The sequence below is a fragment of the Python bivittatus genome, unplaced genomic scaffold, assembly GCF_059951505.1.
Source record: "Python bivittatus isolate LINGU-HERP-01145 unplaced genomic scaffold, Pbiv_v1 ctg000960_np1212, whole genome shotgun sequence".
Classification (NCBI taxonomy): Eukaryota; Metazoa; Chordata; class Lepidosauria; order Squamata; family Pythonidae; genus Python; species Python bivittatus.
Genome location: NW_028277124.1, coordinates 3,032,929 through 3,177,107, shown reverse-complemented (window position 1 = coordinate 3,177,107; position 144,179 = coordinate 3,032,929). Strand labels below are relative to the sequence as shown.

At 40.8% G+C, this 144,179-nt stretch overlaps 2 protein-coding genes and 1 long non-coding RNA gene across 10 annotated transcripts; 2 read left to right on the top strand and 1 right to left on the bottom strand.

Moving 5' to 3' along the window:
* Positions 1 to 18,061: 18,061 nt before the first annotated feature.
* Positions 18,062 to 29,668, top strand: LOC148213614 (uncharacterized). The gene is made up of 2 exons (XM_088131349.1): positions 18,062 to 18,734; positions 27,890 to 29,668. The coding sequence occupies exon 2, from the start codon at positions 27,938 to 27,940 to the stop codon at positions 29,666 to 29,668; it is 1,731 nt and encodes a 576-aa protein (XP_087987475.1). The 5' UTR covers positions 18,062 to 18,734; positions 27,890 to 27,937.
* Positions 29,669 to 80,696: 51,028 nt separating this feature from the next.
* Positions 80,697 to 126,187, bottom strand: LOC148213613 (uncharacterized). 2 transcript variants are annotated; one of them, XR_015794212.1, is made up of 3 exons: positions 122,236 to 126,187; positions 119,883 to 120,015; positions 80,697 to 82,868 (listed from the first exon to the last, which is right to left on the bottom strand). It is a non-coding gene; the product is annotated as an uncharacterized LOC148213613 (long non-coding RNA). The 2 variants fall into 2 exon arrangements; XR_015794211.1 differs by lacking the exon at positions 80,697 to 82,868 and having other exon boundaries at positions 122,236 to 123,402; positions 123,553 to 126,187.
* On the top strand, positions 111,944 to 136,540 carry IRX4 (iroquois homeobox 4). Of its 7 annotated transcripts, none has more exons than XM_088131332.1 (6): positions 111,944 to 118,612; positions 127,229 to 127,395; positions 129,000 to 129,251; positions 130,781 to 130,887; positions 133,554 to 133,867; positions 135,120 to 136,540. In XM_088131332.1, the coding sequence occupies exons 2-6, from the start codon at positions 127,351 to 127,353 to the stop codon at positions 135,899 to 135,901; spliced, it is 1,500 nt and encodes a 499-aa protein (XP_087987458.1). In that variant the 5' UTR covers positions 111,944 to 118,612; positions 127,229 to 127,350; the 3' UTR covers positions 135,902 to 136,540. The 7 variants fall into 7 exon arrangements, with proteins under 7 accessions (XP_087987458.1, XP_087987457.1, XP_087987456.1 ...); XM_088131331.1 differs by having other exon boundaries at positions 111,944 to 118,776; XM_088131330.1 differs by having other exon boundaries at positions 111,944 to 118,929.
* Positions 136,541 to 144,179: the final 7,639 nt, after the last annotated feature.

Below are 144,179 nucleotides of genomic sequence, written 5' to 3'. Positions count from 1 at the left end.
TCCGGAATATCCCTAGGACATGCTGGTAAAAGCCTTGAGTACCAATGGAGCTGAATTATTTGCTCCTTTCTCAAAGCCATATTGGAAAAGAAGAGAGGGTTCAAAATCATTATTAACAAGAGAATTTATGAGAAGCAGAAAAGGCCCTATTCCTTATCCCCAACACTAAGGTCCTTTGTATATTTGAAAACATAAGAGAGGGAAGAGATAAATAATTTAGATAAATGAACACACAGTGAGATAATCAAGATCACATTTCTAGAGTACAGTTAGCTTAACTTTATTACTGCAAAATTCAATATATATATATATGTAAGTATGTGTGTGTGTGTATACACACACACATACATACACACACACACATTGTACAAGTAGTACAATGACAATAAAGATTACTTTGACTTTGACTTTGACTTTGACACACATATATACCATACATACATACATACATACACACACACAGAATGGAAAGCATTTAGTGCTCAGTTAGTTGCATATAAATAACCAGTCTTAAATCAATCACATACCATGAATAGTTAACAGTGATACCTTAATTATCTCTTCCCATGTCCTGAACTATCACTGTCAGAACACTACAGATTAGCACCTCAATGCATTTGTTCTACTGAACTAAAATAGACATCCCTTCTTATTCTGAACTGTGAACAGCAATAGTCTTGGAAGCCATATTTATAGTATTTCAAAATGCAGTAAGACAGCTTTGGTGTATCCAGAAGTGGAAGAGGGAGGAAGGGAGGGCCTTCTCATTCTGCTATGGGACTTTAATCTCATAGACCTGATCTTCATAGCAACACTAAAATCAAACTGAACTTTCATTTCATCTTTATTTTAAAAGAGGGAAGAGAGAACTCATGGGCTTCTAATTGCAAAACCAAGCTGAGAGCTTCATTAACAAAAGAAAACAATAAGGTCCTCCTCTCCTTGAGTCAATATGGCAGAACATTTGGATTAAATTTTTCATAACATTTTCATTTCTAATGGAAAAGAAAACCAGCATTAAAAAGTTAAGCAGCCCTCTTGGTCACAGAGAAGAGGTAACACTAAGTCTTGTGAATGAGGCATTCTCCCAAGACTCTGCTGCTGGTGTGGGATCACATCTGATACAATTCAGTTTTCTGGTAGCAGATGCTGGAATCTTAGTATCCTGAAACTATGTTTAAAATCAAAACAAGGTCTAGAATGGTTCCTAAAATTAAGAATACTCTTGAGGAAAAGAAAAACTGCCTTACTGCCAAGCACAACAGCAATGTAGATAAGTCAGTGGACTTCCAGTGACCTAATCGGAAAAAGATGTTTTCAAACCTAATGGAAATTTCAGAAGGGAATAAAAAACATTTTGCTTGAGGTTGACCTAAATTTAAAAAAAACTAATTTGAAAGTCTGGGAATGGTGTTAGCTATTTTTTATTACTTCTGTAATAATACAGTCTCAAACAACAAAAGTTGGTAATTGGAATCTTCACAAATTTAATAGTAATCCCAGATTTATCAATAAATATACTGTATTCTTGGTGAAGAGTCACAATCATTTCTCACACTCCAATGGGTGTGCCTGTATAATAGTTTCATTTCTAAACAACTTTTTGTTTCATGCATATATATTACACATATTATGTGAAATGGCCCATACTAACTTCTTGGCCATAAAACAGATCCTCCACACATGCACTCCTGACATGGGTTCATTGCATTACAATTATTCATGCAAAATTACTGTGGGTAATCATACTCAGTATTTGGGTCAGAAAGTACATTCTTTCTATTATTGGTTGCAAAAAGATTGCAAAACTGTTTGCCTATCCATTGACTTTGCCTTTACTTTTCTCTCTCAACTGATTTCAACTGAGTTGCCCTTCATGATGTCACAATGTAGTGAAATATGATTGGCTACATCGTTTTGTGACTTCAATCCACTATGTAACACCCAACTATTAATTATTCACTGGGACATTCTGTGCATCCTCATTTAACATACTTCAGTAGGGAAATTAATAGGTTACCTATCTGCATTGCCAATGTTTTTTCACATTTGTTAAGCCTGAACTTAATAATTTTGTCTGTTCTTTAAAAAAAAAAAAACTGGAAATGCCATATATTGAATCTGGGATCTTTTATATGAAAATTGTCCCATTTTTTCATTGCTTTCACCACTCTGATCTTATACGTCCTTCCTAAATGCTTTTGCTAGGCATAAGTAATTCTGCTGCTTCTCACTATTACTTGTGACTGTCCAAGGACTCTGCACATGCCTTTCATGCAGAAAATCCAGAGTGTCTGCAAGTAAATGTGTCAGGTAGCAAATGATTACTTTCTGAGACCTTGTAGAGCCTTTTCCAGGTAAAATTAACAAAATAATCCTGGAGAAGTGTAACAAATACATGTAGCTGGCATAAAGCATTCTCTGATCTTCTATTCTAGGCTAACTTTATTCCAAACAAGAGGTACTCTATTGTAGAATCAGTGAGCAAAAACATACACAGTGAAAAAGAGCATTACTTTTCATTCTAGGTGGCTCAGATTACCTGAAAACAAGATTGTGCTCACCGTTAGCCAACTCTCCCTGACAGTGTTTATTATTACAATTCTTGAAGTTGATTTCATATTGTATATCATTCTGTTTTCTATAGTAATGTTTAATGTTGCTTTGTATTTTAGAATTGCATATTAACTATACATACTCCACCCAGAGATATGAACTTAATAATGGTCTAAAAGTATAATCCATCCATCCATCAAAAAGAGCAAATCACGTTCTGAAGAATGGGCAAGTGGTGGCAGAGAAACTTGTCATTAGTGGTTAGTGAGCAGTAAACTCCTCTCACTTTGCCTAATTCATTATTCTTCAATATTTTCTGAAAAGTTGTGAAATGACTGACTTGCTTTTTTCAAGCAAATTGATTGGTGATTTATTCTTTGCCAGTACCCTCATTCTCTTGAACCAGAAACATAATGCCGGGTTCCTCAACAGGAAGAATCATTTTTCAAGTATAGGAAAGTAAAGGGACTTGTTTTTGGGTGCCTCATCCCCCTTTCAAATGTGTGTTCTGTCCTTGAGAAGAGGGCAAGGCAGCTAGTGGTGAAAGGGGCAGCATGCTCCTCATTCATTTTTACTTTAGTTTTCTTGAAAAGCTTTTTACAATAATTCTAGTAGGTGCAAAACGGATTCTCCTAGTAGGTGCAAAAGAACTTGACTACTTAGTACTATATATTTTGGTTTTAGGCACCCATGATATTTGAGAAGGAGAAAGAAATGAGGGAAGCCAAGGAAAACCTATCTATCAATGATTCTTAGTGAAACATCCAAGGACTGAGTCCTTTCTGAGTCAGGACTTCTTAACTGTATGCATTTAGTCATAAGATTGAAGGCCCCCAATTTTTATACAGAACAAAAGTGACCCTCATTCTTAAAACTTGTAAAATGTTGCTTTTAAAGAAGTGCCAATGCCATGTGCTAAAACTGTTCCCTTTCCTCCCTCCCACCAACAGAAAAGGGATCTTTAATTGTATAAGTGAGAAGAATATCATGATAGCTACAAGTAATTTAGCCTGCACACAGAAGTTAGCAAAACCATTAGCTTGACAACCATACAGCAAGAAAAAAATTAAGCTGAACCTCAAGGAGCAACTTAAGGATTGTAGCCCTTAGGTAATTTGTTTCAGTATTTTTAGTGGCCTAAATCAATCCAAGGGTGCACTGGCTTTCAATAGCAAACATGGTTTATGGAATAGGCATTAAACTGCTTGAGGTAACTATTAATTTTCTGAAAAGGTCTAGGACCTGACACATAAACTGAATTCTCAAAACACACCAGATTAGACTAAAAGTTATGAGAATTCAGCATGTTGTGAAAACCTTATTGTTGTATCATGTGACATTAGCTAGTCTCTTTATGCATACTTATTAGATGATCTCAGGAATTGTCTTTTATTAACCTGGATTAAGGTTTGGCATGTGACCCTATCTACAGAGGAAAAAAAAGTGTTTGCTTGCTTATATATGTGCACTTATTCCATATTTTACTTTTATTTATTTGTTGTTTGTTTATTTTACAAGGACCAAAACAGACATATTGAAAAAAAATAACCCACCCATCCCAAAGCCATTATACATAATCATGTGGTATAGGCAGAAACATACATTAAAAGTATCAAAGTTATCAAGATTGCTAAAGAGTCAGGAATCTGATAAAGATGGCATCTGCCAACACATTTAACAACTCATCCTCTGGGGGAGATGGGCGGCATATAAATTTAATAATAAATAAAAATAAAATAAATAAACTCTTCTAGAAATATCTGGTGACCTGTCAGCCAGGTGGAAGAGAAGGTCCAGAATGAAAATGAAAGGTCCAAAATGGTATGAAAATGGAATAAGAAGATTCTTAGGTTAACTTACCACACCATATGCACAGCACAGGACAGCACAGAATCCCAGGGGAAGCTGTTTCTATTTCTGCCAGCAGACAGGGTAAAGTCTATTTCTTAGAGATGTTACTGAATCTTCCACTAACAATGAAGATGGCAAGACATTGTAGTGTACAAGGGTAAAAGCTCTTCTTCTATGGTACAGGCAAGATGTTTGTTAAACATTTGGTATGGGAGAATGGCCTCCCTAGCAGGCCTGCTTTGTACAATGTTGGGGTTTTGCTTAGTTGCTTAATATCATATCTCAAAGACCTTTGCTTCAGCTCAGACCAGATTCTCTCATGGCTGAGCAAAATCAAGGCAGACTAATAGTCCATAATCTTTTGGAGTGTGATAATGCCTAGCTTCCATTAGGACTTCAAGTGGTCCTGCAAAGTCAAGATGGCCTGAGTGCTCCTCACCAAGAAGAATTTAATCTAATATTGCAAATGGCAAAGCCACACATGAGTCTTCCTAGAAATTAGGCCTGATTCTAATCTTGGGAGGGCACCTGATACACAGTGAGGAATTTGCAGCAGAACTCTCAAAAATTTAGATTGCCTTTAGCTCAATTTAGATTGAGCTAAACTGGTGGTAGTAACAAAGCTGTACACTATAAAGGAGATGGCAAATGACCTTAGCTCTGAACATTTTTGCTGTGGCGGGAACATGATTATTGCCATTACAGCTGGCAAAGTTGAAAGTTTGTTATTTTATTTATCAGTCCAATTTATATGGCCATCCATCTATCCAAGCAGCTCTGGGCACCAAACAAAATAAAAACAATAGATTCCATTAAACCAAAAGAAACCAAATAAAACTCCATTAAGGTTCAGTAAAACCACAAATCCACTAATCATATACATTCATTCCTGGACCCTCATACTAACATCCTGACCCCAAACCCTGGCAGTACAGTCAGGTCTTCATGGCTTTGCAAGTAGGGGCTGACCATATTTTGGTGGAGGAGGCTGTTCCATAGGGCAGGCATCATAACAGAGAAGGCACACTTCCTGGGACCCACCAGGTGGTACTATTTTACTGACAGTACCTGGAGCATGCCTATGCTGCCAACTCTGGTGGGACAAGCAGAAACCACTGGGGAGAGCCACTCCCACAAGTAACATGGTTCCATGCCATGTAGGGCTTTAAAGGTGACAACCAGCACCTTGAATTACACTCAGAAGCCTGTCATGCCAGTGCTGCTGCGTTCTGGACCAGCTAAAGCTTCTGAATGCTCTTCTTGCAGCCCCACATTGGACCAATAAGAAGGTAACTAAAATGTGAGTGACTCAAGCATAAGTGACTAGGATGGGCACAACTAGCATACAAGGTGTATTTATGTGAAAGCTGTCCTGGCCATGGCTGCCACCTGTTCCTCAAGCAGGAGCCGTGAGTCCAGAAGAACCTCCAGATTGGCTACCAACTGTGATAACCCCATTCAGGGGTTAATGATGGAAAATCACTAGATCTGGGGGAGGAGGTGATAAAATCCACAGCACTCAGTCTTGTCAGAGTTGAGCTGAAGCCAGTTCTTCCCCAATACAGACCTGCACAGCCTCCACTGGAAAAGCACCACAGCAGCATCACTTTGATGACCTTGAGTGAAGATGTACAACTGAGTATCATCAGCATACTAATGATATTTAACCCCATGCTGACAGATTACCTCAACCTGCAGTTTCATCTAGATGTTAAATAGGAGTGGGGAGACAGTAAAGCCTTGCAGCACATGACAAAGCAGGGACCTAGGCTTTGACCTCTCCCCCTGACCAACCCTGACTGAAACCAATGTTGAAGGAGAAAAACAGTGCCTCCCACTCCCAACCTACTCAACTGGTCCAGAAGAACACTATGATTGATGGTATCAAAATCTGCCAAGAGATCAAGGAGGGCCAGGATAGATACATTCCCCCATCCCAGGCCTCCCTGAGGTCAACAACAAGCATGATCAATGCCATCTCAGGGCTACGTCCTGGCCTGAAACTTGACTGCCACTGGTTTCAAAATAAATAAATAATTGGTGGTGGTGGTGGTGGTAGGAACATGATATTGCCATTTCAGTTGGCAAAATGCAATTGAAAAGTTATGGTCCCTGGCAGAGGCATCTCTTTACTTTGATTGCAGGTCACCAAGGCATGGAAAGATACACCCACATATTTAAATACATTATGTTGATCAATATACAAACTGTGAATTTTCCAGAAGTGGCTGTGACTAACAAGTATTCTAGAGAAAGCCACTATTTTAGTTCTGCTGTAAGTGATGAGTAGCTATTCCTCACTGCAATCATGGGGAAGAGCACAGAGGCTCTGTCTCAAGTCCACTTGTGTTAGAGAGAGGATTGCTGCATCATTAGTATATAAAAGAACAGAAATAATTGTATTGCTTAATGTGGGGAGGGAGATGAAACTCAGGGTTTGTCAAACTTTGGGCCAGCAAGTTAATATAAAAATTAAAAAGAGGTACCAGGATGGAGCCATCCGCATGGAACCCCTGTGTGAACAACTATTATAGGTGAAAATTTTCCTGAAGGACCACTGCAAACCTGCATTATGTTGTTTTCGTGACATTCTATAATTAGCAACAAAAGATGGCAGTTGATAGAAGATGCCAATTACTTCCAAAGCTTAGGTCCAGGGATCAAGGTACATTTAAGTTACTTCTAACATAATTGTTAAACTTTATGATGTATTTGGGGGGGGGAAATCTGATAACCCTTCTTGTTTTCATCTAGAACATTTGAATTTTGCTTAAACCAGCCATAAAATGCATGAGGTCGTACAAATTCCATTTACTGCCATGTCAAGGTAGCCCAAAATGTTAAGATGCAAAAGTAACTTAATGAGGAATTGCGGGGAGGTGGGGAGAGAGATAGAATCCTACAGTGCTGTCAGCTTCTTGAGCATCTGTTGGCAACGGGATAAGTGAGATCATTATAAAATCAAACTCTGAAGGCACAATTTGCTCACACCATAACAGTGTCAAAGAATTAGAACTGGAATTTTCTTTTAACTCACAGTTCTTTCTTTAAAATAGTTATCACCTGGAATGCTGAGAGATTTTGGAAGCTTATGAAGAGGTCCAGAAAGAGAAAATAATACTTAGAGTTATGTTTCCTTGAAAGAAGTTAACTTGCTCTCAAGAGTAGTCTTACACTGCAGTACTCCTGGCAGAAAATTCTTCACAGAACACAGTCCATTCACACAGAGCAACCAAAGATGAAATAGGTTGCTCCTGGGCATTTATCAACTATAGACACAAGATGAATTGGTCTACTTCCAACCCATGTCACTTTTCCGTATGTTCATGGAAAAAACCATTCCTTCTCATTTCCAGTTCAGTCCCGGATCATCTTTAACCTGCACTGCACTTTGCATTGAAACACTTCTTTTTATGCTATATTTGATCTCAGGGTACACATTTTCAAAACATTTTAATACCCGTCTTGATCCAAAAGCTGTGTCACAAGTAAAAAGAGCAATTTTCCAAAGAGTTATTATGTTCCACTCTAGGCATTCATATAGAAGGCAATCAAGGCAACTTGTTTCAGAATTCCGAGTCTTAAGATGCCTATGGCAATAAGAAGCTTCAGTAAAATGACCACTGTTGGCTAAATCTGGATTTGTCAGTTCCTGAAACAATATGAAACTTCTGCTTACCAGAGGCACGAATGCCATGTAGCCAGTAGCCAGTAGCAAGTAACCCTTTCTTCAAGTTCCTTTTTCCTTGGAAGGAACTCTCATCTGCCTCCAACCCAGCATAGATGAAAAACCAACTTTATTTTCTTTTGGACTGGGAAGCTGAAAAAACATCCCAGAAGTAATGGAAAAAAGGGTAAGAAGGTAAACCTTTGTCATGCCTAGAAAATTAATGGAAGTGTCTATGAAGTCACCAGTTGAAGTACAGGGGGTTCTTCATGCTGCCAGATACAAATATTCTATTTTGCCCAGACATTTTTTTATTTAAATACATTATTTAATTGATGATTGAATAGCTTACATGATTTTTATTTTTGTTATTTTTGTGAATTTATTGTTTTATACTGTTATGCCAGTAAATGTTAATCATTTTACTTTTAACATTTTAATACTAAAATAACATCATAACATAACATAACATAACATAACAATACAGCAGTAGTTGTAATCATTTGCTAAAACTGACAGTTTGATGCAGATTATGCTAAGTTATGTGTGCTGGTGGAAAACAGCTCTTCCTGTCAGAAATCAAAGCTTGGCTGAAGCAACTGACAATATTATTGTCCAGGTTAGTTATGGACAAATATTTCAGGTCAAAGAATCTCACTTCTTAGATCTAAGGAAGTACCAGCCAATACACCAGCAGAATGCATGAAACCATCATGACATACAGCCTGTGCAGGGACAATTCAACAAATATTCCAGAGCAGGACATTTGGCCCATCAAATTAATTTCAGCCAGCATTATGGATGTCATCCAAGGGCTTGATAAAACCTGGTTTCTGCTTCTTGCCTGAGGCAGCAAAAGTGCAGATGGTGTCAAGAATTAAGTATACATTATCCTTATGTGCCTGGTTGGCTGTAAAAACCTCTCCCTCCATTGAAGGACATAAATTACTTGGGCTTTCCTTGAATGGGAAAAAGAGCCAGGCCCTACCAGTGAATAAGTGCTGGTCCTTCTCAAAATGCACATCCATTTATTTCAACATCTCATGGTTCATTAACAGGATAAAGAGGACTCCAAGGAGATAGGAATGAATCTCATTCCTTCCTGATGACCACATCTGTCCATAAATCTTTTCTTTAGAAAACAGTTTGAACCTCAAGTAGAAAACCAAAAGTTAAGTCTCTTCAGATTTCTGAGAAAGAGCACTTCAAAGCCAAGTCCAAAGGTATTAAGGAAGTATTTAATATGAGGCTACTCATGGAGTTACTACACAACTGCAAATGGCAACCATGGATCTAGATCTCTTTTGCCTTCCATGTTTTACTGGAGAAATTTATGTGGCAATGTTGTTATAGTACACGTTTTCCCATCTCTTTATTGACTTTCATTGGAAAATAGGGTAACGATCCTTGTGATGAGAATCCTGTCTACTGCCATTTCACTTTGCTACAGAAATGTTTTGGTAATCTCAGCAATCCTTTGCTCTTTAAAAACAAGGATTTTTTTTACAACTTCGACCCACATTGATCTGAACCTTGTCCAAATCCACCTAGAGTTTCCATGCAATAAAATTCAAAATTAAGCTATAAATCTGATTTGAATCATACTTAAATGAAGTAGAAAAACAAGATAAAAAATTGAAATTTACACATGATGAATCCACTGGTTACTCTGAGGATTAAAAACAGACATCTCTGAAGAGTTTGTATGGTGAGAAGAAGAGAAATAGGGATATTGATCTCAATTATGGGAGAAAAAAGGACCTAGATTGAGAGAAGAGACTTCAGCCAGAACTTTAATGTATATTGTTTAAACATCAAAACCTACATCAGATGGTACTTTTATTGAGATCAAATAAAATGACACAAAATAATACATGATCTTTCAAGTTTTTTGTAATTCTTCTTCACTCTAATAGAGATAAAGGAATGGGAAAGAAGCAAAATAGTTTTTAAAAACTGGGCCAAATTTATAGCAATGGCCCACAAGTGAAAGTCAGTCTTAGCCAGATTTGCAGGCTGAATGCATTTGTCAATGGGAGGTATAATAATGGCAGTTCACATCTTCCAGGTTTTCCCCCATCTCTAAAAACATAAAAGCTATCCAACTAACTCTTGCCTTGGGCAACACACAGAGGCATCTTGATCTGTTACAAACCAGGATACGTTTAGGACATGTAGCAGCAATTATACATGCCATCAGCTTGCAGTCCTACTGTGATGTATAAGAATTAAAAGTCTATTAAGCCCAATGAATTCTAAAGGTATTAGTCCCTTTTAATTTGTCCTTTTACATCATTTTAGTTATGTTCCTTTCTTTGATCTGCAAGTAAGTTTTATTGTGGGTTTTTATTTGTATTGCTTTATATCAGGCAATAGTTTGCCAGAATTAAACCTGTCCATATGGTCCAGTGGGGCTGTTGAGGGTTCTGCCCTCAAGAGGTACGTAAGGTGTAGACTTGTCAATGGCCCTTCTCAGTGGTAAATGGTTCCTTCTTATCCTGGCTCTACCCTAATATCTATTAAGCATAGCAATCCAGAGGGCTTGTATGTGCTGACTCTTCTGAAATTATGTTGAATATAGAAGGAGGAAGACTGGTAAGTAACATCTCCTTCTCAGCAACAGCACATGCATGATCAAGGGGTCTCAGGTCTGTACACTTATATTAGAATTAATCAGCAGAGGATTGGGCTACATGTACTTTATGCAGCAAAGGTATCTGATCCAGCAAAACAAAATGAAATGTGAGCATACCAACGCTACATGGAAGTTTCATTGGTGATTTCAATCAGTATACCAGCTCAGTGTTCTCTTCAGCCTTTCATGTACTGCATCAAAAATAGATGAAAAAAAGTGTTGTCCACTGACAGGATCTCTAGTCCTCCAACAAGCTTCAAACATTTCATCAAACATTGCCATTGTGTCAAGCCTCTCTTCACAATCCTATAGCTTAGTGTTTCTCAACCTCAGAAACTTTAAGATATGTGGACTTCAACTCCCAGAATTCCCCCAGCCAGCATGCTAGCTGAGAGAATTCTGGGAGTTGAAGTCTACATATCTTAAAGTTTCTGAGGTTGAGAAACACTGCTATAGCCTAAAACTGTGCTTTCTGATTGTAAAAGTTATGAACGACGTGACCAATACCATGTGCTTGCACAAGCTACTCAAGTCAGCTTTAAAACAGAAAACTAAAAGTGCAGGCTTACCCATGTTTCCTTTCCTGATCTCACTTCCAGTTTGGGACAGGCTCCCATAACACTCCACTTCCTCTTCACATACTTCTCTTTATCTTCCCATGATAAAGCAAAGGAAAGAAAGGATATCTTGGGTGTAACAGAAGGAAAATGTTCAATTGAAACTGGTAGCCAGATGCTGCCAATGCAAAAGTTGATGTGTCATAATAAACTAAGAGCCCCTCTAAGTATCCTCCCCTTGTACTAATCTGATCAAAAGATTAAGAAGGAATCTGATTTCTCAGAAACTGCTTGGCTAGCTTTTAATAATTTTCGCACCAGGGAAGCATAAAAACCTCTTCTCGGTTAAGAATGTTTTGCTTTATTTTAAAAGTCTTCCCCAGCCCCCCGTGCATCTGTTCACACCAAGGGCAAGCATTCCTGCAGATTTTTTACAGCTTATTCCCAAATAGACAAAAATGACAGCATCACATTATTTTGCCATCTATTTTTCCCCCCTAATTTTTGAAAAACCTCACAGTACAATTGGTTGCTTTGGGGGATGAAGAAGGGAGTTGTTGAGGAAATAGGCATTGAAGTTATTCCTCTAAAACAAAACAGGTCACATTACCTGTTCTGTTTTTTTTCCTAAGCAGCTGGAACAGATTGTGAGACCTGTTTTCCCATCCCATTTCTAAATTCACCCTTACCCTTTCACGCATACAAAACCCCTGAACTTTTCTTCCAACATTCTTTACATTTCAATTGCTGTGGAAATATAGCACAGTTGCTCCTGTCCTTTTTTTTTTTTTGCAAGCCATTAATACTGCTAAACTCATCAGAAAGGCTATAATCTAACAGAGAGTAGCTCACAGGTCAAAGCCAAAAGTTGGAAAAATGTATTTGTTTGAAGATTTGTCCAATGTCATCTTGTAAATTTTTTTTAAAAATCATCATCAAATCACTATAACCATACATGGTTTGATACACAGCATATATTTGGTACTAAATGTGGTACTACAGTTTTTCTGTCTCCAACAATTGTGCTCAACAATTAGTCCCATTGTATTGAAACCAGCTGTTTCAGTATAAGGTTGTTCAAATCCCAAGATTAAATAGTGAAGCTGAGATCTGATCACCTTCCTTGCACAAGAAGATATTATTTATGTTGTGTCACTGCCTGTGTCTGAAAATCTTTCAAAGTACCTGAATTAATAATGTCTAAATCCAAAAGGTTGGGTTCACCCTTAATGCTAAACCAGAACATGACTTTTGTTTTTTTATCTCAGTGTATTGTATAAATTAGCCATTTTGAATTGTAAACCATGGTTTGTAGTTTAGCATGTTGTATAGTTGTGTCCAACTGTATTTTATTCAGTATACTAGGATTCAGCAAAGCATGGTGTACTGTTTGGTATGAATCCATTCAGAGCCTTGTGGCCATCTATTAAGATTAGCAAATTCATTAAGCTTCTGATGTGATAGACTTTGTTCCATGAAAGCTTATGACATAATTAATATATTAGTCCTTAAGAGGCCACAAATTCTTCATAGTTTTTGAAATTAAAAATCCTTCTCAGTGGCTAAGAAAAGTTCCAATAACTTTTTTTTATTGGATTCCTCTTCTTTATTTTAATACACGTTTTTCTAATGCTTTATTGTTCATTGTTATCCCAAACTTTTCATAACTTTAGTGTTCTACTTGACAAGGGGCAAGAACAGCTTATAAAAGAAAGAGGTAAACAGAAGATTGGGGTAAACTGTACTAAATGAAAAAAACTATGCTAGTATAGTTTGTCAGCCCCGGTAGGTTGACCAGACAAGGAAATAAACCCCACATGAAGGTTAAAACTACTTTTACTGAGATTGGCTATAATAACAGAATCTTGCAAATCTGATTGTGCTGTACCTCCTCCTCCGTGTGTGAGGAGGTGAATCAGGAAGGTGTCCGTGTGAGCCGCTTCTGAATGTTATCTCATTGTTCTGGACTTTAAAAATGTTTCAGCCCCTTGCCTAGAGTGGGAGGACACAGGTTTCTGGGAGGATATCATTCCAGATACAGATATTGTAGCTGTTACTTTAATTATAATTTAATTATAATCAGGTATAATTGCAAAATGTTGAAGATAGTATCTTTTAGTATCCATCAATTAAGAAGTGGGCTGGTGCTGAAGTTCTTTCTTTGACACAATGGTAAGTAAAGCATATTGACCCTCTCTCATTGCAATCTATCTTGCTGCTGAAACTTTCATCAAGTGAGTACAAAATATGAAAGGGAAAGTCCCATGGACTAGTAACCTTACATAGATCTGCTTTGGTCTGATATTTTAAGATAACATTTATGATTGGAGTTTTAAGTAAAAAAAGATGCATACTGTACTTTCAAACTAGAAGTTATTGCGCTCTCTTGAATGAAATGGATATCACATTAGTCTCTGTGTAATACAATTCCTGCATTTTAATCTATTTAATCTAAATACTGAAGTCAGTGAAGAAAAAAGCTGCAGTCAATCTTAGGAACAACTTACTGATCCAAACCAATGAGCAATATTTCTGAAGTTGGGACTGCACGTAACATTGCTGGGGAGGCTTCAATTCACCAAGATCAAGATGATGACACAATATATGAGAGATCATGTCTTCTATCTTGCTTTTTCCTTGCAGGTTACTCACTTCTGCTGAACTGTATATGTAACTGAAATGTTGGCACACACTTCTACTTTTTACCCCTAATTTTATTTTCCTCCTCTGTTTTTTCCCTTGTATCTATGTTTAAACTGAGCCTTTTGGGGTAGGATGAAATAAGCCCATTCCTTATTAAGTATTATAATATGCATACATGGTGGTATTAAGTATAATATAGTTCTAGACAAGAGAGACAAGTACATTCAGCTTTTGCTCTGCAAGCACAGATCAATATTTCTGGCTGCTGCTGGAAATCTTCCAAAGACATCAAGCAGCAATGAAACTTCTCATGGCTCAATCTGGTTATTCCTACTCAGTGCTGACAGGCTGACAGGACCTTTGGGATGGTGGAGGGGGTGCAATATTGGCCAAGGAGAAGACCCCATCTAAAGTATGATTCACTATTTAACATGATTGTGTGGACTGATGCTTTTTACTTAAGTTATTTCTGTATGTTGCACTTCTCCACACATACCTATTTACTGGGCCATTTACCTTAATAGACAAAAACAATGAAGAAAAAATTACATACATCAGATCTTGTGAAAAAAGAAACAAGTGCATTAAATGAATGTTCTGAAGTGTTACAACCCATGTTTTGAATTTTAAATGTTGTGGGTTTTTTTCTCCTTAGGACTAAAAGCAAAAATTCTGAAGTTCATATTTCTGGATTGTACTGAGGTAGCATCTTTCCTTTGTCTTTAGAACAGATGTGAATGCATCCATATCCCCAACCCAGCCCCACCATCTGGTCCATCTCCATCTTATCCCCACAATACTTTTATGAGGAAACATCTAAATCTTCCAAAGATCATAATCTCATCTAAACGTTTCAGGCTAGAACTCTTCTTTGCCCAACAGAAACAGGAGAAGAGGAAATCCAAATAGCCTATTATGTGATGAGGGGAGAAAGAGCCTTGCACACAATGACAGATCCAGAAATGTTTTTGTAGAGGCATAGAGGGGACAGAGTTAATTTCAGGGTAGGCAAATGTTCATCCTAAACCATAATATTTGAAATAAATCCTACTAATTCAAATGAAGTGAAATAGTTGTTTGTTCTTTATACTACAAGCAAGCATTTACCAACCAAACAGCAAACAACCACATTTGTTTCCAAATAACAAAACTAGATAAATCTTTTATTTCTAAATTAGACAGAAAAAAAAACATGTTGGCAATGTATTTCTTTCAAAAATACAATTGCTTACTTCTCAGTACAAGTACAGACATTTCCTAGGTGTCAGAAGAGTCAGACCAAGAAATCAGACCAAACTGAAGACTGTTGTTTATTTAAAATTCTACTTGAGCAATTTAAATAAGTGGAAAATCAGTGAAAGGGAGGAGAATGGAGACAAAATACACATGTAAATATTTACAGAGTCTGAATCCACTGATTCTTAGGCAATTCTATACAACAGTTAACCACTAGTAAGCAATGCTACTGAAGTGGTCATCATACAGTACATACAGTTCCCCAAATAGATCTTAATTTGAGGTAGACATAAAAATATCTGTTCACAATCTGCATATGATAGAGATATAGTGATAGCAATAGCACACAATCAGTAGAATCCACTGAAATGCGTTTTCAGTTGTTTCAGTAGATTCAACACTTAATTCTTTGTGGCAATGTTTACTTCTCTCATACGTTCATATCTCTCTAGAACTTTTGGAAACAGTCCCAGTTCTGCTTCAATATCAATATTATAATATTTTGCAGGTGGCCTGAGTTTCTCTGAATCAAGAAAGTAATGGCATTTTGGACGGATGAACTGAGCCCACCCAAAACACGGGGGTCGTTTTTGTAATTGTTGTTTAAGTTCACCAATGGTGCAATTACAAATAGGAAGAAACACCCTTACTTAAAATTTTAAGTTCTGGAAGCATACTTTTTGCTCATTTGAGCTCACTAATAGCATAGGTTTGAAACCGTGGGGCTTACAGCAGATTCACTTTACTTAGTATTTTGATGAAATGTTCTTTTGCATTATTAAATTAGTTGAGATTTTCCTCATAATCATGCAGTTTATCATTTGGAGAGTTAATAAGGAAGCAAGCCACATCACAATTTGATTTTGGCAAGTAATCTAAAAGTTCAAGTTCTCTTAAAAAGATTCAAACCATACACATTGTCAAAGTTCATCAACATGCTTCTACACTTACTGCAGAATTTGACGCATTGTTGATTATATTCGAGGAACATTCCCAAAAGTGTTGATTTAACAGCAAAACATGATGCAATCTGACAAACCCAGCAAGTGTCTGACAATTTCTTCAATTCAATAATTGTTCTCTCAGCATTTCTTTGCAATTCACTGAAATGTAAATGTGAACATGATGCAAACACATAACTTTCTTGAAGAAGAATAAAAAAATTTGCAACAACAGCTCTGTTTTTTCAGACATCAACAACTCCCAGGTTCAACCAGTGGTTGTCATTATGAAAACAGCTACTTTTCAATACCTCTTTCAGAAACTTCTTGCACACCATTTAATGCTCCACTAATTACACTACTACCACCATTGGTTTGTGCTATGTATATGTTTATGTCTCTGCCACAACAAGCCAAAATATTTTTTGAATAAGTCATTAGTAAATTAGTAACCAGGGAACTGATAAGAACGAAAACAGATTATTCTTGGGAAATTGACTCTAGAACTGACAGCATCCATGGGGTCTGGGGAGGGAAGGAGACAAGGTGGTGGATATGACCACTTGACTGAAACCCTGCCCTTTTGTAAGTGCATATGTCATCAATTTTTTTACCCCTCCATAGCCACTCCAATCTACAACCACTATTTTTATGACACTTAACCATCCATCCTGAATGATGGTTTATCTCACTGTGTAAAATATAAACATTATTTAGACTGAATTCTGGGATCATGGCTTGCAACTAGCTGCAAGAGTTCGAGCAAAGTTCCTCAGTTGTCATTTATCTCATAGCACTTTCCCAACTCATGCTAAGCAATTTCTGTTTGTTTAGAGGTAAGCAAAATAATTTCTGTCAGGGTAGCTATGTAATATTTATTTTACCACTTCTTTATGAACACACTTCATTGGGCTAAAAAGGTTTCCTTTGCTTCTCTATCTGGAATTCTCCCAAGCCATCGCACAGACTTTGTGGACTGCACTTCTGTTACGAAGCCTCAGCCTGACTCATTCTCACGGTTTTCTACCACTGCACCCTTTTGAGTAAACACACACTCACAATTTCTTGCATCTTTTCCAGTGAAATGGTGACTTGCAAGGCAAACTGTAGCATTTTTCAGTGCTTTCAATTCTAACCATGTAGCAAGCTGGAATGAAAGCTGACATGATTTGCCAAATTTTATTGGTGGAAAATATTTTAGCTGCATAATACTTTCTTGCTAGATTGTACGACGTTATTTGGCCTAGGTAACTTATTTATTTACCTTACTTTACACACCTTGGGCAATATGGTAGACTTACTGGTACTGCTTAACACCTCCAACAAGTGCTTCTTTTACTGGATCTTTCTGAGTACTTCTGTGACATCAGAACTTCTTTGGTTTTTGTTTTGGCTGGATTTATGAAATACTCTTGACAATAGGTATTTTGAATGAGAGCTGGGCTATCAAGCCCCCAGAGCCAGGATGCAGCTGCACCCTCCTGCCATTTCCTGCAACCTCAAGAGGACAAGGCAGATTTTGCAGAGCAATCACTCTCTCAGTCCAGGTTCTTAAAAGGCCAATCCCTTCCACCTTAAAAGGATGGTTTTCATGAGATCTGGGTAACCGTGCCTGGTTACATTATGAGTGTGTATTCCCTCAATCAAGTGGTCCGGCCAGTCTTGAGGCAAGGCTCTTGGTTGCAGGCAAGGAGCAGGAGGGCTTGTAGTGTCCAATGCCACGAGAAAAGTAACCTTGGAGGGAAACATGAAGCCCAGCTCTCAGTTCCACCCATTTCTTTACTGTATTCTTTTACACCAGTGTTTTTCAAACTTGGCAATTTTAAGATGTGTGGACTTAAACTCCCAGAATCCCCCAGCCAGCATGCTGACTAGGAAATCCTGGGTGTTGAAGTCCATGCACCTTAAAGTTGCCAAGTTTGAAAAACACTGCTTTACACAGAGAAATTGGGCTCTTATTGCTATCCCCCCTTTCTTCATCTCAGCGAGAAGAGCCTCCTCCGAGGAAACCCTTGCTGCGCACTCTTCTCCTCTAGGACAGAGGTAGGTTCGCTTAGGCAGCCTGAGGAGGAAAGCAAGCTTTTCCCCGCGTGGTAGCACAGCCCTCGAAACGCTACGGCTTCCCGCGGCACATTAACCTCCCGCCAGCTCCAGGGGGAGTCCCTCTTACACCGGAGGCAGCGGTGGGAGAATAGCGCGCTCGGCTGAGAAGCCAAGCGGCGAGGCGCGCGTCCCCCGCCGTGAAATCCCCGCAGCTGCCAGAGGAGGGCGCTCCCTCAGCTCTTCTGCGCCTCCCGTCGTCCCGCGATTCCTCCTTGGGGAAAGCCGCCCTCGGAGATGCCTCGCCTCCTCCCCCGCCCCTCCGGGAACAGCGAAAGAGGATGCCCGTCCTTGCTGTCGCTGCTTCTGCGCCCATCTCGGTTCGTCCCGGCTTCGTCCCCGCCACTGACGCTGATGCTAAAAAGAGGCCCGTCGTGCAAGGAGGCCTCCGGGCTGCTAGGCGGGCCGGGGAAGCCCAAGGCGGGGCTTTTGTTCCCAGCTTTCAGAAATAGCAGCAAACGGGAAGGACCGCGCCAGCAGCGGCGACGGGTTCCAGCTTTGCTTAGCCGCCTTCAGCCGCTGGGGCGCTGCGGACGACTGCGCTCTCGGTAATTGAAAGGGAGGGCGAGACTGAGCCGCCGTGAATCAATATAAAATTCAAATACTTTTGTGCCACCTGTTGGATCTTGCTACTAATTGCATGCAGCGTTTGGAGGCAGAAACGCTTTCTATAATTGGTTGAAGGGTCATTATTTTTCATTCTTTTTGGCCACGTGTTGTGTCGGAAATACATCGTTCATACGTACTTAGGCAGCCTTTGTAATAAGAACTAATAAGAACTTGTTGCCCGTTTGTGTTCTGTACTAAGCGCCCTGTATTAATACATTATGATTTTGGAGGATGAAGTTACTTAACACACATTCCTGGTGTTAACCTTTGACTTTAGCATTATTTTGAACTATAAATCGGGAGTTAGCATCAAGCATCTATGCAGCGTGGACCCTGGATGTCTGACGGGTGTATGAGACATCTCCAAATTTTAGTTTGTTTCATTAATACGTTGCTTTTTAGGATCTTTTAAAAAGTTAGTTGCACACCTCGAATAAAAGTATTTGGATTTATATTCTGAGCTGAACTATGGGTTTTTAAACACACTTGATTGAAGAAACCATACTTAGGCTTAAACTACATTAAATCAGATCCAAATAAATCACATTAAGGCTTACTGTAGAAGTTGTAAAACTTGGCAGTACTGTGACCCCTAAAGTGAAAAATTATTCCATGGAGGTTAGGGTTGGCACTTACCCTTAACGAGATAAATGATTTCACTGGGGTTAGGGTTGGGCACTTTTAATAAATAAATTTTAATCTATATTACCAAAGAAAACAGTGATAGACCCTTACAACCTTTTTGCATGCCTTGGTTTCAGATGTCACTTTAGTTTGCTTGGCTCCATATTCTTAGCAAACATTGTTTTTTATCAAATAATACTCTGAGGCTGTTCTTCTCCAGTAACAAAAATATCTATGAAAGTAAAGATATATAAATTCTGTCATAATTTCTTGACTTGGGTTTACTTTTGTCAACTGTGCCATACAGATGATCACCTTTAGCTTTTCTAAAAGACTTCCTATTTTGAAAAGCTAGGCGTTTAAAAGAATAGAAAGAAATACTGAACTTCATTGATAAGCACACTTCCACCAGCCATGCAAACATTACAGATGCTGCTGCTAGATGGATCCCACCTGAAATGTTGGAGAAACAGAATATTTCCATGAGAGGCTGAACCTAACTATCAGATGTCCATGTCAATGGATTGCCAATATCTGATAATAGTTTGTCATAGCCAACAGGGATCAGTTATATTTTGCAGAAATAAGTTTTGCCCATTTCAGTTGCTTTAAAAGCCCCAATCTATGAAGCATACATTGTGCTTTAATCAAAAGTAAATTATAAAAGGTTATTGATGTTTCCGACAAAGCAGATTTTAATGGATAAAGTTTGTAAAATAATATAGTATATTATTTTATACTATAAAATTTTATAAAGTTTTATAAAAATGCATTTCAAAGTGACATTAGCCTTGTTGGCTGTTCATGGGACCCTTATAGATCTGGCAAAAGGAAGCAAATAGAAAACTGATTCATAAGCTTAGTAAGACTCAAAAGTCCAAGCTTGACTACCATGCCTGAGGCAACCTTTTAAAAAATTGTGACTTTCTGAGCTGTTCACAACCCCCTGGAGAGGGCCAACCCACAATTTGAGAATTCCTGATATAGTGTGATGTGTGAACAAAGTCAATATGTGAAATTGCCCTTTGAGGCTATACAGGTTCAGTAGTTTACTATAGTCATTTCGATGCTTTGTGATTCCGACTTGCCATCAGAGATTTAGGCCAAATAAGGTGATAACCCTTCATCTTGGCAGTGCCATTTCATATTGCAGATATTCATATCTCTGCATAAATGAATAAATCCCTGTATATAGAAAGGCAGCATATCAAGGAGAAGACTGAGTTAGCTCCTTCACCCTCAATTCTTAGAGAAATATTTGTTTATTATATGTGAAGAAGCAATCGTCTTATGATCCTTCTTTATAACCAGAATGCTACAGAGGTACTATTTTGCTATCTAAGATCAAGGGGTTAAATCTGATGCTCCTCATGCTACCTAGATATGTAGGGAGTTGTAGTTCCAAAACATCTGGAGCACAATTCATGGCAAAGAATATTCAAATAATATATATGAGTTCCAAGTAATGCTGCATGAGGCAATGAATGTGTGCTGATATTTTGCTAGCACATATTCATTATCTCATCTGGCATAACCCAGAAGTCATTCCATTAATAAATTGCAGCTACGAAATACTTTATGAATTCTAGGATGAATAACAAAAAAAATCTTCAAATATATTCAGAAATATCCAACCAGGGAGGCTGTTGGAAGGTAGATATCTCATTTGTGGTAAAGGAGGATAGGAGTATAAACTAAAACTAAAAAAACCATTCATAAAATAAATGGTTTCTCTGTTTCTGTCTTCTCTGCTGAAAATGCAGAACAGATGCCTACACCTGAGGCATTTTTTTTAAAGAAATGAGTCAAATAGAGGTAGCAAAAGTTATAGTTATAGCTCATTTGCAAAATTAAAATAAATAAATCCCTGGATACAGACATTTATTCTCAAGAATTCTTAATATTTAAATAGGAAATTCTTTGTCTTTTTCCAAATGCAGGTAGTCCCCAGGTTAAGACTACCTATAGTTAAGAACTGAGCCTATTGTAGCAAAATTGAAGTTAAATACACAGTGATTCAAGTTAAATACAAATTGTGGATTCATTACACAATATCACTTATACAGTATTATACAATAATACTGTTCCAGCTTACATACAAATTCAACTTAAGGACAGACCTAGGGAGCAGAACTCATTCTCAAACGGGGGACTACTTGTATATGCAACTTCTCTTTAATATTGGTATCTGTTCCTGAGGACTGGAGAATAATAACATGGTAACATCTGTTCCTAGCAAAATTGTTAAAAGTATTACTACTGTAAACAGTCAATAAGCCAACACATAGAAGTACAAGCCTTGCTGAAAGATATCAACAAGGATTCTGCAAAGGTAAGGCTTGTCTCAATATTATTATTCCTATTCCACTAATATTTAGTGGAATAGGAATAATAATAGTGGAATATTATTCCTATTCCACTAATCATTTGTGACAGCTGATGTTGGCTGGTTTTCTTCTTCATGAACCCTATCAATCATCTTTGAATCATAAATATAGTCTATAATTATCTATGAGATGCCCAATAGTGCTTTAATTTATATTTGGACAACTGTAGGTTGCTACAAATGTAGACAATCCAACTTCTTTCTGAGTCCTTGCAGTATAATTATCAATAACTTCTTACAAATTTTTGCAATCTTTATTTGCAAATCTCAGTATTTTGTCATCTTTTCCAATTCCTTGTTTTCAATATTACTGCCTCTTGGAATGGCTACATCAATAAATTAAACATAGTTCTTTTCAATGACATTTATGTCTGGTATGTTAATTTATTTGTTATGGTTCAGACGTTGAACTGACTGAGTTTTGAAATCCCATAAAATTTTGGCTCAACCATTTTCAATGACATTATCTGTAATTTCATGTTCCAGTCATTCTTACTGATTGAATCCATACTTTTTACTAGTGTAAATGCCAGTGTAAATCTTCTCATATCAATCATGCCCTTTTTTGCAGTCAGTTATTATATGGTCAAGTGCTATATCCTTATCTCAGCACAATCAGTATTTATTAGCCAAACTGATCTTTTCTAATTTTGCCTTGATGGCATTTCTGCTTGTTCTTGGGCAACATATCTTCTGTTTCCTTTTTAAATGATTTCTTCTTAAGCCACTGTCCCGTTCCTGTGTTGTTCAATTTTCCTTCAGTGTATTTCAAAAAGTGCCCATGGAGTGCTTTGGTTTTCCAATTTTCTAATCTCATGTCAGGCTGTTGCTGTTTTAAAATTTTGTTTGTTTGTTTTAGCCATGTTTAGATTCCATTTCTGCAAATAGCCCTTCCCTCTGAGATTTTTTTCAGTGTTGTTTCTTTACTTGTCTTGATGTAATCATTAAGCACTCATTTTTGGTCCTCTACAGTTTGTTTTACCTGTAAAAGTCATCGCCCAACAGTCTTCCTTGGAAGATATAATCTGTCAACATTGTTATGAGAGTATAGGCCATTATTCATAGTCTCAGGCACTACCAGGGCAGGGCTGATGATGAATGATTACTATGATAATAGTACTGTGAAGAGAAGGGGGATCCCTTCCCCTCCCCTCATTATATTGAAACATTTACTTTCAAAGAATTGGATTGATTAGATCCATATTAGTGAAAAGTCAAAAATGCCCAGAGGAAATTTAGAAAGTTTCAAATTTTATAGTTGAACAATAACTTTTGGATACCACTGGTTGTTATGTAATCTTGGTTACTAAAAAGGATGATAGTTAGATGGCTTTGATCAACATTTGGCATAACTATTCCGCTAAATTTTAGTTTACAGATGGGCCATCGAACAATGGCTCTGGTTTTTAATTTAGTCCTGGATTCTTAACTGACCAAAATAAAGTCTCCAAGAAAAATCATTTACAGAGGTGGAGTACTTTCTATGCTTATATTAAAGAATTCAATTTGGTTGTTCTATGGAGACAATTAAACTGAACAAGAATGATTAATTAATTAATTCAATTTGTTCACTGCGCAACTCCCAATGACTCTGGGCGGTTCACAAAAAACATGGAAAAATGTAAAACAATAAAAAACAAAGCAGAGCAATTAAAAAAAAAGCCAAGATGGCAAAACCAGGCAGCAACAAACACACCTACTCCTTGAAGGGGGCTACACCCGTCCTAGCCAAAGGCCTGGGCAAAGAGCCAGGTCTTCAAAGCCCTCCAAAACACCAGAAGGGTGGGAGCCTCCCAGATCTCAGGAGGAACCTCATTCCAGAGGACAGGCACTGCAACATATACTTTTTTCAACTCCTCATGGCCCATGTTCCGGTGGGACTATTTTTTTTTTTAATATTTCAATATATAATTAATTTGATTGACATTTTAATGGGTTCCATTACAATATGTGATAATGTACCTGTAATAATATCAGTGGTATTTGGTAAGAAATGTCAAATTGGCACAAGGTAGTATTTTAATTTGTAATTATTACCAAGCAACAATTAACATTTTTTGATTAACAACAAAAAAAGTTTTTGATAGTTTTTCGTCAAGTAAATAGATGACCAACTATCTCTTGAGGATCATTTGGGATGTGTTTAAAGCTTTTATGCAGAACAGGACTGTAGTGTATGATTCATGGAAGATGAAAAAAAGAACATAGTGATTTAAAAATGAATGTAAAGGAAGCTTTGTATTTGTTTGCCAGAAATCATATTTTGAAATTGTACAGTGCCTTTATTTACTGTGATTTATATGTTTGATTTCTATTTCCTTTAGATCTGCTAAGCTTGGCACTCAATCAATTGTATGCTTTGTAGGTGTGGAATACCTACAAGTATCAAGCAGACATATTTTGAACAGAGAAAAAAACAGAAAAAAATGCTGCTTTCTTGGCTAAAACAACTGAAACAGTACAGTATGATACCCATAATAATAGATTCCACAGGAACAATACTCAAAAGCGATTTTCAATTTTGGAATTTTTATACATGCTTTGTAGTGTAAAGTGGAGATACCTATCAAGTGAATGTATAGCTTTTTACCTAGAATAAATCCTCCTAGTTTTCTCAAGATTACTCAAAGAATTTAGCTGTATCATTCATTTGAAGGAGATATTTAATGCAGTTGAATCTATGAAATTTGAGAAGTACCTGGGCCAGATAAGTTTCTATAGAAAGGTATCCAAAACAAAAAGAGATATTGGCTCCCACATAGTTGAGGGCCCTTCCTTTGTCATTTTATGAGGTTTACATGACAGTTATTTCAAAAATGGATAAGGACCCTAGAAATTGTACCGGTTATTTTTATTAGATATGGATGCAAAGATTCTGACTGCCACTTTGGCACATAAACTGCAGAAAAGATTACCATCAGTAATTAATCCTGCACAAACTGGTTTTATGGAAGGATGCCAAGCTTGTGTTGATATTAGATTATTGGTAGATTCTTTAGCACTTCACTCTGGGAATCACAAAATGGCTGTAGTTGCTTCAGTGGATGTGGAAAAAGAATTTGATGTGGTACAGTTTAAATTTTTGGAACAATTTATTTTAAAAAAAGGTTTCCTGCAAATTTTTTTTTATGGATTAAAATGTACTGTCCCGGTTTTCTGCTCAAGCAATTAACTCATGGGTTCATTTCACCTTCAGTTAGGAAATATAGTGGAATCTGTCAAGGATTTTCTTTTCTTACATTTAATTTGATATTGGAATTTTTGGTGTGCTTTATTAGGCATTCTTGTGATATTCAGTTTATACAGGTAGTAGGATTGAGCATTAATTATTATTGGATGTTGATATTCAATTTAAATAGAGATATTTTAATAAATAAAACAAGAAAATAATGCTTGAAATGAGCTGTCTTGTTACCAGTATTTACTTGTTCACATAATCACCACTACAGTATTCACTATGCACTTTTGCCAGTGAAGGACAAACATAAAGCTGTCACAAAAGAAATCCACACTTTGTCTCTTCAACCAGATCCAGACAGTCTTTTCCACCTCTTCGTTTGAGTCAGACACAAGTCTACAAAGGTATTCCTTCAGTTTTGGGAAAAGGTGGCATCAAGTCTGGACTGCATGGCGGATGGAGTAAGACAATGAAATCCAGCCTTGCAGTTGTCTTCTTGATGGCTCATAAGATGTGAGGTCTAGCATTGTCATGTTGCAGCAAAATGTTCTTGTACTTCTGAATTCTGCTTAATCATTGTTTCAAAGTTTTTGTCACAGTGTAGTGCTGTGAGTTGATAGTAGTGCCACATTCAAGGAAATCCATGTGAATAAAACCATCTGCATCCCAAAAAACTCTAATTGTGAGTTTTCCTCCCAAAGCCTGGGTTTTGATTTTTCTTTTTTCTCATAGGTGATGATATTCCATTGACTGAACTTCACTTCTAGATCATAATGATGATCCCATGTTTAATCAGCTATCACAAAGCAGTGAAGAAATTCCTCACCTTATTCTTGTAGTGTGACGACAATTGCTGCTAGTTTCAAATCTTGAAGTTTTCATCTCTGTCATCAGCATGTGAGGAACCCATCTTGCAAAACCTTTCGATATTGAAGAGCATCAATAATGTGACCCACATATTTCTATGAAATGCCAAGTGAAATTTGTTGGTTGCTGTCATAAATCATCCCCATGTCATCTCATTTATTCTTGATCACAAACATCAGCTCTTCCCAGTTTACCATATTTATGTATTGTCGAAGGCTTTCACGGCCGGCATACAATGGCTGGTGTGGGTCTTCCGGGCTGTGTGGCCGTGGTCTTGAAGTCTTGTTTCCTAACATTTCACCAGCACCTGTGACCGGCATCTTCAGAGTGCAGGAGCACAGACAGGAGCAGTTCTCTCTGTGCCCAGGGTGAAGTGACCCTTCTGTGGGTATTTATACAGATCTGGGGGGGGGGGGGTTGGGTTACTGAGTGGCTGCTTGTTTTGGAGTCAGCATCTGTGTGTATTTTCCTGGGGATTAGGCAGGGTTTTTTCTTCTACTGAATTGTTAACGAGGGGCTGCTGGGGGTGATTAGCAAGTTCATTGTGTGAACTGTTCACATGTCCTGGTGGTTGAGCTGAGTTCGTTGACCTTTTGCAGGCTGTATTTTTCAGGATTGGTAGCCAGGTTTTGTTGATTTTTAGACTCTCCTCTTTTTTATTGAAACTGTGCTGGTGTTTGTGAATCTCAATGGCTTCCCGGTATAGCCTGGTATAGTGGCTGTTGGTGTTGTCCAGTATCTCTGTGTTTTCAAATAGGATTTTGTGTCCAGTGTGCTTGAGAGCATGTTCAGCTACTGCAGATTTTTCTGGTTGCTGTAGTCTGCAGTGTCTTTGATGTTCTTTTATCCTGGTATGGATGCTGCGTTTTGTGGTCCCGATGTATACTTGTCCGCAACTGCATGGTATGCGGTATACTCCTGTAGCGGTGAGGGGATCCCTTTTGTCTTTTGCTGATTTTAGCACTTCTTGTACTTTTCTGGTGGGTCTGAAGATTGTTTGGAAATTGTGTTTTTCCATCAGTTTTCCCATGCGGTCTGTGACCCCTTTGATATAGGGCAGAAATACTTTATTGGTGGGTGGCTGTTTTTCTTCTTCAGTCGCATGTTGCTTTCTTGGTTTGATGGCTCTTTTTATTTCATTCTTGGAGTAGCCATTCGCTTGTAGGACCCAATTAAGGTGGTTAAGTTCAGAGTTTAGGAATTGGGTTTCGCAGATCCGATTGGCACGATCCATGAGGGTTTTGATAATGCCTCTTTTCTGACGTGGGTGGTGGTTGGAGTTTTTGTGTAGGTACCGGTCTGTGTGGGTGGGTTTTCTGTAGACTTTGTGTCCTAATTTGAGGTCTGGTTTGCGTATGACCAACGTGTCTAGAAATGGAATTTGGCCATCCACTTCTTTTTCCATGGTGAATTGTATATTGGGGTGGATGCTGTTTAGGTGGTTCAGGAACTTCTGTAGGTCTTCTTCATCCTGACTCCAAATTGCGAAGGTGTCATCCACAAATCGGAACCAGACTGTTGGGGTAATGGGTGCGGTTTCTAAAGCCTGTTTTTCAAAATGTTCCATGTAGAAATTTGCTACGACTGGGCTCAGGGGGCTTCCCATGGCGACGCCTGTTTTCATAATTACCGTGGCGTTGCCCTTGTCAGCTGGCAGGATGATGATATCAGGGTCTGAATTGAGGGTTTCTATGGCATTTCTCTCTTTCCTCGTTATGTTGCTGGTGGGGGGCTTTGCTCTCCGTAGGATCCTTGCTATCTCACCCCTTATTTCCTCTGCTTCCTCTTCAGGGCAGTGGCGGATGGCTGATTCCACATTGGCGATGATATCTTCCACAGGAATTCTGGGGGGTGTGATTGCAAAGTTTCCTCCCTTGGCTAGGATGGCGGTTTCTTCTGGCGCGAGTTGGCGTTCCGTCAAATTGATGACAATGCGGGCGGGATCCAGCGCCGGTTTTGGTTGACTGTTTTGGCATTTGTTAAACTTTTGCTTTTGCCTGGTTGTGTGGTCAATGATATCCTTTTCCATTTTCCTATAGGTTAGGGTGTCAATCTTGTCCCAGTCCTGGCTTCTCATTTTCTGACTGATGCTGATGTGTGTGTCAATTATGAAAACAGATGAATACAAAGACAAAGTTAGAGAACTACTAGACCCCACCACATACAGAAAACTAAAACGGGATCCGACCAGCAAAATCATGAAACAAACCAACACCCTGACGAGGAACTCCTCCCTTCACCCCAACGCACTTCAACGCATATGCAAGACAGAAGCCCTTACACCCAGACTATACGGACTCCCCAAAATCCACAAAGACTCGATCCCACTCAGACCCATCGTAAGCGCCATTGGCTCCCCGACATATGAATTATCCAAACATCTGGCCACCCTTCTACAGACCCACGTGGGACAGACTCCAGCCCATATCAGAGACTCAGGACATTTCATCGAGAAAATCAGCACCCTGAAACTCAACCCCACAGACAAACTGGTCAGCTTTGACGTGGTCTCCCTGTTCACTAAGGTACCAGTGAGGGACACCCTGGCACTCATCAAACAGATCTTTCCAGAAGACATCACAGCCTTATTTCAGCACTGCCTAACAACCAGTTACTTCCTATGGGACAATGAGTACTATGAACAGATGGACGGCGTCGCCATGGGAAGCCCCCTGAGCCCAGTCGTAGCAAATTTCTACATGGAACATTTTGAAAAACAGGCTTTAGAAACCGCACCCATTACCCCAACAGTCTGGTTCCGATTTGTGGATGACACCTTCGCAATTTGGAGTCAGGATGAAGAAGACCTACAGAAGTTCCTGAACCACCTAAACAGCATCCACCCCAATATACAATTCACCATGGAAAAAGAAGTGGATGGCCAAATTCCATTTCTAGACACGTTGGTCATACGCAAACCAGACCTCAAATTAGGACACAAAGTCTACAGAAAACCCACCCACACAGACCGGTACCTACACAAAAACTCCAACCACCACCCACGTCAGAAAAGAGGCATTATCAAAACCCTCATGGATCGTGCCAATCGGATCTGCGAAACCCAATTCCTAAACTCTGAACTTAACCACCTTAATTGGGTCCTACAAGCGAATGGCTACTCCAAGAATGAAATAAAAAGAGCCATCAAACCAAGAAAGCAACATGCGACTGAAGAAGAAAAACAGCCACCCACCAATAAAGTATTTCTGCCCTATATCAAAGGGGTCACAGACCGCATGGGAAAACTGATGGAAAAACACAATTTCCAAACAATCTTCAGACCCACCAGAAAAGTACAAGAAGTGCTAAAATCAGCAAAAGACAAAAGGGATCCCCTCACCGCTACAGGAGTATACCGCATACCATGCAGTTGCGGACAAGTATACATCGGGACCACAAAACGCAGCATCCATACCAGGATAAAAGAACATCAAAGACACTGCAGACTACAGCAACCAGAAAAATCTGCAGTAGCTGAACATGCTCTCAAGCACACTGGACACAAAATCCTATTTGAAAACACAGAGATACTGGACAACACCAACAGCCACTATACCAGGCTATACCGGGAAGCCATTGAGATTCACAAACACCAGCACAGTTTCAATAAAAAAGAGGAGAGTCTAAAAATCAACAAAACCTGGCTACCAATCCTGAAAAATACAGCCTGCAAAAGGTCAACGAACTCAGCTCAACCACCAGGACATGTGAACAGTTCACACAATGAACTTGCTAATCACCCCCAGCAGCCCCTCGTTAACAATTCAGTAGAAGAAAAAACCCTGCCTAATCCCCAGGAAAATACACACAGATGCTGACTCCAAAACAAGCAGCCACTCAGTAACCCAAACCCCCCACAGATCTGTATAAATACCCACAGAAGGGTCACTTCACCCTGGGCACAGAGAGAACTGCTCCTGTCTGTGCTCCTGCACTCTGAAGATGCCGGTCACAGGTGCTGGCGAAACGTTAGGAAACAAGACTTCAAGACCACGGCCACACAGCCCGGAAGACCCACACCAGCCATCGTTACCATATTTATATTTTTTAGCCCAGTGACACACAGTACTCACATCAGCACAGTCATCACCATAAACAACCTGCATTTGGCAGTGACTTTCAGTTGAAGGGACTCCTTGGGCAGTCAAAAATTCATTCACAGTGAATTGCTTAAAGCACACTGAGGAGTACTCAGTGCAGGCTTCCATTTCACAAACAACAGGAACACAGCCTTTTTTCACAGCAGCTTCCACCAACTGAAGTGAAGGAACAAATGCTAAAGAACTCATCAGAGCTTCTAGCACATCAGTACTGTCATCTGTTGGTGACTTATAACATTGGAGGCCTTTCTTTTCATTGAACTGCTGTACAAGAGGACAATAATAGAATTTTTCCAATCCTCAGGCACAGATGCAATACTTACATACTTCACTTACACAAGTTGTGCAGCCACTCCATAAGCTTACCACATCCATATTTTAACATTTTTTCATTTACACCATCTACTCCTGTAGCCTTATCATTTTGGAACATTTGTCTTTTGTCAAACATAACACTTTTCACTAAAGCCCAAAAGTTCTATTTTGGTCTCATCCATCCACAGAACATCCCTCCAATAGCTTTCTGGCATATCCACATGGTCTTTTGCAAACTGTAGGTAGGCAGCAATGTTTCTTTTTAGGGTGTAGTGGCTTTCTCTTTGCAACCCTGCCATGCACACCATTGTTGTTTAGCATTCTCATGATGGTGGTCTCACAAACACTGACATTTACCAATGCAAGAGAGGCCTTTAGTTCCTTACATGTTACCCTGGTGTTCTTTGAGACCTCCTGAAGGTTTATGTGCCTTGCCCTTGGTGTGATCTTGGTTGGTCAACCACTTCTGGGGAGGGTAACAGTGATGTTGAATTGCCTCCATTTGTACCCGATCTGCCTGACAGCGGACTGGTGGAGTCCAAACTTTGGGAATAGTTTTCTAACCTTTTCCAGCCTGGTGAGCATCAACAACTGTTTTTGGAGGTCCTCAAAAATCTCCTTTATTCGAGCCATGACACATTTCCATATACCTGTATTGTGAAGATCAGACTTTGATAGTGAATACCCAGAATTCTGTTCTTTAAATAAGGCAGGACCTCCCACACTCACACCTGATTATCATCCATTGATTGATACACCTGACTCTAATTTCCCCTTCAAATAAACTGATAATGCTAGAGGTTCACATACTTTTGCCACACGCAAATATGGAGCTTTGGATCATTTTCCTCAATAAATAAATGAATAAGTATAATGTTTTTGACTCATTTGTGTTTCTGATTTTCTTTCTTTCATTTCATTTATTAATTCTCTTTACTAGTTATTCCTCTTACATTTCAAATGCCCATAGTCATCAGCAGATGAATACTGACCATCATGGCTTTGGTCAAATCAGACTTTCACATAACACTTTTTAGTAAGACACAGAAAAAGTAGACTCAGTTACCACCCTTAGTTGTATCCATGCCAAATGCAGCATTCTATGACAATAGTAAAGACACAGTATTGATTGGTATTGCCATAATTTGGCCACTATGTCAGAAGTGCAATCAAAGCCCAGTTTTATTCCAAGCGTGTTATTCTATCCAAGCTACAATTACTAATCTAACCAGTACCTGTCAAGTGGACAAACTATTGGCCACATTCCACCAGCTAGGAGATATATGCAGTGAACTACCACACACAGAATATAAAAAATATTTCATCATCTACTTTTTCCATGTTTTTTCCAGCAAAAACAAAAATAAAGGAAAATGTTTATTTAGATTTGTCCTTTTTTTTCCACTAAGACTTTGCATTTTTAAATAGAAGAAAGTTTGTATAGGTAAGCTTTGCCAAGGCTTAATTAGCTATTTTGCCCCTTATTTCAATGAAAAAGTGAGGAAAACTGCTACCAGAATCAGGGATTTTGTTGCCAGTTTTCAAAAGTGTAGTATCAGAGTGTTTGGGGTTGTTGGAAAAATGGATTTGCTACATTCTGCTATATATTAAATGGAGACATTCAGAAAATGAAGGAAATTAAATTCTTGGCTTTATACATGTAGTTTTCAAACTCATTGATGTGATGATCAGTGATCTTACATTAACTGCTTTCTAGAAAAAAATGACCTAATTTTAATTTGCCTTTAATTTTCTTCTATGACGTGAAATCATAGAAAAACATTAGGCAGGTTCCATATGAAGTGGTGGAACATAGGAATCTGCCTTATGTTGGCTGATGATTGTTCTCAGTTAACTGTAGATATGAGTCATTCCCAGCTGCCCCCCTCCCACCAAAAAAATGCCAGGGTGCAATGCCTGTGAAGTATCAAATGTTCTAGTATTAAGCTACGTAGCCTGGCTATAAATGGACTATATGCTCTAAAACATGGTCCAGAACCCATAGAAGATGAGTTACTTTGGAAAGGATTCCCTAAAGAAAAAAACTTTTTTAAGATTCTGTATTTTTGGAACTGGATCTGAAGTGTTGTGCAGCCCTATTCTATATTATGTATCAAAGGCCAAGTCCTACATGAATATGCATGCATTATCTAAGGTAGAATCTGACAATCAGGAAAAAGTCCATTTCCTGATGAATAATAAACATAATAAATAAAAAAGTATATTCTTTGATGTAAAAAAGAAATGGGACTCTTCCAGTGCCAGTTAATAATCTGTGTATGATAAATCATCAATCAAATACTTTAAGCATAGAAAACATTGTGAGGGAAGGGGGGAAGGGGGGAGCATAGCTGTTGCCAGCCTGTCACTCAATCACAAATTGCCTGAAGAATCACAAACCATTTTTCAGAGAGAAGTTAAAATTAAAAAAAAAAAAAAATTCTGGACTCCACCAGTCTGCAAGGCCAATCAATCACTGTGTGCCTGATGAATCATGAAACACACTCAGTGACATGTCAGTGCGCATACATACTTGGTACAGCTCTCATCACCCTGAGTTTGTCTTGCAGTTAAATTGACTGAAGGCAAGTTACAGAAAATGTTTTTTCTCTCAGCTGCTGACCTCCTCTTTCATTGCCAGCCAGTCTCAAATTTCCTTGCCTGTCTTTTTTGCCTTTAAACTAGAGGTTTCTAGATGAGGGCTCAGCAAGGCAGCGAAAGGCACAAACAGACCTTTCCGATGTCAAATTGGCTGTTAAACTATCATCAATGCTGTTAGACAAATTTAACAAGAGAATAAATTCCTGCAAGGTATGTTTCCCCTCCTCCTTTAAACTCATCTGTTTTACTTAAAACAACAGCACAATCAATGGTGAGACATTGGGATCACAAGGGCCCTGTCTCAGTCTCCTTTGAACTTGCCTCTTCTTCCCATAACAATGTAGTCCTGATACAGCTGGAACATGGCTCCTTTTGTTTCTTTGTCAACACACTTGTGGAAACAATTTGCTATGTATTCATTCATCCCATTTCAGGCAGTAAGTTATGGAGATTTATCACAAGCAAGAACCTCAAGGTTATGTGGGACCTTTGAATAACTGCCAAGTGGGCTCCAAAACTAGCTAGTAGGGAACGAGAAGGCTAAGAGTATTCAAACTAGGAATATCAGAGTCTTTGAATTTCTAGAGGGAAATGCGAGCACAGAAATCAAAGTGTGTATGAAAAAATCTGAAGCAGAGAAGATTAACACTGGTCAGGTCTCAGAATAGTGAGAACCATTACAGCACATTTGGACCAGTAAACTCCTTAACTGGTCTGGGCCCCACTGAGATCTGGCAGTAGCTGTGAACTTCCCAACAGCTTTTTATTGATCGAGATTCAAATTAAAAACTTTGGTTTGTGCCTTGACATAATTAAAGTAAGAATAGGGATTAAATAACAGAGCATAGGCAGAAGGCCTTCTATTGGGAAAAAAAGCACTCTGAATATAATTCAGCAGCAGCTGAAATGGTTTCAGCTGAAAGGTATGATAAATAACATTGTAATACCACAACAACACAAGATGTCCACATACTGTTTTAATACAGGTATGATTAATCATCACAGTATGCTAGGGACCTCAGATCTGTAAAGGCAAAGAAAGTTGAAAAGAAGCTGAATCTGCTCATTTAGATTCAGCCATGACTGTCTTCTGGGTTTACTGTACGTCTTTCCCTTCAAAGCGCTCCTGTATCAAACCAAAGACCCATCTAGTCCAACTTCCCACAACAACCTACCAAAAATTTAGCAGAGGTCTGCAAGCAAGATCTAAGCTCAAGCCATGAAACGTTATTCCACTCCTTCCTTTTTTCAGGATGCGACATGGCTTATTCACATGCAATTGTTCTGTTGAGATAAGGTGATGCTGATAGATTGGGCTGAGTTTAAGCTGTCTCAATCTGCCATGGTTCATTCACTCAGCCTTTTTTCAGGTGCTGAAGAAGTAAATTAAAGCCTAATAAAACTGTGAGAGGACTGAACTATTTCAGGCTCAGGAAGAAACATGCACACATTCATTCATTCCTTTTGGAACAGGAACTCAAGTAGCATACATAGTGCTCCCTACTCCTAGCTTTCACCACATCAGCAACCCTATAAGGTGGGTTGGACTGAAAGACCTGGGTCTCCCCACTCATAGTCCAACACATTAACCACAATTGCCCATAATTATCCTTCCTGTAACCATCACACATCTAGCTCCCCCCACTCAGATATCTGCTCCCTGAAATTTCTCCACCTATTTTCCTTGATGAACATAGTCATTTGAACACCTCTTTTATTTCTCGTATGTTCCCTCTCAAAATGCATCTTCTGCAGAAAAGATGCCACTGGATTCTTTACTGAAGCAATTGTATATTCGTCTGGTTATCTATTAGAGCTGTGCACACTTGGAAATTGATGTGAAATGCTTCAGATCTCATGCAAGTATACTTGTGTGCTATTCATTAAGTAGCCCAACTTTATTCAGGCTCGCCGTGAACCTGAAAAAATGTTGCTGCTTTAAAGAATCCATTCAATAAAGCTAACGCAACTCATAAAGCAGCAGCACCTGTCTCAGTTGTTTTCAGGCCTGTTTCAGAGTACAAGACCTTGGGTGTAGGCTGTTCTTTCTAAAGTACCGTGTATGTAGATGGCACCATAATAATATTAACATTGACTGCTGTATAGTAGACATTTCTCTTTGAACACTGATTCTAACAGCCTAAGGATAAATGAAAAAGTTTGTGTGAAGCATCATGCACAATAAACACTGCATGACACCAAAATTATGATACACACAGGGTAATATCATCTCATAAATGTCACCATTACAGGTAGTCCTCTCTTAACGACCATTCCTTCAGCAACCATTCAAATTTATGATGGCGCTAAATGAAGGAGCTTATGACCTGTGCCCAAAGTTATGGCCATTGCAGCACCCCTGTGGTCACATGATCGTGATCTCGACCCTTGGCAATCTGTTCGCACTTACGATCAGTGGCCAAGCACTCTGCTTAATGACTGCATGATTAATGACCTAAATTCCCATCCCAATTTTGGTTGTTGAGCGAGGACTATCTGTAGGTACTTCAACCTCAACATTTGACTAGCAGATTTGTCTAGAGGGAGAATCTTTAAAAAGTTAGATTTTGAAAAAGACTGACCAGTGTCTTCAAGAAGAGTGTGAGAATGGCTTTGTTTAGGTTAAATCTGTAATTCTTACAAATTAATGGGTCAAAATAATTTAAGAAATGTCCTTCTATTAAGATTCCCTTTAGAGCACAAATCATTTATAGTCTTAACATACAAACTAACAATGCCTTTCAAAAGCATGATGTTCAATAATATATTAAAGGCGTGTTCAACAAATATTGAATAAAGGTTCTATCTTTTAATCAAACTTGTATTCAGTTCAGTTGAATCCCTTAGGATACATGAAGTAGTTCTTGAAAGAATGTCTTTGGTTTTAGGTTTTCAACACCAAAAACACTTCACCTGGAGCTTCTCCTAAAACTCATTGGGTGTGCAGAAAATGTTGGCAAGAGAAAAGAAACATTCTTCTTTAATGGGAAGCAGCAACACAACAGTTCTTTGAACAGCATCCAACTCCATAGCAGAAACCTTTCCAAGCAAAATTACAGCCATGCAGTCCTTCTACCAAAGTGGCAAACTGGAGCTTGCTGCCAGTCAGTGCCCAGATATCAGGGCCTTCATGGGTAATACATGAAGCAGAGAAAGAGAAGTAGGTGAGTATAATGAATATGTTAATGGTAGTAAGTTGATTCATCCACTGTTCCAAGAGATTGGTGATCCATCAAGCCAAACACAGTCCAATAGCTTTTTTTCTAGACATTTGACAGCCTCACAGTTTTCCAGACCTGGGCAAATAACAGAAGAAAGGCACTTAGCATGGGAAGCTGGCTTTTACAAAGCAGCTCATGTGTCTCTTTAACCATTGAGAAGACACCTCACAATTCCCAGGTGATGTGTGGCCCTCAGCACCCATCTCTGTGACCTGTTACAGGAACTGCCACCCGATTCTTGGCAGCTTGCCAATCACTTGATTGGCAGGTTGCCAGGAAGCAGAAGGGCTTGAAATATGGATGCAAAGATAACTATCCTTGTATTCTTAGTACTGGAAAATTGCATGTTTACCACTTAAATAGGGGACGAAATATAGCAATATTGTTCTGAAAACTTCCAGTGACGCTTCAGAATGAGCGATTGGGATTCCTGAGCAAGATCTCATTCACCTTATGCAAGAACATGATGAATTGGTGCTGTTAGTAGAGAATAAACACCATATTGCACAATACATCCTGTTTTTATTGGATAGGTGCCCATATTAAAAATAACCCAGCTGCTACTAGATGGAAGAAAGACTTACAGTGGAGAAAAGGAACCCAAGAAGAAAATAGTCCAGTGAAAAATGAGCATGCTCAGTGGCTACTTGGAAAACTAAAAATTGTCACTTTTCATTTCTAACTTTTAAACCTTTTCATTTCTAACTTTTAAATATGTATCTTTAAAATCTCAATAAAATATTATTTAAAAAAAAAGAAAACTAAAAATGGCAAGGAAATGTCTGAACTCCTTAAGGTGAGGACAGCAACACTTTGTTGCATCTTCCACTTTTCTAAACTAGAATGCAAACCAATGTTTCCTTGCAGTCTTAATTAGCCAAGGAAAAGAGATGCCATTTCTGCTGAAGATAAAGCTTTTAAGCTAACTCTTGCCAGTGCCTCTTTTCTGCAATATCATGACTATATTCTTTGCTTGCCTGAGATTTGCCTTGGCAGTTATGGCTCTAGTTCTTCCTCTGGCCTGAACTCTACCTGCACCCAACAGAACCTGCCGCGCTAACACAAATGACAAGGACAAAATGATTGCCTTTTTCGGTCATTACATATGGTGGTCTTCCCTGTAGTGTACTCAGCAAGAGATGCTACCATGCTGTGTTCATACCATGCATGAATTCAACGTCCTGTCAGTAACAGTAGTAAAGGGCAAATTGAATGATCCTTTTGCCATAACATCCATTTAATACAGAATCTTTGTTTTTTTACAACAGTGGCCAGGCAGATGCTTCCAGGAATTCTCCTAGTGAGAAATAAAAGCAATGGTCATCCTTACTATTTTTCAGGAAGGGAGGCAGAGGGAAGGGGGGAAGGAAAACAAACAAACATAAGAAGGAATAAACATTATACACATTCTGCCATTTCACATCCTCATATAAACTTTCATATTTTGTGGTTCAGATGAATGATTAAAATAATAATAATGACATAGTCTTTACCAGCAGACTTTATTTCAAAAGAAAGAGGATTGGGAGAGAGGAGGAAGAAAGCAATCCTGACATTAATTTATGAATTATGAAGCAGGGTAGGGAGGAATTCAACAGTCTATGACATTAATTCTAAACACGATGGTGGTGTTGATGATGATGATAATGATGGTGATGATGATGATGATGATACTTCTGGTGGCCTTAGCTATGATAATAAATGGTTGAAGGGAAGGAAGTTTGCATCAAGAGCTATATCTGGGCATGGTAGATGATGCCGCTTGCTGCTTCTCCCTTTCCATAAAAATGGTGTTTAGTAGAGCAAAGGAATTGAGGATCTCATCCAAGGTACAGAATTCAGCATCAGAAAACTCTCAGTTCTCTTTTCTTCTGTCTTTTTAAAAAGTTGGCTCTTGGACACTCATCTCAAAAAACATGCTTGAAATCATGTGGATCTCCACTAATGAAATTAGTGAGGTTTAGTAGGGTTTCCAGGGACCAGAGCATAAGACATCAACAAAATACTCTGATTAATCATGGAAATCAAAAATATATATGAGCATTTGCAAGAAATCACATACGTTTTATAAGTAATAATATCATACCTTTCGTGGTGCTCCCTTCAGCACTGAAATGTATCATCGCAAGTAGAAAGCCCTTTTGCACATGCTTGCAGATGTTCATTCTAACAAAACTTAAGCTTAAACTTATTCTGAAGCTTAAATTCTGAAGCTTATTCAAGATAGACTTCCATTTTCCATATGGCATTTTGTCACCTAAGTCCAGTTCCAAGACAAAGAACCATAGTGGCCTTGAGCTTCAGATTGTCCACAGACCTACCATGTCTGGGCTGCAAGAATCCAGATGACCACTAAACCACAGTGAGATGGTATACTATGCTGCCATTTAGTGGTTGTCCAGATTGTGTAGCTCAGTTAAGGTAAACCTAAAGAACAGTTAGAAAATGGAGAACAAAATAGACAAGCACACAGACTTTCCCACTTTGGTCAAAGTCACAGCATTTTGCTTAAACTGAAGGGATTATTTCAAAATGGGCCTCTACACAAATTATAAACTTGTGTAAATAGCATGTACAACTGTTATACAAATGTGAATTACCATTTTTTTGAAGAGATACTTTTTTTTTTTTTTTAGTGATCTAAAAGTGGCTACCCTAGTTGCAAATTGGGAGGAAAATTTTCTCAATTCAATGAAAGGGAAAGCTTTCTCGGAAAATGAAGGCTAGTTGGCTGCAGGCCAGTTGGAATGAACTTAAATATGCCAGGATCCTTTTGATCTTTCTGTGTGTGTTTTTTTTTTTTAAAAAAAAGACATGAGATAGTCTGTCCTCCATACATACATACACTCAGTGGGAGGGGAGCAGAATGAGTATTCAGCCAAGAGTTCAATCCCTATTTCCTGATTTCTGGCTGTGCAATCAAATTATTAAGAAATATATGTCATGATTATGTTGGGGGAGAAGGGAGAGAAAACTGCAATGAACACAGCTGCTAGAAGACTTGCATGTATATGCTTGTAACATGCAGCAGCAAATGAACCAAAAAAAGGATGTGTTCATTTCCAGACATTTTTAAAGGCAAATATTCTTCCATGCACTTGGATTAGCATGCTGTACCACAATAAATTTTGGACAGGGACTTTTGCAACAAGAGACACTCAACAGACAAACTAATTAGCACTGTCAAGAAAATCTGTTTTCACTCTTTGACCTGAGTAGTTGTGCATGAAAGCATTGAAATCTATACAGTTTCCAATCCCTCCCCCATACAATTGACCCATACAATTCCCAGTTCAAAATACTATGATTTCAGTAAAACAACAAGGGAATTGTTGGTTAATTAATTTCATAAGAATAACATTCTAAACTGGAAAACAGGCTCCAACTTTCCATTTATGGCTTCTGATTGCTAAGAATGCTATTGATGATCAAAAGCAAAAGGCTGCTATTGATGACCAGTCAACCTTTACTCATATATTCCTCCTCACATGTGTGAAAAAATAAAAACTCTCCAGTCGAATAGGCCTAGAGCTGGGAAGTGCATTCTGGATGGAAAATTGATCAATATGATTCTAGCACCTGCAACTGCATGTAAAACAAGTAGCACTGTTTGAGAAGTAGAAGTTTTATGGTCTTCAAAATGAACTTGGTGAACTGCCTCCATTCTATTTTATATCTTTTCCCATATACTTCTCTGCACTTTCATATTATTTACTCCATCTCTTTTCTCAACTCATTCCCTCTTCAACACCTGGAGGTTTGCCAAATCACTTTTTCCCCAACACCAATACCACAGTTTGACATAGCAAGGACTTATCTTCCCTTTTGCTTAAGGATCAGAGATGCTAAAACCCATTGTCCATCTTTTTATTCTGCAACATGGAACTGTTGAAGAATTCACTAAAAGAAAAACTCCTTTGCTTACAGTTTCAGTATTCTAGATTCTGCCAGGCTGAAGAACTCATGCAAATAAGATAGACTAAGGTAATTTTATATGTCCTGTTCAATACTTTAATGTCATGAAATCCTTTTATTCTCTTGAAAAAGAGACATTTTGTGTGTATGTGCAGGTGTGCGGAAGGGGCCCTGAACACTATTTTGAGCTTGCTGAGAGATTGATTTACAAGAAGAGGTTAAAAAGAATCAGTTGAATTTCAAAGTCAGTTCCATTCTAGGTAGACAGAGAACTTTTCAGACCCATCTTGTGATACCCATGATAGTCACTGAGGACACACTGAATCAGGGTGCTTTCATATGCACTAGTTCTCAATTACCTTGTGGGCACAATTCAATATGCCAGCTAAGCATGGGTGAGTCTGTCAAGTTCCATTTCACTTAGTTTCTTCATTTTGCAAATGTCAAAAAGTTTATCCCAAAACGTGCATAAAATTTTGCGTGTGTATGAATGTTTGTATAAACAAGTGAACCAGAAAGAGACAGAGAGAGAGAGAGATGCCCCCATTTTCCCTAAAATAAATTCATTTACCTCTGACCTTATAAACTTTTTGTGTGCATACTTTTTAAGTGAATATGTTCACTGTACATTTGTAATGGTAAACTATATCTACCATTAAACTATATTTAAACATTTTAAAAGGTGCACATGTTGGTGTACCACCAGGTTTTTAGCACTTTCAGGAAGGCCAGCTGGTTCAGGGCCAATCTGACCTCAGGTGGGAAGGGGTTCCAGAGCGGAGGTGCTACAACAGAAAAAGCATATTTCCTGGGTCCCGCAAGATGGCAAGCTTTTAATTGACAGGACCCAAAGTGTGCCCCTCTTGCTGGATCAAATAGGGCATGTAGATACCTCTACAGAGAGGACGTCCTTCAAGTATCCTGGCCCTTAAAAAAAAGTGAAAAAATACAACAAAAAGAAAAAGAAAAAAACCCAATATATAATATATTGTTATAAGAAGCAAGGGTGCCTGCAGGGTATGATCAAAAAAGTCAAGATAGAAGAGCCATGATAGTGCAATCAAAGTTCCACCTGTTTTCTTATGTGCATTGCAGAGATTTGATCGCACCATTGCAGGAGCCATCTTGACTTTTTTGGCCATACCCTGTGAATGTCCTTGGACAAAAGAAACACCCAGATGTAATACCTATTCTGACTTCAAATAATATCCACTATACCAATAACCCCCTCAGAAAACTTGCCTAAGGAGAATGTTGTATCAAAGAGACAGCCTTTGGACAACAGAGCCCATACTGATAGACATCAAAATCTGACACCAAGGAGCAGCAGAGATGGTTAACTATGGAGGACTTTCATGTTCAGAAATCTCACGCGGGTGGCCATACTCTGGATAGATAAAGGGGAATTAGTTTCTTTGATTCTGATCTTCCAATGCGCACATGCCTTTGGCAGCACCTTATCCATTAATGTATCAAAGAATCAATTCATTCAATTTGCATATGAGCAAAAGCAATGGGTGGGAACCTGACAGAATATTCTTCAGTCCCACTGAAATCAGTAGAAGTATTTTGTTTGTTTTCAACCATGGTACAGGATCTCCTCGTACCCAGTTCCTCAGTCCAAACCCTTCTTAATGTTTCTCAGCCACCTACAGTTTCACAGGCTAACTCAGCTTTGGCAGCAAGAAGTCTGAATAAAACTGGTGGTAAGATTCAAGGGGAATACAGATGCAGATGTTGGGTCTGGTCCAAGCGTCAGTAATACAGAAGCAGGAACAGCACAAGGCATTGAGGAAAGGACTGGTATTATCTGAAAGCCAATTTGGCATAGTGGTTACGGTGTTGGCCTGGAAACCAGGAGGCTGTGAGTGCTAGGCCTCTGTTAGGCATGAAAGCTGGCTGGGTGGCCAGTCGTTCTCTTTCAACCCACACACTTTGCAGGGTTGTTGTTGTGGGGAAAAGGGACAGGAGTAATAGGCATGTTACCACCTTGAGCTGATCTATATGTATATGTATATGTGTGTTTGTGTGTGTGTGTGTGTGTGCATGATAAAATAATAATAGTAATAATAATAATAATAATAATAATAATATTCCAGTACTGAATCCAGTCCAATCCAGTCCAGTCCACTTCACCTATCACCTCAGTTCTTCCCCAAAATTCTCAACCATCTCCACAAAGCCCACTTCATCCAACATTGTAACTTCCCTGCCTTCCCACTTCACCCTCTAGCCATTTTTTCATCAGCCTCTTTCTGGGCCTCCCCCCAAACTGATTATTTTATATACCATCAAGGTGGTGTTCACTCTTAGCAACTACATAGATAGATTTTCTCCACGAGGATCTATCCCTAACCTGTTCTTTCAGGTCTTCCAATGGTGCACTCATCACCTCTGTAGCTGAATCCTTGCTGCTGGTCATCCTCCTCTTCTCTTTCCTTCCACCTTTCCCAGCATTAGAGCCTTCTCTAGAGAGCTAGGTCTTTGCATAATGTGTCCAAAGTAGGATAATTTGAGCCTGGACATTTGTGCCTTGAGTGAGAAGTCTCACCTGATTTGTTGATTTGATTTGTTAATTTGTTGATTTGTTGATCTGATTTGTTGATTTGTTCAATTATCCTTTTGTTTATTATCTTGACTGCCCATGCTATTATCAGGAATCTCCTCCAACACCAAATTTCAAAAGTGTCAATACTCTCTATCCCTCTTCTTCAAAGTCCACTCTTCCCAGAACCTTGTTTTGTTTTGCTTTTTAATGTAAATTTATTAATGGGAGAAAATAGGGTCTAGGTATGCCACTTGGACATTAAGGGAGTTGATATCCAACACATTTGCTCAGGAAGAATTTGCTGAAAGTGATTAGAAAATAAATCCATATTTTTATGTTCTGTATTGTATTTGTTGGGACTGAGGGTGACAGTGGCTGGCTTCACTAAGATAATCTTTCTATGCTATCTAGGATTTTGGGAAGCTGAATTCCAAACTATTTGCAGAGCAAACAAGGAAGCGATGGTTTCTGCAAGCCACAAAAAACAAGGTACCAACTTACAATAACTTGTGGCAGCTCTTTTTCTATATAAAATACTGTCATGAAAAGCACACACATTCCATTTTTTTTTTAAAGACAATGTTTAATTTACAATGACAGCATTAAGCACATTCCAATTTCCACTTGTGTTTCAAAAAGAAGCAAATTGGAAATTAAGCTTTTAACAACTCATAACGTAAACGCTAAAGATTTTGTTGAGACTCGTAAGCTATTATGGATTTAGAAGTACACTCACTCCAGTCACAGTCTGCACTGGTATTTTAGGTCTAGCTTGAGCTGTGGTGGGATGTGTTTAGGCAGGGATTTAAGAGGTTCAGCTACATCAGTTACTCCACAGAAGTAAACTTGATACACTATGCATGCATACAAGGCAAAAATCTGACCTACCTTTGTAAGGGTTAGATGGCTCTCCAACTGCAGAGAGCCTTAGAGGAAGTAGATTATATGGACCCTTGGCAGTTAAGTTTTAGGTCAGGGTACAACATTGAGAATGGACTTGTTGCATTTGTGGATGACCAATGGAGGGACCAGGTTCAAGGGAGTGCCACCCTGTTGGTTCTCCCTGATCTTTCAGCAGCTTTCCATACCATTAACCAAGATATCCTTGGCATCATCTCCAAGTGATAGGAATGGGGAGCAGTGGTTCTCCACCTTCGTGAAGGGGCAGTTCCAGTTGATAGGAGAGGAGAGATATTTCCAGAGCTGTCTGCCCTGTGGAGTGCCTTAGGGTTCTCTCTTTTTTACCATGTATGGGAAACCACTGGGGGAAGTCATCTGCCAGCATAGGGTCAGTATCATCAATATGCTTATGATACCCAGCTATACATCTTTTCCATAAGCTGAATAGGTGATGTGGTAGAAATGCTGACCCAGTGCCCAGAGGTTGTTAGGATCTGGATGGGGAGGAACAGACTCTGACTGAATCCCTACAAAACTGTGGCAATTGGTTTGTAGACCTAACAGTTCCAAGGAAATTCCATCTTTTACTATGAATGGGAGGTTGTACTTCCCAGATCAGAGGTGGTCCACAATTTGGTTTTTTTCTAGACTCACAGCTCCTGCTTGACAAGAAAGGAACAGCTATGGATAGGAAGGCTTTTACACATCTTATATGCCAATTGTGACTATTCCTGAACCATGAAACCCTGGTTATGTCCCAGTTGTATCCTGTTTGGATTACTGTAACCTGCTTTAAATGGGTTGTCCCTGAGGAGCATTCAGAAGCTACCGCTAGAACAGAAGGTGGCTGCCCAGGCAGTGATGGGTATGTCCCAATATACTCTGGTGATCCGATTGCTTCAGGAGATGCAAACTCCTAGCCATAACCCAAGTACATCTGCCTGCCATTTTCTGAATCTGTACTATGAATAATTTACGGTAAAGATTAAACTTCTGTTCATACAGTTTAAAATATTGTGTGTTCTTATCGGATGCAACAGCATATAGTTCTTGAAGTTATTATGGATCATGAATCTGATGAATTACTTTCTGCAGAAATAATTAAAACAACAGCAACTGCTTAGAATAGTAGGAACTAGGTCCATATAAAACAAGTAGCATTCCATCTATGTATTTCAAGAAAGGGGTTGGGGCTAGTTTGTGGATCAGCTGAATTTCTGCCCAGTTCACTTCCTACCATCTAAACAGAGTTGGGGAAGGCTCCTGCCTGACATTTTTCTAGGCTCTCTATGTTCTTAAAATTGTCTTTGAAGATGAGGGTAGCATTCCATCTTTCCACTTTCACCGAAGGTGCAATTTCTACAAAGGTTTGGTTAGGCACAGTGAGTCTTCTTATGTACAGCCTGCATACACTGTGTTTGGCTGACAGGCTTCCAGATCAGCTGTGTGGTTTTTAGGACAGTCATATGCTATCAATGGACAGCATATTCAGAGGCAAAGCTTGTTGACCACATTATATGTATAATGCAGTGTGGAATATCTTTATTTTTATGTATTTATTTTACAAGATTTAGAGGCCGTCCAACTCCAGAATTACTCTGAGTAACTTACACTAAAAATAGAAAACAATGAAAAAAGAAAAATCCCATATATCAGGACAAACACCCTCCCTACAACAGAAAACATAACCAATACAATGCCAACTCCAATGTGCCATCATTGTCATCATCATCATTGTTATCATCATCATCATCACCATCATCACCATCATCATCATGTTTTTCCCACAGGTGCAGGGTCCGCTTTTCAGATTGACGAATGCCATTTCACACAACTGAACACAGCAATTGAGTCCAACTGGATGATTTTCATGTCCATGTTAATTTTGTCCTGCCACCTTTGCTTTGGGCTTCCACGTGGGCATTTGCCATAGGTGTTAAATTGATAGGCGGTCCAGGCGACAGTGTGGGGTACTGTTCATAGAACATGGCCATACCACTGTAGGCATTTTTCCCACATTTTCTTTGTTATTGGTACAATGCTTATCTGCTGCCTGGCTGTATCACTGCTGATGTAGTCAAGAAGGGAAACGCCTAATAACATTGGAAATGCCAACAGAGCATGCACATTTCCATATCTCACATATTTCACATATGGTATGCGAAAAGATAATGGACAGTAAATCCTGGACTTTTCCAAAGCAAATAACCTTGTCATCACCAACACTTTTTTCATAAAGCGCATCAGCCACTTGGACACCTATGCCAGAGGTGACCACAACAGCCAGATTGATTTTGTCCTCATGCAACGACACAACTTCCCCACTATTATGGATGTAAAGGTCATTCCATCTGACTGCCTTGCCCCATAACACAAGATGCTCATTGCTGATGTGAAGATCAGCAAACATGCAAAGAGTGGCAGCAGCACAACGGGTCCAGAGAAAATCAAATGTGAAAGCTACAAGACCACAAGATGGTCATCATTAACCACATCATATTTCCTCCAGTCACCACAGGCTCGATTGACACTACATGGACCACTCTCTGCGAGTCCATTACCACTGCTGCGAGAACAACTCTAGGCATATGAGATCAGGTCATCATCAAATCAACAAGCAGTTGTGGTTCTGGGTGGAGTAAGTGTAGCAGAAGGTACAGGAAAAGAAGGTGGCTTACAAGAACTGGTATATACATAAAATCAACGAAAACTGGCAAAAGTACATCTCTACAAGAAGAATGGCAAAGAAAGCTGTCCCGAACGCCAAAGCCGATCACTACTGGGACTTACGTGAGCAACTGGACGCAAAGGAAGGTGAGAAAAACATTTATCGACTAGTGAAAATGTGTGCCAAGGCAGCAGAAGACATTGAACACTACATGTGTGTTAAGGATAAAAATGGATGGCAACTGCAGGATAAGCTCAAAATCTTGAAATGTTGGCAGCAACATTTTGACAAAATCTCTAATGTTGAATTTCCACACCTGCCAATTCCTGATGGCTTGGCTAACACTGGCCCAGTCCTGCACATTACACCTGAAGAGGTTACCAAAGCTATCAGCAGCATGAAGAATTCGAAAGCACCTGGCCTGGACAATCTACCAGCAGATGTCTGGAAGCTGAAAGAACTTTGTGACACAGCAACTGACTGGCTGACAAACATCTTCAATGCCATTGTGGGCTCTGGCCACTTGCCTGCTGACTGGGCCATGAGTATCACAGTTCCCCTCTTCAAGAACAAAGGTGATCCGGTGGACTGTTCCAACTACTGACCAATCCGCCTCCTGTCGCACACAATGAAAAAAATTTAGCAGATCCTCAACAGCTCCTCTGTGACATCATTGAAATCAGTATCAACCAGTGCGGTTTTGTCAAAGGTTTGAGTATCACCAACGCCATTTTTGCTGCTCGCATGCTCATGGAGAAGCATAGAGAATCTTCCCTTTACTTTTCATCACTTTTGTATTCTTCCTTTATTTCTAACACTCTTCTTTCCTACTTCTCTCTTTGATTGTTAGTTCTTGTTTGCTTTTATCTGTATGCTTTTTATAATTTAATAAAGTTCTTATTTAAAAAAAAAAGAGAAGCATAGAGAAAAGAAGTCATTACACTTGGCTTTCCTCGACCTAGAAAAAGCTTTTGACTGTGTTCCACATCAGCTGCAACAGTAAGTGCTACATGACCCTGGTGTGCCTGAGCTACTCATAAAATGGGTCCAGATGCTTTATGTTAATACCAGCAACCGAAGGAGATGCGCCACCAGCCTTTCCGACAGCTTTCCTGTAAAAGCTGTTGTGCACCAAGGCTCAGCACTATTGCCATTGCTGTTCATTCTCGTCATGGATACTGTTACATGAGATCTGCATCACAGTGCCCCCTGGGCCTTGCTTTATGCCGACAATGTCCTGCTCGCAGCCACCACCAGGGAAGAACTGCAGTGCTGTATCCAGACATGGAATGACCATCTTAACCAATTCGGTTTGCACCTCAATATCAAGAAGACTGAATAGCTAGAGACTAGCCCGAGCACCTCCACCTTTCAGGTCAGCAGCGAAGATTTAGTGAAAACAAACTCCTTCCATTTCTTAGAAACCCACTTGCAAAGCGATGGCAGCATTAATGGGGAAGAGCACACGAGGGTGAATGCAACATAGCTGAAGTGGAAGGAGATCACTGGAGTGCTCTGCCATAGGCACATGCCAATTCTCCTAAAATCAAAAGTGTATAGAATGATGATCCACCCAGTAGCACCGCATGGTGCTGAGTGCTGGCCAACTACCAAAAGTGCTGAGCACTCTTTACATGCCAACTCCAATGTGTACAGTGATTCAAATAATTAAAGATTAGAAAATTCTTTAAGTCAATTACTAACTTAAAGAGCTTATTACCTTATTCTACTTTTATTCCATATTCCAATAATTAATTTTCCTCATATTAGTTTTATGATTGCTCAGGGAACCTGAACAAACCATAACACTTCTTAATTACCAAAAAGATATGAATAATCATTTTTACAAAAAATACCTATCATGCCTATATAAATAAATATACAGACAGTCTCCTATATGAACGGGTTATGTTCCAACAGGCTGTTCGTAAGTCTGTTTTGTTTGTAAGTCCAACCAAGTAAAAAGTAAAAAGTAAAAAAAGAGGAAGAGGCAGGGCAGCAGTGTGAGCAGAGGAGCCCCGTCTTCTGCTGCCGGTGCAAGAAGCGATAGCCTGCAAACTGTGGAGATCGCAGTGAGACGAGCCCCACTGGCTCATCCTTCACCAAGGGAGCCCCCACCCCCGCTCCTGCCTCACCCGGCAACAGAGCACATGGCATAAACTAAAACTTTCTGGGAACTCCAACTCCAGTGCAAACCTCCCACCTCCCAGAAGGTTGGAGAAGGCAGGAAAGGGTTAGTTTGTGGCAAGCTGCAAACTAATCCTTTTCCACCTTCTCCCAACTTCCAGTTCTGAGTTCTGGCCCAACTTCCAGTTCTGACTGTCGGGTCCATCTTGTTCATATTGGTGAAAGTTTGCAACTTGAACGTTCACAAGTAGGGGACTGTCTGTTCATGAATTCCATGAATTCATTAACACAGAACCATGCAGATTCACTGTCCTTCTCTCAATTTGACCGTAATAAATAAAATATTAAATTTATCATGAATATGTTTTTCTCTGTGGAGTTATTAAATAACATTTTGTATAATGTCAGATAACTAGATTATCATTGCCTGACCAGAATTAAAATAATGACTTTTTTTTCCTGACATTGTCCAGTAACATTCAAAAGAGGTTTTTCACTGTGGTTTATCAGGCTTTAATAAATACAATTTAAATCCTTTTTTTTTTTTCCAAAGACTTCTTAATATTCTGTAGCCAGGGTAGTGCTGCTACTGACCGAACTGGCTCTTCTGTTAGGTAAAGGAATGCAGGGTCCTTGATGTTAAGGAACAATGGTGATTTTTTGGCTGCTTGCCTATACTTTGCTGGTTATATTTTTAATCTGTATTACCTGTTTTTATATTCTTTTAAACTGGTATATACATTATATGTATTATTATTTTTATTTTATTTTTATTCTTTATTACTATTCTTTTAAAATTTGTTACAGGAGGAAGAGGAGGAGGAGGAGAAAAAGAAAATGTTATGTCATCAGTAGTAAAGCAGAGAATGAGGTCCACCCCTAAAAAAACAGGAATAATGGAATAAAACAGAACAGAGCTATCATGACAGAGTTACAAATGCCTTGCGATGTTAATTGTATATTTTATGTCCCTGAAGTTAGACACAGAAAGATATATTTCTGATGAAAGATTGCATAGGATTGCAATGTTAGAATGATGGTAAAATGTAAGAAAAGGAACTAAGAAATTAACAAGGTATTGATATCTAGTTTCTGCTCTCTACAGTCCATAAAGTCCTTCCCTTTCTAAAATTATTGTAATTCTGAACATTTTCATTCAGTTGGCATAGTCTGTTGAACAATCCGTCCCAAAACAAAAGTAAAAGTGAGATAAAATCCAAAACACTTCTTCACTTAAAAAATGCATGAGTTTAGTCCATCTAAAGATCAAGCCTTCCCTAGACCTGTTACTTGAGATCTTTTTTTTTTTTAATGGCTATTTGGGGGTACTGAAATTCGAATCTTCTGTTTGGAAACCAATCTAGTCCAGTGATGGCGAACCTTTCAGGCTTGGTGTGTCAAAAATTCAGAAAATGCCTAACTTGACTCTGCTAGCATGTCACACACACACACCCTGAACAAAAGAGAAACAATTCTTTGCATATTAATTTATTTTTTAAAAGATGCAGTCCAATCACCTGCGGTGCTATGTATTATATAAAGAAACATTAAACAGTTACAAAAATGAAATATGAGTAAAACAAACTTGGTTCCTTTGGTAACTCAAACAGGGAGAATAGTTGTTGTCGGGTGTTGGTGAACACTGGCGTGTCACCCAAAACGTCGTGGCATGTCACTTTTGATATATGTGTCATAGATTCATCATCACTGGCCTAGCCAGATGAGGTCGATTCAGAACTCTGGCTGCAAGCTACAATATTTATTGTAAGGTGACAACTTAGGCATCACAGACAAAAAAGAGAGATTTGCATGAAAACTGTATTTACTCATCCATATGTACAGATGCAACTTCAAAAATAAGTATTTCTTAAGAATCTATCAATCCCTTCAATAGCAACAAAGACCAGGCGACACATGTCTCAAGCAGATGTGTGGGCAAATTCAACCCCCTTTTCTCCTTTCTGACAGTTCTTAATCTTTAAATCAGATCTGAACTGGGCAACCCTTCAATCAGAGCATGCCTGCAAATACAGAAGTATCCCTTATTTTTTAAAAAATGACAGAATGACTTTTTTTTTCTATTAAAAGAACTATTAATCGGACACATGTTGCTTTTCCTCCCTAGTCAACTTAGTTGTAGTTCTAAATGACTGAAGACAGAGAGACTAAAAAAGGGTTGTACCGATTCCAATCCATTCATTTCACTACAGAGCAGAAGCATCCCTACTTTTGTTGCTACACGGCCTTCCTGATCTATCAGTGATGGAAGGCCATACATTTGCTGAATTTCCCATCCATACCGGGATCATCGCCTGGGCCCCAATTGATTGCTTTTCCCTGTTATTCATATTGGCTATTGGATTACCATGATTGGCTTTTCTAAAGGCAATTTCCTCTCTCTCCGTAGGATCGTGTCTTCTGAAACAGAAAGCACAAGTCTAAAACTTGCGGTTTGGCTGGAAAATTGATTGCTTACTTACCCTTTGTACCTATTTCACTGCATTTTCCATTGGCACCCATCTGCTCTTTCCACACTCAGTTACTCCATTTTTATAGTAACTCATTTAAATTGAAGACAAGTCATATTAATAACGTATATCAATCCAGAGGACTTAATCTCTTGCTCATTTTTTTTACAAGTCTGCCTTATTCAGACATAAGCTGATAAGATTACAAGTGCTAAAACAATCTGTGAAATGATGCATAGACTTTTAAGCAAATTAATAAGTGCCTCGGAGCAATGATATATATAATCACTGAAACACCTGAATCTTTCACAGTAGATAGAGCCTTGGAGCATCTTTTTTATCTGTTTAATTATAGTGAAGGGGATAAATTGTTGGCATTGCTGGGAGAGAGAAAAATCCAGCTTAAAATATACAGCCTTTCTTTGAGACAATACACTTCCTACACTCTTAAATATTAAAGTTGGATGCTTTAATATTTAATCGATGGACAGTCTACCTATTTCATATCACTGGGGTCTCAGTACAACCTTCAGCTAGTTTTAATAGACATCACAATTTACAAAAAAAAAGGGGGATTGTGAAGTCATCGTTCAGCTAAGAGCCATGGGGCATAATATACTGTGTGGGTCAAAAGCACACATCCTAGAGGAACCACTGAACTAGAAATGTGTCTTTGTTATTAATCCAAAAATTGCATTTTTGAACATATATTGCTGACAGTATGAACCTTCCATCTCCCGCCGCACCTTGTGATAAATTTCACTGAAAACAAGATTTCCCCTTTTATTTACATTCTTTTCTTCCGCCCAACAGAGCAGCTAATTCAGTTCCAGTTGAAGCATCACTTACGTTAGGGCATTTGCTCTAATGGTCAGACTGGTCTTGCATGTTTGTGCCAGTGCTCTAATATAGTAAACACTTCCCATAATATTCCATCTCTGGATTCGATCTGGAGATTACATTCTTTATAAATAAAAGAAACTTCACAAGGTCATTCTGAAGAAAGATGATCAAGTCAAACTGAAACAGTTCAGAGGTGAAGTTTAGATACAGGATCTTGGCTATTGACTTCAATTATTGGAGATTAAGTAGCCACTGTCTTTCCTACATTTTTAGGGAGACCCTAACGGGTAATATAAAACCTGGCCATAAATATTGAATGTCACACATTTCCTAATCATAACATCTCCACACAGACTACATTTCTCATAATCAGATCTGCAAACTGGTTGTTTTTCAAATATTGAGAAAACTCTCCATTTCATTTATTCTAGAACATTACCTGAAAGTTAGCACAGTTTCAGATTACCAATACCTAATCCCTCATCTGACATTCTGTCATATTTCATGCCACTGTGGAAGAGCAGGCTGCTTAGCAAAATTGCAGGTCCCCGTGCTGCCTTCTTTCCCTTCCATTTGAGGCTTTTCCCCAGTAAAGCCCAGCAGAGTTGCCAGTAAAGCTGCAACCTTGACACAATTGTGGAAGGAGATCAGAGGAAACCCATGTTTTGGAGCTCTGCAGCCACCAGCAAACTGAGCACACCAGCCAAATGAAAGAAGCCGTTTTTCGTTCAGAGGGGGTGGATGGTCCAAAAGAGAGGAAAAGAACCATTCTTTTCATATACTCTCTAAAGAACTTTAAGGGGATGCTTTTGCTTTGAAGGTTCAGACAAAGACCTCCTTGAAGCTGCTCTCCAAAGCAACACAGCCACCTGACAATAAAACAAGGTGAAGTGGTCACTCTGCTTTGCTTTGTCTGCTCCACTTGTCTCTTTTAGCATCATCAGTAACCAGAAGAGGCTCTATTGCACAGAAGCATCCTCTGAGCCGAAGCCTCTTCCAGCTTTTGCAAGTGCTAGACGAGGCTCTGAGGAGGCTAAGCGGAAACGCTCAGAGCCTTGTCAAGGCAAATCATGCCGCCTCATCACCTCAGCAGGTCACATTGGACCACAGTCCTGATGGAAAATGTGTGTGCACGTTATCCATCCATTTACCTAAACATGAAATTTCCCTAAATATGACAAAAGATGTTTACTGTAATGTACCATATTCCAGATATTTATAGGAAACAAGACACAATGTTCACCTTCCAAAATTGGCCAATTCAAACTGCCTTCAAATTTGTGGTGCAAAAGCAAAGGGCATAACAACACCCCCTTGAAGCTCTGCCGATGATGACAGAAGGGTTTCCATGATCTTAACAACCTCCTCCTGATGAATACACATGTTGTCTTTCTTCCTCCTCAGTCCATAAATAGTATTTGTTTTCATTTGAAACAAAAGAGCTATACATTCCTTCTCAGAGATGTGCAGAACAACTATTTATTTTAAATTCTGCATTATTTACTCCTGCCTGTTTTTACTTTCTCGTATTTCATCTTCTGGACAGCCCAAGCTAAAATTATCATTGAGAACACTGTCAGTACTCTTAATCTGGAACAGTAAAAGATTAATGTAAGCTGCCTCTGTGCTGGGATGGGGATGAGATGAAAGTGGCCTTGTGAGGACATGGCCTTTAGGAATAGTCAGTGAGACATCTTCATGCTATGGTTAAAGAGACTCATCCCCATGATGAGTCTCATGATTATCATACCCCATTTTTTCTATTCTTTTCATTGAGGCAAATCATTCTGAAGGACAACCTTAGTTTGAAAAATAGATTCTAAATATAAATAAATAAATGCCAAAGTTTTCCTTTTATTCTGCTTTTAATCTCATAGAGATAAGGCAGCTGGCCTCATTAGCTGAGTCAAGCCTGCCCATAATGGTGAGAGGGAAACAGCTTGGGAGAGGAAGACTCATAGGCAGGTCGGTCAAAGAACACAGTCGTGGCTTCTCTTCAAAAGTCGTAGGATTTAAAATTGACTTGATCCATGTCTTAAGAAATGTCGCATGACTAGAAATAGAAGGAACTAATTTAAAGGATTACTGGGTTACTGATTCAGGCAATGCAATTGTTGTCCAAAATGGCAATCATTATGGAAATCATGAGGTACTCTTTCTGCATTTAGCCCCTGCTAGGTTAGCATACCCCTTCATGGATCACTGCCTTGTCACGGCAAAGGGGCTTGCGTAACTCAGTGAAGCCATGAGCTATACCGTGCAGGACCACCCAAGATGGACAGGTCATGACAGACAGTTCTGACAAAATGTGGTCCACTGGAGAAGGAAATAGCAACCCACTCCAGTATCCTTGCCAAGAAAACCCCATGGACAATGTCAAAAGGCTAAAAGATATGATGCCGGAAGATGAGCCCCTCAGGTCAGAAGGTGTCCAATATGTTACTGGGGAAGAGCAGAGGGCAATTCCAAGTAGCTCCAGAAAGAGTGAAGCGGCTGGGCCAAAGCCGAAAGGACGTTCAGCTGTGGATGTATCTGGAAGCGAAAAGAAGGTCCGATGCTGTAAAGAACAATATTGTATAGGTACCTGGGATGTAAGATCTATGAACCAAGGCAAGCTGGATGTGGTCAAACATGAGATGACAAGATTGAACATCGACATCTTGGGAATCAGCAAATTGAAATGGACGGGAATGGGTGAATTTAATTCAGGTGACCATTATATCTACTACTGTGGCCAAGAAACCCTTAGAAGAAATGGAGTAGCACTCATAGTCAATAAGAGAGTGGGAAAGGCAGTAATGGGGTACAATCTCAAAAATGACAGAATAATCTCAGTGTGAATCCAAGGCAAACCATTCAACATCACAGTAATCCAAGTCTATGCCCCAACCACTGATGCCGAAGAAGCTGAAGTTGACCGCTTCTATGAAGACCTACAACACTTTCTAGAACTAGCACCAAAAAAAGATGTTCTTTTCATCACAGGGGATTGGAATGCTAAAGTAGGAAGTCAAGGAGTAATCGGAATAACAGGCAAGTTTGGCCTTGGAGTACAAAATGAAGCAGGGCAAAGGCTAATAGAGTTCTGTCAAGAGAACAAGCTAGTCATAGCAAGCACTCTTTTCCAACAACACAAGAGACGACTCTACACGTGGACATCACCAGATGGTCAATACCGAAACCAGATTGATTATATACTTTCCAGCCAAAGATGGAGAAGCTTTATACAGACAGCAAAAACAAGACAGGAGCTGACTGTGGCTCAGCTCATGAGCTTCTTACTGCAAAATTTAGGCTTAAATTGAAGAACGTAGGGAAAACCACTAGACCAGACAGGTATGACTTAGATCATATTCCTTGTGAGTACACAGTGAAGGTGATGAATAGATTTAGGGGATTAGATTTGGTAGACAGAGTGCCTGAAGAACTATGGACGGAGGTCTGTAACATTGTACAGGAGGCAGCAACTAAAACCATCCCAAAGAAAAAGAAATGCAAGAAAGCAAAATGGCTGTCTGATGAGGCATTACAAATAGCTGTGGAAAGAAGGAATGCGAAAAGCAAGGGTGAAAGGGAAAGATATAACCAACTGAATGCAGATTTCCAGAGAATAGCAAGGAGAGATAAGAAGGCTTTCTTAAATGAACAATGCAAAGAAATTGAGGAAAACAATAGAATGGTGAAGACTACAGATCTCTTCAAGAAAATTGGAGATATCAAAGGAACGTTTAGTGCAAAGATGGGCATGATAAAGGACAAAAAAGGCAGGGACCTAACAGAAGCAGAAGAGATTAAGAAGAGGTGGCAAGAATACACAGAAGAACTATACAAGAAAGATCTTAATGTCCCTGATGTCCATACTGGTGTGGTCACTGACCTTGAGCCAGACATCCTAGAGAGTGAAGTCAAGTGGACCTTAGGAAGCATTACTAACAACAAAGGTAGTGGAGATGACAGTATTCCAGCTGAGTTATTTAAAATACTAAAAGATGACGCTGTTAAAGTGCTGTACTCAATATGCCAGCAAGTTTGGAAAACGGAACAGTGGCCACGGGATTGGAAAAGGTCAGTTTACGTTCCAATTCCAAAGAAGGGCAATGCCAAAGAATGCTCAAACTATCGCACAATTGCACTCATTTCATATGCTAGCAAGGTTATGCTCAAAATCCTACAAGCTAGGCTTCAGCAGTACGTGAACCAAGAACTACCAGATGTACAAGCTGGGTTTCGAAGAGGCAGAGGAACTAGCGATCAAATTGCCAACATTTGCTGGATCATGGAGAAAGCACGAGAGTTCCAGAAAAACATCTACTTCTGCTTCATTGACTATGCAAAAGCCTTCGATTGTGTGGATCACAACAAACTGTGGCAAATTCTTAAAGAGATGGGGATACCAGACCATCTTACCTGTCTCCTGAGAAATCTGTATGCGGGCCAAGAAGCAACAGTTAGAACTGGTCATGGAACAACCGATTGGTTCAAAATAGGGAAAGGAGTATGACAAGGCTGTATACTGTCACCCTGCTTATTTAACTTATATGCAGAGTACATCATGAGAAATGCCAGGCTGGAAGAATCACAAGCCGGAATTAAGATTGCAGGGAGAAATATCAACAACCTCAGATATGCAGATGATACCATCCTAACGGCAGAAAGTGAAGAAGAACTAAAGAGCCTCTTGATGAGGGTGAAAGAGGAGAGTGCAAAAGCTGGCTTGAAACTCAACGTTAAAAAAACTAAGATCATGGCATCTGGACCCATCAATTCCTGGCAAATAGAAGGGGTAGAAATGGAAGCAGTAACAGACTTCATTTATTTGGGCTCCAAGATCACTGCAGACGGAAACTGCAGCCATGAAATTAAGAGACGCTTGCTCCTTGGGAGGAAAGCTATGGCAAACCTAGATAGCATATTAAAAAGCAGAGACATCACCTTGCCGACAAAGATCCACATAGTCAAAGCTATGGTTTTTCCAGTAGTAATGTATGGCTGTGAGAGCTGGATCATAAAGAAGGCTGAGTGCCGAAGAATTGATGCCTTTGGACTGTGGTGCTGGAGAAGACTCTTACGAGTTCCCTGGACTGCTAGGTGGTCAAACCAGTCAATCTTAAAGGAAATCAACCCTGATTGCTCATTGGAAGGATTGATAATGAAGCTCAAGCTCAGATACTTTGGTCACCTAATGCGAAGAGAGGACTCTTTGGAAAAGACCCTGATGGGAAAGATTGAAGGCAAAAGGAGAAGAGGACGGCAGAGGATGAGATGGTTAGATAGTATCACTGAAGCAATGAGCATGAAACTGAGCAAACTCAGGGAGGCAGTGAAGGACAGGAAGGCCTGGCACGATATGGTTCATGGGGTCACGAAGAGTCGGACACAACTTAACGACTGAACAACAAAAGGTTAGCATACATGTTACATAATCATTATTCAAAATGTTGCAGAAGCTGTACACAAAAAGGATCATTTTACCATATGTGGTGGACATGTGAAAAGGTAGTACCTTTCTGGTGTGAACGTTTTAGCAAAATTAGTATCATTACAAAATAAGCATCAAATGCTTTCCAGAGCTGGACTTCCTGCATCTATTCACACGATCCAACACTTCTCATAAAAATAAGGAGCTGGTATTCTACTTACTTTTTGCAGCAAAATGTTGGAACGCTAGAAATTTCTTTAAAATTTAACAATTGATTTTTGGATTAAAAGAGCTTTTGCAATTGCTTTACTAGAAAAAATTACTGCACAACGCTAGAAATTTCTTTAAAATTTAACAATTGATTTTTGGATTAAAAGAGCTTTTGCAATTGCTTTACTAGAAAAAATTACTGACAAATGTACAGTAATGAGCTTTCAGAGGCAAGAATCATATTTTTATCAATTCTGGGTAGATTATATTCATTGTGTTAACAGTAGCAAGTGTAACTTTGTCAATTCTTATGATATGTGGAGATTATGAATAACTTTCAGACTTTTCTTCTAATGGTGCCTTCTCCTTTTTATTTATCCATATTGATTTTTGTATTACTCCTCAAAACATTGTATGTTCTTTGCTTAGTTCTTTCTTTCTTGTGTAAACTACTGTTCAATAAAAATTTAAAAGAAACATTGCATGACACTGCCTTCTTTCAAGTAATCTTTATCTGGTCAATGACCAGCACGGCTTTCCGCAGTAGCACTGTCAGCCATTGAGGCTTATTCAAGGCATGATTATTGCTCACTGGAAGATGTTGACTTCTTTCCAAACATTGCTAAACCTGAACTGCAGGGTGGGATGTCACACCTACAAAGTGCATGGCAGCAAGCAAGGCAGGGTTTTCTAAACACTGTAGATGACTAAATATGCAATTCCATTGTTCAGTGTTACAATATCAGACATTTTGTCTGGTCTTGGCATCCCTTTAAGAATGCAATCTGAATAAAAGCCAATATTAAATTAGATCCATCCATTTTCTTGGTTTTCTTTTATGATGAGCTAAATCAAAGATAAATGAAAAAAAGAAGGCAAGACCAGCAATGGCCAAGAAAGCCAAAAAAACAGCAAAACTCCAAAGTGGGGCCAGCTGGAGAATATATTAATATGGATGGAAATGCTCAGTACATTTATTAAAAAGTACATTTTCAATAAAAACAACATATGGTGGATATTAGAAGAATATGACAATCTAGTGTAGTTTACAGTATCAAGTAGCTTGGTACACACTTGACCAAACGTTTATGCATGGAATTTGGTTCAATATATTATCCTGTTTCAACAAAGTCCTTTCACAAAAGAAGTGTAGTGTGTAAACCCTTATTATCTGGGCTCTAGTTGGTCTATTGAATGTTAATCTAAGCATCATACAAAAAAATTAGCAATTTTATCATGTATGTGGAAAGCAGTTATTTTTCAAAAGTTGAAGAAGGGAGGGAGAAGGGAGGAATCCACATTGAAATATTACATCTTTTTTTACTTTCATCTGTTCTCCATAATTTAGGATGCTCTAAGTGCTAGGTAGAACTGGACTTTTACTGAACCTTGAAAGTGTTAGGCTAGATGACAAAATCCATTTCAGTTCTCCCAACCATTGTCTAGGAAAGAGCAGTGAAATTAACATGAAATTTCAGGATGAATATTGAGATTCTTGCTTGTGTGAAACACAACAGAAATGGCAAAAGAAGCAAAACTTAAAAGTGTTAAAAAAAAGTTAAAACTTAAAACATTAAAAGTGACATTAATGCAATTTCTATTGAGGGAGTTGGTAGATTCTGCACCTGGCTTCTCTTATACTGAAATTAAATTTTTGGCACTTATCTGAGGAATAATATGAGGAATTTCAAGGTAAATGAAGAGTTTTGATAATTTCTTTGTGATTTGAAATTTCAGATCATTCCTAGATATCCCAAATATCAAAGATTTAAGAAACTCATAACAACATCTCTTCCTCCTCCTATCCCCCAGACTTTGTGGAACCTCAACTGGTATCTTAAGGATATTACTTCTTCCAGGCCTAGACTGGGTAGACTCTCACTTGTAAGTTATATTGACCAAATATGGCCTGACACAGTCAAGTGTCCTCTTCATTTTAATTCCTCCTAATTCAATCTCCTGCCATGGAAAAAGTATTCTTCTGCAGTTATTTCACTCTTATACCAGTTGGTGAGCATTTGAAGCAGTGAATTGGACACATTCCAGGAATTCTGTGTGATATACTGAAAGCCCAACCTTCATGCATCACTAGCCCGTGGCTGTTACATGCCTCACCGCCTCCCACAAAGGCCCATTTTCTGTGTGACCATGCATATGTGATTCCTTCTAAAATATGTACAGCCAGGAGATCTGCATTGTGTTTCTCTGTGAAACCTTCTGGCCTCACTTTACTGTATGTTAAGGTCACAAGAACTGATTTGAAAGCCAGCATATCAATCAATTAAAAAAAAAAGAATCTTGTGCACTTATTTGATAACTCTAAAGTATATTTATATTTATACATAAATTGTTGTTTCTAGTTCTTCTCATTACCTATTACCTGCTTTACAGTCTGACCCCTGTGGCAATAAAATTTCTGGCTCTCCGGGAATCTTTTCCACATCAGTTCACCTGCTGAATAGTCCATATTGCTACACCTGTGAGAGCTGAAGCTAGCAAGACTGGAAGCAAAGACTCTGAATACAGGCAAGTCATTGTCAAAAGATTTTACCAGTAAGCAAAGTTCAAGAGAACCGTGCAGAAAAAGCCCATTTCTACAAAGAGGAGGGAGAAAAGATTTAAACCTTGCAAGTGACCTTTAATATATACAGTATCTAGATTTCTAAATTCTACAGTAGTTGTTCTTTATCGTGATAAGAGCTCCTTCTGAATCTGTAATTTAAAAAACAAACAAACCTTATATAAGTCTTGTCTTTCAGTCTTCCAGTGTTAAACTTATGTCTCCATGCTTGTGTGTGTGTGTATTTTGGTCAATTCAAGGCAGTGAACACACCTAATACTCCTGCCTCCTATTTTCCCGACAACAACCACCCTGTGCGGTGGATTGAGAGAGAGAGTGACTAGCCCAAAGTCACCCAGCCAGCTTTCATGCCTAAGGGGGGCCTAGAACTCACAGTCTCCTGCTTTCTAGGCCAACACTTTAACCACTACAGTATGCCAAACCTTAGACTTTTAAGCAAAGATCTTAGGAGATGCAGTCATGAATTTCCTGCATCCCATTCGACTTCATACACAGCCAACTCAGAGGAGATTGTGCCCCTGCCTCATTGTATTTAAGTTTGAAAGAAGGCTTATGCAGCAACAAAAAACTCAGAGATCAAGAGTCTTGTATTAGATGGAAAAAATGACAGGGGTGGTAATTGGTAATAGAAAACTCATAGCAGTTAAAATTCACAATTAAAAACTGTCAAGAAACAAGAACAAAGGTCTATAATTATCAAGCAAATGCCCCAGGCACCACCCAGGTGTTAGTGAGGTATGTCACCTGGGCATGCAAAGGCTATTCTTCAATGGGAAATGCTTCTAAACTTTCTGTTGATGTTACAGTGGAAGTTGGAGAGGAATCCATGAAACTGAGCTTCCAAAGAGGAACACTGTTATTAATATTCTGTGCATTCACAGCTTAAATTACAAATGGAACAGCTACATTTGGATTCAGTGTTTATTCGTGTTCCCAGTTCTGTCCTGCCTTAAAAACATTAATTAAAAGTATTAAATAATGCAGCAAGAAAATGCAAGTGTTGCTCTGTATCTCAAGAATGCACACTCACTCTCACAAAACCCTTCCTATGGAACTCGACATGTAAATCCTGATGGTGTTTTCCCAGGTGTCCTTTCTAAAATACTACAACTAATAATGAAGTTGTATGAAAAATGCAAATTTAATGCAAATTACCAACAATTTCATTTCCAAGTTCTAATCAGAGATGCACTTATGCTGCATGGGACAATATTCACTATTAGAAAGGGCCATGCGCAGCTTTGAAGGGCAATGTCACTTCAACCAAGAACCCCTTGAAGTTGCTTCACAAAAGCAGCATGGCCTCTCCACAGCTTCTCAAGTGCAAAGCAAAGCAACTTCTGTGACCTCTTCTTGCAGATCACAAGCCAAGGAAGGCACCTGGGCAAGTGCTGCTCATGCCCAGAAACCATTTCCCATTGTTGGACTTGCTGGAAGAGGCCCACAGTCCAAAGCATTTGGATGAAAGAAGCCACATGATTCCTTCAGCTTTCAGAGAAGAATAGGATTGTCTCTGTAAAATAAAGCAATTCATTCTAGTAAAGCACAACTGCCCCTCACAGGCCTATCATTAGATGAAATGAAATAAATGCAGCACAGTTACTTCTCCAAGGGGTCAAAAAATCAAGATGGCAATCGCAGATATCATCTTGCCTTTTTTTACGCACACACACACACACACACACAGACATGCCATGCCCACATGTTTTTACCTCCCAGAGTTGTGATTGTGAGATGCGCAGCTATATAAATCAATAGAAGGAAGGAAGGAAGGAAGGAAGGAAGGAAGGAAGGAAGGAAGGAAGGAAGGAAGGAAGGAAGGAAGGAAGGAAGGAAGGAAGGAAGGAAGGAAGGAAGGAAGGAAGGAAGGAAGGAAGGAAGGAAGGAAGGAAGGAATACAGTAAACAGATGCCTCTACCAGATTACTTCACTGGTAGTCTTTTTCTTTGCAATTGCCACTTACTCTTTACTTGCTGTAGGGACTCCATCTGACTTCACTGACAAACAATTGCATTCTAGTATTTCTACTTTGGAGTTTCCTTTGCTGTTTTCAACCTGATCAGTGCAGACTTTTATTATTTCGGTAAGGGATAGAGGTTTCAATAAACGTCATTCATTCCATGTCAAAAGACAAAGAGCTATTGAGCCTTTTAAAGTTGATTGTACCTTTAATCAGAAGCACTCTAGCTACAAATTCTGTTCATTTATTGTTTCATATTTAGTTTGTCTATAAGATTAGTAAGAATTCTCTTCAGTCCAATTCCTAATTCCCATGGTGGAGAGATTTTAATTATTGACTTCACCATATTTTTCTCTTATTCAATAAAAGAAAGGAAAGGAAAAGAAAATCAGTAATTAACCAGATCCTTGGCTGAGAACATCAGGTGACTATTAGGAGACAATTATGCTGTAATTTATTACAAATCCCCTAGCCATACTAAACAGGAAGGAATAAAAACAAGTGAATCTGAGAACAGAGAATTTCAAAATTCATGGTGGTAGGGAACTTTTGCTGAATCAGGCTTACTTATGAGTAATCTTATAAAAAGTATTATTTGGTAATACTCGTTGTATTAAACCGTGTGGAATTGCAATTTTAAATCCAGCTAACCCTGGAAAAGCAATGCCTAATCAGCATGATCTAATGTTGTAGAATTTCAGCAACAGAAAAATTAAGCATCAGAATACGGTAGCACTGATGGTAATTTGGGGCAATTTCTGCCTTGGTTCTGTAGAGGAACAGAGCAGATGAAGCTGAAGGTATCAAGAGCAGAATTTAAGGAAGGAGCAGCTTGAGAAATGAGTAAACTAGCATAGTATACTTTGCCAGGAGATAGACTTACCATATTTCCAAGCAGATAAACCAGGGCAAAAGTCATGATCAGCAGGCTTGAGCTGGCAAAACCAGAAAACAGGATTTTAACACACTTAAACCTTATTCTCACTTTGCCTGTGCAGCTTGTTCAGAATGACTAATGCTCATCCCAGGCAAAACGGAGAGTTTAGCCGCTTGAATTTGCTCACTGGCTTGCCCAGAAATGTGGAAAGTAATGGAAAGCTAAATCCATGCTTCCCCTTTTGGATGTCCGTACAGCCTTACTTCCTGGGACTTTTTATAACACCCAGATTGGGGCACAAAAATGGGACAGTCCTGGTCAAACCAAAATATAAGGTAAGCATATCAAGACAAGAAGAGAGGCAAGAAAAGAGGAAAGATTCAGAGGAATGACAGAAGGCCAGAGGGGGGAATCTGAGAAGAGAAGGAAACCTGGGCTAAAGGAAGAGTCAAGAGTTATGAAGATGAAGAAGGCCAAGCTGAAGCTTCATATCATGTAATGATTTGAGATGGTCTGCTATATTTTTGGCTTCAGAGCACTAGAATTCTTTTGAAATCCCATCATTATATAGGAAAAATGAAACTATAGATAAGCGATTTATCATATCATCACGCAAAGGATTCAGATGGTGCTCTTTGCATCAAAGGATGTTATTTGCAGTATTTGCATAATGACATCATTATACAAATGACTTAAATAACGGAGGCCACGTGGTTTTCTGCATGCAATGTTCCTTGCAATGAGGTCTGGTAAAGCAAAGTTTCACTGTCCTGCAAATGCATTATTAACTCCCTCTGAAGAGGAAAGTTTCAAATAAATTGTGCTCTTTTTTTTAATGGATTTGTAAATGCTGTTATATATTTACAGCTCAGGATACCAGCAAAACAAAGCAAAGTTAGATGCCAAAAATAGCAAAATAAAATGCCCAACTGAATCAACAATCTAAACTTTCTAGACTCAGAAATAAAATCAGTACAAGCATAAACAGGTAGACATGATCAAATGAATTTTAAAAATGCAAAACTAAATATTGTTATCTAGAGTGGGTAAGTATGATATATTCTGGCACAGCAACACTAAAAATTATTAAGAGATCTAAGTGCTAAATGACTGCCTTCAATGCTCTAAACGTGCCCACATGCATACATTAATTGGATACAGACCATTATTTAACCTAATAAAGACCAGTAGAATAGCAACAGAAGTCATACGACCTTGGAATACGAAGGAGATGCAAAAATGATAAACTGATTAATCAGAATAAGCTGGTGTGAGTCATATTATGAGTTGTGAAAACTGTTAGTAGAAGGTCTCTAAAGAATGAAAACCTCAGCAAGCTTTACTGGATTCAAAAGCAATATTGACAAAATAAATATAACATACAAGAAGACAGTTTTAAAACAGAATCCTTTCATAGCACCGCAGAAAAGGTCAGGCCAAAGCCGCTGTACACTGAAAGTAGCATAATATAATAAATGGAATACACCAAACATTCATTCATTCATTCATTCATTCATTCATTCATTCATTTATTTATTTATTTATTTATTTATTTATTTATACACAGACACAGACACAGACACAGACACAGACACAGACACAGACAAGAACAAGAACAAGCTTCCATCAGTTGCTAGAGAAGCAGAGTTTGAATTTGGTATGTCTCCTGGGTGACTCCTACTAAGATTTTTTAACACTCTACAAGGAAGCTCACTTTCGCTTTCTAGATATAATTCCCTGCTGTTGTTATTCTAATCAGAAAGATACATACACACCCATGAGTGGACATTTATTGTCCACCATGCAATTTCAACCCACTTCGTTTAACTCTCTCACTGGTATTGATTAACACTATTTGGAGGCAAATAGAAAAATTTATCTCTAACTATTTAGATAATTGCCCTGCAGCATCAGTAATAATGGGTAGGGACCTAAATGCTAGGATGGGAGCAAATGATCACACTCTATTTCGCCAATTCAAGATCTTTTAGGAGGCGAACCCTTGAATACAAGAAAATTCAAGGACTCAAAATCTAACTGGGCAGGTCTATGTGCCAGACAGATGATTGCTCACTTGGAGTTGCACATACTTAATGGTTCTGTGGAAGGGGACCATCCGGCAGAATATACTTTCTGGGGGGCAGGAAGAAGATCCATAGTTGACTATTGGATAGCATCATACGATCTTTTAAAAACCCTACAATGGTTGGAGGTAGATGCATGTTTAGAAAGTGATCATCACCCCTTATTATTAACTTTGACACCTCACTGGAAACATGTAAGAGCAGAAACAATTTATCCCCCATTGCTTGATAATAATAATGCTGTGGTGCAAACTCAATGGAATGACAACAATGCAGTAACAGTTGCTAAATGGATGGTAGCTCCAGAAACCACAGAAATTCAGGCCCACCTGCTAGGTAATAAATCCCAAAGATCATATTTAAATTGGTATGAAATGTTAATTGCTAATCTTAAATTAATTCTTGTTAAAGGAACACAACACCACTCCAGAAATCAGGTTATAAAAACAAAAAATGGTTTGACCAGGAGTGTGTTCAGATGAAAAAGGCATATAATAGGGCCTATAGAAAAAGTAAAAATTCCCCTTCGGGGGGACAAACATACCTCTTAAAGGAGTTAAAGATTCAGTGTAAGACCCTTTTAAAAGAAAAGTCCTGGTGGAAACTAATTCAAGCAGTCAGGAGAGATTCATCCCTCTTTTGGCATATTACTAGAGGAATGGGAAAATCACCTGCCCCTCAACCCAATCAAGTACCAATTCAAGCCTGGGAAGAATATTTTAGAGGGTTGCATGCAGATCCAGCTTGCAACATGACCGAGAGTCAGATCGATCTGGATCAAGCTCAGAATTAGCTGCCGGTTTTGGCGCAAGAGGCACCTCGATTGACAGAATCACTTAAAGTCAATAAGGCTCCAGGTGTGGACTGCACTGTGCCCCAATTAATTAAAAAGAACTCTAGTTGGTGGGCACCCTTGTTAGCGTCATTGTTCACATTTATTGATCAGACAGATCATATTCCAAGAGACAATAATTGGTCTCTTGGGTTATTGGGTTGGCAATAATCGTTCCAATGTATAAAAAAGGCAGTAAGAATGAGCCAGGTAACTACAGGCCCATTAGCCTTCCAAATGTTGTTAGCAAGTTATGTGCTAAACACTTAAACTTTAAATTACATGACTGGATAGAGACAGAGGGCACAATTCAAGACAAACAGGCAGGCTTCAGAGAGGGGAGATCAACAGTAGATCATGTTTTGGACATTCATCATCTTGCACAAAAATATATATACAAAAAGAAAACATCCCTCTATGTGGTTTTCCTTGACTTCAAACAAGCCTTTGATTCAATGTCATTGGGATAAATTAAAAAATACAACTATAGATAGGCGCCTCCTCTACCTTATACAGAAATTATATTCCAACTCCACCCTAAGAGGTACAACCCCCATGGGACCCTCTCTGGCATGGTATTTTGGCCCCCTCCCTTTTCAATCTATATATTAAGTCATTGGTAGACTTTTTACATAACTCAGATTTCCATGCACCCATCTTAGCACAGCACAAACTCCCAGTACTTCTTTATGCTGATGATGCCACTATAATCTCTCAAACACCTGTTGGATTAAAAAGAGCAATAGCAGCAACACTCAGGTACTGTAAACAAAATCATTTGGTTCTCAATTTTGATAAATTGAAAATTATGGTATTCACTAAGAGAGCCATTCAACATTCCTGGAGAGTAGAAGGGCATAGATTAAAGCAGGTTAATACATTCAAATATTTGGGGGTTGTTTTCCACTCAAAAGGCATTTGGAATGCTCACCAGAATTATATGATGCAATCAGCCTTCAGGTCGATGAATGCCATTAAACTTTTTTTTATACGGGTGGAGCACAATTAGTTCCTGCAGCTTTAAAAGTGTTTGAGCCCAAAACATTGGCTCAAATTCTTTATGGTGCACAAGCAGGAATTTATGTGAAGAAGGTGCTGCAGGAAACCGTGCAAACAAAATTCTTGCAATCAATTTTAGCCGCTCCCAATGGAACTCCAAATGCCCAGCTAAGACTCAAGACAGGAATGCCACTAATCCAGGTTAGGGCCTGGAAGATGATGATAATCTACTGGATTAAGATACAATTCTTCCCAGCTGGACTAACTCCCTTAGTTTTAACAGATAGTTTTTCTTCTCCATGGAAACAGGCGGTGGAGCATAAGTTGGCTTCATATGGGCTCTCTCTTCCAATTTTGATATTAATGGGCTAAGATCAAGGCAAGTGTCTAACTATTCAAAGAATAAGAGATGTAGAGTTCCAAACTGAAGTTAACAGGCTGTCCCAACATGATAGAATTAACAGGGGTATATGGGAACCAGCATGGTATTTACAAACCCTAACTTTCTCCAAGTTGAGAATATCTTTTTTTAAAGCTAGATACAACATTCTTCCATCAGCACTACCTCAAGGCAGGTGTAATAAAATCCCCATAGCGAAGCGTATCTGTCCATGTGGCGATAAGGAAGTTGAAAACATCTCACACATTTTATTACATTGCAAATTTTATAGAGATATAAGGTCTAATTATATTACTCCTCTAATAGATAAATTCCCAGGGAGACCAGACAAATTTGATCTGAAACGTCTTCTCCAGGATTTAAAGCCTGCTATTATTACCTATGTAGTAGCTAAATTTTGTATTGCTGCAATGAATATAAGGCAAAAACAGCTAAAGAAGTAATTGGTTTAAGAAGATCATTTTTACTTTTATTTTTTATTCTTGTTTTTACTTTTTAGTTTTAATATCACTTTTGGATTGATATTCTTAATCAATAAGCTGCTAGGGGTATATCTACTCAAAATCATAGTTCTTAGTTTTTAAACGTATTATTACTTGGGTAATCAAGGAGGAGTGAATGTAATATTATTATGTGATCTGTCTTTTAGTATATTATTTTATCAATGTTTTACTCTGTCATTGTTCTCTTAAATTTGCTGGTCATTCTGAATAAAGACATGTTCTGTTCTGTTCTGTTCTGGTATTGATGGCAGCTGGACTGCTTCTATTACTAACATCTGCTGAAGTTTTTAGGAGACACCAGCAAAGTAAAAAGGGAGCTGTCAGTATTTCCTTTTGCAGATGGTTTTATAAATTGAAGACACTGGGATTGACACAGATATAATTTAGATCAATTCAATTCTCTCCTAATCTAGCTTCAGCTTTATGGTGTTGTACTACTAATGTGTTCAGAATACTTATTGGTCTGGTCTAAATTAGGATGAACATTTGGAATGTTTTGAAATGTATTATTTTGAGTGCGAAAAGATGAATTTAAAATCATAATTATAATTTTTGATGCACATTTCATCCTAAAACTGAGTAGCTGAACCTCTTAATTGTTTTGTTTTTGGCAAAGATGCCATTATAAATGCATCAGCTCTCAGATTCTGTCAAATCATTGTATGCCCAAAAAAAACCTCAGTTTGGGTATTTATCAGGTACAAATACATGCTAGTCATCATCCCATATCAATTTCTTTAAAACATGATTAAATTATAACACATATCCACTATCAAAAAAATCAGACAATAAATACTACTGCAAGTTAGCAATCAAATAAAGAAATATGGCTAAATTCTTCTGCCACTGCAAGTCAATTGCCAGATTCCAAGTACTGAAATATTTGTGACTCTTATATATAAATATTAAGATTGATCAAATATGGAAGGAATCAGAGCAGAGCAGAGATTTTGGTCCACAAAACCATTTTCCAGCTTGATTAGTTAGAAGGCCTGCTCCTACTGGCTGTTCCCAGTGTCCCATATGTACAGGCTGTAGCATATGTTCCTGCTCTTTGGCTCTTTTGAAACAAGTCCTCTCTTTGTCTAAAATTTCCTTGGGGTCATAAAACAAATTGTATCTGCTCCATCAGGTAACACTATTCTACATCCCATAGCAATGTTGTTCAGCTTAGTACATGTCAAGAACATTCTGTTAACCCTTTGGGGGTGTAATGAATAAAGCGCAGGAAGATCGATGCCTGTCCCACAATTCATTTTGAGAAGGACGACAGCTGGTAAGGAGTGTTCAGCTAGATCTCAAGCCTCAATTATGTTCTTTCAAAATCCTGGCAGAAGTTTGGTTAAGGGGGCAAGAAAGCAGGGTCTGAAAAGGATGAAACAGAGAATGGCAAATGGTAAATTAAATATTCCTCAATCTCCACTTTTTAAAAAAACACTCTGTATGAAGAGTACTTTTACTTAATTTAAACTCAAAATAATCAACAATCATACATGCTCTTATAATCATATGTGAACTAAAAATATGCTAAATGACACATCTGAAAAGTACAAACTGGGGGGCGGGTAGAGTGACAGCTAGAGTGTTGGTTCTCCACCCATTCCTTAGACAGCTGACCTCCTTGAACTTCCTGCTTCCTAAGTATAGATTAGTACACAGAGGAGGTCATATAGAATTCATCATAGATCTGGCCCTCGCCCCTTATATTTTAGAATGCACTTTTCCCAAGATTGGCTCAAGATGCTTTGCCTGAAGCCAGAACAGTGTTCACTTCATGTTCCCTGAATAAAAGTAAACCAAACTAGCAACTGAGAGCAGATCTGCATGCCCAGCTTGCCCCAGCATGAATATGGGCCACTGACCATATCTCAAGGGCAGGAAAGCACAATGTCACCCTCCACCAGCCCCCAACTCATCACAAAGGCCACGTCCACCTGTCTTTTTCTTCTATTCATCAAAAGTAGTATTTTCTGTCTTCTGCAGCTGGCCCAAGTGGTACCGCCTGGATTGCCTGCAGCTCTTCACTTCATTGTAGGCACATTCCAGTTACTATCTACTACAGTACTACACACTGTTGCAGGAACACCCACTCCCCTCTGGTCACCAATTGTTCTCTTCAATGGCAGTTTTTTACAGTTTTTGAAGTCTACCAGTGGAGCAGTGAAAAGCTGGCCCTTTTTATTTCTTTTTTTAACAAGCTCACTGATGAAAACTGAAAGGATAGACATTTTTGCCACTTTTTACCACTTTTTAATTCACTTCCAATGAAGTTAGCTGCAGCTCACAAAAGCTTATGCTTTTAATAAAATTTGTTAGTCGGAAAAGGTGCTATCAGGCTTCTTCAAGCCTTTTACCTAGTAAAATTGACAAGAGTTCTGCCAATTACCTCTTCCAGGCCAAGTGACAAGAAAAAGGATAAACTGTGCTTGCCCAAAGTTGGTTGTCTGTCTCTGCCCTAGACTGACACTTGTGTATATTTCATGTTATATGGCTAAATATTTCATTGATTTTCATACACCTTTAGGCCCACATAGCAGGCAACTAATCCTTTACAAAATGAAAGTAAGAAGTTTGAAAACAGAGAGAATTGCCAGATGTCTTTCTTACAAAATTGTCACTATTTTACTTCCATTCTATGATTGCTTCAGCATTTACAAAGGTCATTCTCTATCAGTGTGACAGGTACATTTTTAAAAGGTGAGAAAAAAGTTCTGTTGGCAAAAAAAAAAAAAAATGTATGGGAATTTTTTTCTTAGCCCAGCTGAAAAACTTCTTCATCTGAAAGAAACTGAAACTTATGACGTCTGTAGAAGGATTCTATAAAAGCTGTATTAGCAATTTCTCAAAAAGTTGTCTGTTTACTTAACTGTTGTATATATAAGTAATATACAGAGATATGTTATTTGAAGTGACACAAATCAAATCAAATCTTCATTTATGAAAAAAACAAATAAAACTAAACCATTAAGAGAAAAGGAAAGGGACAAGATTATCAAGTTATGTTTGATGTTAGCTGTTGCCTTGTTTTAACTGCGGCAGCAATAAGTTTGGCTAACATATAGGTGGTTTTGCAGTTTAGATGGAAAATAAAAAGTGGGTAGTAAAAGATCATCTTTTCTCCCAAATGCACTTAGTAAAAGATGGGTTATAAAGTCCTTTTGAAGATCCTTATAAAAGTTACAATTTAAAAGGACATGTTAAATTATACTGATTTCCCTGGAGTCACAAGGGCAGGATAGGAAAATATTGGCATACCTGTCAAATAATAGTGTGGATGGAAAGATGTTGTGCCTAGCCCTGAAAAATCCTTTCCTCAAGCTAGAGGAAGTAAGATTCACAAACCAGTTGTGAAATGCCACAAGAATGCTTGAGAATTGAGCAACCTATATCAAAAGATTTTAGATTTTCAGTCTTTAGAAAACCCCACCAAGTGTCAGGCCTCTCTTGGTTATTAAGCCAAAACGCTGTAGAATATATTCTCCAGGACACAAAAGCTCAGTAAGTAGATTTATTGTAACAAAATGGTGACACCATTACAAAAGAATTCCAGCAACTGCTGTGCATCAAATGCGAGCTCTATTTATGTTACAATCAGTGATCACATTGCTTGCGCCTCTTTCTTCTGTACATTCTATATAATTAAGGGCTAGAAATTCTTCTTTTTGGGGGCAGAGATACAGTTCCCATCTGTTTCTTGTTTGGTAAAGGCCTGATCTAGTATCAAGTTGCTTACTTTTCACCGTATGAGAACTTTCACCCAAAGAAGAGTTTCATATTCCTTTGTTCTGGTTTTTGGTTTGGGTTGGTTTCAGTTTTGGTTCTGTTGTTGGTGTGGTTTGGGGGAATTCTTCTAGCGCATATCTTATTCATTCTGCAATTCCTATCAAGTTCAAAGCCTCCTAGCATCCTCAGGAGTTTGGAATACAAGAAAGCAGTCCAAATTCTATTCATTATAGGTAGAACAGAGCTGATCAAGATATGTTATTGGCTAAAACAGAGCAGTAGATAGTCCATTTATTATCAAATTACATAGTATCCAAGACCAGTCAAGTTATCTTGACATCCAAGACAGAAAAAATCCCTGAGCACCCCTGTTGTTCGCCATAAATTAAAAAAAAAAAAATCCCTGTAATTAAATAGGTAACATGATTGGTGCTCTTTATGACATTCCAAATCAGCTGGGACAGATGACCACCTCAGTTCTACCTCATGGGGTGGTCCTATCTGCCTGGGATGGCCAGCAAGCAATCTTTTGGTGAAATTGTCCATTGCTGCTGAATTTCTCACTTAAAAAACCCTCATTGCACTGTTGCAATGAATAGAAAATATACAGAATTGCCTGGTTTGGGGGAAAAAAGCCATTATTTGCAAGGCATGTGACTAATATTTCATTCTGGGAAAGTTGGAAAAGAAAATCTTCATGGGCCTCCACACTGGATATTCTTGATATCTGATTAGATTCATGTTGCCGTTACATTTTGAAGTCATAAGTAACACCAAAGTGGAGCCTTTCAAAAGAAAATAAAATCTTGAGAAGGTGGATATTTCTAACAGTCAGAGTACCTCCTTTGAAGATCTAAATTCTCCAAGAGCTTTTCCTGAAGAGTGAAGTAGAAGCTTTACCATGACAGATGGATCTGGTGTGTACTTTTGTGGAATAATAAAAATAAATATGTCAGCTTGTCATTAAAAGAAATAGCTTGTCATTCTTTTTTATTAGCACTGCCTGTGACCCAGGGTTACCCATTCTGTATAAATAGACTTGACAGATATCTTGATTTCTTCTTTCTTTTCCAGGAAAAAAATATTTGAAACTATTGTCTCATTTATTACACTGTGTATATAGGAGAGAGGAAATTAAGATTTCCTTCTCCAGTATTCTGTTGTTTTAAAAACTAGACATTGGAAATTAATCAAGCCTGCTACATAATATGGGATTTTACAGTATTTTATTAAAATATTAATCAGTCTAAAACATTTACCACTAACTAAAATTATCAGTAAATAAAACTATACAATTGTAAAATAATTTCTGCTTCTAGGAAAATAAATGAATGTGTCCATCAGACTGAAGGGACTTATCCTTTGGATTAAAAATGGCCATTTCTGAATCATATAATCCTGCTGGAATTGCTTGGATGAAGAAGACAGCTTAAATCTAAGATTCACACAGCTCATTAGTGGGAATCTGCAATTGTGATGAGAATGAATGTGATATTTCATCATGCCGCATCCTGAACTGTACGGAATCACATGTGAATTGTATGGAAACAAAGATCATCATCTTCATACTTGCACATCTTATACTGAACACTAAAAACTTGAGAATGAAGGGAAAAGAAGTAGAATTTTCTTTCCAAGCTCCATGTTCCAGATAGTTTTCTCATTGTTTTATCCTGAGATTATCATTCTTGTTTTATTATTTGTCTTTTATTAAAGGAACACTTCTAGGTCAGACCAGAGACTTGGTCCAGATTCAGGACTTGCTTTCACTGCTCCCCAGTCTTTCTCTGTTTTCAGGCAATTAGTTCACATCATTCTCCAAGACTTATTAGTACAGTGTAAAACTACATTCCATGATGTCCATAATGCTATGTTCCATCCACTTCGGTGAATAGGGAATGCTGAGAGATTTGTTGATCAACCCAGGTGATTGAAGTTCTTGCTGCCCAATGCTAACCAATGATGGTCCATAGGTATCCAGGGGAGACAAGTGATGAAATGGGCATTGTGGCATTGCGATTCAAACTCTGCCCCTTTTGTATTTGTATCATGACATCACACACTGGCACATGAGGGACATAGCTTGCATCACAATGTCAAAATGCACATTTTGTCATTTTGACTAAAGGTCCCTTTGCTATGGATGTCCATGCAATTCTAAAAAGCCTCAGAAGAATGTGGAATGGGATGCAGGAAGCTCCTGTGGGAGACAGGGATGGAAAATTTCTTCCATAAGTTAACCATGATATTTGTCTTGGCTTGGTTGTGCTATATTTGAGAGACTGGAACTGACCTCTAATTTTCATTCTGTACAATTTCAGAGCACTGACTTTTAAAATTAAGGCATTCTTTTAGAGAATATTCCTGCAATATCTCCATAAAACAACTACACGTTTTTAAAAGTGGGTACCTTTTCCTTTACTGTGGAAATTCATTTGAAGAGGAAGAATGCCATAATCATATTCCAGGAGAGAATCAGGACAGAGAAAGACACAGACTGAGATAGGGAGATTGACTTAAGATAAAGTCTCTCTGATGAATGTCTTGAAAGATGTTTATTTTTGGATACTATCCTTCCAGCCCTAGTGCTCCTGTCCCTGATGAACACACCATATGAAAAGGCACAATGCAGCTTTCAGGAAGCGTCAGGACCATCTAGTGTGTGAGAAGAAGGTAGATTTAATGCCTGATTGACCTGAACTCCTTTCAAGTAGTTTGCTAAATTCCCACTGGTTGACAAACTGCAAAGTTAGAAGTGCAGTAGCTGGAAACCTGAGGTTACAATAATTGTACCAAAGCCTGCTGAGATTTTCTGAACCACTTCCAGTAAAAGGAAAATGTCCCCTAGTAATAAGAGCAACTCCCGCAAGAAAGACTAGACCCTGTGTTCACTCATTTATAAATAACACTTATCTTATCACATGAAGTTATGGATCCATATGCCATAATGGAAATATGAGAGTGGGGGGAAATATTTGTCAGGACAGAAAACAAATGTGGAGAGAAAGAAAGAAAGAAAGAAAGAAAGAAAGAAAGAAAGAAAGAAAGAAAGAAAGAAAGAAAGAAAGAAAGAAAGAAAGAAAGAAAGAAAGAAAGAAAGAAAGAAAGCAGGCAGGCAGGCAGGCAGGCAGGCAGGCAGGCAGGCAGGCAGGCAGGGAGGGAGGGAGGGAGGGAGGAAGGAAGGAAGGAAGGAAGGAAGGAAGGGAGGGAGGAAGGAAGGAAGGAAGGAAGGAAGGAAGGAAGGAAGGAAGGAAGGAGGCCCTTCATTTGATCTTTGCTTTTACATATCTTTTATTAAAAATACTGATTTGTAATGGTATCAAAACTGCTATATAAAGGCATCCTCAGGAGGGCAGCTCCCAGCCCACTTGTGTCATCGGGATCCTCCTTTCATAAACATCCAAAAAACAGTGTTTTGTGCTCAGACAGGGAGTCCATAGGTTATACTTAAAAAAAGTCAGACTGGCAGCTGTTACAGTGCTGCCAATTGCATCGTCATGGCTACCATCTTGACTATTTTGACCATCGCCTGTAAAATGAAGATATTTTCCTGTATCTTATACTATATCTTTAAACATGTTTAAATCACCCAGCCATATTTTCTATTCCCAGACTCTTCATCTTGTGTACTTTGTCTCACAAAATAAAACAGTCCTTTTCATTATTTTGGATGCCTTAACCAGCCACCACCAGCAGCAGCAGCTTTTTCACTGGAGAAATAAGGTTAGTCTCGTGTCTGGCAGCTTTCTAAGAGAACCAGGGTAGTTTCTATGGCTTTGCCTTAAGCTATTTCTGCTTCAAAAAGCTAATGATCTTTTTTTCTACCTGAGAGGGACTGTTTTGTCTTTTTACAAGCAAATATTTCAATATACTGATTTTAAATTGGTTCTGCAAGGCTTATCTTCACATTTGTCTTTGTAAAAATTTAGTTACATTTTCCCTTAACTAACTGTCTCATTTCCTCTCAGTTATTTTCTGTTTTCCAGCTGCTGATCTTGGTAGTAATTTGCTTATCAGCAATCTCAAACAAAAATATTTGTACTGTTGTTGGGGGGGTGTACTTATATGGCCACAGTACCTGTTTGTTGTATGTGCTGTGGTCTGGGACTGAAATAAAGTTATATGTATATATGCAATATTAAAGGCAAGAGACCTAGCTTGGTGTAGTGGTTAAGGCATCAGGCTAGAAACTGGGAGACCGTGAGTTCTAGTCCCAGGAGGTACAAAGCAGCTGGGTGGCCTTGGGCCAGTCACCCTCTCTCAGCCCTAGGAAGGAGGCAATGGCAAACAACTTCCAAAAAACCTTGCCAAGAAAACTGCAGGGACTAGTCCAGGCAGTTTTCAGGACTCACCTCTGACTCAAAGGTACCAAAAAAAAAAAAAAGTTAAAGGCAAGCAAGACATTAACTCGCAACTGACTTAAACACATAAAAAGACACATTTCCAATACCCCATCTATAGCATTTGGTACCATGGGATGAAGTGAAATAACCAGGCTTTGAAAAGATCTGAGCCTGGGGGGGGGGGGATTAGAAGGGTAGGTAGAAGGTAACATCAGTCACTGTTACCTATATAACAGTTTATATAAATAGAATAGAATAGAATAGAATAGAATAGAATAGAATAGAATAGAATAGAATAGAATAGAATAGAATAGAATAGAATAGAATAGAAATCTTTATTGTCATTGTACAACTTGCACAACGAAATTAATGCCACCCCAGTGCAGCTTTAAATATATAAAAACCATAAAACACATAACACACATAAAACACATATAACACAACCTTCACATTCCATATTGCACAACCCCTGATGCTGCATTAATACTGCACTATATGATAGAATTCAGTATAGTTGCAGCTCTAAGATAGAAGCTATTCTTCAGCCTATTGTTCCTTGTTTTCATTATCCTGTACCGTCTGCCAGATGGTAATCGTTCAAAAAAAGAATATCCCGGGTGGGATGGATCCTTAAGAATATTTTGAGCCTTCTTAAGGCAGAGGGAACTATAAAGTTCTTCCAAAGAGGGGAGAGGGCAACCAAGTAGCATCTAGAAGGGGACTTTGTCCTGTAAGCATAGATCTAAACTTTAAGAATCATCACAGAAACTTTGCTACAAGATAGTTCCAAGTGAAGAAAGAGAATCTTTTTAGTGATGGAATCCTGGATGTGGAGTAGCTTCCCTAGAGAATTTCATCAATAGAGGCGAGTAGCTCAGGGTTAAACTTTGGAGTCCTTGGGGTTCTCTGAGCTTGGTTCTTTTCTTGCAAACGTTTCATTACCCGGCTAGGTAACATCTTCAGGGCTAAAATGGGATGGGGCTTGCTCTCTATTTACAGTATATACTGTAGCATGCCTTGCCCGTGCTGGTGGGGGTAGGGGCTTTGTTTTGTTCTATTTTTTTCTTCTGGTAGTTCCTTGATTAAGGTATTGTTTACTGCTTGATTGTGTGGCTGGTGGTAACCTTTGCTTATTTGGGTGATGATTGCTGGTGAGACGATCTTCTGGTCTTTTGTCCCTTTGGAATAGTATGTAGATGCTGTTTATCTCTATGTGTCTGTTAATTGCTGCCTTGTCTGAATACCAAGCTTCTAAGAATTCTCTTGCATTTTTGGATTTAGCTTGGTCTAAAACGCTGACAGTTTCCCAGTTGAAACTATGATTAAGTCTGTCTGTATGTTGTGAGATTAAGGAGTTTTCATCATGTCTTCTGACTGCTAGTTGGCACTCGTGGATGCGCTCTGCTAGTCTTCTGCCTGTCTGCCCTACACAGTGTTTGTTGCAGTCCTTACACTGTATATTGTAGATGACTCCTGTTTTTTTCTTCTTGTGCTACTGGGTCTTTTGGTTTACTTAAGCTATTTTGGAGTGATTTTGTTGGTTTGTGTGCTACAGAGATGCCATGTGGTAGTAATAGTCTATTGGTGGTTTCTGAGATGTTTCTGATGTATGGCAGTGTGATCCTTTTCATAGCTTATGTTGGTTGTGTTGTAGTAGGTTGAGTGGTCAGGCACGTTTTGATAAAGTGGTGTGGATATCAATTTTGTTGGAAGATGTTGTATAGGTGGTCTTTTTCCTTTTTCTGCTGTTTTGGGTTGATGCAATGCGCTTGTGCTCGCTTAAATAATGTTCTTACAGAGCTCCTCTTGTGGGAGGTTGGGTTGTTACTTTGGTAATGGAGTACTTGATTGGTGTGGGTTGTCTTCCAATGAACTTGGGTGTCTAATTTACTGTTGTTTCCTCTGCTGATGAGGATATCCAGGAAGAGTAGCGTGTTGCTGTTTTCTTCCTCTCTGGTGAATTTTATTCCTTTCTGAAGTATTTGTGTGGATGTGGGTGTGGGTGTATACATACACACACACACACACACACACCAACAAACTCGATCTCATGGGCGGGGGGAGGCCAATATTTCCAGGAATCAGATTTTCAGAAAACTAAAGGGTAGTTAATACAATACCATTCTGGCTAACATGGTGGAAAGCAATATTAAAGAAAAAAAATCCAGTAAGTCTTCTTATGTTGCTCGTACATATTCTGTATTGAGGGATAAACAATGAGGAAGCCAAGTTAGCTGAGGGTGGTGAAAGGAAAAGTGTTTTCAGGAAGCTCTCAAAGCATTTCCATGCAAGATGAATGGGGCTCAGTATGATAAAATGAAACTCGCAATGAGTGATCCAGAAAGGGAACTTGAGGTAGTAGCAGTCAGGTGGACAAGATCATGAACTTAAGCAGTTTGAAAAAAAGTAAATCCCCTATTAGGAATTATTAGAGAAAGAATTGAAAATAAACATGCCAGCATCACAATGCCTTCATGTAAAACTATGTTATGACTAACCTTGGAATGCTATATACTGTTTTGCTCATCTCAAAAAAGAATATTGTAGACCTGAAAATCACTTCATTGTGATTGAAGCCCTGCCTCTTTTCTACATGTAGTAACACTGTACACATGTTCAAAAGGAGTCGGGCTTCAATCACAATGCTGTAGCCACCATTTTGCAGATTTTGACTTACATCCCCCATGGACAGCCAACATGACAGCTAAAATGATCAAACGTCTAGAAGGACTCTCTTGTTTAAAAAAAGTCAGTGTTTTCAAGTTAGAAAAAAAAAAGTAAGGGTGGATTTGATAAAGGGTGCATAAAACTGAGTCTATTCCAGAGGAAGTGGACAAGGAGATCATTTCTCTCTGTCCCATGCTGGCTGGGGAATTCTGGGAGTTGAAGTCCACACACCTTAGAGTTGCTGAGGTTGAGAAACACTAATTCAATACATCTTAATTGTGGGAGATTCCAGTCAAATAACATATTTTAGGTTAGTTGTTTTTTTGTTTTTTTGTTTGTTTTTTACAATGGGCAGAGTTAGACCGTGGAGCTCACTACCACAAGATGTAGTGATGACTGCAAATGTGGAAAAATTAAAATCTGATTCCTGAAGAAAAAAGACTGTCATTGACTGCTAGTCATGATGACCACTCCTGTATAGAATTTCCTGTGCTTGTCAATGCCAGTTGTTAAGAGACACGAAGAAGAGGATGGCATTCCACTCCTACCTGTGGACTTCACCTTTGTGTCTACTTTTCCCCCCTGGAAACATGATACCCTTTGAATCACTTTTTCCATTCTTTTGCAGTGAGAGAGAATGAGAGAGAAGGACCCTTTGGATTTGTGTGCTTTTCCAAATACAGTGTATAGATTTTCATAACACCTGAGCTTGCTGACATTTTATTTATTATTGATTAAGGCTGTGCAGTGCCTCTGAATTGATTCAGAGCATGTGCTTTGGAATTATTTCCAGGATCATGAGGAAATAGGTGCAGTTCCTTTAATGAGTTTGAAACAGGAGGTGCTTTTACACTCCTAGCCAGTACAAAACACTCCTTCGAACTGGATCCAAAGCATTGCACAGTGCCGTTTGGTAACTTACATGTAGCTCACCATTCAGATGTTCAGCATAAACCAAGTCATATCATAAAATGAATTACAAAAATCCTGTTAAAAACCTAGTTCCCAGGCTGGTGCTACAGCTGAGAAAGTTCTAGATGTTATCATTACACTTTTAGAAGTTGAGGGCAGGCAGAAAAGAATCATCAGTGTGCCTTAAGGCATGACAGAGAACATGTGTTTGGGGTTTTTTATAACCTGTTTCCAAGTCCTCTGGAGCTTTTAAACATCAACTTTAACATAGCTCAGAAATACATTAGAAATTTAAACACTTAGGATAGTTGTTATAAGATGTCTATGGGCAGCTTAGGACAGGAGTCTGGTTGTTGTATTTGTTTTAAGTTTGTTTTCCAAACCCTCTCAAAAGGGAGTCCTATGTAGATGCCCAAACAGAAAGTTTGTGGATGAAAAGATGCCAGGCGAAGTCATTGTTGTTTCCTCCAAAGTGCATTGCTGGGGCACCAAACTGAGCTGAGAAAAGGCTACCATTGCCACAATCTCTGAACAAATCAACACACCGATCAAGGAATTCCTCAAAACTGCAAATCTGATCTCTTATAACAGGTTAAACCCAATTTATGGGCAATCCAGTCTATTTACCATCATTGCCTTATCTGAGCTGTTTTTTAGTTCATCTGCCTTCCTTCTTCAGCCCATCACTGCCGCCTTACAACCATTTTGTGATTCCTCTGCCTGACTCAAATTGGAAGAAAAGGACAAATATAAAAAGGTGCAATGAAGTTACTGGGTAAGTATTCCTGGAACCTAGTCTGCAAATCACCCTTATGAAAAAAAAAAACTTCATAATGTAGTCTACTACCAATGGCAACCCAAAGAAGCAAAAAAGTTACAAAGAACTGATGGTCCAAAGACAGGTCAATATCCCACAAAGGTTAATAGCTCCTATTTGTGCTGCTGGGATACACTCAGCCAGTGGTTCTGATTCATTGAATGTTTCCTTTTGTGAACTTTTTCTAATGTAAATTTTTGGTGGCCCATCCCAAGAAATAGTCTCAACTCTATTTCAAATGGATTAAGGCAAGTAGAAGAAAACCCTCAAACATGCCAGGATGGAGCTAGAGCAGACTTGAATAAAAGGAAGGACCCATGGATGACAACCACATTAGAAAGAGTAAAACTCCACGGTCGTCTTAGATTACCCCCAGTTCTACATTCTTGTTCTTTGCAGAAAATGGTGAAAACATGTGTCTAAATTCCTAAAGCTATCAGATAGGAGCCTTAAAAGCAGAATGACCTTAGTAAAACATAGAAAGAGCCAGTATTACATGGGGATGAGGAAGTTTTGAAGATGATAACCATTTATATATGTTCATATTCCTCCCCCCACACTTTTTTTTTGTAGGGGCTTGGTTTTGTTTTGCTTTGCTTTGGTCTTGACTGTTTCCATTTCCACTGATTATGATCTATAATAAAGTTGTATAAAGTTTGACAAATATTCATGCAATAGTGAGAACAGTTTGATAGCAAAGAAGCTCACAGACAGGAGCTACTGATCAGGTGAATGGTACTGGTAATGCACTTCTAAAATTACATATTCATAATGCAAGCATGGAATACAATGAAAAATAAGATATATTATGTTAGAAAGCATTTTATTGTCTCCTTCTGTATCTCATTTTATGCCTAAACCCATAAATGGATTTCTTTCTAATGACATAGCCGTGTTATTATCCAAGTGTGTATTGTACTGCCCAAGATGAAAGCAGCACATTTGAAAATCCAATTACAAATTCTTTCAATCAAACAAAAAAAAAAAAGCCCCGTGAAAGCATTTGAACATTCTTCAACTCAAAGAGTTCAAAATTACAGGTAAAATGTAAGTTTAATGTATGTTATTTTTTCATTTATACATTTATTTGATCACTACACTTGAAAACAAGTTATGATCTTGGGCAGCTTTCTGTTTAACTATTTCTTAAATTTGTAATCCACTTTTCAAGACGTTTTGTTTGTTTCAGTTAAGAAAAAGGAAGATTAGTCTTGCCCGCTGATTTACAATATAAAAAGAGAAGAGTTGAGTGGATATTGCTAGTCCTTGGCCTTAGCAAAAGCTACCAGATCTGAGCTACAAAAATGCAGATATGGTGATCTGAGATTACTACTGCCTTGTGTATCCCCATGGAGTTCTTTCCATCTTGGAAAGTTACGCCGTTTAATTTTTGCAAATTAGATTATAGTTTTGTAGGATTTCCTCCACAGCTACAGGTCAGTTTTACAATGGTAGGAATAGCTGCTTTGTCCCTCCCCCCCCTCCCCAGTTTCTGGGATTCTCCCTTTCCTTTGCTCCAAAAAGTGGCTAGTTGGCTTCCCTTCTTACCATGGGACAAAACCCCTTTTGCACTTCTTTTGGAATTTGGCATTTCTCCCACTGGCTGGCTAGAAGGTACACTGCCCAGAGCAAGGGGGGGACCATGATAATGACCATTATGATGAGTGGGTGACATTGCAAGTTACAGAGAAAAGGCCTCTGTCCCTCCTGATAACACCAACTAACTTTCCCCAAATTAAAAAGATACTTATCACCTCACATTTAACATTGACAAAGGAAGATAAACAGCCTAAGATTTTTCCACCGTTCCCAATGTTGTTACATAAAAGCATTCCTGAAAACAGTAATGACATGTCATGTCAAGAACAGCATCCTGCAGTTACTTATCAGTGTGTATTTGCTAACAATGTCTGGAGTATCATTACTCCATTGACATCTTCCAGAAAGCTGAAAAGATAAATGTTTCTACGTTGGAGTTAATTGGATATTCAGATACTGCCAATGCAGAGACTTATCAAAATAACCTATCCTCAGATGTGGCTGCCTAACACATCTGTACATGAGTTACTGATCTGGAATTTCTCCTCCTAATCTGATAGAATATCCTGAAGCTCTCTGATGCATAGAGGTTCAAGTAAACCTTTCAAGTATACCATCAGTTACTATAGTCTATCTTAAACAATAGCATTTAGGCCTTGGATGACCAGCCTCTACCCTTTTTTTTAACCGATTATGTACTGTTTGAAGATTTTTTAGGGCATTTCTGCACTCAGCACTGGCCCTACTTCAAGAGCAGCTCTGCGCTCTTTGATATCATTCCTGTTTGGTAGCTAAGCCGATCCATTTCTGGCATCACTAACGTGTGCTTGAAACCAGTGCAAAGCTAGTTTGTTTTTGAGATCCTACAGCTCTATAGAGCTTGTGGGCAGGGCATTCCTCCATCTGAAGAAACCTTTGCCTTGCCTCCATCTTCTGGCTCTTGGACCGAAACAGTGCTGGCAGATCTTTCAGTGGGAAACATGGGAGGGGTGTAATCTCAGTCTGTTGATGAATCCCCATCTGTGCCATTCCAAGCCAACACACGTGCACATGAAGAGGTGGTTGCAACGCTTTACTAGAAATGACTGGTAAAGTAAGTACGAGTGCAAACACACACACACACACTCAAGTAGTAAAGCAACAAGTCCCAATGCTTAGCAAGCTTGCCTTAGCGAGTACAGTCCAAAACAGCGGGCAGACAGAGAGAATAGTCAGATGAAGCCCAAAGGTCAAAATTCCCCTCCTTCGTCTTTGGAGAGCAGAGGCAGCTGTGTCTGCTGATTGCTGGCTAGCCCCACCTCTGCCTGCTCAGACGGCAGTCTGTCTGGTGCCTCTGGAGCTGATGGCTCACTGTCTGTGGGCACTTCTGGAACTCAGTGCTCGTCTGTCTCCTCCTCTGAGTCCAAATCTGAGCCCACCATGACACCATCCTTGTTTGGAAGAGTCCTAAGACGGGATAAATACATTGCTTTAAAATGTAGCAAATACATAAAACGTTGATGCATAAACATATCCAGAGAGCATCTTTGCAAGTACATACACTTTACTTCTACAAACCCTAACAGCAACTTTTTTCCAATGTGAAAATAAGAAAGTAACTCTGGTACAGGAGGGGAAAATGAGCCTCAGAAATCAGAAATTAGATAGAAGCACAAACTGCCATCAGTCTTGCTGGCCGAACCCACCATGCGTTATTCTCTCCACAAATATCTCTTTTCCCAGATCATGTTCACTCCAGCAAGAGTGTATTCTTTATACACTGCTTATAGTAAGGATGGAACAGTTGCCATTATGTCTTTGGTAAACTGTCAGAAGCCCTCAGAAACCACTATCATAGAGCTCTGTACTAAAAACGTACTATACGAATAGGAACTTTTACTCCATTGTATAATGATTTGTCTAAGTTTGGCTTTCTGCTACTATCTTCCATCCAGAATTTGCTTAGCTTTAGTGCAAATTCACTTTATTACCATAATTTAGGCCAAGAGCAAGATACTTGTGGTCCTCCAGATGCTACTAAACTATAGAAAGAAAGCAGAATTGATGAGGTATGACCACACTGAGCTAAGAGGAAACTCTTGCCCTATTTGAGTGCCAATTGCTATAATGGAAGGAGGGAAACCTACTTTGACAGGTTACTCTGTGCTTGTGGGGCAACATTTAATTCAGCTCATCACCAGTCTCCAAATGTTTCAGAGGGAAGAAGAAGATCTAGTCTTTCCTAGGCAAAGCCTTTTAAAATTAGTAAAGGTTGCATGAAAAGATTAGGGACATTAAAAACTAAGGATATGACTTAAAGAAAACTGGAGGAAAGAACTGGGGAATCTAATGGTTAAGAGTTGTTTGAGGAAATTTGTGATGAATGCCAAGTTTACATACAGTACATGTGTTGGAGACTGTTAGACAAGTAAGAGATCTCGCATTCTCACTGCCTTGGCCATCATGGAGTGATGAATTTTTGCAGTAAGGAGATATTTCTGTTCATGGAGAATCTCCACAAGATTTCTTCTAGGGTTGTTCAAAATCATACTGGAAGCATCTGGCTAGAGAAATCTCCTGGGTGCAGAAACTTCTGCTCCCAATGTTTGGAAAGTATGGAGCACTTTTCTGAAGAAGGCTTCTATTTTTGGGAAATGGAATGTTCTAAGCCAGGATTCCTCAACCTCAGCAACTTTAAGATGGGTGGACTTCAACTCCCAGAATTCCCCAGCCAGCCATGGGGCTAGGGAATTCTGGGAGTTGAAGTCCACCCATCTTAAAGTTGCTGAGGTTGAGGAACCCTGTTCTAAGCAACCCTAGGACAGAAAGGTTGCAAAGCTGTTCCTGATAGTAGATGGTGTCTGGAAGAAGAGCACTGTGGGAGAGTAGAGAGGCAAAGAAATGTAGTGGGCTACCTTGGGGGGCAGAACAGATTTTACATCCTCGTGTGCCTTTATTTTCCAGTACACCATTTGACAATAACAATGCTATGAAATGCAAAGGAAATTGCAAATGCTTTTTAACTTCACTGAAAAAAATCATTGAGAGGGGAGGTTTATTTTAAACCCCAATGGGATTAAAAATTTTGTTATAATCATTCACCTGTTTTTAATACTACAGAATGCCTGAATGTTGAAGAGCAGAAGGCAAAACCGACTGAACCATGAAAAAATATGTACAGGGACAAATATTGATTGAGGGGCCTAGATTCCCTTTCCATTCAGTTTTCCTTTCTGCTGTGGTTGTATATAATTTCATGCTTTTGAACATTAATATTTAGAATGGCACATCTTTTTTGTGAAGGCCTCTTTTTTTTCCTTTGAAAGGAAATCGAATTGAACCCTTCTTATAAAATGGTGTTTTTTAATTTTTTTAATAGAAGTTTATCCCACCCACCCACATTCTATGCAGAGAAACAGCTTTATTGTTTACAGTATTATTGTCATATTCTTTCCAATGTTTTGCCACACAGCATTCTGGTGAACATCTTCAAGAATAGGCTGGAACCCTCAGATGGCATGGTTTTCTATGACACAATAAGGTTAATGTAGATTTTAAAAATCATTATAGTAGAAGTGCCATATTGAGAATATGAAAGAGATATAAACAGGTATAAACTGTGCCCAAAAATGCCTTTATGGGTCTCAGCACAAGAAGCATTTTCTAGGAAAGAAACAGCAGGTAAAGAGAAATGGTTAACTTATCAAGAGTTGTTAGAACAGGAACATGGAAAATATAAGATGAAGTCAAAAGAGGAATTGGCTGCAGATGGATTTAGTTTTCAATGGTTTTCATATGCACAGTTAAGAGAAAGATTTAAGGTAGATAATAGAAGGTGAGAGTTGCCCCACAATACCATGCTGCAGATGCCTCCTCTTTTTCTTCCAAGTAAAGAAAAAGACACACCTCTCCAACTTTGTACCCACTGTGGCAAGATGCAGTGGAAATTTAATACCTCAAGAGGTAACAGCTGACTGAGCGGCTCTGGCTTAGCAGGATTCAGTTTGCCGCTATGATATGCCTGCATTTAAAAAATGATCTCAAAGCCCTTTGAGGCTCATTTTAATAGAAAAACTAGCCTTTAATCCAGTTCAACCAACCTCCTTATAGAACCTTTGGAACTGTGGCTTCAGAGGAATGAGGAAGAGAGTAGGAAAAACCTCTATGTGATTCTTTTTGGCCTTCATCCCAAATTGTAATTTCCAAGTTTCTTTGAGCCAAGCTAGAGAAGTCCACCTGGCATCCACTTAGATGTCTTTGTCCGACAGACTGAGTCAAAGAGCCATGAAGTTTTTTGAACATCTTCCTTCCAACTCTCTCAAATTGGTGTTTATCCTAAGCAGCTCATAGTAAAACTCAGAATAATATTCTTGAATAATAAAAAGAGATTTCTTTACAGTAGAAAATGCTAATCTGTGTGGTTATTAATATTATTCTTCTAAAAGAGGGGAGAAAAGCGAGTAATACATCATACAACTAGTAATAGGTTCTAAGAGGTATCAGGAATCCATCTGAATTTGAAACTGGGCTAATATTAAACCCTGCCCTCAATCTAAAGGTCTGTAAAGATCTTTGTGTAATGAATTAAGTCAGAATCACCCATGCCCATTCATAGATCTTTGTGTTCAGGGCACAAAGGTCTACAGAAGAGCTAGGCTATGGCAATGGAGCTGGAGGGTCTATTTTCAACCACATTAACCTTTGAATTCTCATGTATATAAGCTAAAACACCTAGATACGGTCACTGCTCTCCTATCTTGACATTTGATCTGATTAATAAAATCCAAAGATGGGTGTCTTCCCAAGATGCTGAAGGAAGTATGAGAGAATTTAGGCTTTAATTGTATAGACGCTTGACTGGAAGTAAGTCCAATTGAATTCAATACACTGTAGCTATTGGGATAGCCATATATAGAATTCTTCTATTAATAAATAAAATCTGTCCTTCATTATTAGAAAGAAAAACCCATTTATTATTGTATTTCATTCATTCTGTATGACAGTAACGTACCAGAATCCAAATAACCAAAGAAAAATTAAATAAGCATGTCCTTAAAAGCATTACTCTTTGATCAATCAACTCTTTTAAAATTAACTTTGGTTCAGGGATTTCTATTAACTTTAGTTCACTCACTGAACTACAACTTTCAGCTGCCCCAGCTGGCATGGCCAATCATTGCTGTATCCAAGAGGTTATAGTTCAGCAAAATCTGGTAGGCAGTTGTTTCCTGTTAAAACAATGAAAGAGAGCAGTTTTGGTTTACATTATTCAACTCTAAATTCAGATTTTCAGAGTTGTTGGGTAGAAAGGCAAATGGACATCAATCCTTTAAAAAGACATAAGTCCATTTGAGAGCCTGCAGCGCATCAATTAATGGAAAAGTCAACTAAATAATTAGACATTTAGAAGTCAGAAAACTGCAATACTGCCATGGTAAAAGGAAGGCCATGCTTCTAGCTCAACTCCTGGTGACATCACAGACACATCGAGGCTGTTTTCTTGCAACAGTAAAGAAGCTGCTTCTCATATTCTATTTCTGGGATTTTTTTAAACTCCCAGTCTAGTCAACATCTCTTGCTTTTCCTACTGGTCTCCCATCCAAGTATTAAGCAGATCAAGTCTTACCGATTGTTTCAAGCTCAGGCAAGGTCAGGCTGATGCTGCCTTTGGCCAAAGCCACAGGATAAAAATAGGAAAAATAGAAAAGGATCCTAGACAATCCTTGAAGATTTCATGGGTAATTTTAAAATTAGAAGGTTACCAGAAACTAATTTTTGGCATTCTTAAAGATTTGTTTAGTTACTGAGGAAAAGGCTCCTTAAAGTAAAAGCTGAAATGTGATATTCTACTAAAATAAATGTTCTTTGCTTTATGGCTGAAAAAGCAGGTTTGTTTTATTGCATGAATTTGAAATACATACAGGATTTGCTATACTAGAAACTGAAATATCACTGAGCTATCCAACTAAATGTCTCAATTAATAGTGTTTATTTTATTTTTAATCTGTGCTGCTGAACTTCCAGGAGATTAACCTTGTTCATTAATTGGTACAGAAAATGTGGAGCTACCCCTGATGACAGCATCCAGAACTCAATTCTGGGTGAGTACACAGATACATTCATGTTATTTTCTTTGCATTGCCTTTTTCCAGCCCTGGTGGTCTTCTATCTAAGTATTAACCAGGTCCAACTCCATTTAGCTTTTCTTAAGATCAGCCATGTTGAGCTACTTGGTGCGACCTGCTACGACTCCTTTACAATGTCTAATGAATCCACCTTGTGACTGGCCATCAGGATAATGTTAACTGCTGCACATGTTTGATTACTGCAGATGATTGTGAAGAAAGTCAAATATGTCACATCATGTGATGAGTTCTGTAAGATGAATGGTGGGGGGAGTGGGTTATGGGAACAAGTCAGATCCATGCCATTGATGATATCTACTGGTTCAAGGTATAGAACGCTATAGGCCTATTCAAGCATTCTACTTTCTTTATTTAATCAACACACAGGAAGGAAGAGGAAAGACAAGCATGCTATTTCTGCCCCATCGGCCTCCATTACTTAGAGAGGATAGTTTTGAAAATAAAGAAGCATATTTATTTATTTATTAAATTTATATGTCTAGGTTTTCCAATGCAGTTTAGAATCCCAATTTTTCAAGGCTATGTATTGCCAGGGAACCTACAAAACTTGAAGACTGCTTCAGAAATTAGTTCTCCATCTCATGGAAGGTAGGGTAATGGATGATGAGGTTGGGAATCTCATTCTTCTCTTTGCATAAGTGTAAGGTGATGTCACTGCTTAGCAACAGAGTGAGTACTTTGATGCAGAAGATACCAACCTCAGTTCTTACATCTCAGATTACCTTGGGTGGTAGGTTTTAAGGACCCACTAGTGATAAGAAGTGTGTGTAATTTTATTATGAGTATTATTATGATTATTATTTTAAAATTCATAGTCACCAAACAGGTTCCTGGGGCAGCTAGTATAATAATTAACCAAAAAATAATAATAATATATTTAAATTATAAAATTAACTACAACAATAAGTTAGAAATCAGCAAGAATGCAACAAAATAGTGCCCCTCATGCCCCCCACCAAAAATACATGCTGTCTCATTAAATCAAAATTACCCAAATATTAAATTAAAAGATGGAGAAATATCTTTTTCATTGCTGATCTTGCAAAGAGGATAGATAAAGATGTGGCACATTTCAAGATGAGACAATAGCTTGGGTCAAAGCACCGGGAAACTGTGTTGAATGCCAGAGGAGCCAGCAGAGAGAGGTGACAGGAGAAGCCCATGACAGGTAGTGCTTCAGTATTAACACATGCAAAGCAATGCAGAATTGAAGGAATAAATATATTTAAATTCTCAGGTGCTTTAAGCTGTCATCCAAAGAATTTTCAGAAGCTGTATGAAGTCCAGAATGAAGCTCATACATTTTGTATTGAAGGCTCAAGTTAAAACAGCTTGGATCGGGGTAAAAGAATATACCAATATATTCCAAGAACTGTATTATTCCCTTAGTATAAAGTCTATCTCAACTTACCTTTTGGCCTGATATTACAATTCCCTGCTTCCCTCTCCATCCCTTCCCATTCTTGGCAGTTGCTGGGCAGATAGATCATTTGCAGAAACCAGAACATAATTATATCAGATTTGGGGTTAAACCAAACAATGTTATACAGAAGAAGGGAAAAGCTAATACTTAACAGATTTCAGAAATAATCCCTATTCTTTGTGAAGTTTACTTCTATTATTCTCTCCATTATCAAAATGTAACAAAGGAAATTTAGTACTGCTTTGGATTCGTGAGTAATTATACAAAATGGACCCCTCCTTCTAAATACGTATATTGTCTACCATTTAATTCTGGATTGATAAATTGTATTCCTGGCCAATACTCCAAGCTACAAAAGCTTCAGTGATACTCTAAGCTACAAAGGCTTCAGTGAAAAGGCACTGACATTTTGGATTGAATTACAGTAGCCTGTCATGGTTTATGTCATTCCAGCATGTTAGTTCACATATTCTCATCTATAGAATTTCTCTATCCATCTGCATTTTTAAAATCCTCTCCAGATAATTACATGTGCATTGAAATAAAGCAAGTATTTATTTTGATCTATTTGAGCTGCCAAGAAGCAAGTTGTAACACTTAGTAAAGTCTTTGTCCATGTATTAGGACAGACGGTGTCTATTCCATTATTTCATATTGGAAGTCATACTGTTATACATTTCAGGATTATTTTAAAAAAAAAAAGGTATCCTTCCAAGTTTTCACCCATTCACATCTGTTTATCCAATCCACAGCTAACTGGCTGAGAAGAGGGATAATAGTTGTCACCAACTAAATGGATGATGGTCCCCTGCATGAAAATAATGCCAAGCATAATAAAGTCCACATACTACAAATCTTTCAGGATGATGCACTTTGGGATCCTCATTCTTCTGCTCTATATTATTTTCAGTAAGACATGTACCTGAGTTAAAATCTCAGCTGGCTTGGCAGACGTGTGTTTTCTACTCCTCAAAGAATTGCCCCTTTGTAATAACGTTGTACCTTTTCATTTTTAGCCTCTTTTTTTATGCAATAAATAGCAAAGGAAGCAACTAGAAGTTTGCACTCCCCTCACTAACCTCTCCCAATTCCTGGATGAAAGGCCCTTTATCCACACAAATTATATCCCACTCCAATGACTCTGAGAGTGACCCTGGTGGAAGCTGCTGATAAGATCCAGTGATGGAACTCCCCCACTCAGAAAGCATGTTGTGGATTCAATCTGAAGAAGGAACACAACACTGAGTAGAAGAACCATGTTTATTGCAACAATCACTGGGTGCCTGTTTTACAAGAAAGAGGGACCGCAAACAATGGAAAAGCAAAGATTTTTATAGAAGTTGAAGGCTACAAGGCAGGAAATCCTCGGGATCTGATTGGCTGGCCAGTTTGGGGAAGCTAGGCAGGTCCTTGTCAGTGTGCCTGGGGGGAGTTTGTTTGGCAAAATTGGCCTTTCCAGAGGGTTGCAGAGCTGAAGAAGTTCATTGTGAAGGAGATGGAATGTTGGGGTCATCAGCTGATGGAGGGTGGAAGGTTGGAGTTTCTCTAGGTTACAGTTCTCTTGTTGGTGCTTAGTTAATTTCCCCGGTATGAGATTCAGGGGCCAAGTATACAGCCACAGCAGTTGACGGAGAGTGGGAGAAAGGGAGAGGCTGACATAGCAGCTTCTTCCCCAACACTACAGCAGCAAGGGTTTCCCCATATCTCCTCAGTCCTCCAAAATATTCCTTCTCCACTCCTGCTCAAATTCCTATCGCAATGTACCCTCCCATTTGAAGATCTCCCTCCAATTTGGCCTCGCTGAAGTCTTTCTCTTTTAGACACACCATATCTGGAATGCAAGAATCTGGAAAGTAGAAATGGCAGCCATGTTTAGAGCTTTCTGTAACTCTTTGCTGCCACCTTGTGATAGACTTGAGTTTTGCAGCCCAGATGCAGTACATCTACATACTGTATATATATCTTTTCCAAGCAGGACTGAAAGAAGCCACCAGAGCCCCCCTGGGCTCTAATTCCAATGCCTTTTCCTGTTGCTGAGACATGGCTGGTTCAGGAGAAGGAGCAGGAGCAGGAAGAGGAGAAGGAAGAAGAAGAGGAGGAAGAGATGGTGGTAGCAAGAGGTTGGTGGGAAGAGAAATACTAGTAGACCTTCTGTGCCTATGGATCCCAAATTGGCTGTCTCCTTTACCCTCACTTTATTAGTGCCACTGTTACATGACTTTTCACACAGAGAATGAATCCATCTGAAAGAAGGAATTCCAATATATGCTCAACTATAATCCTATCAATACAGGAGCATATCTATTACAATTAGTGTTTAGGCTGCAATCTTAAGCATGCTTATTTGAAAGTTAACTCTCAAAGGCTATAATATCTACTTCAAGAAACATATCCCAACAGGAAATATATTGCTATTTCTCTATCCAAAATCTAACATATGAGCCACTTTGCTTCCTCTATCCCAGAGGGCATTTTGCCCAACACCATTCTTCATAATGCTAGCCCAGTTTTTTTGTTAGCTTATTATTTTAATAAAACTTCACTTCCACTTACAATTTAACTTGCATTAATTTTCAGCTTACTAATTAAAACCATCTCTTTGATTCCATTTTTGCAAAAGCAGAATGATAAATTGCCAAAGGCAATGTTCAAGATTCTGAAAGGGCACGAGTTCAAACGTATAGCATGACTTATTTTTTAATCTGTATTTATTTTATTTTTTGCAGTGGAAGGCATCTTATTTTTATGTCATTCAGTTTCTGGCTTGTTAAAAAGATTCGTTTAGACCAGGGATTGGCAACCTATAGCCCACTGGGTAAATGAAACCTTCATCATCGTATCGTCAGCCCCCAGAACCACCACCCAAGTGAGCAGGGCTAAAATTTCCAGCCCATGATTTTGCATATTAGGAGGTTTAAATATTGAAACAGATGCAATAGAAACCCAAGCCTCAACCACACAAATTATAGACTGTTTTTTCTGCTTGGTGCCCTTCTAAAAAAAAACAACCACCACCACCCAAAAAAAACCTACAAGGGTTTTCCCTGTTCATTCCCAGTAGTGTCTTGTAATGGTCGCCCTCCCTGCGGTCCCTGGCAAGGCATCAAGATCAAGGGTGCACCCCCAAGCCAAAAAAAGTTTGTCTTCCCCCAATTAAAGCATAGCAAATATTAAATTGTGGTCTTTCCTTCAAAAAAACAGTCACAACACATCCACCATTTGGGCCAACGTGATGTTCTTCTACCTCTTGCTGGCTCCTCTTTCAATTCATTCAGGGCTGCTGCAGCTGAGATCCACAGTAAAGTGACCAGGTTCCTGATGCTACCAAAGTATTCAGGTGGTGAACCGAAAGTCAAAGAAGGTGGCTGAGAACACCAGAGCAATTGCTCCAAATCAGGGAGCAAAACAGAAATTAACTTCAGTGTAATATTAAGGTGATCTACATTACGGCAACAAATCCAAGCTTATATATTAGTGGAGTCTGTAGCTTGGAATTTGTTTTTAATTATAAAAGCAAGTTTAATGTGTTATTAAGAATATAATTAGGGATCATTGTGACAGCTCAGCAAAATGTTAATGCAACGTGAAGCAGTTGTAGAAAAGGCAAATTCTGTGTTCAGGTTCAGTGGGAAAAAGATTGAAAATAAAAACCCCAAATGTTCTGATGCCTTTATTGTACAGCCACCCTTAGAGGGCTGTGTGTAGCTCTCCTGAGGCACCAGCAGAAATAATGTGGAGCTGAGAAAGCAAGAAAGAACACCTAATGATCAGGAAAAAGGAGCGCCTTCCCTATAAGAAAAGGCTACCGTGATTGGGGTTTTATTTTTAGGTTTAAAGGGGGAGATAATGAAGGACTGGAGGAAGGAATGGAGAAGGAACTTGGATATCGACTCCAAACTTCAGATCTAGGGAGTACAAAGCATACTACTCATGGTAGTAAGAGTCTGGGGGGGAGTCTAGGAGCATTTGAGGATGTGAGGCTCCACTTGCTGGGTGAGAGCCAGGAGGTGTGAGTGTGTGCATGGGATGCCCGCCCTGCCGACTAGTGAGAGAGGTCGTGCAGGGGGGCAGAGTGTGATTGTGGTGTGAGGTGGGTGGGGGGTGGTCTCAGCCTGCACCAAGAGCGTGAGCTGGTGTGTGGGTGAGATCTCCCCTCTCCTGGGAGTGTTTGGTTTTGAATGTAGACGTTTGATTGGATGGAGGGATCTTTGCCCCAGATTGGGGACTCCGAGGGCCTGGGATTGGAGGTATTTGGGCCTGGCACCCCCGGGGATGATGGGGGGGCACATTATCGAGGTGGTGATGGGCAGGGGACGTTATGGCGGGAGTAGGGGGCGGGCCATCTTCGGGGAAGACGCCCCCGGTGTGTGTTACCGGTGGCGTGTTCCGGCCCTCCTTGCTCACTCCCAGGTCCTGGCCAGCAGGTTCATAGAGGCCCTGGCCTCTGGCTGCTGCTGCTTAATGCCAGGTCAGTTAAAAACAAGGCCCCCATCATAGGTGACTTGATCACTGAGGAGGGGGCAGACCTGGCATGTATCACTGAGACCTGGCTGGGGCCTGGGGGGGGTGCCCCTCTCGGAAATGTGCCCAGCTGGGTTTAGGGTGTGGCACCAGCCAAGATACCAGGGCAGGGGAGGAGGGGTGGCTGTTGTCATCCGAGAGTCTCTAGTGGCCTTCAGGGGCATTGCTCCACAAGTTTCTGGCTGTGAGACACTGTTTCTTAGGTTGGGCGCCCGCGAACAGTTGGGAGTGCTGCTACTGTACCAGCCTCCCTGCTGCGTGGCAGCCTCCCTGCCTGAGCTGCTGGAGGTTGTCTCGGGGCTGGCGGTGGAGTTCCCCAGGCTTATGGTTCTGGGGGATTTCAACCTGCCATCCCTGGGGCGATCCTCTGAGGCAGCTCGGGAGTTCATGGCTACTATGGCAGCCATGGGCCTGTCTCAAATTGTGCGGGACCCAACCCGAGATAGTGGCCACATGCCGGATTTAGTTTTCTTGTCTGAGCAATGGCAAAGTGATCTGAGGGGAGATGTACAGCTTTCCCCGCTGTCATGGTCAGATCACACCCTGGTGACCCTGAGTTTTTCCTATGCCACCCCGCTCCACAGGGAAGCAGGACCCATGCGATTGGTCCGCCCCCGGCGCCCGATGGACCCGTCAGGGTTTCAGAGGGAGCTGGGGGATATTCCTGTGGACCTGCTGCACGGTCCAGCGGAGGCCCTGGCTGCTGCCTGGAATAGAGAAGCGGCCAGGGCCTTGGACAGGACCGCGCCTTTGCGACCTCTCTTGCCACGCTGGCCCCGACACTCCCCGTGGTTTACGGAGGAGTTGAGGGTGCTGAAGAGGGTTAAGAGACGTCTAGAGCACCGCTGGAGGAAGACACGGACTGAATCCGACTGAACACGTTAGAGCCGCTATTAAGGCCTACATTGTGGCGATAAGGGTGGCGAAGCGCCAATACTTCTCCGCCCTTATTGCGTCTGCAGAGTGCCACCCAGCGGTCCTGTTTGGGATCACCTTGGTAAGGGGGATGTGGTGGTTCATTTGCAGGGCCGCACGGAGGAATTTGCAGAGCACCTGCAGGATAAAATCGCTTGGATTCATTCCAAGTTGGACTCCGAGTGTGGTGCAGGGTCTGGGGAGATACCAGGGGATCGTCCTTGCCTAGTTAGCTGGGAAAGGTTTGATCCTGTTGTTCCTGAGGAAGTGGACAGGATCCTTCAGTCTGTGAGGGCCACCACGTGTCATCTGGACCCATGCCCCTCCTGGCTGGTGAAAGCAGCTCGGGAGGTGACATGTGGTTGGATCCAGGCGATGATTAATGCATCCTTGCAGGAGGGAGTGTTTCCAGCACCCTTTAAAGAGGCGTTGGTGCACCCCCTCCTCAAGAAGCCCTCCCTGGATCCTACTGTACTGGACAACTTTCGTCCAGTCTCCCACTTCCCCTTCTTGGGGAAGGTGGTTGAGAAAGTGATGGCTTCGCAGCTCCAAAGGGTCCTTGAGGAAACGGATTATCTGGACCCTTATCAGTCAGGTTTCAGGCCCGGCTATGGAACGGAAACGGCATTGGTCGCACTTATGGATGATCTCTGGCGGGAGTGGGATGGTGGTAGTGCAACCATCCTTGCTCTCCCTGATCTCTCAGCGGCGTTCGATACCGTCGACCACGGTATCTTACTGGGACGGCTCAGGGATATGGGGGTGGGTGGCACAGTTCTGTGCTGGTTACCTCCTTTCTCCAGGGCCGGTCCCAATCGGTGGTGATAGGGAGCAAGAAGTCCCATCTTCAGCCCCTCCTTTGTGGGGTGCCGCAGGGTTCGGTTCTCTCTCTGCTCCTTTTCAACATCTATATGAAGCCGCTGGGTGAGATCATCCGTCATCATGGGATGAGGTATCATCAGTATAATGATGATACTCAACTATACATCTCCATCCCTGGCGAGGTAAGTGATGCTGTCTCCGCTCTCTCGCGGTGCCTGGAGGCTGTGAGGGTCTGGATGGGGAACAACAGGCTCCAGCTGAACCCTGGCAAGACGGAGTGGCTGTGGGTTAATGGCTCCTCTGTATCCGGGACGTTGTCATCGTTGGTTCTGGATGGGGTAGCACTGCCCCAGACAGACCCAGTGCGTAATTTGGGGGTCCTTCTGGACTCACGACTCCTGCTCAAAGAGCAGGTGGCAGCCATGGCCAGGAGGGCTTTTGCACAGCTTCAGGTTGTGCACCAGTTACGCCCTTTCCTGGATCGGGATGCCCTGCGAACAGTCACTCATGCCCTCGTTATCTCCCAGATAGACTACTGCAATGCGCTCTACATGGGGCTACCCTTGAAGAATATCCGGAAGCTTCAGCTGGTCCAGAATGCGGCCGTGCGAGCAATTTTTGGGGCCCGAAGAAGGACCCATATAACACCTCTGCTCCATGAGCTGCATTGGGTACCGGTTTGCTTCCGGGTCCAATTCAAGGTGTTGGTTATCACCTTTAAAGCCCTACGTGGCATGGGGCCAGGTTACCTGAAGGACCGCCTCACCCCCACAATCTCAACCCGTCCCACCCAATCTCACAGAGAGGGCATGCTTCGGATCCCCGCAGTAAAAGAATTTCGATTAGCAGGGTCCAGGAGGCGGGCCTTCTCTGTTGTGGCCCCCGCCCTTTGGAACATCTTGCCCCCGGAGGTGAGACAGGCCCCCTCACTCCAGGCCTTTCAGAGGGATTTGAAGACCTGGCTCTGCCATCTGGCCTGGGGCGGGGAGGGAGAATATCAGAAATGGGGTTGGCTGGCCCCTTAGCGGCCTGGTGTGGCCCCTATCGGCCTCTTGGATTTTTTAGCTTTTTTATGTTTCTAATGTTTGGTTTTTATAACTTTTAATTGTATTTATGTTTTTAGTGTATTGTAAGCCGCCCAGAGTCCCCCATTGTGGGGAGATGGGCGGGGACAAGTTAAATAAATAAATAAAAATAAATAAATACCATTTTCACATTTCGATAGCCTATTTAGTCTGAATAACACACAAGCATTCTTTTTATTATTTACTTATTTATTTATTAGATTTTTATCCCACCTTTGTTATTCGTTATAAATAACTCAAGGCAGCAAACATACCTAATATTCCTTTCTCTTTCTATTTTCCCCACAACAACACCGTGAGGTGGACTGGGCTGACAGAGTGACTGGCCCAAAGTCACCCAGCCAGCTTTCATGCCTAAATCAGGATAGAACTCACAGCCTCCTAGATTCTAGGCCAGCATCTTCACCACTACACCAAACTCGCTCTCATTCTTTTTCATATAATGAAATACATATGATTATATATGAACATTATATTTTCATATCATTCTCTTGTTCTTTTTCATATAATGTCAGAAATCCCCTAACTTAGAATTAAGGGATTAAAGAGAATTTGAAAATTGTACAAGACAAAGAAATAAGGGCATTACTCATCACAATGCTTCACTGAGAACCTTCAGCCATATCTTACAGCAAAGCAAGGCTAATACTGATGATACGTTTTACCTGAAGGTTTAAAACTTTTCATGAGGAAAAAAACTATATGTAATAATTCACTGTTTCTCCTCTCACATGATTATTAATTATCATTTGGGAATGGAAGGCAAAGTCTTTGGGAAGCTCCTTTCATTTCTTTCCATATCATTTCTTTTTTCACATTAAATTAATTCTATTCCACCCCATTTCAGCTTTACTGTTTTTTTAAAAAATTCACACAAATATTTATACACATTTTCATTCATGTTTCTTCAAGAGTGCAGCTTTTGGCATCAATTTTCTTTCATATAATGCATTTGTGTCTTATTTTCATTAATGTATGCCTTCTTGCAGATTTTCACTGGAAAAATATATCACAAAATTCAGAAAACTATAACTATCACTGGATAACTAATTCTGGCGTACATATTGCTTTCCAAAATATGAACTTGGTCCTTTTTTGTTCCTTCCCTAAGACACCCAATAGTTTCTGGAGTTTTCAAGATATGTATACAGCAAAGATGCTTATTCTTTATCCAGATGTTGCAGTTCAATTCACATGCAAAAGTATATTCATTAGGGAAAATGTACACAGAAGTACATATATATGGGGAAATGCTCAAAAAAGGCATTATGTTAAGGGAATGTTCACAAAAACACTTTAAGAAAATGACTTGAAAATATATTTACATTTAGGGAAGCATATAGAAAAACTGTTTGAAAATATGTCTGCTTTTCTTTGGACTTGATTTTAAACATGGCGAGATCTTGCAGAAATAAAATGGAATGATCTTAACATCTGAGAAAATGAGAAATTGGGTGAAGTAAACTTTGATAGATTGGCACTTTGCAAAGAGTTGGGGGATAGAACAGAGACTGAGAGAGCCTTGCCAATCTTTGAAATGACACACCCTCCAAAGTACATTTTACACCCAGCGTACCCAAATTGTATGTATGTACAAGTAGTGGAAAGGATAGAAAATAGCAGAAGAAGGTTTATTCATTCATTCATTCATTCATTCATTCATTCATTCATTCATTTATTTATTTATTTATTTATTATTTTGGGACCTTCAGGGCCAGTATAAACGACTATTCTACATCCACTGAATCCCAAGGAGTAAAGGGACATGAATGGGTAAAGATGTCTTGTTGAGTCAGCTGCTTAAATTAGAACTCCCTATTCTACATTTGCACAAGGCCACGGCAACACATCAGGAATATCTTGTGACCTGACTTGACAGAAGTTTGACAGAATTCTTCCACTGAAATCATAAATCATTTATTTTAGTCAGAGTGTACCTGCAGTTTTTAGGCTGATAGTTAAATGCATAAAGAAAAGAGAAATTTGTTGTGAATCTGTTTCATATGAAATCTGAAATCTCATTTGTTAGTATGGAAAGAAGATTAGCTTCTATCCACTCATCCACTTCTCCAGCGGCATGTCTTTTATATCTGAAAGTGTATCTAGTGTCACCCTACCAGATATCTGTTAACTGAGCATCTTCCTCCACCTCCATTCTCCAATATCCATTTGCATCTTTAATGAATATTTTCTTGTTTAACTCTCTTATTTGGGGGCAGATGGCCCAAAACAAAATCCTATCTTCTATCACAAATGTAACAGTTGATAGTAAAACTGGTGGCCTTTCTCATACACATGAAAAAGCTATCCTATCATTCAGAATAACTCAGAAATAGATACATAGAACACCTAAATTTAACAAATAACATATATAGCAATGATCCTGAAATTTCATGTTTTCTGATTTGTATCAGAAGATACATCACTCACTTCCTGCTCTTTGGTGTCTGTACCCCCATCACATCTCCAATTTAGGACTTCTGGTTTCTACCAGCAGCTGCTTGATTTAAAGTTCAGTTCCCCCATCAATTTCAGATGTTATCAATTTTGAGTACTCTATAACGTAATAGGTAAATGGACAATATTATTTGCTTTCTCACCTTAAACAACAGCTGTTTATGACTGGATTATGGGTCCTAAAGCACACTGTCAGAGAAAGAATGTATTTTTCACCATTCCATTATCTTCTTTAACTAGCAATACAATACAGAGAGGAGCTGAAGCTGAAACAGCCTCTCCCATCTCCAAGGAACTCCAGAGTTAAATTAACTCCCATCCCTTCTGAGATTCCCGGCACAGTGTGTAATCTCACATTGCTTGTAACATTAAAAGCTCTGGCTCATGATTCAAAGTGTTATACAACAACAGAGTTTCAACAATTAAAAACTACTATAGCAGTTTTTAAAATGTCTGTTGAAGGAATAACAGCACAACTCAACTTGCTTGATAAGAACATGGTGGAGCGCAAACAAACAGTTACTCTTTGGCAGGAGAAAATAATAAATCAACTTGAAACTACCAACAAGCAGCACATTAAGGAAATAGTGGTACAAGCCTATTTACTGGAATTTAATCTGGTAAATATATAGCAAACCTTTGAACTCATCTCAAAGTCAATATTCTTTTTTTTTTTTTCCTATTTCTCATAATAATGGTTTCTGACTGGATTTGTTTGTAAATTCTCACATTTTAGTTGGTCAGGTACATAATTACAATATAGGTTTGACTGGAATTTCTGATCAGGGTCCAGCTAAATTATAATTGTTTTAAAGAAGAACCATTCTATTATTTAAAGATAGCATTTAAATAAATAGTAATTTAATAATTATATTTTATAAAGGAAACGAAACAAAATTTTGATTTTTTTTTTAATATAAAAAGATATTCTGCAAATTTAGGGACCTAGATTACTGCTTACGCTACATGGAAAAAGAAGCAATAAAAGTCAGAACACTAAAACTGGGAAACAATTAATATTTTTAACAGTTTGCAAGGCAACCTCACTAGAACTATATAATACTTTCTCTATTAAAATGAAGCTCAGCCATCTTTAACCTCTCAATGCTGAGTATCTTTTAAACTATATAAAACTAGAGTATTGGAAGTAAGGAGAAAATTATCACCTTCTGCATTAAAGCAATACCCGCAAAGGAATATTATTCCTACAAAAATAACTTCTTTCATTTTTATACCCAGCTTAGGATATCCTAATTAAAGATTTTTAATGGAATAAATCTCCTGTAGAATATTCAAGATCAAGCCATTTATTTAGCTGCACCATTATCTCTACAAGAAATAAAGAATACTATTAAATCGATGAAATTAAATAAAACACCTAGTCCTGATGGCTTTCCTGTCAACTGCTATATGGTATTTATTGACTCTATTTATTTACTTATCCCACAGTATTTGCCCAACCAATTCAGTCTGCGGGGTTGGTGGGATCCAGGTTCCTTCAATTAAACAATGTCGTCTATCGGGGCCTCAGAAGCCCGCCTTCTCTGTAGCGATGCCTGCTTCCCCCAAGGTCTGGATGGCCCCCACTCTGCTGTCATGGAGAACAGCCATGAGAACCTGGCTTTTCACCCAAGCCTTTAGCAAGGGAGAGGGAGACCCTCACTTCATCACACTTGCCATCTTTTCTTTTTACCTTTTACTGGTTTTATTGTGATTTCTTTGTTTCATTGTTGTGAGTCATCCAGAGTCACTGGGAGTTGGGCAGCATACAAGTTTAATGTATTATTATCATGGTTGGTTGCAGAGTCAACCAGATGTCTAGACTGGGTTTGGCATTTTTGTCCCTCTATCGAGTCCTTCCCAAGAACCTGGGATAGGCAAATGTTGTTGTTGTTGTTGTTGTTGCTGTTATCCACACATCCAGGGCCCCTGGACTGAGAACAAAACCAGGTTTCAAGGCCTTACAGAAAGCCAGTAGGGTAAGGGCAAGTCTAATCTCTGAGGGAATGATGTTCCAGAGGGCAGGCGACACAACAGAAAAGGCTTTCTTCCTTAACAGGCAAGACCCAGACCATGCCTCTCCTGATGGATCTAACGGGACAGGTAGATACAACTGGGGAGAGATAATCGTGCAAGTAACTTGGCCCTGTGCCATGAATAGCTTTATAGGTCACTACAAGCACCTGGAACTGAACCTGGAACCATGGCAGCAGCCAATGCAACTCACAAAGCAAAGCTATCACGTGTGCTGAACAAAAAGCACCCATCACTGCTCACGCTGCTGCATTTTGCACCAGCTGAAGCTTCCGGATGCTCTTTCGAGGGCAGCCCCATGTAGCCCCTCTCTTCATTTCCAGATCCACATCAAACTAATTCTTTCATATAAGCAAACTGCAAACTGCAGGCAACTATAACAGGAAGTAAGCTTGGATTCAGTCGTCTCAGACCTTTTTGTGATCAGGAAGGACTGCTCCAATGTCCAGGAAGGGTCCAAAACCGAAAATACAGATAATGAGATCCCTATGCAGCAAGATCCCGGATAATGCCTAGCAATTGTTTGTTTAAATTTCCAGCAGTTTCAATCCCTGACCATGTCCAATTATTTACTTTTGCAAAAGGCATCCACCACTGTTACCTTCTGTTTAGCCTCTGCTTCCATATGGATAAGGCATCTCTTGAATGTGCAGTTTGGATTGGCTTCCTAATGAGAAGTTGGTTAGAAACTTGTCTGTACTGTAGTTCAGGCTCCAAATCATGATTTTAAACTAACTTTTTCATCAGCAACAGTAGTTTTCATTATGATCGTTAGTTTAAAAGCAGATTGTAAGTGGAAAAGTATTGCACATCCAGACAGTTGTATAATCTACAGTTTTGAAAAAAAAATATAGACATTACACATGATTAAACCCCTGTGCACATATTGCATTCCAATTTCACAGGGAAAAGTATTGTTTTACAGTATAGTGTTTTCTATATTTTATAGATCATGATCATGTTGCTTTCTCATTTTGTTTAAAACCTACCAAGAATCCTCTTTCTTCTGGTTGCCTGAAAATGAACTATCATAGCAATAATAAAATAACATTAGGACACACGATTTTAACTATAATTCACTATTAATGTTTCTATTATTTGATGACCCTTAATGTTTACTTTGGCAGCACAGTAGGTGTCCACAAAACTATCAAAAGTATGTCATAACAATTCTTCATTGAAATAAGTTTGTAGGAGGACCTGTGCTTCTGAACAAGGCCCATAAATTCCTTTCTTGGTAATAAGTAACCATTTCTTCTATCCTATTCTTTTTTTTCACACCAACTTCCAACAAAAACATATAAGGAAACAATCTTGTTTTCAATCTGCAGAATTTCAGGTGACATAAATAGGATCTCATCAATATTCATCCCTAAATCCCCATTTATTTGTCAGAAAAATTTAGTCAGGGCTCTCTGTAACTCACTCTTGGCTCATGTCATGCTTGTCATGGAGTAGCCAGGTCACAAGTATTCATGAAGTTATGAGCTAATCAACATCCTAGGAAGAATGAGGAAACATGAGATTACTTAGATTGGAACTCCTGGCACGGCGCATGGTTTTCTATGGTAAGATAAAGTTAAGGCAAATGTAGACTTCAAAAACCATTGTGTTAGAAGTGCCATATTGAGAATATGGAATAGATATAAACTCAGACTGTGCCCAAGAATGCCTTTATGGGTGTCAGTACAAGAAGCATTTTATAGGAAAGAACAACAGGTAAAGAGAAATGGTTAACCTATGGAGAGTTGTTAGAACAAGAACTTGAGGAATATAAGATGAAATGAAAAGAACAGCTGATTGCAGGGGGATTTAGTTTTCAATGGCCTTTGTACGCACAGTTAAGAGAAAGATTCAAGGTAAATAACAGGACATTTCGAACTGAGCAACAGAAGACGGAATCTGAAGTTGATTTATGCACAAATGATGAACATGTAATTGCCAAAATGTATAAACTCTTGCTGAAATTTGAAATGGAGGACGAACAAGTGAAAGAGTGCATGATAAAATGGGCTAAGAATTTTGGACATAACATATTGTTGGAACAGTGGGAAAACATGTGGTTAAAAGGATTGAAATTCACATTATATTATAATTTAAAAGAGATTTTTTTATAAAATGGTGTACTGTTGCTATATGACTCCAAAAAAAAGTATCTAGAATGTATAAAGTTACCTCAAATATATGTTGGAAATATGGACAACATGAAGGGGGTCATTTTATCATGCTTGATGGACTTGTAAAAAAGCCAGAAAATTTTGGGTTCAAATATGTATACTGATACAAAGAATTTTAAAGACTAAAATTCAACTGAAATCAGAACCTTTTTATTGAGATTAATGAACAGACAACTAGAAAAAAGCCATGGATGATTATTTTTATATACGATCACTGCTGTGAGACAGCTATATGTACAAAAAGGAAAGATTCTGAAGTACCCACAATGGAGGAATGGTTAGTGAAGATGATGGAACTAACCGAGATGGCAAAATTAACTTGTTTGCTGAGACAAAGATCAATGACTGCATTTATCAGTGACTGGAAACCCCTTATGGGCTTTTCGCTGAAAAAAGAAAAAAACTGAACTGATGATTTATGGATTTGATTATTAGAAAGAGTAGATTATGGAAAGAAGGAAAGTTTGATGTAACCTTAGACAGAGAGGGTAAAATATAAATGTACTTATAACTGCTGTTAAGAAGATCAGAAGCCACTTCTTTATTCTTCTTTTTTTTCTTTTTCCTTCTTTTCTATCTCTTTTTCTTTATTTCTTTTTCACTTTTCTATTACTTTTCTCTATTTCTCTTATCTTTAACTTAAAATTTGTACTGTTTTTACTCTGTGCAAAAACTTCTTTAATAAAAATTATATACATAGAACTCCTGGCATGAGTATCTGAGAGGGGGCACAGTGGGGGGAAGGGAGAGCAAATGATGACATGCTTGTTGTGACTTCACCATGCAAATGATTCAATTCACATGCTTGCATCAGCTGCCATGATGCAATTACACAATTGCATCGTTTTCATGATGAGATCGTGATATTGTGTGTTGTCCTGTTGATGTCATTGTGGCTTGGTACTGATTCGCATGACTCACATGACTTATACACATATTTTTTACTGCCAACCTGCATAAAAATATATGACTTATGACGATGAAACAACTGTAGTGCACTCACATATACCATGCACTCTTGTGATGTAGTCCTGAATTCTATCATTTCAACTGATCATAGTCATCTAAACATAGCCTTCCAACACCTGTTCTATCATAGTGTTCTTGTCTAATCAAAAAGGAACCACTAAAGAGCACAACTAAACCATAGGCACTAAAGCACCTTCAGATGTATTATATCTCCAACATAAGAAGGATGATAGCCAACCCTTTATACATTTTCATTGAGGAGAATAATAAACTTGAAAAAGATGTTTATCAAATTAACCCCTATTTTTCAGATCGCAAGATTCCTAAAAGTATAAGTATTCCTTAGAGTCTGGGACCGTTGATTTGGCAATATAGGAATATTCCCCTTCTCCATTCCAAACGTCTTGTATATTATCCAGTTATTCCTGTAATGTTTGATGTAGTAATGAAAATATTAATTTGTTGCTTTAGCTTCTGGGAAAACCTGTCTGGATGCATTCAAAGCTACCAGGGTTTCAGAGGCCACTAAAGCATTCAATGTGTTGGTGCATAATGGCACCAGGGTTCTTTGGTCTACAACTCAATCTGCTCTGAGCAATTCTCTCTTCACCTCTTCTGCTATTCTTTTAAGGGTAGCCCTTGCTGCAGCAAAACTCCTCACCCTTCACAGCAAAAGAAATAGGAAACACCTCGGGCAACAAGGAAGAGTCTTCCTTGCAGCTCTTCTGCTGGAAACTGGAACGATGCCAGTATGGCAGGTACTGCAGAGACAACAGACCACCTTTCTCCTCCAGGCACAATACTAACCATAGGGCAACAGCTTCCACACAGTCACTGTAACATAAGCCTGGACCTTAAGAAAACAGAATGAACAGGAAATGAAGGCTGTGGCTTACACATGTAACTGACTATTAAAAGAACAGAACATGCCAGCTTTGAACAAGGAAATAGAGAGGACAGCTGTTGCAACTCACTTGGGTTCCGATTTGTTTTTATGCATTCCTATAGCCAAGCAAGATTGGCTTTTAGCACAGTCTTTCCCCACTTGCTACCTTCCCAGCCTGCTACCCTATACTTGCTACATGTAACCTTAAAATAGGCTCTTTTTGTCTCATTCCTTCCACTTCCCCTTGGGGGTGCCTTCTTTTATTGCTGTATATTGTCGTTTTTTTATCCATATTATGGCTAGGAATCTTAAACGCTAGATGCGGCTTTGGCCTTTCAGAATCTCTGAGGGGCCTGAAACCTTTGCAGCAGGTATCCTGCAAAGGTAAGGAAAGTGTTGCAGGAGAGATGACAACAAAGGGTGGAACTTGGCTCCCTTGGCATTGGAGAGCTTCTGTGTGATCCCCAAAGAATAAGTCAAGGCTTATTCTAGCATTGCATAAAGCAGCACATCTTCAAGTAAGTAAGAAGAGCCCTTTTCTTGGTAGACTAAGCTCTCTGTCTAATTCTGCTTTCCAGAGGAGCCCGTCAAAGGCCCCTGGAAGCTCACCCTTGGGGGGGCATGACAGCCCATCCACCATACCGACAAACGCATAACTTGCTCTGAGAAACCAGGAGACGGTGAGTTCTAGTCCCACCTTAGGCACAAAGCCAGCTGGGTGACCTTGGGCTAGTCCCTCTCTCTCAGGTCTAGGAAGGAGGCAAGAGCAAAACACTTCCAAAAAACCTTGCCAAGAAAACTGCAGGGACTAGTCCAGGCAGTCGCCAGGAGTCAACACTGTCTTGAAGGCAAACGAAAAACCCAAAACACACAAATAAATGTATTTATTTACGTACTTACTTGGCCTTCCGTGCTGCTCCAATCAGCCAGATTCTGAGCAGCTTACAATTCCTACATATAGTAATAAAGTTAAAAGAACAGTAAGGGAGAACCTCATATATCAGTGGAGAAACTGGTAAAGAAGTGTATCTGAGGTGGTTCAGGAAAAAAAATTTACATACGTTGGTGAAATCTGAGAATAGAGCCATCAAATGTAGGTCTCTTCACACCACTTTTATGTTTCGCTGGTTGCTTCATCATATATCAATGGGAAATTCATCATGCTCATTTTTGACTGAAGGGTGGCTTTAATTAGAACTTCTTATGCAGGTTTCAACAGCTTTTTTATTATCTATAAAAAGGTGCACACACACACACATATTCTCTCCCAGGAAATAAGAGCAAATCTGTCTCTCCAGCTCAAAAAGAGAAAATGAAAAGGCTGTTAAAACTATAAGTAATTTTAACTGATTCATTGATCTGAATACTTTTTACTGTAAGTATTTCTGTCACACTTTGAAGTTCAGCTCAGAGCTCAGTTACATCCCTTAGGGTTCCTTTACAGCCATTAAGAACATGTACCTTTTATCTGGTGCCTTCAATTAATTGAATTTCAGAAATATTTCAAGATTCTTTTTTTTTTTTTTAAGAAAATCATTGCACTCCTGGAGGACATTCCTCTGTGATTTATTGTTACAGTAATTAAAAACACTCTGTATTACAGTGGTCACTGCTGACACTCCTGTCTGCTCCTGGCTATATTTTTCTTTAACTTAAAAGAATATAGTAATGTGAAAGAGTTGTCAAGCCAAGCAAAACTATCTTGTTTCTTCATTTCTTTTTCCTCCAAATTCTGGCACAGTTCTTGGCTGAAGCGCCATCATATTTACATGACCTTGATAACCAAACAATTAGATTTTATATAAAAACATTTAAATAACAATCTTTTGTTATTGTAAATGGTGTTTCATCCCCTTCCCCCGCTCCTCAGCGACTCAGAAATATATCCCCCCACCATCTCTCTCTCTTTTTGGAGAAGTTACATCCTCTTCTTCTATAGCAATGATAGTTGTGAAAAGGCTTTTTAAAATGCTAATTAGGCTCATTAGAAGACAGTTTTGTTCAAGCAGCTAGTAACAGGAAAATGTAAACGCTGCATTAATTATTATATTATGGAGTAATTGTCAGTGCTTTGTTAACTCCCATTTGCTATTAATCCCATTTGTTATTAAATTTACATATGATACGCATAATTTCTTGATTTCTTTTTTTTAAAAGCAAACATGAGGAGTTGACTTTTTGATGCTAGGTTGTAGAGCCACTTTAATATACCATATGTTTTAAGTGTGAACTTAAGATGTACAAAAGTATCAAGTGGGGAAGATATGTCATTACAGGTAGTCCTCACTTACCAACCGTTTATTCAGCAACTGTTCAAGTTACAACGGTGCTGAAAAAGGAGACTTACAACCAGCCCTCAAAGTTGTGGCCGTTGCAGCATCCCCACAGTCACCTGATTGTAATTTGGGTGTCTGGCAATCGGCGTGCATTTACAACGGTCGCAGCATCCTGTGGTCACATAAGCACCAGTTGTGACTTCACAGCTGGCTTCCAACAAGCAAAGTCAATGGGGAAGCTGGCAGGAAGTCGCAAGTTGTGGTCACATGGCATTGCACTTAATGACTGCAGGTGATTCGCTTAAGAACAGCAGCCAGAACTAACATCATAAGTTGGTGCAGTCATGTGACTTTCACTTCACAGCTGCATCACTTAACAGAGTTGCTGGTCCCAATTGCCATTGGTAAGTGAGGACTCTCTATACATTCATCAGAGAACTGTGACTGGCTGTAGCTACCTGTCTCTACTGACACACACAAAAAGAAATTGTAGCCTTGTATGACCATGAGAAGAAATATTCCAAAATCCATAACTTAGGGCTCTTCCTCACTTTCACTAACCATGTCACAAACCTGCCCCCTTTCTTCTGTCAAGTCTTCATCTCATACCCAGCCAATAACTGAGACACCTTAAAGTTGGTCTTAACTGCTCCAATTTTAAAGTAATGTTTTCCCTCTTCTCCTGACACAATTTTTGGTATGATCTGGCAAGCATTTGCTTAATGATACCCATGGCCAGAGTTGGGATCTGCCCAACTCCTATTGGCTACTTTATACTGCTGTAGATACATACACCCTCTTTGATTGCTTGGCATTGTCCTCCCTGGCCATTTTGGTTTGAGCTGTGGAAGACATCAGACCCCTGACTTCTGCAAAGGTGTCTGTCCCTGTAAGCCTCAGCTGCACTTTCCAGAGAGCTCACCAGCCCTTCTTATCAGCATGGCTTTAGTGCTATTTTGAAAGAGCTCTAACCCTGTTTCTAAACATGGGATTAGCACTCTTTGAATGAGCCCTAGTCCTGTGCTGCCCAGAAGGTGGATGTAAACTGGGAAAGAGAGCCAGGTTCACCCTGGACCCCTTTCATACCTGCCACCTATTCGTCAAGCAGCTTGACAAAGACATCATTCTAAGCCCTACCAAGAATGATCCATCCACATATGAAAGTGATTAATCCCCTGGTAGATGATACATGGTGGGAGAGGAAATGAAGCCAGGGAAATCCACCAATTCCTTTCTTTAACTTGACCTGTAGTAAATGAGTAAGCTTAGCATTATTCACCAATCTCATTACTGTGGTAGAGTAAGGATTGGCAATGGGGACAATAATTTAGTGCAACATACTTTTCTGCCAGCTCAAAGGACAGGTAAATAGCCCTTTAACTTGGTCATCTGGAAGAGCCCTTTATCAGAACCAACTAAAAAGATAAATTGAGTCTTTTGGAGTAGGTGGCCATAATCAGTTGAGAGAGAGAGAGAGAGAGAGAGATACTAGCTTTCTTTCAGAAGCGCAAGGTAGTGAATTTAGCACTCCCTCCTCCAATTTTCCCAACAAGAGGGCTGAAAGTGAATAACTAATCCAAAGTCATCAATGAATTTCCATGGCTGAGAATGGACTCGAGCATGATTTTTTCCCATTTCTGCCCAAATCATCCATCATGTGTAAAGCCTCTTCCAACTAGTATGTGCAACAATCTAATTACACAAGACATGGTTCAATTTTGAATGGAATTTACCTGAATCATTTGCTTGGCAATATATAAGATGGAAACATGTGTTGTTAGAGCAATATTCCTTAGCAGCTTCAGAGGAACCTGACATAAATGGATGTTTATTTGAAGTAAAACCAATTTAGTTCTATATACAGGTAGTCCTCGCTTACCAACCACAATTGGGACTGGCAACTCCATCACTAAGCAATGTGATCATAAAATGAAATGTCACATGACTGCACTCAACTTATGACATCAGTTTGTCAGTTCCTGCTGTGCTCATTAAGCAAATCACCACGGGTTGTTAAACGCAACATCACATGACCATGACTTGGGACTCCCTGCCAGCTTCCCCATTGACTTTTCTTGTTGGAAGCTGGCTGTGAAAGTCGCAAATGGTGATCACGTGACCATGGGACATTGAGCCCATTGTAAATGCATGCCAGTTGCCAAGCACCTGAATTGCAATCACGTTACTCTGCAGGATTGCTGCAACAGCTGCAATCTTGAAGACCAGTCATAAGTCTCCTTTTTCAGCGTCTTCATAACTTCAAACGGTTGCTGAACGAGTGGTTGGTAAGCAAGTTGATAAAAATAAAGAATGCAATGAAGGTTAATGCTGGTAATATATATGATTTGTGGAATAAAGAATTAGAATATCCAGTATTGGAAAAATCAATGGGTCTAAGCTTTAAGAAATGCTAAGTACACTTCTTATGACTTAGGGATGAAGTTAATTCATTAGAAAATCTTGTTTCATGTTTCCTGGACTCTCCAAAAATTTTTTTAACAGATATGGATATCATTTTGTGTGTGTGTGTGTGTGTGTTGGCATTGTGAGAACTTTGATATATGATATGGTCATGTTCCTTTATGGCTACTTTTTGGTTTCAAGTCATTTCATATGTTAATTCAACTTTGGAGGAAAACATAGTTGTAAAAGATGTAAATGTGATACTGAATTACACTCCCAAAATACAAAGTTTGACATTTCATGAAGAATTCCAATTGTATTGAGTCTGAGGTTTGGCTAAGAGAATCATCTTACGGTGCAAAGAAAACTACACTGCAGATGGCAAAGGATGGATTCAAGAGATGAGTTCTTTTGAAATGTATTTATATTGTTGAAATGAGAAGATTAAGCAGTATGTTTCTATATTGCATAGATTTAATATGTTAAAGGACTTAGCTAGTTCTATATTAATGCTACTTGGATCTTTTTCCTTTTTTAACTTTTAGTTTATTTTTGTCATTATTATGTATACTTTCTTTGTATCATAAATTCGTTAAATTTCACTAATTTCAAAAAAATCCTTCCAAATACTGCAATTTTCACCTTTTAAAAACAAATTATTTCTTCAAACTGTGGCTCAATCAGTTGACTGTCCAATATACTGACCACTAGATGGAAGTGAAGAGTTAGAAATTTGTGCAGCTGCTCAGATTCCAGTCTCTCTCATCACCAAAAGAGAACTAAGGGTCAGGAGAACAGGTCTGAGATCAGATGAAAGGGAATGATTCCATAGGAAACCAGCAGAATCAATTGGAGCCGCAAGTTTGCTTATATGGAACATGTGATTTCTGAATGCTTCCCCTATGTGCATCAACGTGCCTTACATTGTCCACATGCAGCATCTAGTGGCAGGATAAGAGGGAAAACACCACTTCCAGAAAGAAGACCTTAAACCATCCTTGGGTTGCCTTAGCTCCTGATAGGCAAAAGGTGCAGGTGTTGGCAAGTAGACTTGTCCTCTGGAAATGGTTAGTAAGCAGACACCAAAGCAAGGAGGTTGTGTGCATTTGCCCCTAGAATGAGCCTACTGAAACAATTGGTATACCTAAAATCTTTAGAATCCTTGATAGATTCTAAAGGACTCAAACTGGAGATATGCATGAAAGGTCTCCCACTCCCAAGTCTCCATGTACAACAAACAAGGCACCTTAGATCCCTGAGCTTGCCAAACTGAACAGGAAAGTTAGAGTGGAGTACTGCCAACAGACAAGTGATTGTAGATAGATCTCTTGTTCCAGCCACATTGTCACTGACCCAGATAAAGGTCTGCAGCTGTAGCAATTCTGCTGAAATGAATGAGTGGACAACTCCCCTGCTGCAGCTCTTGCCATTCAGTACATCAAGGCTCACATATATGTAGCAGATGAGACCAGCCAGCATGACTTCAGTCCATGTTAAGCCGCCAGGCAATCAGAAAACACACAAAGAAGCTCGCAGTCCAGCATCAACTCACTGAGTGGCTAGTTTGTCTGAAGATCTCCCCATACTTTATTATACTCAACACAGGGTCTTTCCTGCTCACTGTATGTTGTATGAATTCATTCTGCAATGGTCTGTCCTGCTCTGGCTTCAGAGTTCTCTTACAACACTTTACAGTGTTTAGTAGAATGAAAACTTGAATCCAGTTGCTCCTCCAAAGTGTCTTCAGATACTGTGATGCTCTTCATCCTAGCTGACCTTCATATTTTTTTTCTAAGCAGGTATACTTCTAAAGAAAACAGTAGGCTGCACCCTTCTCTCAACTTCCTTTTCTAATAATATACTGTATACTATATGGACTAGAAAGAAACCTGGAAGTTAAATTTGCTATAAATGTGCCAGCTCCCAGCTCCCATAGATTTTTAAGATTTTAAATAAACTTTTAAAAAATAAACTGGTGGGGCAGAAAGGTTGATGGTGACAAAGCAGGTTTCCATACCACATAGCTAACCAAAAACATCACACAGGCTAAATATAGTAGACCCTTAATGAGCGTAAGGCAGCTCCATAGAGTCCTATTCTTCTTGAGAATAGAATATGATAGAAGTAAATAAAAATTGTTAAATCAAAGCTTTTGAACTAATTACATGCAAGAGAGAATATATACCATAATTCCATACCAGCAGAGAATCCAGCTTCCTGCAGACTTGTACACATTTTTTCCAACCTCCATTCACCCATAGTTTCTAACCTATAACTTTGTGACATTATGCTTAAGAGTATGCTGGTGACATCAGATAAAATCTCTGAACTAGTTAGCTTCTTGACTTTCCCACAGTCAGTGAAAACTGAATAAATAACACAAAATAGTAAGAAATGCACAATACATCCTTCAAAAGAGGACTGTAGTAATTTATTTCATCTTGTGGAAGCAAATCTAATCATTGTACTAGAACATGTTAATTTGCTGGCATCAAATATGAATAATTCTGAATAGAGATGATCAAGTTAATGCTCTGCACCAAATAACTGAATTCAGAACAGTCCAATCTCAACAGTGGGGGCCACAGTAAAACATGGATGACAACACACGTATGATGACATAATCCTGCAGATGCCATAATTGCTTACCTACACCAGGACTGTGTGATGCAAATACGAAATTCGCATTTGCATGACTGCTTCATCATGCATATGTCATCATTTACTCCTCCACTTTCCGAATCCCATGAATCTTGATCAGAACATTTCTAATGTTTCCATTCTTAGCATTTCAGGTGTAATGCTGAAATGTGTTTGGGGCACTGAAGAAGAGAGAAAATTATGATCCTTCGTAATGTATTACATTATTGCCTTGCTTTTAGATCTGGAACTAAAAACATAATTTATGGGCTATCAGAAGGTATAGTTTTCTAGTTAAGATTAACTGGATCTGAAAGGAAACTGATGAAATAAATAATGCTACAGGACTCATCTGAGAAAAGGAACTACAGTACAACACTTTGTTACAAACCAGGAGGAGAGAGTATATAAACAGGTATTGGCAGATATCTCCCACAGGCTCCCTAGGGGAAAAAAGAAATATTATTATAGGCTTCCATCAGTCAGGCTACACGTCCTAGGTTGAACCTTAGTCTGTCCAAGGATTTCTCCCTTCAACCTACTTCTAGGTGGAAAAAAAAAGGAGCAAGGAAGTTGCACTGGATCTCTTTATCCAAAGTCCAGAAATACAGAACTTTTGTTCTAACCCAATTGTGACACACAAAGAGCAATTGTGTAACCCTGCAGTCTCCCACGTGAAGAAGATTTGGATAAGGAATTCTTTCATTAAACCAATAAACCGAAATCCGTAGATATGAAAAGGAATGTATTGAGGAAAAGGGAATACAGGAAAAGCAAGAGAAGGCAAAATCACATACATAGAATTCCAAGTGCAATGAACTTAACTAAATTAGTATTTATTATTTCCTTGAATAATTATTGGTGTAGTACATGTTTTGTAATCACTACAGAAGGGATAGTTGGTCAGAGATCTTCTGGCTCTCTTGCTTGGGTGTTGTTAGGCAGACTTCCCTCCTCTTCCTCCTCCACCTCCTCCTCCTTCAGCATTGTCCTCGCTTTTTATGGAATATGGAAGATAAGCAAAAGCCAGCCTCTTTGGAAAAATGGATTTTGGACTGGCTAATTAAGCAAAATGTTCCTTCTCAGAAGTCTGAAGTCTAGCCAAGAAATTTTTAAAAATCTGAAAATTACCCACCTTCCTAACAAGCCTTGGTTAAATTATAAAACCACCAGCTAGTTTTTGCCACTTATGGCACTGTATAGAAAAGGTTATATGGGAGAGGGGATGTTTTTGGAAAACAAAAGATGAACTCCATCTGTTCAGGTCCCTCAGCATAGGGTCAGTTCAGCAGATGCTTTAGGAGGCACTGTTGAGTTATACCAAAAACCAGGAGTTTGTCACACATGTGAGGAAGAAACCCTATGATGCAATATGTAGACATATGTGGTATCCATAGAAGCGTACATTCTATGGCACATTACAGTCTCATATATTATGACATAAACATTTATGAATGTGTCACATACATCGTAGTTCCTTTCATTCATACTCTACAACATGATATATTTGGTTTGGTTTTAGATATATGCTTTATTGCCTTTTTCACCTTCAAACCTTTGGTCCTCAGAGAACCATGTCATATTGATTTGATTGTCAAGGAATCTTGAGTGTTGGCTGTGGAATCCATGAGTTTTAAAGATTCTGAAGTACATTCTAAGGCAGTGTTTCTCAGCCTTAGCAGCTCGAAGTTGTATGGATTTCAACTCCCAGAATTCTGCAGCCAGCATGGCTGTCTGGGGAATTCTGGGAGTTGAAGTCCACACATCTTCAGGTTGACAAGGTTGAGAAACTCTGTTCTAAGGAATGCAGCAAGTTCACTGAAGCACTAGCCAAGTTTATAGAATTGCATAATTGCTCAGAGTAAACTAAGGGCCAAACTGCACATTACACTTAGTTATCTAGCTCTTTGTGCCTGTGTGTTTTTTGCATTAATCATAAGTGTGTGAAGTCTTCTTATCTTGTATGATCACAGGAAGGAGACATTTAATACCTTTCCTCCCCAGCTACAATCCCTACAAAAAAACAACAATTGTCTGCATCACTGAAAACCTAAAAAAATTGGTCGCACAGGAATCTCCTTTTTTCTTTTTCTTTTCCCAGTTCTCATAACTACATATTACAGATTTTCCCAAATGCAAGCAATCTTAATACACTTAGGTTCTTGTGAGAATTGCTTCTTCCCTCATCATTTGCTCCATTCCATGCCTTTTTTTCCTTCTTGTGATGCTCTAAGAAATAAACTTATGTTGATATATAACTGATTTTTGTGGCATTTGCCACACAATTCCTCCTAGTAATGATGGTAGGCTGACTCAGGAAATTTCACTGCCTAATGCTGTCTCCATCCATTTCTTCACCATATAATGTTGCAGTCCAGCACTCTCAAAGGTGGAGATTCCATGCAGATTCAAATTTTTACCTTCATCTAAACTGGTACGTGTTTGGGTGGCTGGTCCTAGGTGGAAACGCACCTTGTATGCAAGCACCTACAAAAGAAGAGTGGCAGCCGCATCTTTAAGGGAACTATTTTGAGCCAAAGAGAACAGATTGTGCTGCTACAACTCTCCAAAAACTTCACACACAGATTCACGCACAGGAGGCTCTGAATCGTCTTCACAATATGCCACTCTGCAGTGAAGCGCTCTGCCTGCTATTAGAGGTGTTAGCTTATATATAGGCAAGCCCTAAAATGTGTACTAATTTACCTCAGTTATTGTTTTCCTTTTTTCAACACTTCAGCTTAAGGAAGGCCTAGACTAAAGCATCTGTAAACTGAAAAATCTTAAATCTACAACATTCACTGGTCTTAGTGGCTTAAGGATAAAAATCTCTGGTCTAAGAAATGTGTTACATTGCACCTTTAAAGAAAACAAGACACAAAAACGAAGAAGTGAATGCTGTTTTAACAGTAAATGGGTCGTCTATTTTTTTAAAAAAAATAATATATAATTTTAGTGCATTCACACTGAAAATTATCTGACCGGAAAAGCACATATTCATGTGTTACTGAATCATGGTCATTCCAGGAGTAAGACCAATTGCTTTTCAGTGGAGCTTATATTCCAATATATATAGAATTATTGCCCAATACGTATGTATTCCATAGTCTGATTTCATGTAAAACATACAGTTTAAATAATAAGAATCAGTCATCTCTGATTGCTCTCCTCCCCTGTCACCTTACTCACGTATACACACACATACTTTTTAAGCTGTTCAGTTCTTACACTGATGGGTTTGAATAAATGCAGGTCAATACCAGGTAAATCATTAATATTTAAATATACGTACTGCCATTATAGTTCAAATTAATAATGTTCCTTTCACTCTGAAAGCCCCAAAGGGCTTCCTAATATGTTTCAGTCCTTTGAACATCACATCATGGTGTGAAGAAAAATAAATAAATGTTCCACTTTGCAAGTTCTTGTACATTAGAGCCAATAATGCTTTTTGGGCATCTCCAAAAATGAGCAACAAACAGTGCCCGAAGGCAGAAATAGACTGAAAGCATTGCAACAAAGACCAGATCTCTCATTCATTCAGTCCTGATGTCTTGTTTTTACTGGATAAAATAGCTTGCTAGTCTTACAAAATTTAAACAAACTTAATTTAAGTTTAAATTTAAACAAAATTAAACAAACTGTATTAATTTTACACTTAGGATGGCTTTTTGAAGATGCCAATTTGGTATTTCCAATGTGTTATTTCCATATTTCAGAATGAACTTCCTGGATTTTATTCAACATAGCCTCTGGGATTGGTCTCAGATAATGCAAAAGTTCAACATTGCTATTCAGACTCAGTGGAAATTCAAGTTTCAAATGGACATTGGAAAGGAAAGGAAAGGAAAGACTCATTCCCATGCCAAATCACAATACAGGAATAATACTGTCCTTCCTTCCTTATAAAGTTATTGCACTGAGGTCATGACTGTGAAGCTCTTTGAACATTTGCTAAATAAATGCACATTACTGTTGTTGTTAGTGTTAGTGTTATTGAATATTATGGTCTATTCCATCCATACTATTCAGGCTTGTTGTTTCATATACTACATTGGTGAAAAGCAGAAGATGTTAGTTCTTATTTAAATGTTCTAACCTACTTGTTAACATAATATGCAAAATAGGCCTCCAAATATAGATAATGCAAGCTATCCATGGGTATTGAGGAAACAAGTCCAGTAAAATCCAGAATGTCTTGCTCCCAACAGGATCTTGAACATCTTCGAACCAATCAACAGAAGCACCATCATCGTCTTTTTTTAATCTTCCATATTTTAAAATACCAACAGGAAGAAAACATCCGAGCCTTTCAAATAAGTGATGTTGAAGATCATAGAAGTTATTTCCAAGAAAATATATTTGGGACTAGTATGTAACCTTTTTAAAAAGTTCAATGCAACATTATTTACATCCAGGCTAAAGAGATTAGCAGGCTTCAAGGATAAGGGATATGGATGCTCAAATTCCAAATATCAGCGCCATCCTGAACTGGCCTTCTCCAAAATATTTGTAATTAAAATAAGGTCTTGCTTCCAGGTAAATACCGTATGTGCAAAATTCTTAGGGAGGCCTTTAATTCACTCACAGTCATTTATATGATCATTTGCATGGTTTTTCACCGAATTCATTCCAATTAAGGGATTTTGGTGATCAAAATATAATGATATCAAACCCCAGTGCTTTTTTTTTTTTTTTTGTGCTAGTAGGTACATTCAGATGGGCTGTGATAAAAACTTCTCTGGACTATACAACATCAAGCTACAGGTTAATGCCCATTACAACATTCACAATACGTATCACATAATGTGTTTTGTGTGGCATCCTCCTCTCAAATGTGGATGGACATTTCCTTCTTATTCTTGCTTTTCCAATCATTCTTAAGGCAGAAAATTCAAAGATGCATTTTTTTCCTCTACATGCAGCCTGTTGCCTGTTCACTGCAGTCATAAATCAATAAAATTCTACCTACACCCTGAAGTGATCCAGTTCAGGAAAAAATAATAATTTTATCCTCTTAAATGTTTCAACTGGTCTACCGAGCATTTCAACTTGGGGCAAGATTTCAGTCATCCAAATACAGACAGTAGGGGAGGGGAGAGAGAGAGAGAGAGATTTAAGGAAGTTTGAATCCATTTAGCATGAACCAAGATGTTCCAGATCAAGATGTAAATGTTACATCCAGATTGTCAGAGTGAGATTCTCCCCTGCCTATTTTGACATGCTTTTAAGCTTACCTCAGGTCTCTGGGTGCTGGAAAGGAGTTTTTTCTATATTTGGTGGGCCTTCAGCTGGCTGCTTTTGAAGCTAAAGGACATCTGCTAAAAGCTGGATCTTTTACTACAAGCCTCCTTCTTGAGGCAGTAAAAATGTAGATTTTACATCCAGCTAGTAAGAGTGTGTTGTAACAATACATTTTAGCAAATTCATTGAGCAAGCGGAATGGATTGTTTATAGGTTCCTAAAAACATATTCTTTATGGAGAGAAGAGGAAGTCAATCAAACCTAGACAACCATTGGCATTCAAGGCATCTCAAAAGTAAGCCTCACTAAGGTCACTTAGGATTTATTCCCAACCCAATTAAGAGAATACTGTGTGTAGAAACCGAAATAGAGTCTACATCCGCAGTCCTATCTAAAAGTAAACTCCACAGCCAGACATACTTCTGTGCAAACATGCCTAGGCCTGAGCTGCTGCAACTCCCTGGGCTCTACTCAGGAACAATTTCCACTGAACTCTGGAGGAGTGACTTCAAAGAAAAGTTCAGAAAGCCCCTTGCCAGGTTATTAATAGTGGGCCATGCTTCTGCTCCCTTTAGCCTCGGGGATTGCATGATGGAAGAAGGTTAGCATCTTTCACCACCCGGGCTCCCCTGGCATCCAACCCAGGAGTGGCACGGGTGAAAAATGGCTTTGGACCTTGAATGCGCTGGAGCAGTTGTGGCGGGATTGCTCAGAACTTGGGCGGCGAGTCAAGGCAGTTCTCGAGCATAAACTCCCTAGTTCTGGACAAGCCTTTGTCCGTCCGCTGGCGATAATAGCCACCCACCCACCCGCCACCCAGGTTGCCATCAAGGATTCCTGAAGTGAAGAGCTACTACCCCGCCGGAAAAATGGACGCGATTGTCCCTCCTAGGCACCACGGGGGGTTGCCCCGGCTTTCTTTAGCAACGCCCGTTTCGAACCCGCGCTGGCAGCAGCCGCCAGCGAAAGTTAGGAGCGGCGGCGAGGCGGCGGCAGCAAAGCGCAGCAGCGGCAGCGGCAGCAAAGCGCAGCAGCGGCAGCAGCAGCAGAGCCGCCAGCGAGGGAAAGTGTTAATCAGGAGGTGCGGAGGTGGGGAGAGGCGCGCGCCGAGCGCAGCTATTCACTAGAACGTCACTCCGGTACAGGGAGTTAGTGAAGTGACTGGGGCGCCTGGGGACTGGAGGCACTCACGAGCCGGGCTGACTCCAGTCAGGTATTCTATACACTGAGCAATGTCTCCATTAGCGCGCGGCTGCCGCTGCCGCTGCCGCTCCCTCCAAAGCGAACCGCAGCGGCTGAGGCGAAAAGAGGCGGCCCCCCTTTGCCATGGACAAGCCCTCGCCCGCCGAGCCTAGGCGCAGCCCGGCGTGACCGCAGGTAGAAGGAAGGCAGTCCGGCCCCGCGCTCCCTCCCGACTTCTCCAGCTCTGCCTTTTCACCCCTCTGTCCCCCCCTCCCCCCGCATCCCCACCACGTCCTTAGTCTGCCTTTCGGTAACGAGCCGGCTGGAAGAAGGAACCGCGGGCTGGAGGTGAGAGCAACGACCGGTGATCAATCATCCGGCGTTGGCACCGCTGTCTACGGGGAAAGGGGAGCGCGGGGCGGGGGGGCGGGGGAGAAAGAAGCCGACTGGTTCGTAGAGTATAACTTTCGTGGGTCTCTGCGGAAATTGGGGGGGGGGGGGCAAGAGACAGCGAACCATGTTTGCTGATCTTTGTTATGAAAGTTTGGCGGATCCAGAGAAGTCCTGGCTTGTGCCCAATGTGTGGGATTGGGAGGAGTGTTGGTGTAAGGCTTGTGCGCTGGGGGGACACTGATTGGGGGGACTTTTCGAAGTGCAGTCCTTTCCTTGTCTACCGAGAAGTAAGTCGCCAGTGGATTCAAAACGGATTATTCCCCGTTGCGTGCGTGTAGGAGTGTGAGCTCATTTTGGTGTCGTATTTTTCTAAAGATGAGATGCGACTGGTTGAAATCGAATCCACGAATTCTTACTGGAGAGAAGTGGTCCTCTTTTATTCAGTGGTGATGATGTGGCACTTTGTACATGCTCGGGAGACACTTTAACTATGATTTCCCAGCTTTGGGCTGGGTGTGCCTAGATAGCAGGATTGAAAAGGGATCCTGGATGGCCTTCGCTTTAAGGAAGCTCTCTGGGCTGACATGGGCTGAAGTTACCCAGGGGCTGCCCTGCCGAAGAGGAGTGTAGTGTCACTGATGATTTTGCCGCAATGTAAGCCGCGAAAGAAAGGTAACGGGGGTCCCGGTCCTTACCCACAATGGTAACTATACCCCATCTGAGTTTTGAGCTAACAGGAATTTTGTTTTGCTTACAGCTGCTCTGTGACATTACTGTCCATTACATCGCTCTTATGTAATGCGCGCAAAAGGCGAACGCCTTAAAACTTCCGCGCGGAGCTGCAGCCGGGGCGGCAGGGCGGGGGAAGGGAGGGGGCGAGGACGTCCGAGAGTCCTGGCCGAACAGACCTTTAACATCAGTCGCGGCAATTGCGACGGCTTCGTCCGAGACACCACCGGATACTTCACGTTTAGCGTCACCTCAAGCGGGGGATTCCCCTTCGGCCTTTGCGCCGGGCAGGCTGGAGAAGGCTCGACAGCTCTGAAATAAACATAGTGGGAAAGGAAGGCTGCTGCTTTAAGGTCGTGGGCGCTTACCTAGCCCGCTTACTCAGCAGGACGCCCCGCTGACTTCGTTTGGGACTCTCCAACACGTAAATAAATGCAGGGTGGCTACTCTCTCTCTCTTTCTCCCTCCTTCTCCCCCCCCCCACGCTATACCCCGAGATGAGAAATGGATGGGAATGCCCCCTTTCGTAATTTAGTGCCCGAGGACGAATTGCGAAATGCAATCCGGACTGAAGCCTTAACATTCGGAACTCGAGGTGGTAATTTCTGGGCAATTAAGGTGGATCGACGGCTGGAAAACTCAGGTGCAGCCGGCCAGATAGGACAGCCATTTCTTTCACTATTCCGCATCTTGCCAGCCAGATCGCCTCCCCTTGACGTCGTGCAGAGCACCCGTCTAAACTATTCCTAGGCAGGGGGGATAGAAACACCCGATTTTATTTCTTTAGAAAAGGAAGGCGTAGACAGATACATGCGCGCGCAGCGAGACCCTGCAGACGCGCGTCTGTTTCTCTGCCTCGTCCCAAGATAGAGTTGGTTGGATACTGGATTGCTTTCCGTTTCTTTAGTATTACTTATTCCTTTTGAAATTTAATTTTGTGGTTGTCGCACTGCAGATTGGCGAACTCTTTTCCTCCCGTTTCGGTTGAGAGGGGGACGTTCATTGGTTTTCCTAGAACCCTTGTTTCTTGCATTATCTGCGATGTGCTATTTCGCGAATGTTTCCCGAGAAAGCGCGCCGCCACTTTTCCCTCAGGACACCCGCGTGGGTTAGAGACTTTCTGGAGCTCTCTCTTACGGGACGCTATCGCTTGTCCCTGTTCCTGCCTCCCCTAGAGGTTGGGGCGGGGGCGATATGGACCACGATTCGGGTAAAGAAGCCTGAAAGTGGACCGTTGTCCCCATAGCTGGGAAGGTGATTTTTAAAATGGAAGCCTGCTGGAGAGGCGGATAAAGTAAGGAAGCGCTCCAAATGCGTCAGACTACAGCGCCCATCGTCCCCAGCGGCCGTGTCGGGTATAATGACGAGATTAGTAGTCCCCATATCTGAAGGACACTAGGCTGGAGGAGGTGACAAGCTTGGGGGGAAACGCTTTACAGGGATGAGCATTCTTTACTCCACAGTCGGGCTCGTTTCTGAATTCCTAGCGCAGAAGGGGCAGCCCCCCCTTCAAGTCAGTTTCTCTGGACGCGATGGAGCTAACAGCAGTAGGCACCCTGCCCTGCCCCCTAAGCTTCGAAAATCGGCCTCCTTCGACTAGACATCCAAGTCAGTCTGGATCAGAAGAAGGTGCTGCGCTGCACGCAGAAGCGAGATCCATTTCTAACTAAACCTCGGCGCGAATCGGGCCGTCCACGTTTAAAGCAAAAAGGAAAGAAGAAAGTCGCCTTCAGCCAAGGCTTCGGAGGGGACTCTCTCCTCCCGAAATCGGCGGCAAAGATTCCCCTGCCAGGCTCCGGAGCAGCGCCTAAAAGAAGGAACTCTTTCGGGTCGGGGAGGGCGGTTTGCTCTAGGCAAACTGGGATACAGGGCAAACTCCCAGGACAAGGCTTGGGGAGAAGGTGGGACGGAACAAGGCGAAGTACCTATTTTGAGACTGAAAATCCGCTTGAAGCTCCCTTCTCCAAGTTCTCTTCCCCGCCTCCTCCCACTCCCCCTTCCTCTAAGTGCGGCGTCAAACGTTGAGCTACTTTGGCGATCAGGGAAGCTGCACCACCCCACCCCCCGGCAGCCCCGAGTGAACGGGGCGCCTGCGTGTTGCAGCCCACAGACCCAGCTAAGACTGAGCTCGGGTAAGAACCCTTCCGCGTTCCGGGGGATTCTTCCTCGTGGTAACTGGCCTTAGATTCGTGGATTCGAAGCAGCCTCCAACTTCCACCGATCTTTCCCGAGGCTTTACATTCGTCGGAGTTCAACCGGCTGGAATGGCTGCTTCAGTTTCCTCGCGAGTCCTCCCCTGCTATTTTCCAGGGTAGATTAATCGGCGGTCCCACTAATTCCGGTTTCGTTCAGTCGCTCCCATAGAAGGGAACCGGGACGGCCGCGCTTTGTCTCGCTTTATGGAAAGTTGCCATCCACTTCGTGAGTTCATCGGTGCTCGGTTGCTTTGCAGAAGAGGGAGCCTTTGAGCACCCGGGGAAAGGGAATGAAGGGAGCCCCTTCTATTCTCAGCTAGATCCCCAACACACTTACTGGGAAGCAAGTCTCTGGCGATCCTTAACCAAAATCAAATAGAGTGCTCGCTTGCTGGATAGGATAATCTCATGCAACCGACCAGGGTTGAGCTGCTACGCGCCAGGAGCCTATCAAACCGCTTGAAAAGATTCAGGAGTCACCAGCGCCGGCTCCGAGGTGCCTAAAAAAGTGAAAGTTTCCCTGGAGGAAACGGGACGTGCCTCCTCTCCAAGAGGAACGCCTCTGTGCCAATGCCAGTGCCAACCAACTTAACCCTAGCCCTCTATGGATCAGCCGGTGCATTAGGTTCCCGCCCCTCCCGTCTCCCCCCCCTCCTCCCGCTCGGTTCCCTCGAGTTTGTTGTCCGACACAATCTGGAAAGTTGCCCTTGTACCTTGCAAAGGACGTAGGATCCAGCAGACTGCCTTCCTCTTCATACTGAAGGGAGAGGAAAGGCCTCCAATTTTGCCACCGTGTAAGATATGAAAATATCTTGACACCAAGATGACACCAAGCCCGGCTCAGTTTAGGGGAAGTAACGCGTGCCTGGGATCGAAACGTTATTCCTAGGGACCCCGCCCCCCAGCCCCCACAACGCATTCTAGCGAAATCTGTTTAATGCTACTCATTAAATGTGTTTATATTCTCATAAAAGCAACTGGGAAGAAACGGGGAGGGGTAGATGGAAGAAGTGGGTCCAAGACCGCACCGCTGGCCCCTCTTTGAAACTCACCTTCAGCTGCTCTTTGCCTCCCCTTTCCCTTGAGTGAAGCGGGATTTTGGAATAACGCGGAGAACATGGTGGCTATTTGGAAGTCAGCCTTTTTAGTGGCTTCCTAAATTAGGGAAATTTAATGAAATTAACTGGCTTGTGGACGAAACTGAAGTGCCGGCTCTTCTCCAGTTATAAGCGGCCGCCGGCGCAGGGATCCTGTGGGGATCTCTTTCCTAGAAGGCGCGCTTGGGATCGGGGCCGTCTTGTTTTTGAAAGGGCCGCTGTTGCGATCCGCTGCGGCCTTTCCCTCAGCCCTCCTAGAGCCAAGCCTTTGCCTCGGTAAATTATAGCAATTACGCAGCAGATAGGATTATATGAGGTGTACTGCGGTCTCCAGATAGTCATCCATCACCCTCAATCGAGCTGTCAGAGCGGGCAGATTCGTCCCTGAGAGGCACCAAGTCTTCCAGCTGGGGAGAAGAAGGGAACATCGTCATTAATTAGAGTGTGACCCTGGGGCTATTCACATGTCTGAACCCAGGCAGCTCTCTGAGCAAGTCTGCACTCCTGCCCTCCCCTCCCCTCCTCTGCCCCAGGTGCCCTCCCCACTACAAACACACCATGAGGCTTGCAAAACTCCTGAGGAGCTGGTTAGTTGCCTACTGCAAGATCTCCTAGCCCACGACTCCTCTTTTCAGGGGACTGCTCTTTTCTCCTGCCCCTCCTCCAATGCACACACACACACAACCTAGATGAGAGGGGGGGTATTCTGCCCTTAGGAGGGAGGCCTAAGCAAAAGGGGGAAAGTGGGTGGGTAAAGGAGGGGAACTGTGCTTTGCATGTTTTCCATCCCTCCCAAGAGTTTCTCATCCTAACCCCCTAAAGTAGGATTGGCTTTACCAACAGGAAGAATGAAGCAGTCGACCTTGAGCTTCATGAAAGGGCAGCAACATAGGATTTATTGTTCTTTTACATTACCCTCAGAAAGAAGGGGACATATTTGTGGGATAACTGCATCTCCTTTGGGTACAAAACATCTAGGTTTGGGGTGAGGAAGGCATATGTTTGGCAGCAAAATGTCTTAAACTGGGCCCCATAAGTTCAGACAAATTCTCTTGGATTTAGAGTCCACATGCCACTGTTAAATGACTTCAGGCTCAATAAAAATGCTATTTAACCCTGCTAAGGTTCCTGAATATACTGTTTTATGCTCAGCCTTAAATTACATTCATCCAAGTAAAGAAGTGGTGATGATTTAAGGGCACCTGCTCATTTGAAAATAAATTGTCATTTAAATAAAGGGTTACTTTAGGATTAATATGATGGGAGTAAATGTTGCGGGGGTGGAGGAGGATGTCAATTCCCATCCATTGCAAGACAAGCAATGTCTTGCATCTGTATACATACACACCCCTGCCCACCTTCAACACAAAAAATTCTTGTGAGTTTTCCTAGTTCTTTTTGAATTCAGTTACTAAGACGCCATTGTTTTTTCACTTTTATTTTGAACACTCTTCCAAAACTTTGTGGGCTGACCCAGTATAAATTTCAAACTATCTTTTTACTGGGGGTGTAAATCCAACCAAGCAAGAGTTCCTAAGCATGCATGCTCAGAAATACAAACATAACCCAAAAGTGTTCATTGAGTAGGACCCCAGTCTGAGAATCCCTGACTGCTTTAAAGATCCAGGGATGGGCTTTTGAACTCATGCCTCCTGGCTTCTCCTGTTTAAGTATTCAGCAATACAGAAATTCCACCTCTATTAAAATTAATTAGGCATTTCGCTGCTGACATCAATGAAACATTTCTCTAGCAACGGTATTAGTGATAAAACCTAACAGGGAAATCCAGAGGGCCTGAGCAATTATTCCCATTAAATGTTAAAATATTGTACAACAATTAAACACTTAAATGTATTTAATGTTCAAATTAAAAAGGCCTAGCAAGAGGCTTGAGATAAATAATCAGTGTTGAATTTTGGTAAATATTTAGCATTCAACTGGACTAAACTTGGACACAAATTACATAAATTAGGCAGGTTTTGAGGTTATATAAGGGTGGGTTTTCTCTTTTCCCATTCTCTGTATGGCTGTACCATCTGGTCTAATGTTTCCACTCTTCCCTCCTTCCCACTCCCCAGTTCCACTTTGACTGTGTTACACTCTTAGCCAGATCAGACAGAGGCACAGCAGATGCATCTATGCAACATAAGTTTGATTAAACTAAGTTAGGTTCCCACCACCACCACCATGGATTATCATTTGGTTGGTTCTAACAAAAGGATTGCCCAATTGTTGATTTGGGGGGTTCCCTCCCATCTTATGGCTTAATGTGGCTACTCTGTGTTATAAGGTTATTCCAGTTCTTACTAATATGAAATTTTAAAAGTTTAAAATCAGTTAGACTTGTTTGAAAGGGAAAATAGTGCTACCTTGCTTCTTATTAACAAGTTCTGTTTTTAGGACAGTCATGTCGAATTCTGGAGCTGTAATGGACATCATCTGGATTTAGATGGGAGGGAACTGATCTTGGCAAAACAAAATCAAAGTTTGCTAGTTATAGATGGTGAACCTCCACTCTGTCAGAGAGACAGAAAACATCCTTATTTATTTTTAAACTACTACTCAGCAGCATTTCAAGTATCATGTCAAGTATGTAGAAGACTATAGAAAAAGATGAAGAACCCAGAAGCAAGAGTAGCAAAGTGATTTCCACCCACCCACCAGATTTGAGCTGATGATTTATGCTTGAGATAAATAAATCAAGGAAGGGCTTGAAATGGCAATATAAAGAGTAGGCACAATAGCCTAGAAAACCAGGTCTACAAGACCTACATGCAGGTTGTGGATATAGTATCTTGCTATAAGAAATGAAAAGTTACCAGTGACATTAAGTATTTAATCAGAGCCTCACTTATATACAGACCAGACACTGTGTATAGATGCCGGTCAGAGCCAGTAGTAGTGAAGAGACCAACGTATCAGTTCCCAAGTCCATTCCTCCCATCCTGCATCTATTAACAACCCCAGCCCTCTGCCAGCAGGGTCGGGATGATAACACTGCCCTACCTTGCGGGGTCAACGTGTGTATATTAAGTGCTTTCGACTATTGTGCATAAACGCCAGCAATACTTCGGGCGTTTGCTGAAAGCTGTCGATCGGCATACAGATTTGAGCGAGGGTAGCAAACCTTTTCGTTCCTCCGTAACAGGGCGCAGAAGTCCTCTCCCACCAGATTTGCTTGGTGTCTTTAAGGTAATCCACTCCCACGGCAAAAAGTGCCTTTTTAAACAATTCCCACCCCTCTAGAACGTCGAGAGGAGAGAAAACTCTTCTCGGAACGGGGGCGAGAGCTGCGCCTAATGGGTTCATAGGATCGGAGGCGAGGGCACGCCAGGAGAGGAGGGGTCTCCTCTCGGTGCGCTTGGTTGTCAGCGCCGGGGCGGCTTTCAACTGTTGATTTAAAAGCGTTGCTGGCGCGCGTCCCCTTGTCGGCCTCGTTTGTAAGTGGGACTGATGACTACAGGACGGGAAGGCAGAAGCGGCAGGCAGCTGCTCATTAATTAATTTCTAATTAAAACTGCTCACCACTCTTCAGTGATCCCGCGCACGCGCGCTGGGAAACGGGGGCAGGGGAGGGAGAGAAAAGAGAAAGTCCGAGGTAAACGTAGATTCCTCCTACTCCAAAGTCTGTCTGTCTGTTTGGGTTGGGTTGGGTTTTTTTTTTCCGGCGCCGCTCCGGGAGCTTCACCCTCGTGCGGCGCTCTCGGGAGTGGGGGCGCCACAGACTTCTCTCCCTTTGCATTTGGACCTCGTTCCAATAATCCACAGGCGAGCCGGTCGCCTCCCCAAGAAAGCGAGCTCTGAGCTGTTCTGCGCTGCCTTGGGCACCGTTTCAATCGCAATTACCCCAAAGGAAGCACACAGCCCAGACAAACAGACGAGCCAGGGGCAGGTCCTGTGGGGCCTTTCCTGACGTCAGATGTTATTGGACTTGACCTGCGGATGGAGAGACGGGTCGTTTTTCGCCTCCGCTGCGCCCCGCCCTCCTCTGCCTGTGGATGGGCAAAATATGTAGTGTGTGTAAGTGAGTGAGTGTGAAACCTTGGAGCAGGCAGGCATGGCGTTTGTGTCAGGCGCCACCCGCCCGGTTCCTCAGGCAGCTCTTCCTTAAAACCGCGGTGTTATTTGCATTTGTGTGCCGAGGGGAGGGGGGAATATCTCCGCGCCACTTTTTTAAAAAGTTGCAACATCAGTAGATGAATTCAAGGTGTTTTTTGTGCTTGGTACTCTAAGGCCCCTGGAAACCCGAGTTATTCACTCATCTGGACCAGAAACTACAGCAAGGCTGCCGCCGGCATTCACACGCCCAACGCTTCTTCTGGTGCTTCCTGGAGCTTGGGAGCACTCCGGTTGCCATGTCCTACCCCCAGTTCGGATACCCTTACTCATCCGCACCCCAGGTAAGACCAGCCGGACAGAGATCATACCCACGTCTTTCTTTTTCCTCGCCCTTCTACAAATATTGCGCCGGAACTCCCCCCCCCCCTTCTCTCGCTAAAGATAAACGTGGGAAGGTTGATTTTTCTTTCCAGAGGGCAATGCTGGAAGTAAGATTCACTGGAATCAAAAGCACTTAAATCCAGGACAGCAAGGTAGAAATATGGAACTGAAAAGTGATTTTCACCTTGGTAATTATGGCTTCCAAGCTAAATGCATTGCGAGTACCTTTGCACTCAGTGGGTCTTAGGATCGCCCATCAATCCGAAATAAAGCTCAGAATCAGTTTGTGGGTGGGGGAGAGGACTGTGAAGGGTAAGAGACAAGAGGTAAACATTTCGGGAGGGGAGCTGCAATCTAACAGTCCAGCCCCCGATGTGTCTGCTCAGAATTAAGTCCTGCTTAATGTTCAGTGAAGCCGGGTCTTAACTAAGTAGATATAGTTTTGCAAGCTGCCTTTGAGTCTCGCTGCTCAGCCCCATCAGGAAAATGAAGCAGTTGGCCTCCCAGCTGAATTCCATTCAGTTCTGCTTCCGGATGGGTGGAAAGGAAGATCTGGCTGCTCCGTGCAACTGAGCGCCTGGGAAAGAAAGGGTTGGATGGGTTAGCAGACCCACAAAAACCCATGAACCAGGTTGGGTCTGGCAATTCCGCTTAAGATCCGCTGAATCAGAGCCTCGGTGGAATGGCTTTCTGTATCTTTAGGTTAAGCAATCTATTGCTCAAGGCAGGTGGGTGGATTAAACGTTTCCTGAGCCCTGCAATGGCTGTTATAACAACTATTAAATGATTTTCACCGAGGACCCATAAGCACATTTCCCACAAGAACTCTGGGGCTTTTATTTAGGAAAAAAATGTTATGAGGAAGGCCAAGAGTGACATTCTGTCAGTGTCAGTATAAACAGTCTTCCACTTGGAAAGAATGAATTAAACTCTGTAAAGTATTTTCTCTCTCAAACTAGCTTCCCTTCTCCAGGTGCTCTTTGCACTATTGCATGATCTATACACGGGCAAAGCAACTGGATTTAATATCATATGTAAAATGTTCTTTAAAGATCACTTAAACCAGATAAATTATTTCTTTCACTGGTGTCTTCTAGTGATAGTAGAAATTGGCTATCCTTTTCTTCTTGGCCAGCTTAGACTTCAGCCCTAAGCGCAGCCATCTGAGAGTAAATCCACTGAGCTGAGCAGGACATACTATTTTAAGATTGCAATGGCCTTTGGGAGCTCAAACTATTGCTGGGTTTGGATGCTGTGGATGACCACTTTGCTACTTCTTTCATTTGAGTGGAGGGTAACACTCTTCTTAACCCTAGGCGAGATGATGGCAACTGCTAAGCCCGCAGGATTGGTCGTGTGTATGTGCCTAAGCTGAGGGCAAGAAAGGGGGAGGGGGGAGAGAGAGAGAGAGAGAGAGAGAGAATCAGTGGCAATGTTTCCCCAGAACTAAGTTCTGTGATTTGGCATCAAAATGTACCCTACATACAGTTGCTGGATCAGCTAGCCAGGCTCACTGACTCCCAGTTCTCTCTCTGCTTCGCCATCCTGTTCTTTCTCCTTCTAGTTCCTGATGACCACCAACTCCTTGACAACTTGCTGTGAGACCAGCGGCAGGTCCTTAGCGGACTCAGGAGCAGCACCCTCCACTCAGACCCCTGTCTACTGTCCGGTGTATGAGAGCAGGCTGCTGGCCACAGCCAGGCATGAACTTAACTCAGCAGCTGCCCTAGGAGTCTACGGGAATCCCTACACAAACACCCAAGGCTATGGCAACTACGTCACCTACGGGACGGAGGCATCAGCCTTCTATTCCTTGGTAAGTCTCTGCCCCTGCTGTGTGCTGGATTTTTGCAAGGAAAGTAACAAAGCCCACCTACTATTGTTAAGAGACTTGGAAAACCACTTCAGCAAACCCAGATTGGCTGTCAGTCTGGCTTGCCTAGATCTTAAGATCAGCCTCTAAGTAAGGCTGAGATGGAAGCCCACTTCTTAGAAAGTAAATCTCTAGCTCCAAAGTGAACTGGATTAGGATGGCAAAAGTAGGAATTTTGGGTGACAGTACTCTCTAGAACCAATGGTCCAGACATCTTTCCTCAACATGAGGACTTCTACATGCCTTGGAGAATATTGACATCCACCCACCTGGTGGGGGAAAGTTAATAGGGGTTGGGCAACCTTTCCCAATCCAATCACATGCAGGTATGGGTGAAAACCCACATAAATAGTCAGCTACAGACATTCTTATATAATCAATGGCTGATAACCAAAGGTTAGTGCGTGTAAAAACATATTATCTTCATTACACACACTATACACACACACACACACACATATGTGTGTGTATATATATATATATAAATACACACTTATTTATACAGCAATTTCTATTCCACCCTTCTGATGCATATTCATCATAATCCTCTATAAGATATCACATACTGAACTCAAGCCACCAAGCTGGCAGAAGATCCACTGAAAATTAATTTTAAATATTAAAATAAATGGTGTAAAATACTTGCATCAGATGAGACCACCATTAGTAGGCATTGGAAAGGATTCCTCCATGGAAGAAAGTAGAGTCCTGATCCCCCACATCTATAAAGTTTCACTTGTTTAACTTTTAGCTGCAACCTTGGTCCAGAACTGCAATGTAGAATTTCAGACTTTTAAGGAGGAGAGTAAATCTGAGAGCTCATTTCTTGGTAGAGCACTAGCATTCCCTGAAAAAAACTGGAAATTTTTACATCTGAAACCCTGGAAGGAAATTGCAAGCCAGTATGGATAACTCTGTGCTTGGTAGAGGGGCTGGTGATCCCTCTCCATACCCAAGCTCTTCTAAGATCCAATTTCTAGATATATTTCTAAGGCGGTCTGCCACAATGTTTTCAATTTCAAGGTCATTTGCTTGTACTCAGTGGCTTACTGTATTGATTGCAATCTGTTTTGAACCCCTGAATGAAGAATGCATACAATTAATTCTTGGTCAATTGCAAGAGGGGCAGGCTTGATTTGGAAAAGAGCTCCATTACATACTTATTTCTGAGTAAATAGGCATGAAGTTGGGCTGGTAATCAGTGCGGAACTTTCCTGCTAGGGGGAAACTGTTCTGTTTTTGATTGCATGGAGCAAAATCATTTGCTGTCCTTCTTACTCTCAATGGAGATAGATGAATGTTTGCTTAAATCTCCTAGCGAAAGTAATAAAGCTTAATTTTGTCACTCTGGTTCCCATCTATATGTTTCATTGTGGGGGAAGGAGATATTGTTCCCTGCTTTGCTTTGCTTTCCCATTGCTGGCAGGGAAGGGGTGAGCTGATCAGGGCCGTACTTGGTTTTCATGTTCTAGAATAGCTTTGATTCGAAGGATGGGAGTGGATCTGCGCATGCGGGCATTACCCAGGCGACTGCTTACTATCCCTACGATCACACGCTCAGTCAGTATCAATATGACAGGTAAGAAATGAACAGCTATTAATTGCAAGGCAGAACAAGGGAGGGGCTGGGGAGGAGAGAACACTGGCTGTGTTTGCTCCCTCATCGGGAACCATTTTAAAGGTAACTACACAGCCTGTATGTATTTGTAGGAGTGGGTGTCAGCAGTAATAAATGTGGAGTGGTTGTGCTGACTCTGTGGCTTGCATGATGCACAGGGCAGGTAATCCTGAATAGCAGCCCACTACAGTACATGCAAAATACATGAAAAGGCTAAAATACTGATTATTATTCTGATCTAATCAGTATGGGAGAACATCTCATTGACTTCCATTGAAAAGTGCTCTCATGTCTTCTTGCAATCTGCCCTGCAGCTGGGAGCCTACCTGTGCTGATGAATTAGTCATCCCCTGATGGTTCTAACCTCCGCTGGACTAGGTGTTACATATGAATGCATATTTCCCCTCCCTGTGAAAAGCCCAAGCTTTTCAGCTATGGGAATGATCGCCCTAGTGGTGACGGAAAGTAGTGGCTGAGAACTGTATTTGGAAGTCATTTGACCACATCCCCCCTCAGGGGATGCTTCAAAAAACCATTGTCTTAACTGCACCCTTTCCCCATCTGCGGTAGCAGAGCCGTAATGGACCTGCCTTAAAGGGTTTGGTAAGAACTGCTGTACTGAAGTCAGGGGACTAAAGGGGCAGTGTCCTATCGCCCAGTGATAGATAAAATAATCATCTGTGCACAGATGTTGCCAAGTAATGATTGTTGCATGTGTGAACGGGCCTTTAAACTAAACATATCCTGTTCACTTAATTAAAAAAAAAACAAATCTCAGTCCTATGTATGCCAGTTTAAAAGACCTAGGGGGTTCAATTGAGTTTACCCCAGATCACTGGCTACAGGATTACCATCTGCAAAAAGTCCCATTGAATTTATGCGCCACTACAATTCTTCATACACTGCCCTGGGAACTTAGTGAGGTTTACTTCTGAGCATACATGCACTGGTTTTTGCTACAAGCAGCCCAAGAAAGCAAATCCTCAATGAAACAACTTGCAAAATCCCAGGGGTTTAGTCACACGTGTGTCCAGCCTTTTTCCATATAGACTAGTAAGAAACTATGTTAGTGTTATTTTGTGCATGATTTTTTTTCTGCATGATTTTTTTTCTTTATTGTACATAGCCACAAACCCATCACTTTCTTCTAACCTCTTTCTTCTATCACTCTGGTCTTAATGTCAAGGTCAGCCCTATTTTCCAATTCCCGCTTATATTTCTTGAGGTGAACATCTCACTGATCAAGAGCCAGATAGATCCACCTTAGGTTACTAGGTAATGAGCTAACTGTGTTGAGTCCTATGCCTCTGAAAGATCTAAGAATGGGCAGGAAAATAGCAGATTCTGCACAGGCACCATGAAAGTGACAGCTTCTGCACTGTTTCTCTGGGTCCTGCACAAAATGATGTCCTGAAGGTTCAAGCCTGAAAGTTTTATTGTATAGCACTTGAGCTTTCTAAAGACTAGACAGCAAACTTCCAGGCATGAAAGTCACCCAATGAGAATAGAAGGGGGCTTTGAGGACAGAAGAAAACCTGACTCTCCCCCCCCCCCAATTTAATCCTTGTCTAGTTGTTTTCCCTTTCAATATTTCGAAGCCTTTAACACCTATGAACAAATGAATATTTTTAAGTGACCGTAAGGTCAGCATTGGTATTAGCTTCAGATCTGGATCATTCCATCACTTCAGCCGATCAGCAGTGGTTTAATCATAGTTTTCTCTTCCCGATTTATGATCCTTTGCTTCCCTTGGCTGCTTCACATATGCATAAATCACTTTTTTACACATGAGCAGTTTGCACTTCACAACTGGCTTTTGAATGTGTGAACTTGCTCTGAGAATCAATCCTTCATTCATCCCTGCACAAACTTGTTTCTTTCTTTCAGAGGCAGATTTCCAAACATTTCCCATGAATTCAGATAGCTTAATGTTGACCCCCCCTCCCCTTTTAACATCATGTTAAACAAACCTTTTTTTATCTTTGATCTCGTTATTGCTTGTTTTCTAAAAGAACATGCGCCAAGAATCCCCGCTTCCACTGTTTCAACCTTTTAAGCCCAGTGGGTGCAGGTGACCTTTTCTTAGATGATGTATATTAAATATTCAGGCATAGCTCCAATGTCTTCATGTGTGTGTGTGTGTATGAGAGTGAGAGAGAGTGAGAATCTTGCCGCTAATAAAAAATATTTTTATTAACGATTGTATGCAGAGGCTACTCAGAGGTCTTTACTGGAGAGAGGTAGCACCCAAGATGGGATGTTTTTCTGACACGTTCCTTTTACATTAACTGTATACTAACTCCTCCCAAAGGCCACATTTCTTTGGCAAACCATCTGATCCATCCTTTCCTGAGGAATCTCTACTGAATACAGTGATCCTTACTTTCAGATCACCCTGTCCTTCATCCCCAGCAAACTGCAGAGTCCAGCCACATGCTTCTACATAGTCCAAGTCAGATTGTTCATTGGATAAATGTTGCGTACTCATAGGTTTTATCCTGAATGAATGATTTGTGAGCTAAAAGAATCTGGATTCCATGGGTAGCAGTGGGACTTCCAAGTCAGAATATAGGTAGCAGGTCTATGAAGCACCTGTCCTCTTTCTCTCACTCTCCTTGTAACCACAGATATAGCACCATGGATGGAGGGACACGGAGGAAAAATGCCACTCGGGAAACAACCAGCACACTGAAGGCCTGGCTGCAGGAGCACCGCAAGAATCCCTATCCAACTAAGGGCGAGAAGATCATGCTGGCCATCATCACCAAGATGACCCTCACGCAGGTCTCCACCTGGTTTGCCAATGCCCGTAGGAGGCTCAAGAAGGAGAACAAGATGACATGGCCCCCAAGGAACAAGTGTACTGACGAAAAAAGGCCCTACGAGGAGGACGAGGAGGGAGAGGGTCAAGGGGAGAACCTAAAGAACGAGAAAGTCGAGGGTATCTCCTAACCATTCTTCCCCTTTGCAGAATATTGCAAGCTTATACCTTTTCTCCCTATATTAGCCTTGCCTACCTGGGGACTTCCGGACCCACTGGACTAGAATGGCATGTTGACTGGGGATGATGACAACTATAGTCCAATACATTTGGAAACATCAGGTTGGGGAAGGCTTTCCTGCATCTTCTGCTCACCATAGCATATTGGAATATGCTCTCATCATCCGCTCCTTGGATTATGCATGTAACCATTGGGGAACACTTGGACATGGTATCCTAGTTCTCAATGAATCCATGGAGAAATCTGTGAAGGGACACTCTAGGTTACATTCCATGATAGAAGGATAAATTATAGCACTGAAACTTGTTTCTCTCTTAACAGTCAATAGCCTTGCAGTTGCATTGTGCAAACCAATATCTTGAGCAACGCAATGGCTGTATTCACATGACATGTTTAACTTGATTTCCGAGTTAATCCATGTCCCCACAAATTAACCTGATGTACTGAGGCACAACACCCTAAACCTCAAGAAAATCTAACCAAGATTAACACTTAACAAATTTTGCATGTTGTGCTAATAGACCCACTAAATCTTTATTTGAAGTGATTAAGCATAATGTGTGAATCCAGCCACTGCCTCATTAAGCAAATGCACTTTATTAGAGCAGCAAATAGTATCCTTGAATTCAAGAAGAATCTTTTTAGAAGGCCAGTTCTGTATCTCAGTCTTTGGGAAGCTGGTACTCTCAGGTATACAGTGATGGCAAGGTACACATCTGGAGATGGGAGAAGGCTGCTGCATCTAGGTATGCTCTGTGCCAAGCTTAATCTGACAGGGGGATGGGGAAGATGAGGATCACATGATGGTTGCAGCTATTTACCTCTGCCAGTCCTGAACCTGACCTCGAGAAGCAGAATTACACATAAGAGGAAAAGAGTGGTACATACAAAGATTTAGTTTCTGTATTTTCTGACTCCAACAAGGGCTGATATCTCATTTCAGGTAGCATGTGTGTCCATTTCAAATGTTATCTAAGACCTTGGCAAGTGACTACTAGCTTCAGTTCCATAACGGCCAGTCCAAAATAGTGACCATCCATTTACCAGAGTTGGTCTCTAAGGAAAAGCAAGACATTTCTCCAAAGGGAGGGGGGAGCAGGGGAAGAGGAAAGAAGGAAGAGCCCACTCCATTCCGAAGTACTAGATAATACGTGAATGAATTAAGCAGCGTTTCCCCTCTTCTATCCCCAGAACACTCCGGCAAGGAGGACAAAGAGCTGGGCCTAAGCGACTTGGACGACTACGATCCGCTGGAGTCGGAGAGCTCGGAGGGCGAGCTGAAGGCTCAAGCCTTCGGCCACGTGGAGAGCGATGCGTGCGCCAACGAGCCAAGCAAGGAGCCTGCTCTGGTCACGGGCGCTGCCTCGCTGGAAAGCACCCTCGACAGGGCCAAGAGCTGCCTCAAGGAGCCTGCGTCGGGGCCAGACGGCTGCGAGGCGGCGGAGCTGCTGAACGCCAGGCAGAGGAGCTGCGAGGCCAAGCCGTGTTACCACCACCAGCAGCCGCAGCAGCAACCGCCGCCGCCGCCGCCTTCGCCGCTCCTGGAGGGCAGCGGTAAGCCGAGGATCTGGTCGCTGGCGCACACGGCCACCTCGCTCAACCAGGCGGAATACCCGTCGTGCATGCTGAAGCGCCAGCAGGGGGCGGCGAGCGGCGTCGGGGCCGCGCAGGCCGTGAGCGTCCTCGAGAGGCCCCCGAAGGATTCCCCCGTTACGAACCTCAGGAACTGGGTGGACGGCGTGTTCCACGACCCCCTCTTCAGGCACAGTACTTTGAACCAGGCCTTGAACAGCACCACAGTGTCTTGGGCGACCACCAAAGGCTCCATCTTGGAGACGGGAGCTTTGGGGCGCTCCCTGGGGGGCGGAGCCGCCATGCTCAAGGGGCAGCTGGCCGGCCTGGCTGGGCCCCAGGACTCCGGCAAAGACTTCCTGGCTTTTCCCAAAGCGGGCAGCAAGATGTTCTGCTCCTAACGACCAAGCCCCGTCCCGTCCGCCTCCCTGGGTCAGGGTGGGAAAAAGGCAAGGTGGAGAAAGACTCGGGCCTGGCGAGCCGCTGAGGCGGGGTGGGCCTGGTGGCTTGGTGGGGAATCCGAAAGACTTGGAGAGAGCTTAGATTTGGGCAGGAAACGTTTTTCAGGAGCGGAACAGAACGGGCTTTTTAAAAGTGCGGCTGCAGATTTCAGGCGAGAAAAAGACTCCCTTCTCTGTTGCCTGGGAGTTTTTATAACCTTCAGCAATCGAGGTCTTCATCACGGATCTTTCCCTCCAGCGCACGCGCCGCCTTGAGAATTTCCCGGGGCGAGTTTACAAGGCGCGAGGTTCGAATCCGGCTTCTTCGAGGAGGGGAGGGGGCCGTTTGTCTCGTTCTTTTCTTTCCTTATAATTTGTGGCATGCCGATCGTAGTTACCAAAAAGACTTTCTTGGACTTTTTTTTCCCCTCTCTCTCCTCTTTTCATTGTTAGCATCTCATCCACAAAGATCGCACTTCTTTCACCGAGTTGAGACCCCATTGCGCTCACGCACACGAGCACAGAATTTTTGAACATGACAAATAAGCTATGTCGAAAAGGTATGTTCACCCCAAATAAATTGTCTGTCTCTCAGAGGTATCCTATGGTTTGTGATCTCTTTGCCTTGCTTGTGGAAAAAGTGCCCCCAATGGGTTTTTGGAAAGGGGGCAAAGGTGAGCTCACGGGAACTTTTATGCCTGTTTCAGACGAATGTCTGTTTCCAAGTAACTCCATGAAAATGAATAGCACTTCCAAGTTAGAGTTTTTTGGAAGACAGGTATGTATAAATCTGAATATTTTCATTCAGATTTCTACATTTGGAGCCTCATCCTTTGTTGCACCACCTTACATGGCCTCCAGTGATAAAGGTGGAAAGACAAGCCAATGGGAGTTGCGACATAAGTCAGACTTTAAAATCAGCAGAGAATGTGTTGCAGCGGTGATTTTCTTATTAAACGACTTAAGTGAGTTTGGCTTATTCTAGTTCATGATCAAGTAGCAGATGGTAGTGGCTGCTTAAAGATAAATCCTTGAAAGTCTAATCATTTCTCACCTGTGTCCAAACAAAATCATTTGCATCTTTCCTTTTCTCTAAAAGGTTTCTATAAAAAGTCAAAATATGATTCGTGAAAAGGAGCTAATATAACCCATCGCAGCTTTTTTTGTTGTTATGTAGGTGTCCGTTGGGCTTACAGAGTCTGATGGTGAGGGGAAGCCGGGGGTAGACGCTGGTTTTAGGGTATTTTTCAAAATTAGGAAGACAGTTTATATTTCAAGCTCTTCTTTTGAATATTTATAATTGCACCCACTGACAAAGAAGCACACACCTTTTTCTGTGTCTCTGTACCAAGAGTTATAAACCAGCAAAGAAAGACTTGGATATGATCTGAAATTTGGAGGAAACAAAGAGGTTATCCAAATCATATTTTTAAAGGAACCCAATAATGGTTTGGCTTCTCAAGCCAATTATGAGAAGGACAGTACTGTGACCATTGGGGCTTGCTCTCCTCCTCTCTCCCAAACAAAAGGAAGCCTTGCAAGAGGAATTTGTTTATGAGAAAATGTCCACAGAATCGAGTTGCATAAGGAATGTTTAATTTGGTTCCCCAGACAGGGTATATTCAGAATTAAAAGACCAGCGACTTGCCCACGTATTCGGATTGGGAAGGACATGAGCTAGAATTCCCCAAAAAAGGAAAAAGGTGAGCAGGGGGATTTGGGGAAATGGAATTGCTGGGAATGTAAGGTCGCCAAGGAAGTTCTGATACTGTAATCGCCGCCGGCACCTCTTCCGCTCCCCCTCCCCCCACCCCCGCCCCGTTAATGTGAGCGAAGCAATTGATTCACATGGAAGATTTGGCGTTTTAAAGCGCCGTTTTCACTTGAACCTACTCCCCTGGTATGGAGAGCGAATCGTTGGATTCTCTATGAATATTTCAGCACTTCAGGATGGATGCTTTACCGTTATGACATTAAATAGAAGCGCAGCCAAGAGGAAGAAGGAGCGCTCCCCCCTCGGCGCGCGACTTTCTCGAGAAGCGTCGGGCAATTTGCCACTTAGCCAGCAGAAGACAACGCCGTCAAGATCCCCTCTCCTGGCCGCCTGGGGATGGAGACGTGGACTCTTCTGCGGGTTGCAGGGAGAGCAGAGATTGCCTGAAGTCTGCCCTCAGATGAAAACGCTTTAAAAAAGACATCCTCCACCAAAATAAATTAAAAAGCGCATGAAAATTGCCTGCCTCCCTTCAAATTCAGTAAAAGTGATTCTGAAAAGAAGATGAAAAGCCACAGAACCTAAAGTTGTCCGGTTAAACTCCCGGTGGGTTTAAAGTCCGCCGCCGACTTTAGACCTCGGGGACGGCTTCTCTAGAGCGAGTGGATTTTCCGGCTAGGGGCTGGTTTTACTCTCTCCGACAGTGACCTTGGGTGGGACCGTGCAATAGGCCTCTGCCTGCCAAAGGCCCTCTGCTTCCCCCACTCCCCCCAGCCCGCCTCCAAAAGCCACTGTTTGGTCTTGCTGTTATTCTGAACCACGTAGGCGCAGAATTAAATTGCTAACACGCGCGCGGTGCTGTTAAGAGAGCTCTGCGGGAAGGGTCTATGTGTAATAACTGCATGGTCATCAGTCACAACATGAATTCTTAAAATAGACTGTTAGAGTGCGAGATGCTGCAATTTAAATAGCCTAAACTTCGGCTTTACGCCACCCACTAACTTAACCAGTGAATAAGCTCCACTGAGCTCAGTTAGATTTATTCTGAACTGAGTTTGTGATTGTGCGAAAAGTTTGCGCCCATCCTTCTTCCGGGCACCACTTCAACCTTCCAATCTCTAGTCGGACCTAGGCCTGACTCTTATTTTCTCATGAAAGGCATTAGGTGGACTGCAGTGCGGAGTACTAGAAAGCAGAAATGTAATAACAACCACCTGCTCTTCAAAGTCAGTTGTATGGAAGGAAGGGGGGTGAGAAGGGTGTGTAAACGTAAGCGAGGAGTGGACCCGGAACTCCAGCGGCTCTCCTTTTGTCGAACAGCAACTTTAGACCCGGTAGGCGCCCAATTTCAGTCGCCGCCGCCGCATTGGAGCTGCGAGGCAGCCGAGAGGCGCTCGGGAGCCGGGTGCCGACGGAAATAGCCGCCGCGCAGCCCTTCCCTCCGCTCTCCTCACCGGCGGCTCTAATTGGACTGCGAACTTCCCCCCTCCCTTCTCCTCCTCCCCCCTGTCATTATATTGACTTTCGCTCTCTTGGATGATATTATCGGAACCTCTCTGCTGATGGGGGCTGTCAAAAGGAGGAGACGGGAGGCCCCCGGCCTGGGGAAAAGAAGGAGAAGGGGGAGAAAGAGGAGAAGGGGGGACCCGTTGCATCAGCCAAGATAATTTGAAGTGAAAATTTCATTTTGACAGGAAAGGGAGGAGGGGGGAACCACCCTCTTCAATTTCTAAAAGGCTCTGCATCCGGAGATTTCGGTGGCAGGGAGCGAGGAGGGGGGGCGCGGGGGGGAGGAATGGGGTGGAAGGAGCGAGGGGAGGGGCGACCTTGCAGAAAGCCACGTCTTAGAGCTGAAAAGGGCAAAAGAACTCGAATTAGTTGTAATAGATAAAAAGGGCAAAAATAAAAAGTCAAGGGTACTTGACAGTAAGAGCGAAAAGTGGAGTCTCCGGGGAGATGGGTTTGCAGCCAGAGGCTGGACCAAGAAGAATGTTAATGCCGTCTGGGCAAGCAGGCGGCTGCCGAGAAAGGCGCTGGCGGAGAGACAAAGCAAATCCTCTTGGCAGGTCAAAGAAGGGCGGGCGGCCGCGGGAGAGGGGGGAGGCGTGACTGGGCTGGGGGAAAGTCCACCCGCCGGCGAAGGCAACTGGAAATAAGCCTCCAAATACATGGGGAGGGGGATCGTGTCCTCAGGGAAAGCTCTCGTTCCGTCATCTCTCTGTGGATCCTCGTGACTCTGTAAATACATACACCCAGGGAGAATCACTTGCTTTTGTCCAGAGATTCGTCTTTCGCGCGTTGCAGGTCCCCCTATTAAATCTCCACATTTTCCTAAGCCAATCAAGTATTTACTTGACACCACCGAGCCTCGAAAAGGAGTTGCCAAACGTCAAAAAGGCACAAGCCAGCCCCCACCCCCGGAAGCCAACGACCTCCTCAGAAAATGCCAGGCCGCTGTTGCGTCTCTCTTCCAAACCCCTCTCCCTGCCCCTCGGGGTTTTCCGCGGGAAATTGAGATTCAAGGAAGAGAGCTCGGCTCCTTCGCCGGTTTCGGTTCGGTTGGAGTGGAAGCCAAACGCACGGGAGAAAAAATTGTATTCTCTTACATCCCTCTCACCTCAGGCGAGAGAGGAAGGCGCGAGTTAAGGCTCTTGCAACTTAAAAGTGCCGAGAAACGCCAGTTGAGGAGGCGGCCCCTTCGGGCACAGCGGATTTTAAGTGCGCTTGGAGGCGCGTCTAAAAGAGGAGGATCGTACCCACTATCAGAAATACCGTATTTCCTATCTGTTCCTCAGAAAAATTAATAAAAACAGGGGTTCACATGCCGGGATCCAGGGCTGAGGATATTACTGCACAGCGTAGCAAAAAGCGGGAAGTTTTCTGGAAACTGGAAAATAATAACAACACGGTGGGATACAGCTGCCTGCTCTGGGAATGACTCCCCAGCAGCGACACTTCGGAGCGGCGAAACGAGTCGCCCTCCCAGGCCTCAATTCCTTGGGGCAAAATCTCCCCCACCGAAACAGGCTTCCCTCGGACTAGCGCAGGAGAGCTTCCTCTGCGTGGATTGGGCGCCTCGGTGTTCTGACCAAGAAGGCCGAGATCCACCGATCCCCAAGGAAAAGGCTGAACGGTCTCAGGGAAATTAATCTCCAGCCCGACTGGATCGATACTTCCACATCTCACAGGTGCAACCATAGTTTTAAAAAAAGGAAGTTGCCCGATCTACCTGGAGGCGACAGTGGCGATGGAAATTGAGGGCGACATGTTCAAAGTGTGTGCTGTGGGTGTGTGTGAAAGAAATTATCGAGCATGAAAGGGAGCGCCTCTATAAGTCATTTGGCCGTGGCAAATTCCAACCCACCAAGGAGGAGATGGGAAATTAACAGCGCCTTTTTACATAGGACCCAAATAAAACTGTAATCAGCGGCGCGTTACTTTTCATTAAGAGACGTTGACAGTGTGGCGGCGGCGGCAGCAGCTTCAATCTCGACAAGGGAACAGGAGCAAGGTGGGGGGGGGGAATATATAAAGAGGGAGAGAGGGAGGCGGGGGCTCTCCCGGCCGGAGTCATAAGATAATTCCTTAAGCTCCATTAACAACTCCTAGCCGCAGGAAATGGGCTCCCTGAAAACATCTTCAAATCTAAAAGCTTTATCGACCTCGCAAACCTCGGCTGATGGGCCTATTTCTTTATTTTCCTTCCTTTAAAAAAAAGTGCTAAAAAAAACCCCTTCGAAAGAAGCCATCCAGCTAGGCAGTAAACTTTGACATAACACTTCTTACGGAGGTGGGAGAAGAGGGGAGACGGGAGAGCAAGGCCTTAAATAATATTTAAAAGGCAGCCAATTAAGATTTCAAATGATTGTCTCCTGAGATTATGCATACGATTTATGTCACCTGCTTTGCCTTCTTTTCCCAAGCCGGCATGCACAATTGCAAGCCAGTACATGGCCTGCTCTTCCATACATCTGGTCAGCAGAGTGGTTCAGAAGCTAACAAAAATAGCGCTTCACCTGGGATAAAGAAAAGGTTCTTGGAGATCAATTAGTTAAGTATGCTCTTTTCCAAAGTGGGGGGCAGAAGAAGCTTAAAGAGAGCATCATGGTGTTTTCTGGAAACAGGACATTGAAATTTTCCTTCTCTCTGTCACCCTCCCCCCATTTCTTTCTCAAAAGTGCTGTTGTCTGACTCCCTTAATTAATTGACCCTCCCAATACACCATGTATAATAACCTCTCCTCTGTCTAGGCCTCCAGGGAATAGGCAGGGTATTAGAGAACCAGAGACCTTATGCATGGAAGCTAAATGTTTACTTCAGAGTAATATCAGTGGCTGACAAGGAGACTTTACTTCTGAGGAAATTCTACAGCCTGATATGAAACAATTTGCTGGAGAAGCCCAACATATTTCAGTGGAACGTGCCTGAGCTCGGGCTGAGGCTGTTTAGTGGGGCATAAGCCAGGCACCAGAGATACGGTTTCTGTGGCTTGACTAGCTTTTGGAACAAAGAACTTCCAGAAGGCTGAACCATCAAATGTGGCTTGGCTATAACTCGTTGCTCCAAAGAATTTCTTTGCTCCATAAGCAAAAGCTTGTTTCATTTTCATCGATAGCAGCCACACAAGAGTAAGCTGTTGAATGCTCAAAAGCAGAAAACATGTGGGTTGCCCCCGGCTGCCAGGACTCAGGCCAATAGATATGGGAGATCAGTTCATCCTCCCAAGAATTCATACTCTTATTTTCCAGACTTATGCCATTGCCATCTCTTTTTAAAAGTTGGTGATCATCACACTATATTATGATAATGATTCCAAAAGTTAACTGAGTGATGAACTACTTCCTTTAGCTTGACTGAGCCCAGGTGGTATCATTCTACCCCTTCACAGCTGAGGACCTACCAGAGGAGACAAACAAATCTTTGTGCCCTATCTTTCTCCTGCTGAATATTTAATATTTCTTTAACACTCCTTCTTCCCTACTTAATTCTTACATCTGAATTGTTTTTATTAGGGGCTGGTTTGCACTTCTTACAGATGCAGGCAATTCTTCCTACAGAAAGGCTTATGGAAGCAGAGAATGGCTAATACCCCAGCTGCTGAAAGTACAATCTGTTGCTAACAATGGAAAGGCGCATACTTAATGTTGTGTGTTGGGATGTATATGGCAAACTTTTATTTCTAAGTTTTGAGTGGTCTTTGGGAAGATGGTTGGCTCCCCTTCTCTTGGCTTTAAAGGAATTTTATTCCCACAGTGGGGTTTTCCCCACCCTGTCTTCATATTGTATTGTGTACAAAAGCTGTTCATATGTGATGACTCTTGTGGATTTAGATGATGAAAGTGATGGAGTGCAGCTGTTTAAAGCACCTGCCATTCAGCACAGTAGCATGTGAATACTATTCAGAGAAATCTGCCAAGCATTTCTTTATATGGGTGTGCAAACAAATGTCACTGACACAACACACTGTATGCATGTATGTAATCCAGCAACTTACATATAAAAATGGGGCAAAAGGCTAGAAAAGAGCTCTCTCTTGTGCTCTCTCTCTCTCTCTCTCTCTGTGATAACAATTGCTGGGGTCAGCAGACAGATTTGGGTTAGTCAGCAGCACCAGACCTAGCCACCTTCTGGCTTTCTGAGGTCCCTGAGGACAGTCCCCTCCCACTCTGCAATGCCCCTCCCCTCAAAGAAGACAAAAAGAAGCCTCCCTTTCAGATGCCTACATCCCCCAGAAGTGGTGGCTTCTAAAGGTGCTGCTCTTTTTCTCTTTCCCATGGCATCTCCACCTCAGCTTCCCTCCCAAAGGTAGATCTGAGTGAGATGATTATGGGTGTGAGCTGAGTGGATAGTATATATGCAGGGCCAAAACACCAGCTGGTTTCTGCCTTGTCTTTAATCCGTCGAACTGCCTTAAGCTTGGAAATAAAGCCCTAAGTTAAGTGAACATTTTGGAACTGGACCTTGCATTGTAAAACCACCGTGTGTCTCGCTTTTGTAATAAAAGACACCCTAAACTAGTTCTCATTGGTATCACTAAAGACAACACAGGTGTATTCCAGCTATACTGGCTTACATTTCTTATCTTTCACAGCCAATCCAGCTGCTTTGCTAGAGGGAAGAGAGTTGTAGTCCAACGCTAGGGGGTACCAAGTCAGTAAAGGCTACCCTACCCAATTCCTCTCTCTCTCTCTCTCTCTGTATACAATAATAACTTAGCCCTGGGCTATCCCAAATAGCAAAGGTTTCAGTAAACCTGTATCTGCACTGTACTACATTGTATCATTTCACACTGGAAGCAGCTACAGTGGGTCAGGTGGGTTCATACTGTACATGGGGTAAGACAGGGGCGATATAGGAAAAGAGGCAGATAAAATGGAAGGCTGGGATAAAGCCATGTCTTCCTTTTATTCAGTTTCCTCTGTAAATAGAAATAGAACAGGGCAGACCCTGTCCACAGCTTGCCAGTAAATCATAAATTTTAATATAGCAGAAGGAAGGAAATGTTATACAGCAGGCACAGCCAAC

Coding starts and splice junctions, on each gene's coding strand:
- LOC148213614 (XM_088131349.1), top strand. CDS start 27,938: ATGCTGATGTGTGTGTCAATTATGAAAACAGATGAATACAAAGACAAA.
- IRX4 (XM_025175841.2), top strand. CDS start 126,994: ATGGGCAAAATATGTAGTGTGT. Junction 127,396..128,999: donor CTTACTCATCCGCACCCCAG/GTAAGACCAGCC, acceptor TTCTCCTTCTAG/TTCCTGATGACCACCAACTC. Junction 129,252..130,780: donor CATCAGCCTTCTATTCCTTG/GTAAGTCTCTGC, acceptor TTCATGTTCTAG/AATAGCTTTGATTCGAAGGA.